Source organism: Pieris brassicae, chromosome Z, assembly GCF_905147105.1.
Source record: "Pieris brassicae chromosome Z, ilPieBrab1.1, whole genome shotgun sequence".
NCBI lineage: Eukaryota > Metazoa > Arthropoda > Insecta > Lepidoptera > Pieridae > Pieris > Pieris brassicae.
In genome coordinates, this window is record NC_059680.1 from 5,393,124 (window position 1) to 5,515,019 (window position 121,896).

Here is a 121,896-nt window from a genome sequence, read left to right on the forward strand (position 1 = left end):
TTTACAGTACAGTAAAAGCAACTTCTCACTTAAGCTTATAACGTAATAGGATTTAAGCTTCCGTTCACTGTTGCACAAACAAACATACCTAGCCTGTAATTTCATCCAATCCATTTAGAACAACACTTGGTACTAAGTAATGCTTATACCGTATAACCAGACTTTTGTTTGAGTCTTGATGTTGCAATATGTATATAAATAAAAATGAAACGCAATATATGTTGCGAAGCGCTACTCTTGTAGACGGTGGAGCCAATTCGAAAAGTTTTTTTGGAAAAAAATTGAACGGAAAAACCTAAACTGTGTTTTTATTCTGGAAAAGCAAACAGTCCCTATGGGGTAGCATAGCAAAATGTTACATTTGTTGGTTTGTACCTAAAGGTAGGCTAAGTAAAAACGTCATATTGTTACGAGCTACGGGATTGGTTAAAAAAACGCCGTAGACCTCTTCAAGAGTTTTTTTTAATAAATCAACGAGGTATTTAATTATACTAAAAAGAAAAATTACGCGCTGAAATACACTATTTACAACACAAAAAATTATGTCACTAATTAGTTTAATTACGCGCACACAGTACTTTATCACTTGACATCACTATTCGCACTTTCACACTATCTCATCGGTGTTTTTGTCTTGGAATCCAACTGGAAACCGAATTCTTGGTCGCGTTTCGGCCCGCTAATATATGTCTGGGAATAATTATGAACGATGTTTGAGAACTCGATAGAGCCTCTCCTGAAACGGCCATAAATCACATTTCAGCTTGCTGAAAACATCGCTACCGTGTGGAAAAATCGAGAAATATTTCAGTCAACCCATCTTCGTAATAAAAGTACGTAAAATAATTTAGGCAAAATTAAATTCACGCGGCAGCTTGTATTGATTATAAACGAATATAGAAAGAAGATAATAAATATTATAGTAAGATTTAAAGAATTACCATTTAAGATAAAAAAATATAAGGTCAATATAAATACACAATATAATAAGGTCTGTTACGTTCACTTATTGAGATTTTCGTGTTTTATAAATTTCTTTGATTTATCGTAATTTCTTGTATGATATAATTATTGTATTATAATTTATATTACGCATACAATTAATACAATATTATATACGCATACAAAATTAAATTTATAATAAAAATGATATTTAATTTTTAATAGCAATAGCAGTACATCACGAATAAAATTAAACATAAAATTTCACGCTGAATAATAATTTATATCCTTATTTACGAGTATCTACCAGCTGTCAAAACGCCGATATACGTTTTCCTGTGTTTATATAAATATTATATAATCTAAAGTAAAGATATTCTTAAACTATAAAACTCGTTAATTGTTTTACATTAATCTAAAATATATATTATTTTAGTGACTATCGTTACTTCTTTATAAATATCGTGTATCGTTTTTGACAAATATCGTGTAAAGAAAAAAGAATAATTATTAGGTAAATCTAATTCTGATATAAATTCATATACCGTGCTGTATTTGTGTTTTAATAGACTAATTCTTACCGCCTTCAGCAACGACTTCCTCCTTGTAATTATCCCGCATAGTCCTGGCCAAGATGCCGTGATAGAACGCATTAGCATTAGCCCTTACATCAGCTGTTACATCCATCTTGGACACAGCCTGGATTAGAACGTTGAGTTTCTGTCTTGCGGTTAGAATCAGCTTGTCAACTATATTAATATACATACAAATTTGGTTCTAGTTTATAATTCTAGAATTAATTTTACTAATCAGAACAACAAACATAACTCTGCGTCTGCCGGTTATTAGCTGTTTGTGTCCACTACTACTAACCCAAATGGTGCTGCACCGGCAATCAAACCCTGAAGCTCTAGATTTTACGGACTTAACCAGTAAGCCACAGGAGCGGGTAATTGTACATATTTATACTTAGTTTCGAAATTCATATAGTAACATTAAGTCTAACGAAAGCCTTAAGAACAATATGTACCCACCAGTGAAACAATGGATATTAATTCAATTTTAATGTTTAAAAACACTAAAATAATCTACAGCTCTACTTATTGGTTACATGGCTCGCACAAATTCGAACTTACAATCGGCTTCAACCTCGGGCACGGGTTGTATCATATCTTCAAGAGCATACTGGATCGCAGCTGGAACTGGCCTCCTAGGAACATTAGGTGCTCCTGAAAAAGGTTTCCATAAACAAACTAATGTATTCCAAAATAAGAAGTTAAACAATTATTGATAAATGAAATTATACATTACCTCTGGATTGATAACTGCGATTGGTATTTTCTATCATAAATTTTTTTTATATTTATGGTAAATCAAATATATAATGAGATAAAAAGAACGCCCACCAACACTCGACAGCAACTGATTAATTTGTTGTAAAGAAGTCTTCATCTCGATAACAAGTTGTCCTCTGTCATTCAAAGCGTTGGTCAAATTTTTTTCCTCGCGATCTTCAGCTTCTAACGCTGCCTTCAGCTGATTCTTTTCAGCCACATACCTGCATCAAGTCAAAGGAAGTAGAACTCGACTTTAAGCTTGTTCGCATTTTCAACAAACAATGGCCCTACAAAATATCGTTTCTCAGAATTAATATATTTTAGAACACAAATAGTCGCGACTCTTACGAAATATTGGATGTTCATAACCGTGATGTAACCTGTTAATCTTACGAACTACGAATCTAGTATTTGTTTAGAAAAGATCTCATTTTAATTGAAATTCTCGTTTCTAGTTCCAACTATCCTTAGAATTTTCTTTCAACAAAGAGACTGCAGATGAATTTCACAATAATCCACATAAGCGAATATTTTTCATAGGAAATTGGTTCTGGAGCACATGGTATGTGGGACTGAAATTCGAACTAAATAAATAAGAACTTTAACGGCTTAGTTTATCCACACTTACTTTGTTAGAATTATTAAGGTTTTAGGAAATAATCTTAATTGTTTAGTATTTACAAATCAGGAGCAGAAATAAAAGCTTTCTCTTTATTAACAAGTTGTTGTCTCTATAGAGTAAGTTAAACGTTTTCGGTGATGTGGCAAAAATTTATTTTATATAAGGATTTTAAGAAAAATGGTAAGTGATAGTAACTCTACTAAATTCTACATTTCACATTATCTCTTTTTATCACTTAAATATAAAAAAAATACTCAAGTAAATTAAAGGTTAACGCCTCTTCATGTAAGTTGCCAATTAATAATTGCAACCCACACAGCCCGCAAGCCATACACCCGTTTCGTAGCAAAAATAATCATCGTTTTTGTGTTGGAAATCACAGAAGATTGAAAGGCACCTTATAGGAATGAATAGGATATTCGTCCTACAGAGAAAAAATCTTCGGTAAATTTGACTAAATATGTATCGTAATTAAATTTTGATTACGATGAAAATAGATCTATTAAACTTTCAAAGCGCTTAATGAAATCGTAAAATCTCTTAACAAAATGTCCCTCTAACAAATCGTAGCTTTCGACTTTGTGGCCTATAATTATATTTTGTCTATAATAATATTTCGATCGCACGTCACCGTTACACAAATTTTCCGAACAAACTAATCCTAAAATGTAATTATATCGTGGATGTTGTTAATAACCAAAAGCTATTCCAAAATATAAAATGAAAATCCTTGCAGTTATCTATAACATAGATAGATTAATTGTCTGCAATTTTGTGAAATAGTACATATATCTATATATATAAAAATGATCGGCTGGAAGGATTTCGCTAATTCTTTTTTTGTTGTGTTTGTGGAGAACGCCCTTTATAAGTAATTAAGAAAGAAGCGCGGCAATTGGAATATTTAAGAATACTTAACCACTATATTATGTAATCATTTAAAGTAATGCTCCGATCGGAGTTATTATATTGACAAAATACATATAAAATAATTACAGTCGCTAATTGTTTGTGGCATTAATCTTGAAAATCCATGTGTTTCACATGGCCAGTTATATGTCACCCCTTCCCATGTCGGAATATCAACAAAACTATTTAAATACGCGCCTTAAAATAACAAACAAAGAATGTTGTATATCATAAAGCATTTTTAGATAATTATACCAATTTCAAATCAATATTCATAGTTAAGACAGTATCACTACTGTCGGGTCCGCTAGTTTATTATAAAACAGCAAATAGTCAGCAAATTATGTATTTAACATCTGTTTTCAGTCATAAGATTTGGAAAAGATTATTTTTTTAAATTTGTATTGAAATTATTCAGGGCCGTTTAAAAATATATGAAAAAAAAATGTTAAAACTAACTTAAACTTATTACGTCATTGGCATATGTTTCCGTTTCGATAGCTAACAGTCAAACTCAGAGTATATTGAATTAATTTAATTTAATTTGTGACTGATTATATGAACATATTTTAATCCTTACACACACTTACCATTGATTCTACGTATTGGATGGATGGATCGTATGGATATGGGTGCAGGAAAAGATTCAAAATACTTTTGTTGTAGAAAGAAGGAAGGCCCTAATAAATAATATAATATTATTAGATATTTCTATACATTATACAATTTAAAATAATTATTTTTCTAAAATATGAGGACAAACGTGCGGGTCAGCCGTGTAAGGTGAGCTCAGCCTGATGACCACCAGAGCATGCAACGGTCACGTTCTGGTGGCGGCTTATTAGACCAGGCAGGCTCTTTGATTATAAATTCGAAAATTGAATGCATTCAGACTCATAGCAGTAGTAAATGCCATCTAATCTAATAGTAGGACTCGGTGCGAACGTGCACATGTCATACAAAATTGAGCTTATTGTCGTATTGAACACACATTAATATTCAAATCAACAAGCTTGTTATATCCATATTGTACCTAAAATATCATCCTCGGCGATGTGTTATGCTTTCTGTAAAACTTGAAAAGGAATATTGAATTAACATTAAATTGATATAAATTGCAATTAGAATGCAATTAATTAGTTCATGCGGAGTGGAAACTGATTAAGTCCCATTGATGCTCACTTAAGCACAACGTCTATTATTAAGGAATTACACTAATTAATTGTTCAAATTATCAAGCGTATTAATTGATTTATCTGTGATATAAGTCGGTGGGTTAAAAACTCAAGCATTGGCAAAGTCTATTTTTAAATCAAATGTCTGCCCTGGACAAGAACAAAACGTAAAAGCAAAAAAAAATAAACAATATGACTGGTTTGGAAACTTGAACTATAGGATTTCAACAAGCGTTCAATGAACAAGGGTTCTCGTACAAAATGTGACCAAAGGCCGAAATTCGTCTATTCCGACGACTGAACTTCGTTAAAACCCTGTCCAATTCCCAAAAAATTCTATTGACCAGATTTATAGACTTTCGGACTTTGAAATTAAAATAATTACAGTGTTTGGGTAAAGTTCTTCTTGAGTAAGTTCTTCCTTTGTATGCAATTAAGATAATTATGAACAGATTGAAGAATCTGACATATTCTAGATCGGCATTGCACTGCAATTATCATAGAAAGATGCACTCTGAGGCCAAACGTAAAGAGTTATAGCGTCCTAGAATAATCTTGAACTCGACAATCAAATATTACTGTTTTCTTGTTCTTCGGGTCAAAGCGACTAAAACTAAGTTCAAAATGAATGAAGCGATAAGTCCGTAATCATTGTTACCATAAACATAAACATTATAACCATAAAACCAAATGAACATATGATAGTCTGCTTAAATAAATAAATTATTATTATTATTATTTTGTATTTTTATACTCAAAGTTAAACAAAAACAACACTGTCAAATCTAAGCCGTAATAAATTATGATCAAAACAATACAAGTACTTTACCTTATTCCCGGTTATCTGAATAATAAAACTTACTGCGCAGTTTTCTCTTGTCCAACGTTTTTCAATGTGTCCAACATCAAGATTGCGTGTTTTCGATCTTCAATGAGAGCGTCTCTCTTCGCACTATTCAGCGTTAATTGCATCATAAGACGCTCCGTCTGATATGTCTGCTCCTTTAATCTAAAACAAGTAGAAAAAAGTGAATAAAGTGCCAACGACAATGTCATTATGCTTTTCCATAAAATATTATATCAAAGTTATACACTTTATATATCTTTCCAGTCTGCCCACTACACCGTTTTATATCATATTAGTCTGTGATATATAAAATATTCTATATATAAAGAAATACTATGCCGGTGCCGGTGCGTCACCTACTTATACGGAGCGTTGAGAAACAGCGAGAATATCTTACCGTACCTTGCATTTTACGCGACGTTTTAACACTAGGATGTTCAGGCAAAAAAGTGAGCAGATAGCTGGTGACCTAAACGAAGAGTTACTCATAGTAATGGTTTATATCTTTAATATATCCGATATCATATATATACATATATGTTTATTCCTTTGCTTGATTGCACGACATGAGTAGGCTGAGAGCAGACAGCTTAACGATGAAATATTAAAATTAAAGCTGTTTCAGAGCTTAAATAAAACTAATAAAGTTATGTCAACCCCAAATTACCGTAAAAGAATTTTGTCAAACGACGGTACAAGAGTGGCCTTTTGGAGTTTCTTACAGATTCCCATCACTTCCTCAAGCTCCCAATGTACTGAGTGCTTGCTACCCGTATCCTCGTCTTCATATAAATCATCCAGATTTGTTGCCTCCTATTACGTATGTATGCCAATTATTTTTCAAATAAAATTCCAATCGAGAATTACTATAGAGATAGAACGATCGACGAACGTGCATATAATAAACAAAAGTTCATCAACTATGTGCCCTCAACAAATCAATATCGCAGCTGAAATAACCAAACACTGCTATTTGCTATGAAAAATTAATCAATTTGATTTTTGGTACATGGAGATTATTGCAAATTTATTGAAATATTGTTTTCTAGCGCTGTTTTAAAAAAAATCCATTAGTATTCAAAGTATTATTTACTATTAAGGAAAATTGTTTCACTACGATACTTAAGATTAAATCGGAAAACGAATATTTTGATAATTTAGATAGACAATAATAAATATATTGGACTTGGATCTGACACCATTTTGCCTCTATTAATCAGGTTTTAATAGGCCTATTAAAATATAAATACGTCAATTGTGCTCCAGTGGACTTTCTATGTCCGCAAACACTCGCTAGTTCGGTGAAGGAAAACATAGGATACCGGAACCCTGAGACCCGAAAAGACAGTGTGTGAATGCTGATCACCAACTCGCCTTTCAAAACAAAAGATTACGATACATAAATTTAAAGCTCAGACTACTAGCCTATGTCTACCAATTTTAATTAGTTATTCGATTCCGAATCCGTCAGCCATATTATGTAATAATTGAACATTTTCTCTAAATAAATATGATGTATAATATACCTCTTTTCTGATTAAATTTGGAAATGAGTCAGTCAAATAAGCTACTTCACGTCGAACGAGTTTCAATGTCCTTTGTCTTTCTTTCATATTAACTTTTATCTCCTTCTCTAGTTTACTAAATTCAAACTTTCTATCGTCAAGATATTCCATTGCCAACTGCCCCATTTCAGTTGCACCCATCAGGCACTTTCCTTGGGCCCTACAGTCGAGTTTCAAAGCCTCCAAGACTATTGTGAAATATGACGAGTCCTAAAATAATGTAATTCAATCACTACATGTCAAAAGTTGAAATGTCCCATTAGAACATTTTAATTCAATTCAACTACAATTTGTACAGTTAAACTAAAACTACTAACATTGGTATTATTTGCTAAAGAATATTTACAAAAATATTAATTTAATTAATTATAATAGGTACTAACAAATAGAAGAACTTTCATTAGTTCACTCATCGGACAGTAAAACAAGCTCCGTTAACCTATGTAATTCGTAGACTATACAAAGCTTAGTCTATACTTTAAGCGTACAAAATCTATATTATTATATATAAGAGGTAATTTTTCGTATCACGCGTAACAAGTATTTTATTAATCAAGTCCACAACAACTATGTGGTCAAGGACGGACCCAGGGTTATGGGGTCATGACCTGCCCTACCTACAAAAAAGAATTACATAAGGAAAAGATGTATGGTTATAGCATGAGTTCTACTAACCGAACGGTCTAACGTCTATGAAACATAGGTATACTAAATCTTTCATCGAGTACATGTTGATATATTTTATATAAATAAAAATTAATCGCAAAATATGTTGCCAAGCGCAAATCTCAGAAAGACGGCGATGAATTCGAATAATTTTATTTTTATTTATTCCTTGAACTCTGAGGAAGGTTTTTATGGAGAGAAAAATTACAATAATTACTAATACCTAAAAAACTGTTTTTGTATTTGTGAACGTGAAACCTTGATGGAGTAGAATAGCAAAATGTACATGCATGATGTATTGGTATGTAGCAACTGAAAAGGTAGGCTAATAAAAAATCATATTAAGGCAAAACAAAGTTCGCGGGTCAGTAGTAAATTTAAAAAAAAGTAATCATCTAATAAAAGGCATAATATTCCAATATCTGTAGGTGTATTGTGTAGGTTTAAGAGTCTCATTGAAAATAAGCTTTTCTAATTATAAAGATGAAACCTACGCTATGAAATATATTTAAATTAAATAGGATGTATTTTGAATAACAGGAGCTTCACAATTTACTCGTTCGTAAAGATTCTGCAATGAGCTGAATTCAACACCGAACCGAGATACGTAAAATGCACAAAACTTACTTTACAACGTATTAATATTTTATTCTTATTTAGTATTTTAGAAGATAAGTCCGTTGGATTTCTCGTAACATTCCGATAGTAGCAACCTCATTTCTGGGTCCGTTTTACTAATTGTTTTATTAAGACTGAATTATGTGCCAATGCGAAACAATTATTTCACAAAAACTCGAAGGCAACGGTAAATAAATAAAATCTAATTAATTACAGAAATTAAATTAACTCCAATCATAAATTAATAATTATAATTTTAACAACAGTGCAATGCTACGTTTAGCTGAGTCTTTTCATTAATAAAAGGCTTTTTTTCTTTTTTTTCTCGAAAGGAAAGGTACTGAATATCTTCTTAACTTTTGATTGGATAAATTTATTTAAGCCTTTACTAAATTCCTTTACTCTTAATCAACAACAAAGTACAGCTGTAAGCCTAGGCCACTGTATAAAGGTCCGTTAAACACGGCTCACGCTTTGTTATTGACTATTTGTTTCATTATTCATACAAATTAGTTTGGTGTTAGCGGGTCACGCATGTCGAAAAACGATTTTGTATCAAGCCCACAGGAGCTCTCACCGGCCACAAACAAAAGACTCTGACCGGTAGACCTATGCTGTTTATATTGTGTCTGTGGAATATTTCTTACGCGGCCGGAGTAGGTCGGTATTTGTCAGCGGCTTAATAAAGAAAATAAAAAGTACTTATTCTTTGTAAGTAAGACTCTTTTAAAATGTCTGGTTACCAGTTCTACTATAACACACTTAACTCATATATAAATTGCAAACACAATGACAACAATAAAAACTTAACTTTTTATAACGTACTTTTGCCTACACCAAACCGCAATACGCGATGCCGCGCACAGCACGGATGTTTGTGTAGGAGCACGTGTGTACGTATATGTAAGATCCCAGTTACAACGAGAGAACGGGTAGATGTAAAGGAGCCTATTTCATTTATTGTAAAGGTGTACTATAGATAAAAATGCATATATAGTAGAGAAGTACAGAAAAAAACAGAAGAATATTTTGTCGTTTCGTATGAAAAGATATAAACTTCTAATAAAATGGTATTAAGAATGAAAATAAGTTATAAGTACAATTATTGTGAAACTGGCTTAACTTTTATGAAACTCGAATATGGTAACTATTAACAAATCAAATACTTCTAAACTTATACACAGCGTAAACTAATATTTATTTCGGATAACTTTTTAATAGGTTTAATAATATCTCTGTAGGAGAAAGTTACCTTTTTGAGTATATCCAAAATTTTCTTGTACATAACTTTTATGGCCAACGCTGCATTCTTTTTTATATTAGCGCGTTGAACATAGTTAGCAACAGCCTGCTCCTTTTTCTCTGCGGGCAATTTCCCACCAACTTCGAACAATAGGCGATCACGTAACTCCGCTGATTCCAACTAAATCATATTAAAATACGGAACATTAATTTCAGAGTATAATAGTGAATTGTTAAAACCTCGAGAAGCGGTGTTGGCCTAGTGGTAACAGTGTGCAAAAATGCAAATCGTGAAAAAATGCACGGCATGACAAAAAGCGTATCATCTACTTGTCTACGAAATTATTAAAGGAACGGATGCAATCTGAGGCCAATAAAGGGTTCTAAGTTATAACCTCTCTAACTATAATATCCATCTTTCTAATATTTAACTTTATGCATACTATTAACTACTATAATACTGTTAAAAGGTATTGTACTTATATTTACTGAGGCTAGAAACTTTATCAAGATATGTTGTTTATTGTGTTTGTAAAATATTATTCAATTTATGGCATCAACAGCACTTAAACGATAATTACAGATTAATGCTTCCAAGTATATTCGTAATACGAATAACAATTTCACACTGAAGCATCCACTAAATAATTTAATCACCTCACTGTAAACTCCGTTAATGAGCAGTGGACTTATAGGATTAAAATCAACTAAATATAGCTAACAAATTTATTATCTTGTTCTGTCTAAATAATTTTCTTGTATTATAACGAAATATATTAAAATAATATATTATTACGACGGGTGACTTAAATGTTAATTTCTGTATATTTCTCCTCGTAAGTCTTTTTTATGTAATTAAATGCCTTGCGGATTATTTTAAAATAAAATAAAAATTCTCTTCTTCTCAAACTACCGATAACAATACAAATGTAAAAATGGCATAGTATAAAATTGATTTATTTTTATAAAAAACAAAATTAATATTTTTTACGGATAACTTGATTATTATAACGTAATATTTATTGTCACGAAACAAATATAGCCAGCTGCATACTAGACTGTTCTAGTTCCAAATATATTACAGTTGGGATTATAATATTGATTATTATAAGTGGTTACAATTTTCAGAAAACTTTTTGTTTTGTGTCTCATTACGTTACACTAGCAGTATTTATTTTCAGTACTGCTAAGTTATGTTAAACTATACTAAAACTACCAAACTACATTCGCAAAAATATTAATATTTTTATAAAAATGTATTATATATTTATATTTTAATATTGTTCGACGTAAGATTATCTCAAAAAACCTGGGTTAGGCGAAAGGTCTCCATTTTCTTTTTCTTCGTATAGCGAATTCTATCAAGCTGTTTTCTTTTATTAAAATTTTCCTGATGAATACTTTCCAATACTCGCTGTAAATAGAAGTTCAATAGTTATAATTCCATGGTTTTATTTATTTTTCCAATGTATAAGCTACGCCTCCACTAAACTCGTAATCAAAACAAAATACTAGTTTTATTATTTTTGTACACGGAACCGGCCATTGTATTTTCGTACCAATTAAAATGTTTATAAACATCGAATAATATGATTTATATCTAAAACAAAGTTCAACTCTTAACGTTATAAATTAATAAACCTACGATTTTCATTTATGTGACTACACTGAATTGGAGACTGCAATATCAATACGGATTTTCAATCATATGAGTCTGAAAAGAGTTCAAAAACATATATGAAAATATTATTATAATCGGATATATTGAAGTTGATGGGACATTTTTTAAAGAAAAGCTCGAGTTACTTTTATATTTCAGAGATTTATTGTTCATCTTGAGTCGGTATAGTTATTTGCCTGTGAGTAGAAGCTATCGAACTGTCCACCACATAACCTATTAGGGTGACATGACTGGACTTCAGAGATAAATCGCAAAATCTACTCAAATCCTTTTGTCCCATAGATAAAAAACATCTGTATTCTTTTTGTATATTATAATGCATTTAGTACATAGTATAAGGCATTTACGACAATTACTTTAAATATTTTATATTACTTACAAACATACCTACTACAACTTAGCTCTTATTTAAAGTAATGTAAGTTATTAAAACATCGATATCAGAAATCCTAATAGATTTTTTAATTGTGGTGGTCTTGTGCAATATTAACGAGCTCCGTTAAGTACCTTACAGAGCTGTCATAGGTATCGCATAAAACACTTGTTGGGAATGGAACGTTTGGAATTAAGCAGATTACTGAGCGAACACCTGATTTTGGTAAGCTTCCATTGTTTACAAGCTTCGATCGTGCTGTACGTACGTTGTAATATACTACAAATAAATTTCAATTAAACCTACACGTGTAGCACCATAAATTTATCGAAGAATCTTTTCATTGCCCGCGGCTTCGATGTGAATAAAATTTGAAATGATTACTAACAGTCAGTTGACAAAATGCAATAACTCGTACAACCAACAAGAAAACAGTCAACCACAACCACAAGGTAACGGATCGTAGTGACATACCTAAGTTGTGTAGGTTTTTTTTTTATATTCTTTATTTAATTATTTTATATTTTTCTCTCTCTAATTAAAAAAAACAGTCAGTTCTATTTTAGACTGTTCAATATGGCAACCAGTTGCTAATAAAATATATAACACATGAGCGCACCAAGTTCGTAAGCGGATTACAAGTCTAGTTAATGGAAAGTTATGTTTTATATATTTTATTTAGTGCACGATGTCTGGATTTATTTTAATACTAATTGTATTTAATGTCTTTATCCTGAATCGGGATGTTTTTAATCGGGAATAAGACGGAAATACAATGGAATAAATATAAATAAGTCGTGTACCTACCCTAATTCCATAAAAAAGTCTTCAATAGTAAAAATAAATTCAATAAAAAATAATTAGATTTTAATTTAAATAATTTATGTTGGCTGCAATTTTGATTGACCTGCCGACATGTCCGAACTATATTATTAAAAAAAACTTACATCTGCCTGACTATTCATGTAAGTGAGCTGCAAGCGTTTGTGTTCCTGAAAGGCATTACGTAAAAACTGCTGGTCCCCATAAACAGCTACACCCAATTCCTCCCGCTTTGTTGTAATATCCTTTCGTAACTGTCGAATATCACGACAATATCTCTTCTTTTGCTTCGACAAGTCCCCCTCATGGATTTTCCTATCACGTTCTGCAATATCAAACAAAACATTGATCATTTTCTTATTTACTAATAAAATAATAATGTAAACGTCTTTGTAATAAAAAAACAGTACTCATTTCATAAAATCTTATTTAATTAATTAAATCTATATGATAAATAAGATTTAAAAAAGTAATAAAGTTTTCGTCATACTTTCATGTATATATATATATAGGATAATAGGAATGCTACAATTGATTTATTCTGTCATAGGATTAAATAGGAATAAGTAAATGTTACTCTGTTGAAAGTTCCAACTTGTGTTGCGCTCAATTAAGAATATTTCTTAGCAGAAAGAACTTTCCGAGATATTGATTATTTATAAACTTTATTCAATTGTAAAATAAACCTTAACACAGAACAATAAAGGTTATTATGGTACATGACATATTAAATTAATGAGGCAATCTTGCTAGTTGTGGTCTTGGTATCGGCTTAGTTATAATAAGGGATTATAATGTAAGTTTAGTAATGATTAACTTGCCTATAAATTGGTAATTTGATTTATGATTATTTTGAGTACAAAATATATATTACATGGACTACTTAACTTATGGACACTTTTAACGAGATCATGCTTTGTCTTATCGTAATTTTGGTACTAATTATCTTTAAGATACTTTCATTGCTTGCTTGAAATCAGTCGTTAACTTATTTGGCGTTCCTTGTACGAACATACTACAAGCCTTAAATATAATTAAAGACGAGAGTAATAAGTCTCATGTAATAGAGACGACGGAATATTGTTTAGCCAATTGAGGATTATAATACGAACAATATGTTAGGTTCGTAAGCCTTACTTATCTGTAAAAATATTTATCAAAAACATTTGGCGATGTTAATAAAAATATATTTATTAAATGGAAGACAACTCAAATAGCTATTAAATATCAACGTCAAAACTTACTACTCACATCGTGACATTATTAAAGAAACTCTTATAAAAACATTACAGCACAATGAAAATCTCAGGAGTTTTATACAATGAAAACTTTTAGATAATGGTAAATTCAAAGAATTCATTGTTAACCATTAGTAGTTAATTGTGTGTTAATGCTTTTAAAGTGAAGGGATTTTCCATTGAAATTTATACATGTACTGTCATTTGAGATACAATAATAACAGTTTTATCATATATTTTGTTTCAGCTCAGATTCAATGCTTTGTTTGGGATATTGTTTATTAGTTTAATGCATTTTTGTGCAATGAGTAGATCTGATGAATCAATTAGTTAGTTGATTAAATAAAAATAATAATATTGGTTGGCATTATTCACCGTTATATAGTTAGCAATAGCTTTAGACGAATTATGCATCATTTATGGTGTTGATTTGCGGGGCAAAATCTGATGAGCTTAGTTTCCCACTAAACGGAAGTGGTTAATTCTACGATAGGCACATACATATAGTGGATTTTCATGTTTGCTTTTGATCCAACCTTTTTCATGGGATGAATAAGATTCTACAAACTTCAGACATTAAAAGTCTTTATTGTAATAGATGTTGATTCTTACAATTAATTCTTTATTCATTCATATAAACCGAAAAGAGTGAGTGTCAATGTTTACACTAGTGGCCCAGGGATTTGCAGCTTTAGCCAGTTAAAGGAAACACTTAATTGAATTGACCACGTCAAGTGCGCTGCCACTTATCCAGAAAGTCATGTCATAAAATTCTTACAATTTAACTTGTATCTAGAAATAAGTCCGGTTATGGTTGTTGGAGGGATGTTTAAATGTATCTTAAATGAAGCTTTTTGATTGAAGCTGGGTGTCAACTGGCTTTCATTGTTTAGAACATAAGCTTATAACTAACATACAATCTGGGATAGTGAGGTTGTGACGCTAACAGAAAACTAACTTAGTTTATGTATGGGTTCTAAAATCTAAGTGACACTGTAATATAAGTGTAGTCGACCTTTTGGACATTATCAGTGTCGGAAAAACTAAAGGGCTCATTTTGGCTTCAACTGTTTAATGATTGCTTACATTGCTTACATGTGGTTTCCGTTTTTAATATATACATATATGGACATAAACACATACATATGGACTATCCACCAAATGTTTTTAATTAATCTTTTCGGTATTATTATATTATATAACAAAAAGCCTATATATGTATAATCTTACCGTATAATTTTATGAGACCACGATATTGGTTGATCTTATCTTTAATTACCCAGTTCTCATCTTGCATTCCATGAATGCGTACTTTCGCAGCCGACAACATTGTGGCTTTATAAAATCTTTAAAAAAGCTCTATTTCTAAGTATTTCCAATAAAGTTTATATTAAGTTCACACAGCATTGAATGCTTTCAACGATGGTTTGTTTACACTTTGTGTCATTTTATTTTTTTATAACCAAAGAGGTTTTATAGCTAGTGAAAGATGTTTTAATGTTTGAACATACCCCATAGGGTATCGAAATTCACCAAGTGACTAGTGTTTCTTAAGTGTTCTTAGTGTTTCTTTATCCCTTTATATAAGCGGGCACGCGACTTTTACATTGATTTTAGTTTTTACGAAATTGACTATTTCACCAACCAAAGCGAATCATTGTTTTGCCAATAACCCAGAACATAGAGGGCCATGAGAAGAGTGGAAGTGAACCATAAACCACGTCATTAACATATACATGCCTTATTATCGAGATGCTATTTAAATGGAAACACGAATGAAGAATCGAAATATGACGAATTTAACAAAAAAATATGCACAAATTAGTATCGAAAAACGCATAATATGAGACAATTTTATATGAATATTGACTCTCATTTTTTATAGATAATGTAACAACACTATAATAATATTATAAATGTGAAATTTTGTCTCGTACTTTTTCAAGCTTCATGGTATAAGTCAGTTTAATAAAGATTCGCCCGACAAAATGATTTTATTTTTACGTATAAAAGTAAATGGCCATAATCATGTGCTTAGTTTTATTCATTATTTCTAAAACTTGTGATATACTTCAATAAAATAAATTTTACGTATATTGTATACGTGTGGCGAATTTCAAAATGTATGCTGCATATTGTAATACGTGTTGCATTCCAAAATTGTCGGTCGATCTTTCAGGTATGAATCACTTCGTTCGTAGGGAAATTTGCTTTCTTTTATATCTACATCATGAACTATTTAGCAAAAGAAAATCTCAAAGTATTGAAAGTTATATGATATATATTATATTAGATGTTAAATAAATAAAAACATATCTAATGTATATTTATTTAAACTACAAAATGAGCCTAAAACTTAAGCATAAACATTAACAAATTTGAATAACAATCAGAAAGTTAAGTCAGAAATAACAGTACAGCTAAATCTAAGTCTTTTTTGCAGCATCCGGGTCACCTAAGACTGAGCATAGCGCTCTATGAGTTCGGTCTCCACATTGGGTTCCCTGGGGGCAATTGCTGCAACTTTGACCAGCTTCGTAAATGGGAAATCCCTCTATATTACCAGCCGGTCCATAATTGCAAATCGTGAATGCCAAAATCTGTGTCTGCTTACGTTTTTCTTCCTGTTCACCCAAGTCAAATACACCACGGTGTAAGGGTGACTCCTTTAAACCAATATTCCTTGTGATATTAAAATCTTCCAACTTTGTAGACTTTGATGTAGTAAATTTTGTCCTTCGAAGTAAATTTTCGGTTATAACAGATGTACGTGTAACAAGTATTTTGTCCGTCGGAGTGGGAGGTGTGCGTCTTTTTCTGAAATGAACACAGGATCTCTTTTTAGCTGTACAAAGCGCTTGTGAACATCCTAATCGCCAAGTAGAGGCCCAGGCCGCTGTGGAGTACCAATGTGCATTGCAACCTCCCGGAGCACTGCAATTGCTAAGTTTAAAAGACCAAACGTAGTCAGGGTGCAGCGGTCTTGAGCCTGAAAACCATCCGCCTACAGCATCAGCCAGTACCTGAGCTTCAGTCACTCGTGGAACTACTGGTCTTACGTCTATATTCTGTAAGACATTAAATCGTATCGTATTTCTACATTCATCATGGCGCTTCTGACATTGGCGTGCCCATAACTCCGCCATTTCTTCGAGCTCATAATCCCAGTACATCTTCCGCATATTTGCCGCGGGTGGTTGGCCCGGCTCTAGTCCCATCGCAATGTTATCCCGTTGTCTATTATGTAATACAAGCAATTGATATCTCATCCATCTGGTCATTCCCGAAGCGAACAACCTGGAACTCTGTTTACCTTTTGCTACACACATTGTATGTTGATTTTTTAAAGAGCAATCGGGATGATTGCAGTAGTCTGTTAATGTTCTAGACTCATTATTATTTCCACAATAAACAGCATTCCAAAAGAAGGTATTTAAAATGATAAGATATATTATCATTTTGTGATTAGTTTAAATAAAAAAACTTACATTTACAAAATATTGTTGATTTTGATTATTCTGAATATAACTGTCAAGTAAAAAAAAAGTTAAATTTCTTCCCCATAGAAATTCTATTTTTAGATCTGTAATTTTAATAAACCGTTGCGACGGAAGTTTAAATAATATTCCATGTCCGCCAGACTTTCAAGCGAATAGATTTTAAACGTAATTTGTGCATTTAATCACATTTCATACGGTTCAACGGATTCACAATATTTAAAGGCTCTGCTTTATCTAGTTCTGTTTATAAATAAGTTTAGTTATATAGTCTGTACAATATATTTAAACAAAGAAAAATGTTCAAGATTTTTGGGTGTAATTTCTTAACATCACATTTAAATAAAGCATACTCTAAAGATTTCTACGCACAAATCTTATAATGATATAAATTTCATACGTACGCGTACACATTATATGTATATATAATAAATATAAACGCATCCTTATGCACCATGACATTGTCGTCACGAACACAGACTTTTAAGTTGCAATTATATTTATTATGAATATTTTATATTTTTAGACATGTTGTTTGATATTTTATTAACACAATGGCATATAAAATTGTGCAAATTGTAATTAGAAGCAGCCTTCTAGTAATGATGGTGATTGGATTTTTCTTCAATTCAGAATCTGGTAATTTATCATCGTTCGGGAATTTCATCACCTTGGGTGTATACGGTGGATACAGTATAATTGTTTTGGGATTATTGCTTGAATCCGGTTTGAACATTCCGTCGAATAGATTCTTTGATTCGGCGTTCATTATTGCAGGATTAATACTAAATTTAATTTGTGGCATTTTATCCGTAATTGAATTCTATAATGAGTATCATTTTAATACTAACCAAAGCATGACCTTGACCTTAGTGTCCTTCTTAAGTGTACTAGTTATGACTATCGATTTGACGATTAATTGAATGTTTTTATATCGAAGACTGTATGAGTTTTTTTATTATATATTTTTGTAGATTTGCTTTATTTCTTGTAAAAGTTATATTGAAAGGAGTTCCAAGTATTTATAAAAATATGTAAGTACAAAAACGTAAATATATATAGATATACATATAGGTATGTAAAAATTGAACCCAAACCAAGCGTACCAGGGCTTACCAATACTTAAAAAATTACGACTATGTTCCGTAAAATAAAGGAAGGTTATGTATTTTTAAATCTACCACCAAGATATTTCATGAATTTTTGTATCTTATAGTCAATGCTATGACATTGCATGTTCAGACTGCCTTTGCGAATTCGCAAAATTCCCCAATAACATTATGGGATTTCGTGCAAACATTATTCTCTAAATTTTTTGAGCGAATTCAAACGTTCCTGCATGTGCATTAGTTTATTATGATTACATAAGATATCTGACATTATTCAAAATATATAGATTAATTTATGCTTTTAAGTGTAATTGCTTGCTTTTTGCTCTCATCTCAAAAGAATGTAAAATCTACAGCATCAAACTTCTATTTTATAAATAGATAAAGCTAAATTAGTACGTTTCATACATTCATAGCCTTTTATTTCGAGGGTAAAGGGATTGGGAGGTGGTTTTAAACGTATTATTATTTAAACCGGCGAACAACGGCCGGCAGAGCAACCCGCCAGCCCTCTGGCATTGAGCGTGTCTATGGATTTCGTTATCACAACATCAGGTGAGTCTCCTGCCCGCTTTCCCCCTGTTCTATAAAAAACTACTCCAACAAACTTTACTCAGCTACTTATGCCGTGATAGCCGTGTTACAGCTATTTCAAATTTGGCCAAAACAAAAACTGAATTGTTGAAAACCGGTGCTATGCTGCAAAATTGTGAGTATGGTTTGTACAATTAGCCATCACCGCTGGGAGAAATTTTTTTACATAAAAAAAAACTTCCATGTTCTTTTTTCTTCCGGTAGAAAATCTCTATCGGAAAGTGTAGTTTTCAAGTTGAGTGCATTATTATAATAATAATTAAAACACAGCCTCACACACATCGCGGGCTGCGTACTACTCAGCACACCTTTAATTAAGCCTTAGCATAAGAAGTTGCCGAGAGCGGAAAGCTTTAGATTAGGAATCTAAGACAATTGTAACTTTTTACAGGTATTACAGAATAGTACATCAATTACAGAATTTGGTTATTTAGGTTTAGGTTAGGGGATAATTCCCAATTAGATAAGTCTCCTTAGCAGAATTTTAAGTGAGTTAGATAGAAGGAGTTTCCCTAGCCTCTTGGTTGTTATAAATAAAGAAAATAAACTATGTTTATTTTATAATGTAGTAGAATATATCTATTAAATATATCATCAAGTTATTACCGTTAATGTATCTATGTTTTTTATCAATATGCCTTACATTTATTTGTACTATGTGAAGCTATAAGGCAATGTGAATAATAAATAATAAAATTTGGACAGTATAATTAAGAATCATTTTGATACAAACTTTCTGTGACGGCCCCAGATGTAGTCCTATATGTAGATATAATTCTACGTAACCATACCATATTAACAGTGGCACACTTACTGGCTGGTATTTTTTTTTATTTGTTGATAATATCTTTAATAGTTACGAGTATTTTTCGACCGTAAGATATGACCCCTACAATTATGTGGGAGCCTTGACAGGTCTTAATACCTCTCCTTGCAGTTGCAGAGTATCACTATTATATTGAATAAATAAATAAAAGTATTTAATTATTTTGTCAGTAATTCGTATGAGAGGAATGCCCTATGAAACTGAAGGATTAAGGAATTGATGTTTATTTTTATTTCCGACGATGAGCTATCTAGAGTCCATGTATATGTGTAGATAACATATACAATACATTTAGGCCTTTTAATAATAATGGTATACAACTTCTAATTTCTTAGATATTCTCTTTAGTTGTCGTTTTTAAAAATATCAGACATATATAACACATGTCCAAATCCGGACACGCTTTATTTTTTTGTAATTAAATCTTACACACGTTTTATTGTTTTTTACGTCTTAATCCATAAACATTAATCCATTTAATTTTACAGTTAAATTTAAAAACAAAGCAATTATATAAAAGTACAGTAATAACAAATTACTCGAATTCGGAGACATACGGCTTCTCTTTCTGATAAACGCGCGTATCGGCGTGTTTGTTTGTGGAGTGAAATCTAAATATAATCAATAACTTTAAAACGAAAATAAAAATTCTGCATTGGTAAAGAACCGGAACTAACCGAAATCAACAGCCAGAAATTGTCTTAAAAGTAAAGGAAAAGTTATGAAAGCTGTGAAAGGCTCCTCCATCTTTGAATTCAAGCATTTTTCGTAAATGTGGCGATATTAGCGCTTAAATCGTTACGATTATGGTGTTATAATCAAGAAAGACTTAAAAAATCTCCCATTGAGCAAAAAACAGCGGTAACCAGATTTTTGAGACTGAAAGAAGCTAGGGAGGCGGCCAAAAAGTTGCTGGCCTGCTACGAGCATTGTTTTTTATTTAAGAAGAAATAAAAATTCAGTTATTGTTAGAATATATTATTACGAAGAAAGGTAGAATGAAATGCTTCTCGATTTTTCTAAAACTTAAAACTTACGTTTTTAGCAAGCTGAAATGTGATTTATGACCATATCAAGAGAGGCTTTATTACATTCACGAAAATTTGCATAAAGTTACCCTCGTTTTCAGGAGGTAAAATATGCCGAGTGCGAATCTGAGAGATTAAGTGAAGAGTTAAAAGTTATTACTTAATTACGTTGATAATTTTAAAATAAAATGAGATTTACGGCGTTTCTTTCACGTAACAATATGATGGCTTCGACATGAAAATAACTTCGACCACCATTGTTTTCTTCATCTCTATATATATTAAATTCTCGGGTCTCAATGTACGTTCCCATACTCCTCTGAAAGTGCTGGATCGATTCTTATGAAATATTTTATGCATATTCAGTTAGTCTGAGAATCGGCTACTATTAATATATTTGAAACTACTTAGTGATAAGAGGTATCCACCCCAAATTTATTTTTTTATTTTTTAGACATTTTTTTTGTTTTTATATTTTTAAGATACATCATACACAATTACATACAACATTAATTGTCACCCCGTTACGATCAACCCCGACTTTTGTTATAGTAGATAGTTATTTTTATTGAACTAAATAAATGTTCTTATAATATACATGTCAAAACGACGTTTGCCGGGTCAGATAGTAGTAATATAAATTGTTTTTATTATGTAAGATTTTATTCAAGATATTTCTTCTAAATTATTGTTTAATATTGACTCTGGTCTTGATTAAAACTTTATACATACTTTATTTATGTGCAAAGTTGAATCCTGACTTACGCGAATTCCACTTAGGTAGTCGGGAACAACCTATCACGTAAGTCCGGGTATTACTGTACTCATATGTCACAGCGTAAATACATTTTGGCTGAAAGAGACTGTGTTTTACTTTCATATCTATATGGCATTACAATATTCAAATATTACAGTTGAAGTATTAAATCCTCAGAAATAAATTTAAAATTAAGTGTACGAAATTCTCTTTCTAAGTTTTATAAATTTTCATCAAAGTATCCAAAATCTTTCACGCAAATACAAAGCAAAGAACTATTCGAACTATTGCGACAATACCAACACGACAGAAAATAAAATATTAGTTAAAATGTATCGTACGTCAATTATGTTCAACATATTTTTTTAATTCAGGAATTAAACGCATTTAAATGCGATAAAATGTATTAAGGATTATATTTTCTCATATTTACATATTATTTCCCGTTATAAGGTAGGAGTAGTAAAAACTTGATACGTAGTTCAGAAAGTGGAAGCACTCAGGAAACCCGAAACCTTGTGTTCGAGAATAAAAAGCGTAGATGTAATAGACCAACTTTATTAACTTTATTTAACCATATACACAGATTGTTCAAATGAATCTTAATGTGAAATTAAGAAATACCTGAAAAGTGTACTTTCTTTAATTATATGTAAGCAAGGTATATATACCGGCAAACATAATGAACAAATGTCCTTGCCTGCGCAGAAGCGATATTTAGGCATCACTGGGCGGTTGGTTCTGCGAGGTGGCAGAAGAGCGACATGTCGATCGGGTGATTGGTAAATCAGTTGACGTTTGTGTCCCGCGCTGTGTACGATGCGCAAACTTTCCCCCACTCCCTTGTTTAATGCTCAAAAAGTTTGCCGGTATCTGTATACAAGAGTACCTATAGGTACTAGTCTAACAAAATTATAAATGTTAATTTGCCTTTAAATAAGCCTTTCTATTTGAATACATAGTAAACAAAATTAGAGAGTTAAGAAAATGGATAGCAAGCACTTTAAAAAATACAAGTACTAAATTAAACGCATGATAACAGAGGTCCGAAACACGAAAAAAATATCAGAGATTTAATATCTTTGGAACTCGCAAAAACATACCTCATTAGAACTTTTGATTTACAAGTAAAAAATAGATTAAACTAAAGGTGTAAATAATAACATAAGGGGCAGTTGTTTCAAGCTTAATCGTTAAAATAAAAGAAAATTTTGTACTTTAGAAACGAACAAACTTGGGCCAAGACTGCCTAAATGTTTAAATCACTCAAATCGTCATCGTCGTCTTCATCGTCATATGTTCTATCGTTACATGTCAGTAGGCCATTATATTTGCACATGCCTAGTACAAGAACGGCAAACCCAACAATGTGTAACGAATAAAACTCTTGCCATTTCACAGAAACCGACACGATCCAAATCACAATTGTTCTGAAAATACAATTTATATTTTATATCTAAGATATTTTTTAAAAATGTAATGATAATAGGTTCGATCCCACCAATGTACTTTGTGTCTATGTGCGCATTTAATATTCGCTCGAGCAGCGAAGGAAGACACCGAAAGGATCGGCTGGCCTTAGACCCAAAAAGTCGACGGCGTGTGTAAAGCACAGGAGGCTGATCATAATTACCTATTAGATTAAGAAAAGATCATGAAACAAATACAGAAATCTGAGGCCCAGGTAGTATGGCCACTGATTTTTTAATTTTATTTAATTGTAGAATGATCAGTGTATGTATTATTATGTAGTTCTATCGCTTACGTTGTAACTACTGTACTGTTACCTAATCGAATCTAAAACCATGCGGTGAGTGGCCGAACGTTTCTTGGTAATACTGATCCCAGCAAATGAGAACAATGCTACAGATATAACCGAGCCCAGTACAGCACATAGCAACAAATGATTATTACCTGCAATAATATAAATTTTCAGTAGATTATTCAAATATGCGTCATTTAATAAATAATACGCTTTGATATTTAAAAATTAAAAACGTCGTTATTAAGTCATATTTTTTTATAAATACAAAGCAATGACGTTTTTTAATAAACATACCAATTTGAACCAGTCCATCAATGGCGTCTCCAATAGTTCCATTGGGCCCATGGCCCAAGAGATGTGGGGCTGGCACCCAATAAAAAATAAATAGTAGGATTGACAACATAAAGAAACCAAAAATGCCTTCCCAGCCCACTGCTTGCAGTGGTGGTATGTCCAAATCTGTGTACAGAATAAAAGTTGGACATCGTCGACCCATAGATATATATATATATTTTTTTTGTAATTATATAGCTTTGAAACATTAAAACATTTCTAAGAAATGTATACGTTTCTTGTCCGTACCGGAAAGAAATTTTTCTTCATAAACCATCTGACATGCTGCGATCACTTGGCTAATTATAATAAGCATATCTCCAGTTAGCAAACTGTTCTGCCCCTTGTGGTCTTTGGACGAAGCAAAAATAACATCTGTCACTCCAACTATCATAAAACCAACCATTACATGTGCTGAAAATTTCAAAAAATTTAAATATAGAGATAGAACAAATTACGTAATATGTGACATTATAAGTATTACTCTTCAATTTTGTTATATCTTGGAGGTACAGTAAGCAAAAATAGATGGCGCTTTCTAGTACGGAAGCGGAATATGTATCAACTTCAGAGACTTTCAAAAAGGCAGTGTATTTATGAAACTTGAAATATGAAGTTTATGGATTTAGGTCGATGTAATGTCGTTCTATCGCATTATTAGTAACTGTTACAGATACCGGCAAATGTCTTGGGCAAATGCTCTTGCCTGCGGAGAAGCGATTTTTAGGTATCGCTGGTGTGCGGCGGCGTAAGAGTGACTTGTCGATCGCGTGATTAGTAAATCAGTTGACATTGTGTCCCGCGCTACGTCTACGTTGTTTTGCCTTCTAAGTACACTAGAAGGTACTAAAAAATTATATTTAACAACTCACAATAATATCTGATATACACTAACAATCTACAAAAATTAAAACTAACTATTTTTAAAAGTTATCTACGTAAAAAGTATTCTACAGTTACATAAAATAGACAAATTTTTGCTCGTTTGGGTACGATGCGCAAACTATCCCCCACTGCCTTGTTTAATGCTCAAGAAGTTTGCCGGTATCTGTAAGATAAATAATTATGTGAAAATAAATAAATCATTTATAAGTACAGTATGAGTGCGCGAAAATTGTTAGTGAACCCTGTTTTTCTTAATAAACCGATTGATGTCAGATACCATATTTGTACTGATATGATAAATGAAAACATTGTTAGTGTTTATTTCTACTGTACATCAGATATGCCTGCAGACGAGGTGCAGCGCTAAATAACATTATAAACAATTGAATGCTTTAGGGATTGGTTAGGTTTATTTGTTTTTCTGTGGTTAAGATACTACTAGAGATTACAGACTATTTTGAGATACGAAACAATTCTAAATATCAAAATGACGAAAATGCGTCACCTAGTGAGTCATGTTTCATTCTACTATTATATAGTATATTTTCTTGAATATAAAGTTAGTTACTAACACACGCTGTTCAAATAATCAACAAAAATGCATTTTGTATTTTTTAAATAAATAAAATGTATGGTATAAAAATGTTAAGTTTTTTTTAAAGTATACCTACCCATTCCGTGCCATTCTTTTAATAGTATATGCTTATGTAGAAATACAGTAGAGAGCACTCCGACAAAAAGAACTACAGAGCCTCGGAACATCAATAAGCTCCGTGGATAGGTGTAGGTAAGGCCAATGTACATAACTGCAGTACTAAACTACAACAAAAATCATCAAATTTTTAAAACAACTTAATATATTAATAAATATTTAATTTAAGTATAGTGAACCTACCAAATCAAACATTGCAGCAGGAAGAAGTATAATCCGGTTGAAATTCCTATTCCCTTTGGTGAGAACATTTAGCTCAGAGTTTCGTGACAAAACGTAAACCACTTTAAAAGCTAATAGGCATAAAGCTTCACCGCCAAACATTGCAGCTGCCTATGAACACTTATAGATTGATTTGCAAATCGAATGATAAAGTAATGGAATGATAGATGTTTCCTTACTTGTAAAAATGGATGATCGAATAGTCGCTCTACGCCATCAGATCCTTTAGACATCATTTGGTTGGCACAATTAGTACACAAGGTGTTGAGGGAACCTGTACCTACCAGTAAAACTGCTAGAAGTAGTTGATATTGACAAAACGCCATTCTGTAACAAAGCAATTGTTAATGTATTGTAAAGGGTAATTAAACATTGGCCATTGATTGAAGTCACGCCGTTACCTAACGGTCTTTAGCGCGGGATTCAGGCACTATTCTGTTTTAGTCATTAGGGCACACGAGCCTAGTTCCATATCACCCTGCACACGATTTATCTTTGTCTCAAATTTCACCATGTGTCAACCTAATCGTTCAAGAAACGTTACATTGTTTTTATTCGGGTTTATGACTGCAAAAGTATGGCTATAAATTATTATATTCGAATAGTTAAATGAACAAATTAATACAAATTAATTTAGCTTTACTTACGCTTAGGTGAATTATTGAGTGACGAGTGACGAAGTCAAATGTGTGTGTGGCAGTAGGCACGGAGACGAGCGCTCCTAGTCAATTTTTATGTATAATATAAATAATATTTTTGTTACAATAAGAAAAGCTCCAAGCTAAGTCAACTGCGGCCAGCGCTTTAACTTCGTTATTGTGAACTCCATGCTTTTATAGTCGCGAATATTTTCAAATACCCTCAATAAATTATGTCGAAGTTTCTAACACAGGACAATGATAGTTCGGTTACGCATTTTTAATTTTAAACTACCTTCAATTTTACCCTCAAGTCACAAACTAAGTGGAGATCTCACATCACAGACAAGGAAGACTATGTAGAGATGTAAAGTGCTAACGTATAATATTTAATATATTATAATTTAAGATAAATAAAATAAATTGTTCTTTTATTAAAACTATGTAGTTTTTGTTTTTTGTGTATTACAAATATATATATATATATATTATATTACCAAATGTACTTTAATTGCAAAATGTATGGCAGCCCCAACTCAAGGTCCGTATTATTAAATGATAGTGCCCCCGTTTGCTTTTCAAGTAGCTACTTTATTTCAAATTTTATTTTAAGCGTCGATCGCTGAAACGAGTGTGAAGTGTGATTTGATCAAAGATCAATAAGATTTTGCTACAGTCAGTGGTTCAAGTTAGAATTCTATTGCATTTTAAATACAAAGAAAAGCTCCGATTTCGTTCACGTTGTGTCATATTAAATAAACGATTACTTTTCGATTAAAAAATATTTATTTGTTTTTAATGTCGAAACATTTGATTTATAAAAAAGTATTTAATAATCTCTTGCATAACGTTCATAAAATGTTATGCGTTAAAACCAGGTATTTTTGTTAAAAAAAAAGATTACTATTAAATTACGTAAAATGAAATGCAAGTCTGATGAATGTCCATTGTTCATTGTCACAGTACTAGTGTTGCCAGATCAGAAGATTTCCCCCTAGATTTAGGGGTTTATTAAGCGGCAGAATAGGGGGAAAGACTATTTGGTTTTTTTTAGGGGAAATTCCAAAAACATATCAAATACAGTTTATTTTGCTATTGTCTATAACGTTCCGAATTTTGGAACTAAATTGTAGTACGAACTCAAAGTAAAAATGGTCGCAATCGCAAAAACCGAATAAACCTTAAACCGTCAATCCATTTTCTATTACAGATACTTTGCATAATGCCTTTAATTTCCAACAATCCCAGCGTGACCGCCGTTTTAAAGAATGGCGCCATCGCCCATGCTACCGTCCGCTTGGTGAGGGCATCCTAGGGGATTTCTGGGGGAAAATCAAATTAGTCTAGGGGAACGTCGTCGAGACCATCTGGCAACACTGCACAGTACGCAGTCATTTGCTACTCGCGAATGTTAAGATTATTTAATAGCATCAATTTAATGCCAACTTAGGGGTTTTCCTCCTAAATTTAGGGGGAATCTAGATGTCTTTGGGGGTTTTCAGAGGGCACATTTATTTAGGGGTACTTAATACAAGAAATTTATTTTTTCTTCTTAAGAAATGTACGATTTTATACAATTTCTATTAAGCCTACCAACCAAGCCAACCAACAAACTACCATATATATACTCCAAGCGTGGCTATAACTGAATATATATAAAGCAGTTATACTCTAACATCGATATATTATACCATTTGATTGTATTTTTGATGCATGTTTGAACAAACCAGAAACTACAACAGAAACTTAAGGGGTTTTTAATCGATGCATAATATTTAGGGGTATTTGAAGTTGGTCCTTGGGGGAACATTCGCTAGGAGTTGGCATCACTTAAACTAAACTGACGAATACAGATTACAGATTTGTTTTTCAATAATCTCAATACCTGATCAGTGGTTTGAGTTTTCTACAAGAAAAAAATATTTTAGTTACATTTGATTAGAAAATCGGTATACAGACAACTATTATGAGTTTACATAAGGCCAGGTAAATCAGAGTTCTTGATGTATCTCTATAGAAGCTCTCCACAATTATTTGAAAGAGGGCGTGAGGTATTAATACATCATCATCAATATCGGAACCTACAGTGATTTGAGATATTTAAATATGTTTATAAATCTACCTAAAGATACCCAGAATGTAAATTCCAATGCCTTTTTAAAAATTGTGTTATAAAAGATGTCTTCTACACGTTATAACTGCCTAAAAAACCTATTACAATACTGTATGTATTCTCTATATACCCACAGTATTAAAATATCTCATATATTATACATATTTTTTTTACAATTAAGGCTACATTGGGTCCACATTATCAGATCCCTATTAATGTAATAATCTTCATTGAATCTCATAATTTTCAATTTTAAGTAAATATTTATTAAAATATATATTATATGTGTGATAATGAGATGTGAAATGGAGTGGTTTAATATGTCCTATGATGTAGTGCAATTATCTTCTCAAATAAGATATCTATCTTAGCTTTAGCAACTTTTTGGTTATAAATCTAGATAAAAAGAACCTCTGAAAGAGTTGAATTTTACTTGACGGCTAAACTAAAAAAAATGAAATTTAGCATACTAATGTTATTGTGTCAACCAAAATACTGATTTTATCAAAATAGTATAGTAACATATCATAGCAAATTTTGTATCTTGTATTCTATATATGAATTCCTAGCATAGCTTGTTTTAAAAATAGGTTCTTATGTTAATATTTAATTTCAGAATTAAAGCTTTTGAAGATGTCCTCAGTACTGATGAGATTGACATTAACATACTTCAATCATTGGCATTTAATGGTAATTTATAATATGTTTTCTAAATTTTTATATATATCTTATAATATCATGCAATAGTTACTTATATTCTGAGAATTTAAAAAAAATTAATATAATTAAATAAGAGAATATAATTAGGGCTAAAATTACTAGATAGTAAATTTCAAGTCCACTTCTAGATTTTTTATTAGTTGTTTCATATTCATGCTTTGTTAATAAATTATTAATCTGCATATTAAAACAAATACTGATATTAATGTTACAAAACCAATTTAAGGTATTACAGAAGAAAAAGGCCTTCGTTCTCTGATATGGAAGATATTTCTTCACTACATTCCAAAACAGAGAAACAAATGGGAAGCCACACTTAAAAAACAAAGATCCCTGTATAAGGAGTTCATAGGTGAAAGTAGCACTATAAATGATATTTTTTTTTATTTTTTAATGATTAAGTATGTAAATTGTTAGGATTTAGTAGTGGTCAATTAAGAAGAAAAAAATAATTTTAATCAAAGAAGAAATCCATTTCTATGCTTTCTATGATTTCAACAAAACATTTATGGTCTGTGTAAAAACTTCAGTGAATAAGCCAAGTTTGTGATTTATAGAAGCTATCAATTATCATAGCATATGGCTAATAGAGAGAGAGCCAGAGATATCAATACCTTATAATATTGATGACTTATTGGTTTACTAAACATTTTTCAGAGGAAATGATAGTATCTCCAGGTGGTCCCACTGATCATCCTCTAAGTATAAGTCCTGAAAGCTCTTGGAGTAAATATTTCAAAGATAATGAAGTTCTTTTACAAATTGATAAAGATGTAAGAAGATTATGTCCAGAGATATCCTTTTTTCAATCCGCTACTGAATTTCCCTGCTCAGAAGTAAGTTAATGATTTATGGCATTGCTTGATGGCTCCCTATTTATTATATATAGTTATAGGTAATAAAATATATATTATTTTGAATACATAACATAGTTGTATATTTCAGTTTTTAGAGATTCAGCCCATCCAGGTTAATCTTTAAAGACTGAATGTATAACTTTTAGGCAATAAAAGTTTTTGTACTTATCATAGTACTAAACTATAGAAATACTTAACTCTGTGTCATACAAATTTAATTCAGTGGACTTAGTCCTAAATATTCAGGTTATAGTAATTCCCATTGTGGTCAAAATATATACATAATGTTAGAAATATTAAAGTTGTAAAATGTTATTGTATATAAGTCAATTCTACATAAAAAAAATTCATGGTAAAATTTTACATTGCATCAAAACCAAGTTTTACAGCAAAAATATGCAAAAACAAAAAACATAGACTTAATAAACAACAGTTTATATGGTTAAATATATTTTATTTGTTTTTATTTCTATCTTTTATATGTTTACAGTTCACTTGGTGTCTATACTTTCTATATGTATTCCGTTCTTGGCTACATTTTTACAACAACTTTAATTATTTTGTACAATTTAAATGAGTTGTAGGTATAGAAATAAACTAAATAATCCTAATGTATTAGGATGACTTATCTCTGGTAGAGTGGTTATGTCACTCTGGGAATTATATTAACCTTCAAAGTCTGTTTTGACCGGACTTACAAATAATAGAATTTGAATTGAATGTATGAACTTTTAGAGTAATCTATCAGGTAAAATGATTTTATTTATGTATAGGTAGTAAATAGCAATGGATTGAAACGTTTACATCAACGAGTGGAGCAAAAAGTTTTGAACTATTCAACACTAGAACAAAGAGGATTCGGATTAGTCAAGGTATAGCTTTGTAAAATCTCCTTTTTTGGAGAACACGTGTCTCTATTTTCTCTTGGCATCCTCTTTTAAGTTTAATGTGTTGAACAAAGCCATAGTTTCGATTCCTCTATAATCATCTTAGGTAGAAGATTATTTTATAATTATTATAGTATTGAGAATAATTGTCAATCTTGGTATAGTTTTCAGTTTTAGTGTATATTATCAGTAGATATTATTTAGAATAATGTTTATGGAATGTTATATTTTTTAATCTGAACACGACGATTAATAGTGATTGGGAATACATTGGACTGATTTTTAATTACAGGCATATTTCAATAAATTAATCTCAGTTTTGTGCATACACTAGGGCGCCATTGGTATTTAATCCATACTAATATGTATGTAAATGTATATTATACGCATTTTATAGGTTTTCACAGTTATGTTGAAATATGTGAATATTTTTTATAAAATACAAAGAGACCAAGGGTGATATTCAGAAAGGAGACTTAGGACTATGTGTGTCCCGAATCCAATATGACACAATTAAAATTCCTTAAAAAGATAACATGTATAAAATAATAATATTAACATACATGATAAATAATAAAGATAGATCATAAAAAATTCAGGGATATTTTATTAATTTGATAACTATTTTTAAGCTCAACAATGTTATTCGTCGTACGGAGAATCTAAGTGGGGACTATGTACCATTGAAGGAGGGAGCTGAAGCTCACTGGGAAGTGGTGGAGAGGATGCTCTTCCTTTATGCAAAGCTGAACCCTGGCCAGGGCTACGTCCAAGGCATGAATGAAATAATTGGACCAATATATCATACCTTTGCTGTTGATCCTGATATGGAACAAAGAAGTGAATATATTTTAACAATAAGCTAAATTGTGGGAAGATTCCATATAAAAATTGTTCTCTTGTTCCTTGGAAGTAATATCATGTATTCTGAAGTATTATTTTTTCCACGTAAAGATCTAAAACTATTTTCATGTACCTCCGAATCCCTTCACTTTGATTTACTTCATCTATCGCTCTCTATACTAAATAGTATTCTATGTGACAGAATTTAAACAATTATTTTTGTTTGAGGTGATTGTAGAATTAACTTGTTGGGAAAATAAAACGGTTTGTACTTGAGCCAATTTATTATCTATGATAATAAAACATGTATATGCCTAGAATAAAAATGACCTCTACCTAAATTAAAGCAATCGGGTAATTTTAATGTACACATACATATTTATAGAGATTTTATTACGTTCGTATTTCTTTTATGGGCTGTGTTAACTTTCAGAGAACGCGGAAGCCGACTGTTTCTTCTGTTTTACAAACCTGATGGCTGAGATACGAGATTTCTTCATTCGTTCACTTGACGAGACCGAGAGTGGTATTAATAATATGATGTTTCGTTTAAGTGAACGATTAAAAATTAATGATTACGCTGTCTGGGAGAGACTTTCCAAGCAGGAGTTGCGACCGCAGTACTACAGCTTCAGGTATAATTTATTTTATCATGTATTAAATTGTCATTTTTTACATTTCGCTTAGACACATTCCTAGGCCTGTTTAGTTGTAGTAAAATTAGTGAACCCAATGCCCACTTGAACCCTCAGTGACAATATAATTGCGTATTTTGTTTGATTTGAGTGGTCAAAAGGAAAAATTGATCGATCTGCAATTAGACGAGACGATAAGAGGTGACCAATCACAAATAAACGAAACTACACTGTGTCATCTTACTTCCTAATTGCCGGAACTCAATCTTATACGATTTGATACGGGACACAGAAGGATGAACACCTATTTGGCTAAAAAAATTGCCAAGAACAACGATTGTACTGCCACTAATGTTAATATGGTGTTAGAAACCCAGCCCGAACGCTAGGTGTGTTCGAGGGTTCTCATTTGAATATTCCTTTTAATTAATTAAAATTAAAACAACAACTAGCCTCTGTGTTCCGTTTATTACATACATAGTACGATTTATTTTGATTAACACAATTTTTTTATAATGTATTTATATGTTTTATCAGACTCAAAGCCTATTTTTGCACATTTATTGATACAACGTTTCTACGTTGAATTTTACAAAATTGTTGCACTCACGGTCAAGTATAAAATTTGCCTCAGGTTGCATTTTATTATCAATTTTCTGCACCCGACATACAATAAAAAAATTAACCTTGTGTTATTTTAGGCAATACACATAGTAAAATACATGCAGTTTTTTTTTCTAATATTATCTGACTTTTTTATGCTGACGAGTCGAAGCGATGAGACATTAAAATAGGCAATAAGCCACGTGATTTCGTTTAATTCTTTTACATAATAAAGTTTAGTAATTGATTTGTACTTAAAAATATATTTTTTTAAATGTAACTTATTTATTTAATCCAATTAGTTTCTCTAATAATCTGGTTGTCAAGGACATAATAGCCTATCTTGCCGAAACCGATTATTTAAAGATATCTGTAAACTATTTTTAGATCTTTTCTTTAATAGCTAACCAATAATAACTGCATTTAATCAATTTAATAGAGCCTAAAATTACATATGGCCCAGGTGACCAAAATTAGAACTGCTGTCCAATAACGATTTGCAATTTGAATAATAATTAAGTTCCCGTGAAAATTTTCATTTTTTTAATGGGAATAAAGGTTTTAAACATTAAATATACAAAGCTTTTAACGTGACTTATTCGACGGTAGATAACAAAACAACAATTTTTTTTAATTATTTTATTTACAGATGGCTGACACTTCTGCTGTCACAAGAGTTTTCTCTCCCCGATGTTGAGCGTATATGGGATTCCTTATTCGCGGACAGCACTAGGTTCGATTTCCTGATAAGTGTCTGCTGCGCCATGATTCTGTAAGATATTTTAAGTAAAACGTGGAACATAAGAAAATATTTTACAGGATTAAAATGCATTAATTAATTCAATGGGTTCCTGAAATTGGCTTACGGTATCCACAATGGCGTGGTGTTGTGGGGTCATAAATGTGTTTTATTTTGGAAAAAGTATTTTTTAATGTTTGATGCTTGGCTATCTTCTTCCAGTATCTCTTAGTATCAGATCTATTAAGAATGCATTATTTAGTTTACAATATCATTATAATCATAAGTAAATAATTCCAGGTTAGTGAGGGACGACTTAATGACCGGAGATTTTGCGTCTAACGTGAAGTTACTGCAACATTTTCCACCCATGGATGTATCTCTTATTGTTACTAAAGCGAGAACAATACGTTTGTAGAACAAATGTGCCCCAATTTTTTTTTAATATTTAAATTTTCTATTATTTTAGTTCTTACATGCCTTTATATAGTATCTAAAACCTGGAGAAATCGTGTTTCCCATGATTGATAAGCTTTCATAGTAATCCGGATTATTATAGGAAAAAATTAACATCTACAGCTGACTGTCTTAAAATTTATCACAAAATAATTTACTGTTAATATTGTCCAATTTCTATATAGTTCGGGTATATTTATAAATTTTATCATAATATATCTAAAACATTTAATTTCGCAATAATTACATTACTATGTTTTTTATATTGAAAACTTCAAATAAGTAATGAATCTTTAATAATAGTAATTTCCAGTAGCATAAAAGGCCTAGTGCCGATTCCAATTTAAACTCAACAATAAATTATAAGGCGAATTGTTCAGAAATCGACTGATATTTTTTACTAAAATATTCCTTAGTACATAATTAGGTGTAATTTTTTTATTGTAAGTACAAAACGTACGTATCAACCGAATCTCTTCTTGATTATTTTGATTCAATATTACAAACAGGTATAGGTTTAGTTAAATGCCATACACATTATATAAATGACATATTGTAAATATTATATGTAACTTTTAATCATATCATTAATAAATTTCGTCAAACGATATGAATATTATGAGTATTTCGTCAGAGCTTTTAATACGTCAAACTCGTTGTAGCCATAAGATAAATATCATTCGGTGTCGTTATTTTTTATTTTACAAATTGTTGAATTTTTATACTAAGTCTCAAATTTTTAAAATTACATATAACCAATATTAACGTTTATTAAAATATTAATAATGTTTACGATATTGTTTAAATAGAGTAAGATTGTATCGAATTTAAAGCCCCTTTTACAAAAAAATGTTAAATGTATGTAGGTAAAGGCATTTCAGCGAATCTAATATATTTTTAATTTAATTAGTTCCTTTTGCCTAGACCTAATACTGTTAAGCAACTAACATGAATTTAAATGTAATTATGTTGACAATAAAAATGGCAAATAATGTTTATAATTTAATTACACTGCTAAGTTAAACAGTGTAAAGTTTATTTTACTATTTGATAATTAGATTTAAATGCAAATGTCTTCATAAAGGTCGCGTTTTGGAACTTATATATCTATCGTATATAAATGTAGAATATTATTCAATTGTATACTAAACATTTGTAAGAAAATAGCTGAGGTGTTCATTCATATAAATTATTATCTTTAAAAATGACCTTGGTTTGCTGGTGTTATTTTCATTGCATGTGTATTGAACAACCCAGTACATTTCTATTTTAGAAATGTTTGCAATAAATTTTAAAGTAAAAAAAATTGCTTTCATTGCAATAAAACAAGAAAACGGCTTTAAAGATTTAATATAAATAAAAATTAAAACCAATTTGTACATATTCATCGATTGACAATAGAAATAATATTTTATAGAAATATTTTTCATACATATGGCTATTATTAAATATTGGAAACAATAATATTCTTATCACTAAAATGAGACACTTAACATCCAAAGAGACCTACTGGAAGCAAATAATTAAAAAAATATAGAACCTTAATGACAGTATTTTACATGCAAATAAAAAACTTTATTAAGGAACATATTGGGTTCAAGTTAACAACAAAACCGTTGTCTTGTACTTCTGCCATTGATACAGAGACGTCCTAATCAGGCAGTCAGAAAACCTTACAAACACAAAATGATCTTATTAATTCAATTTATATTTGAATTACAAAATATCCGATTTAAAAGATGGCCCAATTTTAATTATAATAAATTTGTGCAAGAAAGAATGCACCTACATGAAACTTATAAAAACAGTCAAGAAATAATTATTTATATAATGGGCGAATCATTTAAAAGCCGTGAGTTTTAAGTCAGTTATTTTATTGTATAGCGATAAGCTTAACCGAGGGATCATTTGATATGAAGCCAATATTATTTAATATTTTCTTATATCTAATAGCGATGTTATAATGACCAGGGCTTGAACGGGTTGACTTTTAATGCTAAGCTAGTACCATTGAATTATTAGCCAAAATGTAATCGCCTCAGTGCTTGTTATAAAGCGACACTGCGTACAATCATTTTTCACAAACGAATCACATCACAATTACTCAAATGGCTGTTAAAATGATCTAATCAGTACAGAAAAATTCTTAAACTGTTTAATACCGCTTAAATCTAAAAACAAAACCTATTGATAAAATAAAAATAATTTATTTTTAAATAACCATCAATAACAAATAACCTGAATAATTATATCTTAATTTAGCTTTCTATTTACCTATCTACTTAAGGGAACTATTCCGTTCAAGGGAAACTAATCTCAAAACTTGCAAACTTCGTATCACGCCCTCTAGATGTCAAGTAACACTACTATAGCACTATTGAATTATTCGATTTTATTGAAAAACATATAGTCAAACTCGCAGTCCTGGCAGCAAAGCTTCGGTATTATCTTTACCTTTCTGATACAAGGATAAAACTTCGTAAGATTAAATGTAAGACATATGAATCCTCTTTAAGAAAGAGTATGACGCTATTTTTGCAACTAATCTTTCTGTTGTACTTTTAATTAGTACCATGTTGAATTGCATAATAAAATACACTGTGACATTTTAATACCCTAAAATTAAATAAAAAAGTATAAAAATTGGACTTAACTTCTTGTTATCTGTGGATGCTCATAACAATACCGTTACTTTGCCGCTTAAATAAAATAAATAATATACTAGTCTATACAACAAGAGGAATAATAGTACTACTGGACGCAAGCGTGAATTACATAAACGGGTCTAAATGTTGTGATGTCTATGACTATAGCGTTACATACTATCATAAGCATACACCACGCGCTATAAACCCCTCATATGCTTAAACAGTCTTTCATCACCTGTGCCTTTCTGTTTAGACCGCATCACAATCCCATCCCTAACTTTACAATCCTTATAGCGGTGGAAGGGAATAGCTGAAAGTAAATTTAATTATTCTAGTACAGTCACTGATATCATCCCAATACTATGTAATCATACTATTTTACTGTTAATACTTTATTTTAATAAATATATAAAAATATACATTTAAATTATGTAAACATTATTCAACACAGAACTTATAACAGTTTTAAAATAATATGTTGAAATCACGATAAACGTCTCATAATATACCAAATGATAGAGGCTTTTTTTCAAATGTAGATTAAAATAAGGGTATTTAAACCGGGCATTGATGGATAAAATTATTTGGCCTTGCAATCAGTTAATCCAAATTTTGCATTTGTATAGAAAATTTCATTTGGTGATTAATTTTGACAACATCTTAAATATAACCATCTGTGCCCAGGTTAAAGGATCCCGACATCCTTTTAACACTTTATTTAACTCTGGTATGATATATAGTTTTGTTGAGATTCTTCACAAACGTTAACGATTAGAGGTACAAATATTAGTTAAAGTCCTAAAATATTTTCGATAATTTAGTAATAAATAGACAGCCATAATCTAAATTACAAAATGATAATCACAACTCAAACAAAACATTTAATGTGCCTGGTATTTTAAATTATAATGCACCAAAAACATTTTCCTATAAACATATGCTTTCCACCAAATCTGAATAAAGCAGAGCTCATATTCTAGAGACACGGGACAGCGTATATTTCTAGGGAATAATTCAAGTAAATAAACCTATTGCATCTCAGGCAAAAATCATGTTGAACCAGACTAATTATAATAACTTTGTACGCTATCAAGTCCTATATAGTAGCAGAATACAAAAATATTAGGGGAAATGTGTTTTACGACTTGAGTACAATAAACACATAAAAAGGCAGCGAACAAGGGTTTTATGAAGACAGAATTAATGAGCACCGAGTAAATGCTGAAGGATTAATGGTAGACATAAGCGGAGTGTTACTGGTGAATGGTTTTACTATCCTAATCTAAAATAGCTTATTCCAGTCCTTGGACTTTCAATAGATTTTTAGATATAAATTGGTACAATAACATGCAAAATACATAAAAATAAATATAAGAGCAAAGTTAAATTAGGATAATTTACCATTGTATGTCGGTGAAAGCTTATTGGACGACACAGCATTTACACTTTTTACACTTGGGCTTAATCGTCACGTGTTCGGGTTGCATGGGCTCCTGCGGCGGTGCGCGTTGGACTTCCACTTGGCCGGATCGTATCTCAGTAACGGCTGTACCGTTTTTGGTACCATTCATCGCTTTTGGAGTGCTTTGTTGGACAGGACTCGACATTTTCGTTTCCGGTGACATTGGCGGGCTGGCCTAGAAACATGTGAATGGATCATATAATTTATGTTTCTTGACATTTTGGATTATTAATTAGGTCTACAGATTGAACGGAGATAGTACATCCGTTATCATAAAGAGTTTATTGTATATTTAACACGAAAATGCAGAAACGTGTGTTAATATGTTACAGATTTATACGAAACTGTATACTAGTACAACATTATGTTGTTGATGTTGATGTTTGAAGTAACTAAGACCCGATATGCGCCAATATAGTAATCTTTTATGAGTTCAGTGTGTTTTGTATTGTTTTATAGTTAAAACGTTTTTTAGTGGTAATATTTATGAAGTGTCTGGCATAAATGCGATTTTGTTTTAAAATACTATGTAAATTAAATAATTCCTTCAAACCTAAGGTAGTTTATTAAACGCAGCAGTATGAATGAGGCTCATAGTAATACGTTTCACGGATATTTATTTGTTAGTGAGTGCAGCAGAATCGCAAAATTTGTTTCTAAACCCAAAACTCGACGGCTAACGGACCGATGCGTGACAATTTTTTTATTTAATCTGAACTCTGAGGAAAGTTTTTATACAGAAAATTGGACAAATATAAAAAAAACATTCTGACCAAGAGAACAGTCTTTAGATATATATGTTGGAATGTAGCGACTAAAAAGGTAGACTAAGTAAAAAATCATATTAACGCGAAACGAAATCGCGGGATTGTTTCTGTCCTGTAAATGTAATGTAATATATGTAAACTGAGAAGTAGCAACAACTAAAAATAGCTTTTGAATCAAATTGAATTCTAATATAACTGATACCTTAACTCGTCAAAAAGTCATTGTGTTATTAAGTATTCTAAGCAAGAGCCCTTCACACTACCATAAATAGAAAAGTCCCGAATAGAAAGGCTACCTTCCATAATAGGATATCCGCCTCTGAATTTGTTATATCTAAGAAATGGTTCTAGTCAATTACATCCTTTAGTCATTGGCTAATTGGTAAATTATTTTTGCCTAATTCATATTTGGCCTATTAAGCCAATAACCGCAATTGGCAAACAATTGCTAGAATTAATGGTGAACCATTTTGTATTGAGAAATTAGGGACATAATAGCAACTCAGTCTATGATGGCAAAAAAACTTTTAGTCGAATGGTCTAATTTACATACATTAGTATGTTCTGGCTGATTCATCAACGCCTAATGTATAATAGGATTTTGTGAACCTCTAAACCACCTTTACAGTGGTCAAAAAGCGTTGCTGGTAGACTACATTTAAAGATTGAGGTACTAAACATATATACATATATATATATATAAGAATCATATTACGTCACCCGTAAAGGTGGCTCATAAATTTAAATAAAGAATGTTTTGGGTGTTCCCTACGTAGATTCCCAAAAATAATGAATTAATTAATATAACAAATATTGTAATAATTGTGACATAGATATCATTTACATTAGAATCTAGATATCATTAATACTCAAAAGCATTAACACATTGCATTACGAGTTTTTGTGTAAGTATTTGTATTAAAAATTGAAAAAAAAAATTGTTTTGGATTATTTGCCACATTGGACCATGTTTGTGTTGAATTTAGTTAGAATATTATTTGTAACTTCCTCACACACACAATACATACAATTGCTTTTACATTATCAGGGCTTGTTACTTCCTCCTCTTCTTCAGCAGAAAGCAGCGGGACACCAGCATTTGGCGTTGGAGTTATAGGTTTACCGCCCTTGATCAGAGAGACAATTTCATCTGCCTCCCGGCTCAGGTCTCCGTCGGGCCTGAAGGGGTTATCCCACCCACTCTCCGTGCTGAAATAGTTATGCAGTCAATATAGTAATAAATTATAATACCTTAAAATAGGTTCTTACGTCAGAAATGATGAATATTTGTATAAAAAATAAAAATGAAATTATCATTGTCTACGCCTCAACTTGATTTTAACTGGTAGTCCTTGACCATTAAATAAGTATTGAGTGATCTTATGCAAACATATTCACACCAATATGTTTACAAAACAGTGTAGGTGCTACATTGATGAGTCACTTTAGAATTCCGCTATATTTTTACATTTTAAAAAGATCAATCATCAAAATTGGCTTAACTATACGACTATCTGTACTATAGTTTTATAATGTATTGTTAAACATTACCTAGTAAATGCTTATTCCAGTTACAATTTGAATAGCTCTCGAGAAATCATTAACTTAACTGTTTTAGCACGACTTTAAGAAATCGCGAATGCGCTTCACGTCCTGAGATTAAATCTTTCCTTACATATTTCGAGGAACATAACTTTCGTGTTAAGATAAGTATCTATTATATGAATCCCACGAACGTTACGTAAACAGAAGGAACAGTTATATGAACCCAAATATACTTTTCTAGATGTCCATGAACATAATATGATTCAATCGTACACGGTCAAACAGATGATGTCTTGACCTTTTAATTAAAACAATTTATATTGGTTCTGTGGCATGAAATTTAAAAACGGTGGCAATTACTATTAAACTTATCTGGACAAATGGTACGATATATATATATAGAAATAAGGAAAAACTGACTTATTAGTCGGTGCGGAAGAGACTAAAATTGATAACTACTGGTAGCCTGAACTATATACATACCTACCAATATACATTAATTAATTATAATTATCACTCGAGATTGAATCAAATTATCCTGCTAAATTCCTAAGTAATAATAATACTTTTATGTTTTGTAACGAGTCAATACTTGTGTGCGTCGTTTACTTACTGGTTTAAATGGTTTTCGAATTATTAAAATTTCGTCGTTTAGTACTTCGACACTGTCCTAATTATTGTAGAAACGTGAATAATAAATATTGCGCAGTCAATGTAGGGCTAAATCTAAACACACAATAGTTATCGACCACACCGATGAATACCTATTGTATGAGAAACGTTAGATTATACAAAGTATCAATGCATTTGGGTGGGAATCGCATAAACTGATTGCATTTGTAACCAGAACAAAAATAAGCGATGCCGTCATCACTGACTTTAACAAAGGACAGACATTGAATAAAAAATTCCAGCTGCCAACAAACTGTTTCAAATAATTTATTAGACCTAATCAGTCTAAATCTAAAACAATACGGCTTGTTTATTCAACAGGAGACTGCGATAGTCCTAACCATGGAATAGAAGGGTTGTAAACATGGAAAAGCAATCTTTATAATCAAATTTAAATTTTGTATTAAACGTGTCTCACCGCTTGTTACTCGATTTCATTTAGCACATAATTTTAAATATATTTTAATCATGAGGCAGGTTCATGCTTTCAGGACGATTGCGGTGAACAATACCCTTACATCCTCATTTAACTATTCCATTATCTAAACCACAACATTAGTTTCTAAATACATAATATGCATATTAATAACAGTAGTAATTCGAGCTTTGAGGTGACCTACGAGAAAATATTTTAAATAACGTTTACGTTACGAATAACGGTTTGACGAGACCCTATAATCTAATTATCAAGTTTTGTTTTTAAAAAAAATTTAAACTCCATTTCAAAATTAGTCATTCCTCAAATCTTACTTAAAAATAACATCAATATACTGTTTTATAATTTGTATATTTAAAAAAGTCTTTACGGGCTTGTAATATTATATAATATAGTTCCTCGTAATCAAAGGAACAATCATTAAGATATTTTATAAAACTTTCCTTTCTATACTTAATATATTTAAATTAGTTTAGACCCTAAAACCTTTTAATTGTATATAAAGAAGTAACAAAGCAAAAAAGTCTTTATACGAGAAATATACAACTTAGGCTTGATAATTCATTATTTTTTAACTAAATATACAATATTAATAGCATATTTAAATCAAATAACTCATTAAATGCTCAAGGATCGCATTTAACTTCGGAATTATAAAGTTGTAAGTAGTAACCACAAATATTTGATCAAAAACGAAAATTATCGCCTGGTGATTAGAAATCGATTAATCTGAAGTACTAAATGTGTGTGTTACCTTATCTGCCTATTGTACATAACGTGTTCTGCCATGTCTGCGTTGGCTGCGGCCGAAAGTAAAGTCGCGTAGAGCACGTGCGACTCCTGCGCCGGTGGTGGAGAAAGACACTGTGGCCTCGCTCCTTGATAGAAAGACACACGAACTTTCGAACGCTCCGAACTGAAAAATGGAATTACTTAAGATATTTGTTCAAAATTTTATAAAAAAATCGCATCGCATCACATAACTTTCAGGCATCGCTGAGCAGCAAAGCGCTTTAATAATTAAATAAATATTCTTAAATAAATGAAACTTATAATGAATGTATGGCATAACAAATTATATTGAAGATAAAAGTATAAACTCTGTTACAAAGGCACTTAAAACAGTTGAATGCCATCAAGTCTGACCTCTATATAAATTATATAACATTTTGCTCTGATTAAATGTATGAATCACACACTATAGATAGACTAAAAATAGCTATTTAAGTTAAACACAATATTATTTATGAGAGTGAGTGCTAAATATAATATACAACTCTCAAAATTACACTAAAAATGTTAATGAGAAATTACAGTTGGTAAAATACTAATTTTTAACTAATCAACTGGTATTCAGCCCAGTCCATATTTAAACTACTATCTGAAATATTTTTAAAATTAATACTTGTAGGTTGCAATTTGCATAAAAACCTCAAAATTAAATTTCTCAAGCATGTCCTATATTAGCAACGCAAAAATAAACAGTGAAGTTTTGCTACTATAAGAAAATTGCCAAAATAACTAACAAACTGCTAGCTAACTAACTAACTATACAATTATGGAAGTAATATTAGCATATTTTATTCATAAATTGTATGAGAGTAGTCAAAGTCAAGTACACATATTCAACAGTTACATAACAATCGCTGAGCAATCATAGCACATTAGCAACCGCCAGAGTTACTAAACACAATATTAAAATTGAAGGTAATTCAATGACAGCCCCAGTTCTTTTATTAGCTGATGACCGCTTTGCCACCCACATGTTTATTAACTTCAATATAAAACATCATTTAGCCTAATGTACTTTTGACAAGCAATTTTGCTGTTTGTGAAATCAAAATTGGACAGAAATAAAAGCCAAAGTCAATCTATATACAAATCAGACAGATGTCAACAGCAATTACAAGAAATTAATTTCATCACGTTGTTTCTTAATGTTCCTTGTGTAAATTGACTAAATATAGAATCTATAGTATTATGTATTTTGAATATTTTTTATTGCACAAAGACTTAGGCCTTAATAGTTAATCCGAGTTCATTAAACAAATGAATACATGGGTGTTAGGAATGTAGTAACTTCCGATTTTGGGACATGGGGCAGACACATTTTCACAAATCTGAATGATTTTTTGATGAGGCAGAAAGTTTATTACGATCCAAATGAATAATAAAGCCTAAAGCCTCCAGGTTATGTCAGCTAAGCCATGGGGTACGACACAGGTAGATAATAAAAAATAATAATAATAATGTAATAGTAAGCATATTAAATACATAAATATTTTGGACTTTATACTTAAATGTTAACACTGGAACAAAACAATTTTAATTTAATTTTTACAGGCCTTAATTAGAAATATTTAGCAGAAACAACAAGGAATTTTCTTAACTGTTGCTAGAAACATAAACAAAGAACTTGAGTACGTACTATACTGAACTAAATATACTATATTAACAACTTACATAAATAAAACAAGACTTGAGGACAAAATGTGAATTCGGATTTGGAATAAAAATGGAAATGACGTTTCTCCGCGCGGCCTTGCAGCCAACCAAACGCGCAGGGCGGGTCCTCAATTTAGGGTTACGACGATAATTATTTTATAAATAGAGTTTTAAAACATTTGCCAATGTACTGTTTACATTTACATGGAAGTTCTTAGTTATTGACCTTGTTATTGTAACAATAATCTAGAGTTGAAGAGAGTTTTGTGCATAAAAATCTGTTTTCATGACGTCATGTTCGAGTTATTAACATGAAAACTACAACTCTTTATGGCTACGTTAAACAGCCGGTTTATAATATGCTACATGCATGCATACATTCTTTACTAAAGAGCTTATTTTTTTCTATCTTGCCCAAACTTGAAAGCCCTAATATTGAACACCCATTGCGCAGCATAGAAATGACGTGAACAGTTCACGAAAAGTACATACCAATAATCACGATCACGATTTACTGCCGGCAATCACTTAATTTCAAACATGTAACACTTTTCCAATTTACTTATTCAAGAACCCATAAAAATGATAACATCGACGGAAATGCACTACGACTTATAGAGCTGGATAGTTTGGCGCGTCGGCACTTTGTTCATAACATCGATCTCGAACTCTCGGATGCTAGAAGCGGTCGGTCGCGCGCGGGGCTATGTCGAATGAAGCAAAAAGTACGGAACGTCGAGCGCTACGAACTTAATCGCGGATCGTGACCGTCGCTGTCATTCGCATCGGTCTATACCTGACTTTGACATATTGATTGGCATAATTACTCGTTTTGAATTGCTCCGCGTTTGCCTATTTTCAATTATGTTATTACGAAATTTTATCCAATCCGAAAATTATGAAATAATTTCGTAATATTTCCTTGCATATATGTTATAAATTTTTTAATAAGAAATACTTTTACTTGTGATCATTTCAAGCCTTGTATTTCGACGTGATTTCTGTTAACGGTTTAAATTAACATTAAGTATATATTATGTATCATTTCGAAAGATGCACATTCACACAGTGTAAAAGCACAAATAAAATAAAATAATCATTTTAAGTTATCATGTAAGTACATTTACAACTGTTAGTATCTTTGAAACAATACTTCGTAAAATGCATGTTAATTAAGGAAACTATATGGTTCTGAGCGTAACGTAATGCTTAGTAATAGCCATGAACTTGATCTTGATAGCTGCCGAAATGTAATCACGTGAGTTTAAAAATAACTCTGTGAAATACTTGTTTCTCGAAACCCGCTAGTTTTATAGCCTAATGTAGCTTGATAATACAAATTCGTCACGTTAGCTATGGAAGCGGTGGCATTTCACTTCGGTCACAGTACTGTTATAGTGAACAGGAGAACTATGATTATTTACAATAAATTACTTTAAAAATCTTTCCTCGTCTGTTTACTGATTTTTGAAAGGCTTTCTAGATGTAAGAGATGTTTTGGTATAACAACATTGTAATCTATTTAAAAGGAAATTGAAATACCTTCTTTCGAGATATTTGTGTATGCAATCGCGCTTGCGACAAACAAATGAATAAAACATACTCCATCATTAAAATAAGTGAACGTACTCGTCTTCAACGGGCGTGTATAAGAACGTGGTCTCTTGTAGATTTGGTGGTGGGGAGTTCTCTGGTTCCTCCTGCAGAGGGCTTTCATAGATGAGAGTCTCAACCATCGATCCTTTTGAGCTGCCGAAGGAGACCCTGTGAAGAAATTGACGCATTAGAGCCAAGTATGCCTATCTTGTAAACGCAATTATTCAAAAACAAATATATCATGTGTCACCGTGCAACTAGTCTCTCTCTCTCTCTCTCTTTATCACAGCAGCAATATAATTTGAAAGAAACGAACGAAAGAGCTCTTTAGCTAAGAGTACGGTTAATTAGTCTTTGGCTCTATACCTACTATAAAAATAAGCAAGCAATATACTGACTGTAACAGTTTTTATTGTCCAATTCGATTATCTCAGTACAAATACAGCATAAAAATACTTCAAAACTCCTGAAGATATAATGCTAATTTTTTATTACTGTTGTGGCTGTTTTCATCGATCGATTTTTGTTGTTAGCCTGCGTAGATTTTTAATAAAAGATGGTAGAGCACCAACTTAATAAAAATATTTAGAGTACTCAAGGTGCAACAATAAATTTTACTTGTGAAATATTTGAAGAGTCTTAAAATAAAATAAAAAAAGGAATTATTTTACGAAATATTTCCATAGATATTACAAATATTTCAATAAAAAAAACATTTTGTCAATGGTGACAACTGCAATAATTCATTAGTATTTGCATTAACTATCTTTTTTTGATACCGTGTTTTTACTTTATTGGTGAGCAATACGCTGTTCAGTTTTCATACATGTCCTCTGTAAAAGTTCATACAAATGAAATATAAACTGTAATAAGTACCGTACCAGTGAAGTAATTGTAACAAAACCCATTTAGTCACAACCATTGATATCTATGCAGACAGTTAGACACCTACTTTTCTAAAACTGAACTACGATTAGGTTGAATAGACTTTCTAGCCTAACTTGTAGCTTTTAAAGCATGCTCGAGTTCTTATTGTAATCGATTCGTTAAAGATCGCTATTCACGACTCTTTGTTGAGCTTGGCACACTTCATTTTCGGTGTCAGTCTTTGAACAATTGGCAAATCAGAGCTATTGTCGCTTTTCAGGTTATTTTTATAATTGAGATAATTTTTAGGTATATTTTTACTAGATATTTAAATCTCTTTAGTTGATACCCCGTTCAAAATAGACCAATAATACTCTGTCCTATTAATAGGATTTTGATTATGCTTGAATTGTAAAATAATTTTGTCATAAACTATTTTATTAAAGCGATGGCGAAAGAGGGCGGTGTCATAAAATATGATCCAAATACAGAAGCATTTCAAATGCGAGCTCAATGGAAAAAGGTGGATATATGTCGTAAGCAGTGGTTTGATCAGTGGAGTTGGTTGCTAGATGAACGCAAGTAAGTAACATTTTTGAGGATTCAATTCTAGACTATATTATACGTAACTTTGTATCTAATACAATTTGCTTAATAATATTCCTAATAAACTTTCATTTGTTTATATATTTTTGTAGGACAGTATATTTAGATAACTTGTCCTAATGTTAGTGTTTTAGGATTTTATGAAGAAGGTTATTTAAAATTCTCATCTCTATCGTCTGCCATTTAATTATTACTGCATAACGATGTGGTTCATTGACGTCACACAATGCTGGGTCAGTGCATGTAATCTATAACGCTCTATTGATTTATCATCAATACTTAAAATGTAGGTTAACCGTGACCTTAGAAAACTTCGACTTCGACTTTCATTTTTGATTAGAGAGCATTCAAATCAATGTAAAATAAGAGTAAATGCCATGATTGGAAAGCCGAATCTTAACAAACCCAATCAAACCAAAAAACCATAAGTTTTCGTAAGCCTTTAAATGTAAATTGTTTGACGTTGAGTCTACTAAGGAATTAACATTATTTATACAATAATTGTTGAAAAATATGCTTATTAAATATACTACTACAGTCACCAAGTGTGCCTGTTTTAATACCCTTGGAGGAAGAGGATCTTGGAGTAGGTCGCCGCCGAACAAAGTGTTTTTGTTAACGGCACTATATGGTATAGTTTTGGTCTTATATAGAGTATTTAAATACGTATAATAATAGCCTCAATATTAAGGCTGAATTTATAGGTAGCCTTACCAACTAACCTTTTCATTGTAAGAGTATAATCCGAGTAAATTACATTACTAGTTATTAAATAAGCCTTATTGTTCTGTGCAGTTTTATAGCAAACATGCCGTAAAATACACGAAAGGAAAAACATTTTCACGGACATTTGGCATTTAGCGTGTAACGAATGCAAATGCAATTATTATTAACGGTTCATTTGACCATGAACTTGGCAATGGTCTATTTCCCATTATAACGTGTGGTTATTTTAAATAACTGGTCGTATTACTACCTAGAAGTAGGCCGAAATGATTGAATAGGCTTGTTTTTAAATTTATATGTCTCCACAATTAGCATGGCCTTGGTTCTAATAAAAGTGTAAAAAATATTTCTTTAATATGTATGTGGTGGTGCCGTCAAAATTGCATGTGTGTGCGTGATGTCGCTGAAATAAAATATTATGTAGAACTAACGCTCATTACTACTTTGTTTATTTTGTATGACGAAACATAATTATTTCTGTCAATACAAACAATTTACCTTTATAAACTCGAAATATTAATTAATGTACGATACTATATGTAAATGTTAACATCTATCGTTCATCTAGGGTGTTGAAAGATTTTATTCGTAACTGTAATATTCAAATTATCTCATTACAAACGAAACAATGCCTTTGTATAATGAAACGCAACATGGATTCGTACATGCATCATATTTGTATTTTCAGACAAACATTACAGGAGTCGGAAGCCATTCGGCAGGCGGTTTCTGATGCTTTACCACATGCGGTAACCAAATCAGAAACTACAAAGTCATTAAAACCGGTACCAATCACATCAACTGGTGTTATCGGCTGGCTGGCTGCCAAGTTTGTAATCACTTTTTTGCATGATCAAATATCGCTCTGATTTAAATTTACATTCTTTAGATTAGTATTAATGCCATTATTATTCTCTTATTATCTAATACTGCGTATTATGCATTTTATTGTGTCTTAACAATACATTATTTTTTACAGACCGGATTGTCAATTAGAAATTTATACATCCTGGCTTACTAAGATCCCAGTACGCCTACCCGACACATGGGACGATAAGAATTACTTGGGGTAATCTTTCGTAAAATGTAACAAATAAATTTAAATAATTTGTATCAATTCTTTAGTTCTTAAATCATATTTACAAGAATATAAAACAAAAAACCACAATTTCTGTATTATTCCACGCTTTGTTTTTGAATAAAATTTTACTTTTAATGTTAGGGATTTTGAAAAATATACATATTTACTTTTTAATAAAACCTATTGGCGCTACAACGTGATTATTTTTTGAATATGCAAGGTAATCAGTTTTCTGTCCCTGAAACTGACAGACTATCATTTGAAACTCCGTTGGTGCACAGCAGGGAACAGCTCTCAGGGAGCAGAGTAACACGCTGAAGGCATCTTGCCAACACTGCTCCTACGAGTGACTATAATAGTCATCAATGTATTATTTAAATAACATATACAACTTACCTCTTTAAGGATGTGTGTTTACTTCCATTATTCAGTAGTTTATGTTTAGGTTTATCCAGTACTCCCGACGGGGTAGACGAGGACACTGTGAGGTCACTTGTGAACGAGCTCGAAGACGATTCCTTCGAAATGTTTGTTCGCTTTTTTGCTGTAGACTCTGGGCTTCCGGGGCTCCCAGCCAACTCCAACGCCATTCGGCCCTTACCAGGCACTGGCGGAGGCTTCTCATCCACAGGCACCATATATGACAACATACCTAGGCCCTCAAATCTATGTCTCTCTATTGACAAAATATTCTCCCATATCGTCCATAACTTGCACTTTCTTATGGTCAAATGGAGCCGCTATCGGACCTGAAAGATAGTCAATTTATTTATCGCTAATATAATTTTTGTGCAAATCCTATCCGTATCTGTGAACTTGTTAACATTGGTTTAGGTCAGGGTTCAACGAGTTCGTGGCGAGTTAGAATGTTAAGTTCCTGTAAATATGGAAATATGTTGCCGTCACACGTTTAATAGCACAATTTAATTTAATCTTAACAAACAATACGGACTAAATTTAGTATATTATATTTTGTGCACAGATTACTTTTAAATATATTTCGACAAAGAGGTTCTCTTAAACATTTTGATTACTTAACGCCATTACTTAACGACAATAGCTTGTAGTTGAGTTGAGCTTGAGTTGTATTCTGTATGAACATGACCACAGAATGCAGCTTAAACTACCTAGGTGCCTGGGGCACATATAAAATTTTACACATTTAAAATCTGGTTATGGTGATAAATTATTATTATTAATTATAAACGCGTCTATCGTAGATTGCAAAAAAACAAACCGATAAATATAAATTTCTGTTCTTGAGTTAATTTAATCCAGCTTCCCTGTTATCAAATTTACCTACTGATTGATGTATCTTATTGCTTTTGAAGAGTCTTTATTATAAAATAACGATTCTATAGCTTCATTGCTCTAATTAAGCTCTTATAATGATTACAGACGCCGCCCACGTACCTCCCTATACATTGATCTGACCCAATTACTCTTAAGATATTGACTACACGTGATTAGTTTTAATTTTTAGTTAACATTTATTGTATAAAAACGTCATCTCATCTCACTTAAGAACCAAAAGATTTTAATAATTGTCCGATATGTGCTCCCCAAACCCAAATGACGTCTTCTAAGGACGAAACCCAAATTGGATATATTTATTTTATTGAAGCTTATGACAGCGTGTGTAGACGAACGAGACCATAATTTGAATCGGAATATCTATTGAAAGTACGCGTTACACTTGTGGTCTTACGTAACTTGTTTTGATTTTAAAAATAATGAAATACTGCCATTGATTACAGTCTCGTATTAATTAATATGCTGTGTTAGTATTTAGGTTCAATTACCACTGAATCAAGAGATTAATCCCTGGTGCATACCAGTAATTACCCATCTATTATACGCTCCACTGTACTTCAAGGTTACTTATTACATAATATTGTCATCTATCTAATAAGACATGAGAATTAGGTACTTTCAGAAGTTTTGAAACTACGTTAAGGTTTTAAAAATTACATTATTTCTGTCGAGTGTCCAGTTTGGGCAGTAACCGAAACAAAAGCATTTTTTTAGTAAAGTAAATTACATAGGACAGAGATCAACAAGCCTCTTTTACTTGTGGATTGTAACAGTACTTTGACTGTAGGAATACGATTGGGAAGCACCAAGTGTCTAGTAGAAATATAGTAGTAATTACAAGTTGATCGTGGAACATTAAAACTTTCAACCTGTCTATTAACTAGACTGTGATGTAGTGTTGGTTGAAGTCCCAATGGACTCGTGTCAGCTCTAATCATTTTTTAAGACAATGCGATCAGCCTTCTGTGCGGAGTCCAAACTATCATTTTTCTGGATTGAATCCAAGCTCGATATAAGCGCTGAGTGCAAATAATTTACTACCTTGTATAGTTAGAAGTCTACAGTGATGATTCCCGATGAAGCATTAAAATAGTGTTCTTCCTCGAACTCGTATCAATAAATCAATCGATCGTAGATGCATCCTGCAAAAAAAATATTTTCATACAGTCAAAAATAGTAAAAGAATAATCGTTTTTTTACTATTTTTAGGTTTTTATCTATACAACACATACATACAGAATCTACGATTTGTACAGATCTACTAAAAAAAAACTGATATGTAACCATATCAACAAACAATGTGACAAAGCGAGATCCAAATTCTGGATCCTCTGTTCTACGATAACAAAATAACTAAGTATATATAATAATATAGAAGTTAAAATATTTGGCCAATATACGAAAAAGATGTCATCTTCACTAACCTCTGAATATTTTGTCGTGTAACATTTAAAGTAAATGAACGTGACGAAACATTTAGGTTTATAGTACGTTTAGTATTTAGAGAATAACGGCCATTTCAAATCTTTATGAGATATAACTAGCTAGGGGTTATTAGTATCGATTTTAATGTTATGGCCTTCAGTGTATAGTCTACTGGTCATTGCCAACCTCTCTTTAACGGCTTCCTTAGATTTTACAGGAACATTGTATCTAACATTCTTTCCGATAATTTTTTATCCAATTTACTCTAAACTGTAATTTATCTATGATCAGTGATATAGTTGTAAAATATCAATTAAAGTTTAATTATATTATTCACTCTATAAATCTCATACTGAATATCGTTACACTTTTACTGACCACAAACAAAAAAAGAACTAAACTCGATCTAACCACAGTGATGACAATAAAAGAATTTATAGGTAAATAATATTTCTTTGTTAGACGTGTTCTATTGGATTTGAAAGTAGTCAAGTAGTGCAGTGTGGGAATGACAATATAATAGCATTTCTTCGCCGAAAGGTCAGGCACCTGTTGTGAACCTAATGAAATACTTCAACTGTGTAATTAGTTGTATTAATAGCTACTAAGTATCAAGCAAATCGTGGGCACGTACACACTGTCCTTAACTTAATATCTTAAGTTCTGCAGTATCATTGTCAAGCCGTCCACTTTATCGAATTTGGGTGCGATTTTTTTGAGGACTGGATTCACTTCAAGTCGAGTAAATCAATAAACGAATGCCTTAAATTGTCACTCTATACTAGCTATGCCCGTGCATAACGTGTGACGTAAGCATGTGTGAAGTAAATCATGATTTCCTCACATTCCCTACACTATTAAAGGCTTTAGCTCAGAGCTTCGACAAACCATTTCAAAATGTATTCCCTAAATAAAGGTGTTTTATCGTAAAAATCTGAACCAAAAGGTGATGGAGCCGACTATATTAGATCTGTTTGAAAGATTTTTAATTTGTCTACAGATATAATTTAAACATTCTTTTATTAATAAGGAATGAATTGATAACAAAAAAAACACGAAACACTTCGGGAAAATTCTTTGTTTCTTATTTATATTCTTTGTAACTTTTTTGCTTGTTTTTCTTTTCTTTAGCTATATATGCTTAACTTTTAAATAAGTCATTTCATTGTCAGTCAAGATAATTAATATGATTAAAAATTATGAAAATAACCTCATTGTAATCCGTCAAACGTATATTTTCTGTCAAATTTCAGGTCTGGTTTTTACCAAACATAAACCATCTATACCAATATTCTAGAACTTTTATGACCTGTTTCTTTGCATTGGTTCCTGCTCAATAATTGGTAGCTTTGCGGTCCCACTCGGTCAGCCTGTACGGACGTTTCTGTGTCCATGACCTATTATTAGTCTGTGCCGGTTAAAAGGGTCAGCAATTGCGTAACCAAGTTCGTTTAAAAGCTCCAAACTACTTTACCTCCTCAAAGCACTTCAGAAATTTTATTTATTTAAACCTTTAAATCGTTTAATTGTTTACATTTTTTTTAAAAACGTTTCGTCCGTAAAAAAATATTTTTTCCGATATCCGTATATTTTGAGAACATAAAAGTTAACAACAAAGCTAAAGACAATCAGAGAACAGTGTCGTTCCTATAGCATACAGACTACGGGTAAGATTCTGAAACGAGACGAACGAGCATTAAGTCCTACTCCAGTACGTCAAATATGAGTTAGTTTTTGACAAACGGGAATCTCAAAGTTATATAAAGCAAAATATTTTTTTAAACTTCTTTAACTGATGTAAATATATAATTTATAATCCCGTAAACCAAAGACTATATTATTATTATTTAGCCCATTTTTGGACTAATAATAGGTATCATAGTCAAAACATAAATATACTTACAATACAAATCACCACCGATATTTTGCTTATAGAAGCGCCTAGTATCGCTTTTAATGTATTGTGTGGAGTTCGACAAACAGAAGCGGAACAAAAGCAAATAACATCAATATTATGACGGATAAAGACTTTGCTTCATTTTTCATTGTTTCCGGAGGGATAACTTGTTTGTATTTCTTTAATATCCGTTTACACATTCGTTTATTATTTTATTTTATTTAACATGAAAAAAAACACATTACATTCGTATTGTATTCACAAAATTTCTTAATAAATAATAATTTGCTACTCCTACATTCGTTTGTTTTGCGAAACGAATCTAAATACCTAGACTGACGAATATATGCATAAGATAGGCAAAACTTTGTAACTGGCGACCCAGTGACTTACTGAAAAGTTCACTTGATAACGTGCGTTATTAAACCGAGATTTTGTGGTATTCATACTATGTTCTTTAACATTTTTATTCCATACTTCGTGTAAATATGGAATTTGTTTTCATTTATAACAGTGTTAAAATTAATTGGTTAGGTAGATTGGTGGCTGTTTTATTATTTTCTTGAACAGTCTACGGATAGCATGTAATAGTAAATAGTATGTACACAATTGATTTTATGGTAAAGAAAAAATCATAGATCGTGAATTCGGAGTGTCAGAAATTGTTGACTGAAGGAGGTAAGTAAAGCAAATAATATTGATGGTGAACCTAACGGATGACACGTGAGTGAAGAATGTGTATAAATTGTGTCTTCTCTTTGTTCATCAGACGCATTTTGTGTATGCGTTTTTATTATGTTTGTCCATCAATATCATTGTAATATAAATGTATGGACGCACCCAGATAACGAACATATCTATTGCCGGACATGTACAATATACATTGTTTGCCGAGTTCGCCCCAATGATATCATTGACAAGGACACAACGCAATGCACTCTGAACAGAAACTATTAATACTTTCTCACAATGATCGGCTAATGCGAGGGTGGGGTACCATAAAAACATTGTTATGTGACATGAATACAGGGATATTCTATATATCTATTTGTTGCACTACATAATATTAAATGAAATTGGCAAAAGAAAGCCTATGTTGCGTCAGTATATCTTCACTACACAAAGTGTCGTGTTAACTCTATAGAGTTTACTAAAGATCTAGTAACAGAGGCTAATATATTATATTAAAATAAAGAGTGAAGTGAATAAAGGGTATATAATCCATAGTCAAGTTATAGAAATACAATTTGTGTTTCTCTAGCTTTCTAAGCTCAGATTAATATTGTTTTTCATACAAAATCTAAAATCGGCTTGTAGATCGATAAATACCGAAGTGTATATCACAAAATAAAGTATGGAAATCCTACTGAATTTATTTATTGAAGTATTGAAGAATTGGTAAACATAAGTGTTACAAAAAAATTAAAAAACATATCCTATATATAATAAAATACTAGTAATGTTTCTTTATTGTTAAGCAAAATAAAAATTTCCAGCAAAACAGGGGATTAGGTATGAGATAGGCATTTAACAATTCTTTCTTTAGAATTGATCATCCCACTACTAGATATATTCTGCGCCGGATAAGTACTGTTTAATCGGTAACAATCGCGAAGAATTCAAAAGAGAGGTAGGTAGGTTTGGTTTGGTTTTGGCAGACGGAATTTGGAAAATTCTGCTGATACAAATTTTAAGCAGTCTACGTATAAATTATTCTTAAGCTAATATAAAAACTCGTTGTGGTACCGGTAGAGTTCACGACATCCAAATAAGTCCTCAATTATCATTCTGATCTGTCGAGCAACAAATTATAACCGTCGTGTGCAAATTTGAATATTATTTTTATGCTAAATTCAGCGGTCAATCGAGTCATCCAATCAAAAATAATATATAGCTGTAACACTACCTACGCGAAATATTGTAGGTTTTACTTAGGAAAGATAAGGTTCTCATAAAGGCCTACTTATGGCCAGGCTTAGTTCGAAAGTATAAAAGAAATTCAATATTTGTGGAACGCTAGTATGTTGATACAAATATAATAAATTTAAATGTCAATGTCTAATACGTAGAGCATGTGTTCTTTAAGTGTTTAATGTATATACAGTAAAGAAAGTTAAATATTATTTACATAGCTAAAGCGTATTTATAATGAAATTTTCTACTGTATATTGATCGCAAAATTTCAAGTTCTTATCAATGTTTGAAATCCATTTTGAAGTAACCTGGAAATAAAGCAGAAATCAGCTGTACTTAATAAAGTAGCTTAAAAGTTTTAAGAACTTCCTCGTTATAAATTCGGTTTATACTACAAAGTTCGTATTCAATACTTATCTAAACTTTCGACAAATTTGCAATGCAATAAATTTTCAGACTCCATAAGACAGCACCTAATGTTTGTGTAGTATTGTTTACTATACACCTAATAGTATTCGTAAACTATAACGTTTTCAAATACGCCCACAATAGTTTAATTTCATGTAAAAACTCATGTGCGTTATCTTCTAACTTAAATCTACTTTCCAGAGCTGTCAAACCATTTTTTCTAATTAAATTTGACATATTTGACACTTCTCACTTGTAGATTGTGAGATACCAATTAAAATATCGGTCTAGGATGGGTTCAATATATAAACTCGTAATGACATTGCATTGTTTCTCTTATCGTTAACGACGCTGATACATATTTATAACAAATTTGATTCTTATTTAAGAAAGATATTTCCATACAATGAAAACTGAAACGTGTATTGTTCTAGCTTATTTCTTCTGAAGTAAATCAGCGTATCAAAATTAATATTCTCATTATGAAACTGGAAACTTCTTTGAGTAAGCCCGACAATAGAATTATATATGTATTAGTTAATATATACCTGTTATAGTTATAAGTAACAATATTCTTTGTTCTGCCATTCAATGTAGCGAAACAAAATCTGTATTTTGATAGTAAATTAAAAATATTATTCATATTAACGCATAAAATTTAGGCTAAATGCTAATGTTTCGTGATGAGGTCATATCTTAATTATATTAAATTTTAAATGTAATTTGTGAATCGTATCTCATATTAACACGAATTAACTAATACTGGCATTTAATCTCTTCTATTGATGTTGACAATTTACATCCTTTAATAAACTAACAAAAACTTCATGCATTTATTTTGCTTCATTTATTAATCATTTTTTTATATATTTTATGTAACGCTCTTCATCAACATACTGTTATTATTTCATTACTAAAGTTCTCACATTACGCTAGGAAGTAAGGCAGGGTTATGGTGGACGCGATCAATGTACTCGTGATCAGGAACGTATCAAATCAAACTACCTATCAAAAACGTATGATATTTTGACAAACAGAAGTCATTGTTCGTACTCATTTTTGAATTAAACCTTGAACCACGGTACTAAATATTAAATAATACAGATAACATAAAGTAGTTGAATTTCTTATAAAAGAGTACCGACTCTTGATCTTCCAGTTGTAACCTTGAACTCCTAGTGCTTAGAAAAATAATCGTGCCTTACAGCGTGACAATTGAAAAGTTTGTTACTCCAAATAGAAGGCCTTCTCGAGCAGTAGGTACTTTCAGCTGAGTGATTATTCACGCAATTTAAATTGTAGTTTCAGTGTAAATCACAAAATTTGGACGACGGCAAGAAATTAAAAGAAATTTACGCGTCCTGTATATTATAGAGATAACTGAATATTTTTTATATAGAATTGTACATTATAATTATATAAATGTGCCTAAAATAAAAAAAATATGCGAAATGTTAATACTAAGTGCGCTTTATAACTTGTATAGTCTGTAGAAATAAAGAAAATCACAAGTCTACTAATGAAGGACAGTCAGTGAAAGAGACGAGACGAGGATGTTTGAATATGGAACAAAGTTAATAGATCTTTAGCGAGTTTATTTTATAAGCCAACTATTTTAACTTATACATAACCGTGAAAAAAATACTTATTACGCCCGTGGGAAATGGAGAGTGCGGTAACAATCCATGTGAACATCTTAATATAATAAAAAATAACTTATCAAAAATATTATTACACAATTTTTAATTGGCCTATTTCGATCCGGTTGCAAACTGATTTGTTTAATTTTCCAATTTGAATGATGATTTATTTAAAATTCCCGCTGATAAACACGATGCTGTCCTCTGTATTGTACTAAACTACTTAAATAAAAATTAAAGTTGATCGGTTCAATAATACCGTAGAAAACAAATGTGTTTGTAAAAGAAGTTTCAACAGTTACCTTAATTTATGTGATTTCACCTTTAAGAAAAGACAAACAATTCTTAAAAGGCCGGCAACGCACTTGCCAGCTATTGAAAGTGTTCAAGGGTGGCGGTATCACTTAACATCAGTTAGCAATGACGAGCACATCATTTGCCGTTTGCGTCGTCGGTATTTAATTATTGAAATTGCATATGAAAAGTCTGGATCCCTTTGGTAGTTACACACTTAATACATTGGATTGGAAGTTACACAGTACGGGCGCAGATCTTGTAACAGGAAGATTACGTTTATCCAGCCTAGTATCGGAACGTAAGAAACGTCCTGTCTGGACCAACAGTCTCCTGGCCATTACCTCTAAATAGCAAATTGAAAATAAAGTCTTATTTTTTATTTATTTATTAACACTTCCTTGCAGAAGTATAGTACAGAATACAGAAATATAGTATAATTAAAATAATTAAAGGAAAAGGAGAGCAATTATTATCGCTTTCGCGCGATCTCTTCGAGGCAACCACACAGGTCTTATTAAATAATTAAATAAACTTATTATTTATTATAAGGATTTGGTTATTTTTTTTCTTTTCTATCTAATTGGTCATCAGTTGTAAATGGTTGAACATATGTTAAAAATATTATCTATATAGAAAAAAAAATCGTATATTTTTATTTGAACAATGTGACGAAACAACACTACAATATATATTTAATCATTAATCAATAAGGATAAAATATATAGTGTAGTGTTGTTTCGTCACAATGTTCAAATAAAAATATACGAAAAATTATTTTTATTTTCTTTTATTATCAATTAGGTATATTAGAATATAGAAAAAATAAGATCCGAAACGATATTGTAGCTACAATAACATTTTCTTAAATTCATTTAAATATTTGATAACAAGCAAAATGAAAGATGACCGTAGAGCTACAAATTGCTTGCACGCACTGGGTGACTTAAAAAAAATTGTTTTATTAAAATGTTATCCCATAGAAATAGTATTGATAAGTGAGTAATATAATTCAATACGAAAATAGATATGGAACTGTGTAAGATTTATCACGGATAAGATCCACTTAGCCTTGATAATGATAACTAAATTATAAGATTTTATATTTATTTGAATACTCCGAAAACAGAGATTAGAAGAAAAATTATTAAATTGAAATCATTTACATGGTAACTTTTCTCATTTAAAATGTTTCACATTCATAATAATAGACTTTGACTCTATTTGTATCATGAATGTTATTGGCGTGATGTCATTTTATTACAAACAAAACACCCGCGATTTCCCTAATGTAGAGATTTGCCGATGCTTATGGGCAGCTGCGCTATTGATAATAAATCTAAACCAACAGGTGGCCCTTTTATATTAGTAGTTAAGCAGAAAATTAAACTCTTTATTTTTTTATTTCACTCACTGTTCCTCTATGAGTATTGATTGAATCCATTAGATATACAAAAGAAGCAAAAAGTTACGAAATAAATTGTGCTTTTATGTAATTACTAGTTGAACGAGATCCCGAATTGATAATAGCTATATAAAAGTATTAAAAATCGTTGAGGGCAATTGCGCAATTACGACTTGTCTCAGGCTTCGCCGGGGCCGGTGCAACACCGCCTACGTAACAGCATCTGATGCACGTAATCTGGTGCAGTTACAGGATATATTCGGCACACAAATCCGACCTTCTAAATGACGCAATTATAAACAAATAATAAATTTACTCACACAGATTTTACGTATGACATTTATTTTATTTATAGAAAACGTCGCACCTACGTTAACGTGCCTCTGCCGTAACGATAGCTGCGTAAGTGAAATAAAACAGATTTAATCATTAAGTGCATACGTACGTGCACTGGATTCAATTATATCAGCTTGCAGGTGTAGATATCAGTCTGGATCCAGAGTCAGGACCGTCCTCAGTCAAACGAACATATCAAAAATAGGGAGTTGAAGTAGATGCGACCGGCTGTTTATAAACATTCAAACAATACGCAACGGGATGCGATCGATACTGGGAGGAGCGCGCTCTGCCACCGGCTAGGCCCACACGGCTACTCACAGCTTCACTACAATATGTATAAACGTGACTACAGTTTACTGAAGCGCGGACGAAAGCAATGATTGCATTATAATGCGCAGTCTACAACACGAACACACTGAACGAACGGCGATTGCCGTGTGCGCCTTCCTGGCCGTTACGTCACGCAGTTTTGACAGTTCGCAGTTGAGACACGAGGGTAACCGCTTCATGATCGCCAGCCGTGCTGTGGCGCCACTGTCGGCAACATGCCGCGACCGCGCTGCGCCGATCGATACCTACTAGATACAGCTAGAACGCGGTGCGCCGCGTGATCCAATTAGGGCTGTCAGAACTACTGTGCTCCTCTATACATGAGTTGAATAAATTGGACTACCGAACACATGGCTTGTATTTTTCTAATTCACGGCCTTCAGTTGGAGAATAAATTTCTGCGAATATACGTTTTTGTTTCTATACAAAAATGTGGGGTTACGGGGGCGTTACACGTTAGTCAGCCCTATCATTAAAACCACGAGAATCTAAGTTGTCGACCGTTCTAGAGCTACTTCGCTACTTGCTGCATTATAAATCTGCGTGACGGCGAGCGCACTCTTCTAACTATTGCTTCTAACGGTCCTGCTATTGTCCATGCACGATTCACAGAATTTATCTTGATGGGACTAGGCTTCAAAATAGGTATCTACGTTGAGTAATATTTAACAAGAAATTATGAACATATCAGCTAAATAATAACTGCATGTACTGTAAGCCGACTCAAATACGCGCTAGAAGCTTTAATTCGTTTCAGGATCAATAGGGATGTGAATTCCGGGAACGAAAACATTTTGATTGCTGTAAAAATTTAATTAAATGCAAAAGAATATATCTGCGCCTCATGATGCTTTTTGGTCACGTACTGAGCATATCCTCGATGTCCATTGTACAGATCCTGGGTTTATTTCCAAAAAAAACTTCTAATTGATATATAATTATTTTTAATCCTTTATTATTCAAATTCGCTCTTAAGTGACGAACCTCCCCCAATGTGCATGGAAGCGTGAAACTACTGTCATATTTCAGTGCTTTTTGACAATCAAAAGCAGCTTTCTTCCTTACCTTTCTTTAGTTGCCGTCTACCATCCGTCTACGGAAAAAAACATTACTTACAAACGCACAATAAGACAATACAATTATCTAGGTAATTATTATAACTACATTAGTTATCTGAAACTAAACATCAGAAATAAAGTTAATTAAAATTTTTAATTAGGCTGAGCAAACGATATTTCTTTCGAAGCAAATATTACGCATAGTAAATGCGCCTGTTTGACCGTCGAAAGTCAGCTGTCTATTATTGTGCAATTGTTGATGAAGTAATAGCTCAACATGGGTCTGGTAAGGGCAGCTTAGAAATTTACAGAATTAACAGACTAATACAAAGGAGTGTCTTGTGTGACTCTTACCAGAATGGTAAGGAGCCCTTTTTTTAGCCCTGAAATGTCCCCATTGCGCTGTCTCACACATTCATTGGTGGGGAATCTCGTGTGGAACCTGTTAGATGGCGTGTGTAAAAAGGTATGGCTAGCCCATTGCTACGTTGCTATACTTATACGTGTAGGCGCGCAATAATAGGCCATATTAACTTGTGAATTGCAGAGCAATCGTTTATAATATGTTTATATCTGTTTATGTAACATAATAAGAAAAAAACAAATTGATTAAGACAATTGTTTATTTAAATATTTGGCGTTGCATACCCACTTGAAGTTTAGCAGACATCCACAAGACAAGCCTCTACAATAAAACTAATAAATATCGCCAAGTTCTTGCGTCACTTATAGCCGTTATATTGTTTCCCATCAGATTCACTTCTATTGGTAAATGTAAATAATATGGTAAGATTAGTAGCTGGAGTATATTTTACAAATAGTTAAGACATCAAGACTTACACAAATACAAGCTACAGTATTCGTTGCGCCGTTTACCTCTCATTCAATGATCCTGGTTAATATATTTCAATCTGTTCAAGGAACCGCATCATTTGCCTTGTTTAAAACGACTCAATGAATAATAAAATTCTAAAAAAATCCGATGTAAAAATATACACATACATAAAAAAGTGTTGCGAACATTTCACTGTTTAGCCAGTTTAGCTACATTTCACTATTGCTGAATAAAAAAGATAAAATCGGAAAACTGGACGACAGCAAAGGTGATCTCACACTTAAATCGATACTGTAATCTTATGCACTATGATAAAGTTGGAACCTGGCGATGTTTAAAAAGCTATCCAAAAAAATATATGCCATCAGCACGAACAAAATACACCGCAATTTAACAAGACTTGTCCCGCATAGTTTACCGTCAAACATTGAATTGTACAACATGGGTTAACTATGTGCTGAGTTTAGAGTGAGTTCAGTACACCTTCAGTTGATTCTTGTCATCGAAGCCGGCTGAATGGCCAGCGTTGCGAACGATAAAAGAGTTCCCATCAAAATGCATTCGTCTTTCGCCGCGTCTGTTGAAAAATCTGCTTAGATCTCTACGTGATATAAAGTTAAGAATCGAAATAGCAGTATATCAAATGCATTTGTTTCTTCATCTCGTATGCCTCGCATACTTCCCTCCGTTAACTTATACAATTACGTTTTATTTAATAAATATATCTATTAAACAAAACTTGCAAGTCCTACCAATTTGTTTCGTTTCAACAGCATTGGTCATCTATTTTATACGACTTCCAAACCAAAACCACCTTATTCTTTACACTTCTTTGAGTTATCTTGAAGACTCTACGCGTGGCGTATAAACATATCTAGGCATATCTAGACAGCCTCACCGCACAAACAAATGCTGCGTCTGGCCCAATGATGCCGTGCAGTGGAGAAAGGGGCTCGTAATTGAGGCAGATCCATTAGTGGGACTCGTTCGGAGCTGGTACTTGTGGCTGCAGCGATGAATTCTGAAATTTTAGATTAATTTTTTATAATTGCCTATAACTTCATTACTAAATTGTTTGAAAGTTTATATTTTACATAACACTTTCAATTTATAATTTTTGTGGAAGTATTTGTCACCGAAAACAAAAATAAACAACTATTTACATCTATACAATAAAATATGAGGATTCCAAATACTAGACGTCACTAGATTTAACGTCAAGCTCCCGAAAACGTCAAATTATGCAACTTTATTTTTTTTTAAGGGACAGGAGGCAAATCTGCATGCGGGTCACAGTTATAACCGCCGTCCATGAAAACTGCCCCGCAGGGGTCTAGCGTGAGTGCTGCCGATTTTTTTTTTTTCTTGAAGTTTTACATTTAACGACGACAATCTTCAAGAACAGAAAATCACAATCTAGCTCGCTCTATAGAATGTAATGTATAACAAACCTGACAAGACCATCAGCGGTTTGACTGACGCGAACATTGTTGATGATCCAGTTGTCAATTCCATCGTCCGTCAGCCAGTATTGGGCGGCTTGAAGCAGAGAAAGCGCCTCGTTCACGTAAGAAGGGCCGTGCCGAGACTCGCTTCAACAAAGGGTTTCAAATACAAAACCATCACGTCAGAATTGGCCACATTCCTGCATATGCCGTGATACGGCAATTTAGTTAACATTTTTCTTTTTATCAACTCCCTTTTAACACATTGCGTAAACGCACATTTGCTGGGCTAATTTTAACCAAGAAATAAGGCTAGTGCGTTCATCTGGGTAAATAGTTTGCGTATAATTATACCTTTATTTAACAACTGAGAATTTGTTTTGAATCTTGATACCAAAAATATTTACCGTATTCACTTACAAAACATGAGCATGGAATAATAACACTTCCCATAGCTAATTTATTTTTCATAAGCTTATTGTCCGAGTAGCATTATGTTATATATAGCCCAATCTTATTAAGTAATGATACGTACGTAGTATCAATTATGAATTTTGTAGCGTGAAACGATGTTTTACAAGAAAAGTTTCTAAAATTATATACTGAAGAGCAGCAATTTTATTTGGTACCGAATAGGTATGGGAATTTATTTCTTTGTGTACTATTTCTTCACTAATTTTGGAGCTACTAGTTTTCCGTGTAAGCCTGGAGCCTTTCGATCAGCACACCCAACCTACTTAGACAGTACTTGCAACAATAAGGACTTACTTATAAAATACGTTGAGGGTAAAGTCTTGGCTCATGTCAAGGAAAGTATCCGTCGTGGTTCGTGTTCCAGCCGCATCAACTAGGTATACCAGCGCGCACTGCTCTGCGGTGAATGAAACTCCCTTGTACCACATCTTGGCGTACCTTTAAATACCGATTTCCTTGATAGGAGCCTACAAAACCACATGGCTGTGACTAGACTAAGCTGTGATCCAAAGGGCCTTCTTCGTCGTCTACTAATAATTATTAGTCACAGATATCCTACACCTTTCACAGAAACATGGAATATATGCACACCACTATCCTAAACCATTCAAACATAATAAATTATAGGAGATTTACCATCTGCGTTATTTCTGATTATCACCTGTTGGTGACCGATGAAATCCCAGAATGTGATACCCTATATGATATAGTACGGCCCATACCAGTAAATGTTTTTTATTTTTATCAAAGGTTTTATCGTATAGGATTTTAACCGATACATCAAATTGTCTACACAATCTAATCGCTAATAGCATATTTTTAAAAGTATACAACGTATCTAATTTATTGCCAAGAGCCTCTTCTTAACTTCTCACTAAAAAACTTCTGTAAGATGAAACAGTACGTTAGAAAATATGATAGGTCAGTGCCCCTCACAGAAGCTAGGGTTGTACAAAGGGCATAATTTAAGGTTGCTTACTTATTATTCCCTTGTTGGTGGCGCGCTTGGATCTCGACGCGGGAACCATAATGATACACTCTCCCGTTGGGGTGTATGAGGGCCGCGGCAGCCCCGGACCGGGACAAAGCCAATATTATGTTGTTCTTTGCATTTGTCACCCGCACTGCGCCATCGATTGTCATATCCACCCTTCAAACAATACTAGTACAACTCTGCCTCAAAGTAATTGACTTAAAATCAGATCCTAGATTCAATTCTCAAAATATCATAACTGTTGCGGGTTAGAAGGATTATAAACAAAAATTATCTTTAAGACAAACACGGAATTTGAATTGTCCCATCTGGGCAAAGACGTAACCTAGAAATATATTTTTACTAACAGTTGTAATCGTCTACGTAACGGAAACCAAACAATATTTGTTTTCTGTGTGTATGCCAGATGCCTTATATCTGGGACGAAATAAAAAAATACATATAAATAAATCACACTACATTTCGTTACCTCGTTCGCAACAAAAAAAAATATATAAATGCGTCTCAAAAATGCTTTAGCCAACTAATACACTATTGGTTTTCAGCATTAAATATACCAAATCATTTCGATTTTTCTAGAATCCTAACTTGACAACGTCATTTAAAAAACCAGTCGGCCCGAGTTTCTTAGTAATTGGGAAAAATCAGATGCAATGTTTTTTTAAAGTCGGTAAAATTGTTACTGAATTAGATTCAAATTTGAAAGGGATTTAAACAACTATGATAAGAACTCTTAAAGTTTATTAAAACAATGGACTCATTTCACAGCTTATAGAATAATGAAGACGGAACTCACTTGACGCGGTCTCTGAGACGTAGACAGATAGTGCCGTGCGGTGTGACAGACGCATTGTACCCGGCGCCTCCGACCACATCCGTTACCTTTTCAAAACAAAAGGTAAAACCGTGTACAAACGTAAAATACAACATCATTTTCAACACATCAAACTGTTACTACACTTGATGTTATGAACATATTGCTTTCGAACCCCACTAATAAACTTATTCATACAAAAAAACAACTAATTGCACCATTTTATCGAAGGTACTCATCTATCTTTTCAATACGTAATTACAATCTAGTACCTTGTTTTTATCACTAGTTTTTATATGTTTCTTACCCGATGCATGTTCAACGGTCTGAGATGAATAAAGCAAAATCTTTACTTTTTTAACTAATTTACACAGACCACGTTCACAAAATAAACAATTTCAAGTGGGAACCAGTTCTCATTTTATAAATTCTAAGTATGGTGCAAGTAATTTTTTAGATTATTATGGGTCGAGATTATGTTGCTTTTGTTATATTAGCCCAACATGCAATATATTTTTTTCTTAAAGCTAAACATCCCGCCAATTATTCTTATAATTTGTCTTCAGTAACAAACAGAATACGTATAAGAAATTGCGGAGGGCATTCATCTTTATTGGCCTCAAAGTTTCGCTCAGCTTTAGTAGACCAGATGCAGTCCATTAAGATAAGCCAATTAAAGCGCCTTCTGAACTTCCTAACCCCATCACTTCATACATACGTCACGTCTTACGGCTGAAATAGGTAATGCCTATTCATCATTACTTGCAGAGAAATTTCAATATAGTATAGCAGAACAGAGCAGACATAATAAATTAAAAACACGATCAATTTCTGTGTCCATATGTCCTGATACATAAGCGAATTAAAAATATAGTAAATTATGCGTAAAGATAATTACGACTTTTCACAGTATATATATTAAATGAAGATGTGATTAACCAATTTATTGTTCCCTTTGCTGAATAGGCTTTCTCCCAATAAGAGTATCTATTAGGCTAGGTATTAGCAGGGTTCGCTAAAAGTTACGTATTTATAAATTCCAGTCTAGATCCAATTCTTCATGTGTCACTTTTATTGAAAGCATATTGCTTTGAACTTATCTTTATGGGTAAGAGAATAAGCTATGTAACACAAAATAATAAGCAATAATTAGGAACTGTTGAACTGAATAATTAGGTACTAGAACCTGTAGGTGTTTTTAAACTGAGTCACAAGACATTATTCATGCTATCCAAACTCATACATTTTTAGTAACCGACTACCAATAGAGCTGTATAGAAGATTAGCTCTACGTATAAAATAGTAAAGGTAACATACACGTATACAACGACCATACCTCCAGTTCTCTCCAGGTGTCAGCATGGTAGATGTCATCCCCGGGATAAAAAGGCGCTTTGCGCTGTAAAGGCGCGCGCCACGGGGGCTGCCAGGCGGTCGCACCAACTAATTCTGCTTGGCCAAGACCACCCTCAAGAAACTTGCTGTAGTCTTGGAACGCAGATACATTCGACTCCTCCTAGTGTCGCAAAATACAATACTTGATTAATGAAGCTATACAGTACAAAGGCGTTTCATTGTTTTAAAATCACCACGTAAAATGTACTAAATAGTCTCTACCCCTTAGCCAAATATTGTACGTTAATACCGATTCGTTTAAGTAATGTGATATATCTCTGCAAATAAATATTATATCACTAGAAAAGAAAATGTTCATATATGACATCAATGGATATTTGATCACCTGGTTATATGAATGTGCTGTATATACACTTCTAGGGCGAACCGGCATAACATCCTTTCTGAAGTCTGTAGTAGCCATTCTAAACCTTCAACTTAAACTTGGTAGATCACTCACTGTTTTAAATAAAAAACCAGGTCAACAAAGACTACGGTCGGCAAATATTACATAGTACGAATCATACTTTAAACGACCAAAAAGTGAAGAAAAAAGGCATATGTCAATTTTAATTCCATATTCAAATTTTAATTTATTCTAGTTGGTGTTTAAGTAATGGCCAGTTACGTTTAATTATGTTACTCTGTGACTCTTTCAAAGAATTTATGTTTTGTTTACTGTAATAATCTGTAAATGCATAACAATATTATCCCATGATAAAAAATGTATAATATTAGTTCATGACAAGCGAACAACGTAATATTCCAAGATTACTGTTAAAATATATATATATAATTGATTACTGAATCAATTTGAATTTGTTCTAGCTTGGAACAGATATTTCTTTTGTATTATCAATCGTTACCGTTAATCGATAGAAATTAACTTTCGAGCGGTAATGAGTATTCTTTTTATACAATAAATAGGTACATACATACATTATACATAAGAAAGACATTAAAACTTTTTAATTATGTAAAAAAAACTTTAAAAATCTTAATTATGTAAATAATCAAATATTTTGGTATTAAAATATATAAATATAAAATATATTTTACATGGTACTTATAAAGTAAAAAAATAAACACCTGGGTAGAATAGTTAGAAATAGAGTCTAAAATCAAAAAGATTTACTCAACATCTTTTAATAAGTAAGTTTTAAAAGTGTACTTTTTTGAATTACGCTTTAATTTTAAATAAGGCAAGAAGTCAATGTTTCTGATGTAATAAATAGCCAGCATATAGTTGCCAGTCTTAATGTTCTGTAACTTGTACCAACACGTAACATCTGCGTAAGTAAAATGCTCTTAGTCTGTGGTTCAAAATATACAATATTTACGTCAAAGCTACAGAAAACAAATGGTAAATTAACCTTAAATAGGTATAACCTATAATACCTTGGTTAAATAATGAACATTTTTTAATAAGTAATGGTTATATAATTATTTATCTCGTGTAAATATCGAGGCTAAAATTATATATGATTGATGATATTGATTTGATCTATGATTATACGAATGTGCACAAACGTTAGTAGCACAAGTCTTCATCTGTGCACACTCGCTGAAATTTTAAAATACATTTAATATGATTTAGACGACTTAAACAATTTTTGTATTAGAAAATCTATTATTTTGAAATGATAAGATAAGAAGAGGGAAAAAATAATCAGTAAACTTTATTGGTGTCGAAACAAAAACTGGCAATATTTAAGTAGAAACGATTTTTTTTTGGATTGTGGTAACATTTTTGGCCCGCCACGTTTCGCCAGCGGCGGCCAGTTTTACTTTCCCACTTGCTATCTACACGGCATTAATTTTACGATCCAGAAAGAATAACACGCGTGGCACACGATGTCTACACCCGCACCAGCTTTTAAAATAGGAATCGTTAAACAGGTAAGGAAAAATGAGAAAATGTCTTGTTATTTTCTGATTCCAGTATATGTTACCTCGTGCCGAGTATATGGATACTCTAATATGCCTTGTTGGCACCACATTTATAACTGCTCAGTCTCATAAAACGTGTGACAAAACTATAAATTATATGTGAAATATGTTGCGTAAACAGTGAAATATGGTTAATTGTGTCGAATATGATGTCTTTTCGTAAGTTTTTCTATTGTTATAATTCATTAAAGCGTGCAAATGTTCTTCAATATTGGCTGGTCACGTCTAAGCTTTCAATTTCAATTTATATGGATAGCGTAATTTATTTCACTTAAATTCACTCATCTTCCAGGTTTTATCTGGTGACACGGTTGTCATAAGAAAACAGCCACAAGGGGGTCCTCCACCAGAAAAAGTAATTTCACTCTCTGGCGTAACGGCGCCGAAGTTAGCTCGACAAAGAACACCTAACAAGTTAGTCTTTTATTTTTATAGTAAAACAATATAATCTTATAATTATTTATCTCTTTACACTTAATAGCAAAAAATGATAGTAGAATAAAGAATATGTGTACCTCTCCTATTTTAGAAGTTAGAGTACAGTATATGTACCATAAATATTATATATTTCTATTTTGTAGAAGTTATTTAAGTCCTTTATTAGAGTATGTCATTGGGGTAATGAATTAACTATTAAAATTTACTTTCTCTTATTAGCCACTTAAAACACAGTCTGTGTTGACACAAAGGTTGAGATTATTTAGTGCATTTGCTAATGATAATGTCTGTCAAGAGGAATGATTTAAATATGGGACAAACATGTTTTGAAATATGACTATGAATACTTGATATTAAATCTTTAATTTATTGAGCTGTGCGTATCTATTTATGCTTTACATGATTGTTTTTTCAATATAATCATAATAAGATCTTCTACCTAAATATGCTCTTCTTATTTGTTATTGCTTATGCAAATTGTATAATCTACCTATATAGGAATCTTTTTATAGATTTTGTTTTCTTTCTACTTTGAAGGAAATTTTACTAATCATTATTTTCGAACTCATATTTAAACTTAAAAAGGAAAAACATAATAATATCACTTATACCAATACTTGTTAGGTTTTTAAATTATTGAGATTGAAATATTGCTAATAGCCTATGTTATCTTAAAATATTTACAAGTATTGTTGAGAATACAAAGCAATTACACAAACCAATGACAACTCAACTATAAATAGGAAAGCGATGCTTTTTGCGAACAATATCAAGCTACTATAAAGATAGCATATTTCCATTGATTTTCTAAATCATCACATTGTTTTATATAATATTTTTATTTTAGTGATAGTGAAACCCCTGATGAACCATTTGCTTGGGAAGCCAGAGAGTATTTAAGAAAGAGATTGGTTGGAAAAGAAGTTATTTTCACTTCTGAAAAGCCTCCAAACTCTGTTAATCGTGAATATGGGACTATATGGGCAGGCAAAGACCGTACTAAAGATGAGAATGTGGTAGAAGGCCTTCTTGCTCAAGGTTTTGTTAAAATCAGAGAAGGTGCCAGAAATATACCACAGTTGAAAAAGCTTGTTGAGCTTGAAGATCAAGCAAAGTTACAGGGAAAGGGACTATGGGGAACAGATGTGCAGGTAAATTATTTCTCTAGTCTATTTTATTGTAAGACTAATAAAAATTTATTAAATTTGATGTACAGGTAAGACTTATTTACAATTCAGTCAAACTTAATGACACATAGTTAACATGTTTTGAGATTAACAAAATAATTTAAATTAATTATTTTTAGGATCATGTGCGTGACATAAAATGGACAGTTGAGAATCCAAAGGCATTCGTGAACAAATTAAATGGTCAGCCATTGAAAGCAATTATTGAATATGTCCGTGATGGATCAACAGTAAGACTTTGCTTGTTGCCTGATTATGTCCCCATAACCATGATGTTATCTGGTATCAGAGTAAGTACTATTAAAAGAGACATTATTTCAAATTTTTTATTAACAATTTTGTAACTACTATGAATATATTTTCAATATTTAATGGTTTTAGTGTCCAACAATAAAGCAAGATGGAGAAGCAGAGCCCTATGCACAGGAAGCAAAATTCTTCCTTGAATCCAATCTTCTGCAAAGAGATATTGAAGTTATATTAGAATCTGTTAACAATAACAATTTTGTGGGAACCATTGTGCATCCCCAAGGAAACATTGCTGAAGCTCTATTGAGCCAAGGATTTGCTAGATGTGTTGACTGGTCTCTTGCCGTTATGAAGTCAGGTAATTTATAATCCATGCTACTTTTAGTATTAAAAATATATCAAAGTTTTAAATTTAATATATTACTTCCGACTGAATAAAAATAATGTTTGGGAATACATATATCCATAGGTGCATCAAATCTGCGATCTGCCGAACGTACAGCAAAGGAGGCTAAACTCAGAGTCTGGACAAATTATGTGAGCAATGCCCCTGTTATTCCTGCAAAGGAGAAAGAATTCACTGGAACAGTCTTGGAGGTCATTAATGGTGATGCAATGGTTGTTAAAACTGGAAACAACACACAAAAGAAAGTTTTCCTATCAAGTATAAGATCACCACGAGAAAAGTAAGTTGTTCAATCTATTATAAATGAAATCACGGAATCTTTGACATGTATACACACATTCGACATACACTTGATTATAAAGATATGAACACATCCTTTTTACAAATTACGAATTTTTGTAACAAGCTTTGAAGACACTCACTTTTCCTTCCTGCTGTGTAAAACAAACTTTGGCTATTATAGTTCACTTCACGAAAATTCACAGACTTCACCAAATTTATAAATTTTGTTGTATTGTAGGAACTCAAATGATGAAGAAGGCAAACAATCACCCAGGCCAAAAGGTTTCAAACCTGTGTATGATATACCATGGATGTATGAGGCTCGTGAATATCTGAGGAAGAAACTAGTTGGAAAGAAAGTTAATGTCACCGTTGATTACATTCAACCAGCAAAAGATAATTTCCCTGAGAAAATTTGTTGCACTGTAGTAGCTGGTGGAACGTAAGTTTATGAGCTTTCATACTAATAAAATACATTTTTAAAATTTTCTAATGGTTATTATTTTTTACAGCAATGTTGCCGAAGCACTTGTTAACAAAGGTCTTGCTACTGTTGTTCGCTATAGGAATGATAATGACCAGAGAAGTTCACATTATGACAAATTACTTGAAGCTGAACTTAAGGCTACAAAATTAGGAATTGGTGTTTACGCTAAGAAAGACATTCCCACCCACAGGATTCAAGATACTAGTGGAGATGCTGCAAAAGCCAAGAAGTTTTTCCCATTCCTAAAAAGGGCCCAAAAAACTGATGCAGTAGTAGAGTTTGTAGCAAGCGGATCAAGAATGAGAATTTATATCCCAAAAGAATCTGTCATAGTAACACTTCTATTGGCTGGTATTAACTGTCCTAGGGCAGCACGGCCAGCTGTCGGCTGCCCAGGTATGCAGGCACCTGAACCATTTGGAGAGGAAGCTCTCCAATTCACTAAAGAGAAATGTCTTCAACGTGACGTCAAGGTTACAATTGAAGAAATGGACAAAGCGGGCAATTTTATCGGATGGTTGTGGTTGGAGAATGAAAACCTTTCCGTTTGTCTTGTCGAACAAGGGCTTGCCTCCATGCACCATACCGCAGAAGCATCAGAGTTTGGTAGAAGCATTAAGAGTGCCGAAGAGAACGCGCGTAACAAACGTTTAGGTATTTGGAATGACTACGTTGAAGTAGCGCGAGTAGAGAAAGTTACTAATTCCCGTGTTATAGAACGTGTTATTAAATACGACAAAGTAATTGTAACTGAAATTACCCAAGAGGGAACTTTTTACGCTCAAAACATAGATCTGGGCTCGAAATTAGAAGCACTGATGGAGGTCATACGTCAGGAATTCAAGAACAACGCCCCATTACCGGGTAGTTTTGTGCCTAAACGGGGAAATATATGTGCAGCTCGCTTCTCTATGGATGAGCAGTGGTACAGAGCAAAGGTCGAAAAAATTGTTGAAGATAAAAATGTTCACATTCTATACATTGATTATGGTAATAGAGAGGTATGTCCACTTAATATATACTGTTTATTAACATTAATGTATATTTAAAAATATACAATGTTTTTTCAAAAATTTACTAAGGTCAAACATTAAATAGGAAAATTATTTTTTTTAGATTGTGAATTACTCACGTTTGGCTCAACTACCCGCTGGTACTGAATCTGATCAGCCCTATGCCACAGAATATGCTTTGCTAGGAATAAAGTTCCCCGCTGACCCTGAGGACAGGCTAGAAGCAGTTCGCGCTCTATCATCGGACACTCTTAACAAGAAACTACTGCTCAATGTTGAGATCAAGGGCACTCCATCCTCTGTTACTTTAGTAGATCCTGCTACTAATGCTGATCTGGGAAAGGTGAATTTTTTAAAATATTTAAATATGATAGAGAGATACTGATGAGAGATGAGATACTATTTAATTCAAAAACCATTAATTGATGTAGTAATTTATTTTGCTTGTGTTATGTTGGTTTTTCTTTAAACAATATTCCTCTTAAGCTCGTATTAAAATACATATACTTGACTTTGAATGTGATGAAATAAATTATTGAATTATAACTTTTCTCAATCTCACCCAAATTAGTATCATACATATAAACTGCATAACTGCGGTATAACAGATTTTCGAAGTACATTTAAATAATACTATTGGACTTATTATATTCTTAAAATTGATAATATTAGTTATATGTTTAATTAATCATTGTAGAGGACATTAATGAATACCATATATTCTCTTTCCCGCAGAACCTCATCAAAGAGGGTCTCGTATTAACGGATAAACTCCGTGAGCCGCGCCTCGCGTCTCTCATGGCGGACTACCGTAGTGCGCAAGAGCATGCGAAGGCATCGCGGCTGAATCTATGGCGACACGGCGACATCAGTGAAGACGACGCGCTCGAGTTCGGCGCTCGCCGCTAGCCCCCTCCGGGCCAATGGTACGACGCCACCACTTCGCCAGCCCACACCCTCAATTGTGCCACATGTACCGCGCCACACGCAGAAATCGTCATCTACACGGCCATATATGAGTTCTTGTGAAGTGATCGTACCAAGTGACCGTTTAACAGTGATGGTGCCGTGACGAATTATTTTATTTCCTTTCTCCTCATTATATGTACTATTATTTGATGAATTTGTATGCAAAATATGATGAAATAAGCATTTGGTTCAATGCCAGTTTTTTTATATTTTAATGTCAACTACAACTTACAGATGTTTACTGTATTCAAGATTTTTATATTAGTTGTTGTTGTTTTTATTTTTTTTTATTACCACAAATATATTGTTAAGATTGGATATCCATCCATAAGCTAGTGTTATAGTAAATGTCTATAAATTTAGTACGTTATTGGATGTTGCATGTTGCCATCTGTACTAAGAAAAATAATAAAATATTTGTCAGCATAATTTTTTTCACGATATTTTTTTTACTTTTTACACAAACACGTTTTATGTCAAACTTTATACATCTATTTCCAGAAACATTAGTTGCATAATCATAGTTAAGTGTGAATTGTCTAAATTATTATAATAAGTCTGATAGCATTACATGGCATTAAGTATTACATTTTAATATTGGATACTTGATGTTGACTAGTTTTTACACTTCATACATTTTTCTTGAAAATTTACTTACTACCTCTCCTTGAGATAACAATAAATAAATGTAACCACACGGTACATGGTTTGTTAAACTATTATCTTGAAATAAATAATATTTTTAGGAACTATACTGGCTTATTCATTTTACATCTATACTAGTCTTTAGAGGTTACTATTGAAGTTGGGATATACACTGTATTTACAGAGTGCTGAGGTAAAGCTCACATTATTTCTTTAAGTTACGAAGATTACAAATTCTTAATTTTATTTTTAGGTACTATTGTCCAAATTATAAGGAGTTACAATTGTCTCTAATCTTTCAACTATTATTATTTCTTGGGATTCTAGAGTAAAAAATAATTAAAAAAATACTTTATTAATTTTTCAAAATATTATTTTCACAGCAATACAAAATATAAGTTAAATTATTTTTATTACAATACAAGGTGTGTGCAGTGTGCCAGTATATTAAGGCATACATTGGTAATCTTAGTCTCAAAGTAAATTATTAAAATTGTGTATTAATTAAGTATTTTAAATGACCATAATATTATTTCTTTTAATCTGATATATCTAGCACCTATCTACATAATAAAGCATTCACTCTAGATAAGTTACATAATATGTACTTTCTCTTTGTACACTTTGATATTTAACATGACATTCACTTTAATATAATTTATATTAATAAAAAAATTCTTAACAAACGGAAAACATGTTCTTATTAATTTGACGAAATTATGCATAGCTTTAGCCTAAGAAACATATTTACAGCTTGTCAAAATCCTTGCAATTGTTGTTTTTACTTTTGAAGCTCTTAAAATTAACAGTTCTCTTTATAATTGGTACGCTTAGGACCAAGTGTAAATATAAAACAGAATAGAATAATGGAATAGTCGTATATTTGAACTAACTTAAATAAATTTAAGAAACTCAAGATAAATTAAAAACCTTGTTTTCATGATTTATATTATGAGTAGAAAGTTTAGAAAGTTAAATAACCTTGACACAATTATTTTCAAAGAGAAAGTTAAATTTGGAGCTTCTTACCAGCAAATTCTTAACTCAACTGCAAAGTAAAGGGAGTACATACAGTACACTAATGCGTACCATTTGGAATGAATTTATTTTCAACATTTGACCAATAACTTGCTTTGTATAAAATTGACTTGATAGAATTGATTGATCTTTTATGAACCTACTCCTACTTTGTATTTAGTAATGCAGCAAGAATGGAATATTTGCTAGAAATAATTCATCATGCTACCCATTAAGTTATTTAAGGCTTTATGACAAGAAAAAATGTACCTTCATGTAAAATCTTTTAAAATTAAATATAATAAATATATCCTTAGGTATCTATTAAAATACTATTTAGCATGCGAATCTTTTTACTCAACAACCACTCATCGCCATCATATATATTATTTATTAAAATATATGGGTAACAGACAAAGGAGTACAAAATTGTGGTAAATAATTCTATCATTGACAGTGTACATTATTGTTAGTAGTTATTAATATAAAAACTAAATCATACCATTATCAAGGCTTGTGCAATTAACTGACATCATTTACTACTAAAAAATAAAATTCCTCATGCATTTTTGTTTGTGAAAATATATCTGAGATAAATATAAAACAAAAAACATATTTTGTACATGATATCACAACATTTGTATAATGTAATGATAACTTTTATTAAAGCTATACAATATGTACAACTTTGTGGGGATCAACTTCACTATCAAAAAAAGGGACTATATTTTTTGATACCGGTGGCAAATTCACAAGAAACTGTTGTATTGTAGAATAATAATCTCGACATGTCCAAGTGTTGTCATGACCTCCACCAGGCATTTCAGCAATCTTCTTGCAGACTGCTCCACATCTAAAGTATAGCTCTTTAGCCATTGGTGGAGGCACCAAGGCATCATTTGTCCCACATACAACTAGTGTTGGGGTGACAACATTCCCGATTTTCTTTAAAGACAAATACTGAAAAATTAGATTTTTTAAGATTAAATTTAAAAAATGTGATTCCACACTTTATTAAAATATTAATACTCCATATAACAAAATAGTGCATGTCATTACCAATCAAGGAGTGCTTATTGCTTAGTGCCTCCAGAAATAGAACAATGGACCCCGTGGTTATATACACTGCACGTTAATAATACCACAAACACAGGTGTTTATTAAAGTATTTAAAAAAATAAAATAAGTGACAAACCTTATTTTTATGACATATTTGTGGGAGCCATAGTAAACATCTCCATTTGAGAATAATTTTAGCCATATCTGGAATGCTTGTAAAAGTATTTTCAATTACCATTGCCCAAAGTTTATTTCTGTTATCTAATCTAGAAGCAAGATCAATAGCTACTGCTCCACCTAGAAATAACCAGGTACAGATAAAATCATACTAAAAAAAATATTCCACCTTAATACCTACTAAAAAGTAAAGTCATGTACCCCTTTATGGGGCAGGGGGAAAATAATTCTTAATATAATATTTAATTGTAGGTAAGTTGATTTCTAACCTTCTGCACCTGTCTAATGTAACTATTATGTTAAATTCTTTGAGTTAAAACCTTAAACCTTACATGATTACTAAGGAGCTGTCTGTTGTACTTTTTCCTATAAAAATATCCCAATCAAGTTCTAATATTATGGTAAAGCTATCAAGACTTCATTGATACTATGTCAAGCATCATTGGTACTATGCATGCCATGCATTTTGCCAGTTTATTATTTACAGAATAATTTCTATTTGAATCCCTTTCATTAATATAACATTTTGAGTAGAGAATTATTGCTAACAATAGTTCTCTAAATAGTAATCTTACCTAAAGATCGTCCAAATAAGAATATTTTATTCCTGTCAATATCACTTCTTTGCATTAGATAGTCAAAGGCAGTTTGTGCATCAATATACAATCCTCGCTCTGATGGTGACCCTTCTGAGAGGCCATACCCTCTATATTCCATCATCAATATGTTGATATTGAGCTTGTGATAAAATCCAGATACATTTGCTAGTCTTTAATCAAAAACAAGTTTTAAATATAATATATTCTCTCTAGAAATATTTAAGTATGTATTGTGTGTACTGAAATTATCTCATATTTTTTTAAGACTACAATTTATGTTTTACTTGACAATATGTGCTATTCAGTAAATAAAAGTTAATCCATTGTGTTATAGATCACAACAGATTAACTTAATATATAGAATTACACTTACCTTTGACCCATATTGCCTGCATTTCCATGAAAAAATATCATAGTAGGGACATTATTACTATTGTCTTGTTGCTTTATGAAGAACATATGAATTTTCACTCCATCTTTGCTATTTATTTTAATACTCTCATAAGGAAGTTTGTAATTACTTGGTTGTAAAACAAAGGCTCTAGCATCAGGTGGGTCATTTGGGTAGTACAAGAGAAGATCTTGAGCATTATATAGGATTCCTATAATAATAATAATAATATTTTTTAAATGCAACATAACACTTAAGTAAATTATATTGCAAATAGCATAAATATCCCTGGTCAGTGAGAATCACTCAGTTATTACATACTCGCTATTGTCTAGGATATGCTTTTAATATGGAATGAAATCACAGTCAACACCACAGTCCATCAGCAATGAATTATCAAAATGTATTAAATATAAACATCATAAAACAAATTTAAAAATAAATGACCCATACATTTAAGTTCTGCGTTTAGGCATTAGAGAACTTATAATGATTTTGGTTAAGGGGATTTCAAATTTAAATTATTAGTTATTGTATATTATGATACCTGAGAATCCCAGCGTAAATACGATGGCGCCTATAGCTGATCCATAAAACCAGAACACTATTATACTAGAAAATATAATAAACATAGCAACCACCCATAGTCTGTATAAAATTAGTCTAATTATGTGATACATGTTAATTGTGTCTTTTTCATATGTATACAGAAATTCATTTTTAAATAAACAGTTATATGATTTGTGAAAGATGGTCATAAATGACCATGAGAATGCGAGAACAAGATGTTTTCTTTAAATAATTCATCTTATATCATGTATAAACATAAATACAATTTAATAAAAACAATTGTTTTGACACCGTAACTATTCTAAGACAGTTGTGTTACCAGTTAATCATTAATGTAATATGTAATGTTTTTTAATTCTTTATGTTATGAAATAATTGATTACTGGCCTTTTTTGTTAACTTGAAACTAGTAAGTAGCCCTTGCCTTACAGCTGTCAAGTTGAAGTTAGCAATGAGTTACATCATCTCCATTCTGTCTGTCAGTCTTGACAAACAGATATCTCCGTAACCATTCCTCCATACAGAATACAAATATAGTAGTGAATATATACACCACTCTACATATAAATTTAAAGGAACATTGAAATAACGCTCTCTTTAGTATAGGCTCTAAACTAAACCTAAAATTATATTTGTCATTAATATAATTTGTATTTTTTTATGCAAATTTGGTACCATAAAAAAAATAAACCAATCATTACTAAATCCTAGGTATACATCAATAAACTATATAATTTAAGAACTTCGTTGTACCATATTATTGAAAATAAATAAAAATAAAATGGAAAATATATGAATATGAATTTTGATACTTGTAACGTATACAACGTTGAAATGATAAGTAATTGTTCCTTTAAGTGGCACTTATAATAAGTATGATAACACCATCACCCTAAAAGGTCCAAGTTATTCCGACCCCGGCTTAATATGCAGCTTCTCGACCTTAGATCGTGGACATCGAACAATAAATATATATGTATATAGAAAATTTAAAAAAGTTTGTCCTTTTTTAATTAAGATTTAGATTATTTATGTAGCTGGAGCCAATATAATTTTTAGTTCAGTAGTTAACTAAAGGCATACACCATGTGCCGAATAAAGTTAGGGAGGCGAGGTAGCTAAATGGCGTAATTCAACGGCGCCGTCGAGACCTATCAAAAACGAAAGATAAAATAATTTCGAAAAGAAAAGTTCGTATGGTAAAAACCATTTTAGCGGTGGGTGTGGCGTGTACGGTTTTTCAAAATTGTTAAAAAAAAAACAGTTACTTGGGCATTCTCGAGCGCGTCAGATGTTCCCAGTCCCAAGTGCCTCTGTTAACAACGGTATACTAATCTGCCGGTTTGCGTGGTGGGGGTAGGCATATAAAGTAGTCAAAAATGCAAAAAAAAAATTACTCGAGCGCGTCAGATTTTCGGAAGGGGTGTAAAGTAGGCCCCAAGGAAGCTCCCTTTAAAAAAACTGACGACGGCGTGACGATAAGTTACGATGAATTTTTGGAAATGCAAAAAAAAAGTTTTTTTGAAATACTCGAGCGCGTCAGATAGATAGGGGAAGTTTATCTCGGTATCCTGAAGGCATATTTTCTTAATCTGACAAAAATGTTGGTGGGTTGTCTTAATTTTTTGTTTTTTTTTTAAATATCTTTCTCCTTGATAAAACGGGGAATTTAAGAATGACAATAAAGCGGTAGATACAACCAACGTAAATGTAGATGTAATATATATATATATATACGTCCAAAAAATAATTTGAGGATTAACAGGCTATTGAATAATATACATACATGAAACTGTACATGTTAATAATATTTTTGTATACAGATACGCGTAACTTTTTCCGAGTCCACGAAAATTATTTTTATTATAAAAAAATATTTTTTTTGAGATATAATAAAAGTCACATAATTTAATCATCGTTATTTCATATACATTTTTTATACACCCTCAGTTTTCGAGATATACTAAAAACCGGGAGTTTGAGTTTTTATGATGCTTCAAGTCAAAAAGTTTTAACTTTGGACAAAAATGTAAACAGACCTTTTTTGTGTAAAACAAAATTACCTTTTTTGTTTATTTAAACTTCTTTTTTGTAAATTGTATCGTTCGTGACTTATATGCTGCAACGCGTTCTTCGGAAGACGAAATGGCTTCTCCACACTTGCGGTCATGCGGAAACCGGCAGATTTTGTATTTTTAGTAAGTTTTAGATTATATTCTTCAAAATAAATAAAAAATAAATCGCGCTCGAGAATGCCGGATTAACGTTTTTTTACAAGTTTGCGACCGTATAACTCGGCGGCGTCAAGGACTTATCGTCAGATACGTAAATTAAGTCTTTCAACACTACAATCAACCCCCAATATCTTAATCTGACGCGCTCGAGTATTTCAGACTATCTATTTTTTTACTAATCTGATCGTCTATCCTAGGCGCGCGTCACTACATATAGAGCTAAATACTTTACAAAGTTGTTCTATTAGGTCTATGGTATCTCTCATATCTTAAACTGTCACGCTCGAGTATTACCGAAAATTCCCCTATTCGCCTCCCTAACTAATAGGTGCGGCCTTTTGCTTATGATTTGACTGGTGATAAAACTTCTTGTACAATACAAGGATAAATAAAAATATAAATCTGAAATCTTCAAAAAATTTAACACTTAATTCTATGCAATAAAAGTCAATTTAAAATCAATACTAATTTAATAATTTCAATAAACTACAAATAAAGATAAAAGGAATTAAATATTAACCATGATACTTTTAATATTGCTGACTTTTTAAACATTGATATACAATAATTATTACAAAAATTGATTACTTAATTAAATCAAATTAAACCCACTAATATAAGTAGAATTGAGGAAAACTCGTTTTATTTATAAAAATATTTAATATTTTTAAATACAATTGTTCTAAAAATTTGTACCATAAAATATTTTATCAAAAATTTTGTTCACTATTTCCCAGATTATTATAGTAGGTTCTACTGAGTATATCTTTTATAAAATTTATATATAATCAAAATGAATTGCTTAAGTATAATTTTTAAAACCTTTACCATTTACTTAACCTTACACCATAAAATAAACTTGTAATTGTGTTAACATTTTTATACATTCCTACAGGTTTATTCATAAAATAGTTATCTTCATTTCAAGGCTTATTATAAGCAAAAAAAATTATGCATAAAACTCATTATAACTAATTTCGTCTAAGTAAAACCATTTAACGGCAAAACAAAAGTCAGACATGCTAATTAAATTTTTATGGAACGCTGTAAAACTAAGCCCTAAGTAAGACTCCGTTCTATTGTGTCAACAATATCTATGACATAAGATCATATGTCATATTATGCACATTTGGCTATCACAAAACGCAACGTTCCGGCCTACGTTTTATATTCTGAAATGCATAATATTTTATGAATAACGCCGTTATTTTTTTACATGGATGACGGAAATTGTCTATGTATTTTCAAATAAGTGTACATCTCGATAAATATACGGTACCCTGTTTTTATAAACCGTTACAAATACAGAACAAAAATTGATCCGAAAATATTTTACGACTACTAACGTTACATAGAACCATTACAAATTCATAAATGTATCGCTCTTATTCATATAAACAATATTCCTCTACTATTTTTGTCGGCCTGTCAATTTTTTTGTTTACTCTGTAATTGAAAAAGACAGCTGACTTCTTTTAAGCTTATTATTATATTGATATTACACACATTGATTAATAACATTTAAGTCCCGTCTCTTAATGGGACCTTCAGTGATTCCAACCGTAGCACCGTAACAATTCATGTTTCCTTGGGATCTAATCTGTATGCTATATAAGCCACGGGGGTGTTTACTTATAATAATAAAACAATTGATAATTATTTTTTGCGTCACAGCAAAGTAACATAGAACCATTACAAATTCATAAAAAAAACATGACAAATAAATTATTATGCAAAATTAATCGGACGGTCTCGATACGCATTTTCTACTAAAAATATAAAATTGATCTAAATTGTATGGGACATCCCTAATAAACCCAAAATCATAAATGCTTAACTCCAGTCCAGAATATTCTTAGAACGTGGACCATATGAATTCGTATATTCGTCTTTTTTAATTCTTTAATAATCTGTGTGTAAAAATCTTTCCGTAGCACTTGTATCCGTGTAACAAAAAATATATTTTATACAATTCCAAGTAATTATATGTGTGACGTACACACACAATCTAAAACAATGTCACCTTAAAGCAAATTTGCATTGATATGTTGAGCATATTATTAGTAAAAAGCTGATATAAACTAGGAGTTTTGTGTTAAATTTCCGTATCGTTAAATACTATTTTAGAACAATTTATTTAACATTTTTTATTTTCTGGTACTCGTAGAACAATTCTTGGACATCGACGAGAGATCTCTCGATTTGCTTCACGAAGTTGCTGGAGCTCTATATAAACATTTTTTTGAATGAATAAATTATCTCGAATTGAAAACATTATTTATTAATATTCTCTTGTTGAAATTAGTGTTGACGGTTGACTCTACTAAGGTAGTAAGTCCGAATCGTGGTTATGCACGAATGTATTTCCATATTATCGTGACGTACGGAAAACATTGGTCATGAATGGTTAATGACTTAAGTGTAATTAAAAGTATATAATGTAATAAATAATATAATTAAATATTACCGTAACAGGGCAGCTTTTTTTGCTTGACACGTGGAAGAAAAGCATGTCTTCGCCTACAATGATGTAGGATACACCATATCCGTCATCAGCTACTGGGCCGAAACCACCACCTGCGCCTACACACTTGGGGTACTTCTTTAGGTCTAAAAGGCTTGTTTGACCTGGAAAATTAATATATTCATTGAAGGTATTAAGAAGCGCATAAAAAGTCAACGATCTACAAAAAGTTTGTACAGACAGGAAAAATGATTTCCTTTTGGGAGCTTCGCTCTGGTCCAAGGGGGGAGCTTCAATCTTCATCGAGACTCCGTCGAGCAGGATTTGAACCAGTGACCTTTCGTCATACACTACAGTCCACAGCTCTTGATATTATGCAGTTGAAGTAAGATAATTCGGGCAGAGGAATTTCTTTCTTCGTTAGTCTCCAAACAATAATTGTTTTTCAAGGTATTGAGCCTAAGTTTATGACAGGCCAATAAACTGCGGAGGCGGTATGTGTACAAATATAATACATAATATATTAAGTTTTTAAATGTAGTTTTTTTATCAAAATATAACATATAGGAACATAAAAGAATTTGTTGTATTATCTGTGACATTTAGTATACTGTGTGTATAAGTGTCAAGGGACACATTAAAATGCGAAACGTCAAATCGTATCGGTTTAACTTTAAGATATATTTAATTTATAGTTTAGATGCGGATTTACATAAATACAAAACATTCTACCCACGAACAATAAAAAAATAATGAATTACAAATACATGGCGTGGCTTTTAGGTTTGGACCTCAGATTTCTTTATCTGTGTGGTGACCATTTATTTTTCTAGACATATACGTGAAAACAATAGACAAGCAGGACAGCTTCACGCCTGATAATTTCAAACACAAATAAAAACATTATGTATTAACTACGATTTCTAGTTTCGTTTTACACAATTAATTTATTATTCTTACCATAAGGTGTCTGACTGGTGGACAACCTCCACGGCTCATTAAAGACTTCTTGCAGGAACGGCGAGTCCAACTCCAAGTACTTCGAGACGACATAGAGACAGAACAAATGACGGTCGATGCCGTGGCCTGTCATTGCATCCTGACATCCAATTTTGTGCCTCTCACTCGCTGCCAAGAACAACTCCAGCCGTTCTGTGACCTACATATACAATAATTAATACAAAAATTTCTTCCAGACTATAAGCAAAAGTGGCACTACAAACTTTTTGGTCTGGGCCTTAGGTTTCTGTACCTTTTTCGTCGTTATTTTTTGTTAAAAGGCAAGTAAGATAACCTGTGCCTGACTGAGTCTAAGGTATGCCGGTTTCCTCTAGATATTATCCTTCACTATTAGTGTTAAATGCGCATATAGTCAATTGGTGCCCAGTCGGGGATCGAACTTAAGACCTCCGGAACGAGTCGAGGTAAAGCCACTAGGCCAACCTTGATCTACTAACTAAATATAAAAATACACAATAACAAAAAACTAAGATTTTTTCTTAGTAGAAGAACTTAGACGTAGATAGTTTCTGTTTCCAATCCTTACACGCCCATTCATATTACTAAAAACCCCTCTCGTGACAGGGCTTCTTTTTTTATACATATACATTTGGCACACGGGACACGAACTTACCCTTCTTCAGCTTACTTACATTCAGCCAATATTAATATTTAAAAATATATTTACCGAAGCCTTGGGATCTTCCATTGATTTCACCCATTTGCAGCTCTCAATGGTACATGATCTGACCGTTTCAGTGCGACCCTCACGAAACAAGCGAGTCATGGAGGCCTCGTATGTCAAACAAAAATGGCCGGCGTCACGGTAATAGGCCAATTGCAGCACCATTTGTATGAAGGCGTCCGGGGACACACGGAGGCCTTTCATGAAACCTGTAATCAATGTTTATTGGTAACTACATACAACTACTGTACATTTATGAACGTCAATACTTGTGTTACCTCCATGTAACGTCCCTCGATTTAACTCCCTAAAGCGTCGGAATAAATTGTCTGGTTGGTTTAGCTTGTCTTCCGTAGTATGATACACTCTACATAGCATTACACTCTCAATAACCACAACAATTGAGTAATAAAGTACTTTTTAAGTTGCTAATGAGTAAAAACTGCGCAGCTGTGTAACGTACTTTTGTCGCCTTATTATCCTACCCCGCAGTACACTCAACCGTCGGCATCATGCATACGAACTTTCTAAGAAATTGGTTCTTTTGTTTACAAATTTGGATTGCTTGCACGTGTAGACTGTTGTTGACCATGACTAATAAGTAGGCGTCCTGAATTATTTATACGTTTTTCTTCTCTCCATTAAATGACAACTCTCTATAACTCCATAAGATCCACAGTTCCTTCAGTGTCGTTATATAGAGTTTACACTGTTGTTAGCTTCTAATATTTATTTAATTAAATCCTAAACATTTGTATGAAACATATTCTTAAGAATCTTGCTACAAGTGCGCATGTGCAATAGTTATTCATTTGACTCGTTCGGTTGTTTACGAATTGTTACGAATTGACTCTACCACCTCCCTGAAGTGGGATGGTTGAGTCGGAGAAGGGAAGTTGTGATTATAAAAGAGGTTGTGTCACATGCGCACGGGCGATTCCTTTTTACAAGTTTGAAGTTATGCAGTTCACGTAAAATCAGTGAAGTAAGTGAATTAAGTCATCATTGAAGTGTTTAATTTCCTACCCTACGAACTAGATCAACTACCGCTAACACTGTTAAAATTTTTTTGGTGCAATGAAAGGTAAATTTAATTTAGCATTTTTTAGGAATAGTAAGTACCTACATGCGTTTTGAATGATTTTTAAGCCAGTTCAAATAAGAGAAATTATCTGTAACTTGAAATTGAATCATATTTTATCTATAGACTTCACAAAACTCATTTCATGTGAGAGCTACAGTGGCGCAATAATGTACGACATGACTTTAATTAGATCTTTCTATGATTATTATTTTATGTATAAGTAGAGGTGACCTTTCCGTCTGATATATGTTGATTTTTTGATTTGAGAAAGTTGACAGTTTCCTCGCGATGTTTTCCTTCACCGTACGAGTTTAGCGTTCATAAAGTTCCATTGGCGCCGAGCCTTATGGAACTTAGGACCTCAGTGATGATATTCGCATGTTAAACACGCTACGCTAACATTGAAGCAGGGATATTTCAAGCAGCACCCAAATAGATTAAACGCAATTGAAATAAATTTTACGTACCTTTTCCGTATTTAGTGAAGTGTAGTATCTTTAGGTCCACATCATTGAGTAACTTCTGCGCTACGTTGTACGATAAATCTATGTTTTGTAGCAATTCTTCATTATTAAGATCCCATTGTAAGCGTGCAGGGGTAGGCGGTGGTGCCTCGACTGTACCACGTGCGTTACCGTCTTGTAAATATCTGTTAACCAAATATTCATACTACATATTGGCAATTTATTAACAGCCGCTCGAAAAAATAACTGTTCATACTTTTCTTAGTCTTATAAACTCCATAAATGTTGTACGCATGATTTTGATATTAATTAGGTAAAAAAACTAGTAGCGCTAGAACCTTTTATTTCTGGGCCTCATATTTCAGTATCTGTCTAGTGAGTCAAAGTCAAAGTAAAAAAACATTAGTCATATAGGTAAATCAATAACACACAATGTACACTTATGAAAGTCAAAAAAAAGAAATATACATAAAATTCTTCTAATTTAACATTTACTGCCAGTTCTCAAATCAAGGGCGTAGAACGGAAGAGAAATTGTAAGTGATTTATTTCTAATAGGATCACCCTTCTGTGCCCGACACACACCGTCGACTGTTTCGGTATTAAGCGGGTCTCCACAGGATGTTCTCCTTTAAAGTACTAGCGAGTTTATAGTCGCACGCTGAAGCCCTGCTCAAAGCCTATTGCTTAAATATTATATTATACGAATACTTACCCGTATGTGAGCTCGGTTAGAATAACGTACTCCCAAAGGTGACCCATGACCGGCGCATCAGCCCTAAGGACATTATATGTATGTTTATCTAGCTGTGTAAAGAAAAACGAGTTTCCTACTTAACTTTGCTTTAATGTACTATATTTTTTTAGAACAGCGAGCGAACAGGCTGGAGGCTCAACTGATGTTATGTGAGAACGCCAACCACACACACTGACAGAAGGTTAGCCAGTGCTTTGCCGGCCTTTTATGAATTGGTACGCTATTTTCTTGAAGGACTTGACTTAGCCAAATTTGAAACACTTCAGTGTGCAGCTGGTTCCAAACAGTGGCGGTGTCAAAATGGCCTCAAAAACCGCTCGATTGTGGAATGTCCGTCATTCGGTGTTGCACTTTCACTGAACGAATAATTTTCACAATACAGCGAGGAAATGCCAGCACTGAATGTCCACTGCAGGGGCAAAACTTTTTAAAATAGTAGATTTCTATTTATCGATTTTTACTTACTATTACTATGCAAATTATGCAAAAATGTTTTATTAGTATGACATTTGCATAGTTAATTTAACAAAAAAATACAATAGGTGTATTTAAAAAATATGTCAAACAAATTCTTAGTGTGATCAAATTTTTAATAGTGAATTAATTTATTGTATATTTTTTATGATTTATTTTCACGTCATACTGTAAATGTGTTAATAGTACTTACCAAGTATGCTCAGTATTGAAACCAACCTGGAAGTAAAAGATTTATCAGACTACGGATAATATCGGAATACCACGAAAAAAGTGAGCTTTTATTCTGGTATAAATCCGGTCGGCCGATCGTGGCAATTATATGTACATGTAAAACTTCAGCGAGTTTGTTTTATACTCTTTGAAGGCTGTGCCGATTTTATGAAACTTTTGTCCCCTCAAATGGACCCGGGAATGGTTCTCAATGATTTATGAATGAATAGGACGTCTGTCAGATCTGATTTATTATAGTAGGAACACTTCCTCAAAAATTAATAACTTTAAAACTATGAGCATAATTTTGTTTTTCTAACTGCATTTAATATTTTCAGTTCGGATAGCATATTTATTGTAATAGACTTTTACGATGTATTTTCCTAACAAAGCATAATAGACCATTTCAGAGAACTGCACGTATAATATTGCGTCAGTGAAACCTATTTTTTAATCTAGATTTTATCCAAAACATCCAAAGTTCATAAAAATCGACTATGATTACTTGTGGATGAATTTCCCCATAAATAAAAAATAACATTGTGACTGAACAAAACATTATTGTAATGTATTTAACTAAAAATGAGTCGCAAAGTACGTTGCTAAGCGCAGAACTCATAGAGGTCTGGACCAATTAGAGATTTTTTAAATTTATTTCTCGATCTATGAGGAAGATATTTGAAAAAAGGTTTTTATAGTATTGAGGATTTTATTCCGGAAAAGCGAACTATCTCTATGGGGTAGCATAGCAATATGTTCCATATGTTGGTATACCGCTAAAAGGTAGGCTAAATAAAAATAAAAACATATTAAGTCCTAAGTAAATTGGCTAAATTAACTATAAGTTGAGTACCAAAATAATAGATATATATAATAATAATAAAAGAGTATAATAACTGAATTTGACACATGTTTGAAGTTCGTATCAATTTCGTCGACGTTTTAAACCGCACTATCGAAACTGTCAGACGTCAAATATGATATATTAATTTGGTCTTTCTATAATCTATGATTTTACTAAAAATCACTTACCGCTCCACTAGTACTGAAGCAAAGATTGAAGGACTTGTCGAACCAACGGTCGTGGCCTTTTCCGTGTAGTAAAGTGTGGCCATAGTCATCCAATGTTGACGGATCGTTTTCGTTGAATCCATATTCCTTGTCATCTGTTTAAAAAGTGTTTGGTGTAACATTACTATGAATAAAACACGTTGCAGTGTAACTACTAATTATTTTGACACACAAAACACCTTACATTGACAGTTTAGTTTACAAAATCATAGACAGATACTCTGTGTACTATTTTGATATAATTCTTTGCAACAATTACTTATGTATTAAAGTTAAAGGTAAATCCGATGAACGTTATTTTTAATCAATAAAGTACTTCAAATAAAATATATAATATTACTAAAATTACAAAAAAGCAACTTCAATAGAAATGACAAAAAATGGCTACTATTACAGAATGGTGTCCTAGATAATAAATATTGCACTATTCTGTGTTACTTAGACTGTGCTTTAATATGGGCTGTTTTACAGTATGCAAATAATAACGTTGTAGGGTAAAATATTTGGAAAAAAATCATATTAATTTATAAAAAACCGTTGTTAAGGATATTTTTTCAAACAGACAGTTGAATCGATGACGAAACGTAATAATCCTTAAACTATTGGAGATTAAGTTCTTTATGTATGTTTGAATATATTATAAGAATATTTAAACCCAATACAGAGATAAAAATAACAACTTGCGTATGTCCTATAGTCATAGACAAATAATCTAAAACGATTTTTAAAGTCCTGGTATAATACTAACCTAAGCAAACATTAAAAGCAGCTCGTTCAATACAATGCAGAGAGGTCCTATTATGGCCACGATTGAAGTGTGTCTGTCGGACATGAGCCCAGTGGGAACGCTCACCAGCAGTTAAGGCTGCTACTTGCTCTTCACCGATACATGGCTCCGTTTTATCCTCTAATATATGTTGGATTTGACTGAAAAAAATATTAAAGACCATACATATACAGCAGGTAATTTTTAAAATATTGTTAAATGTAGTACTTTTAAATTATAGAATTTGGTACTATATGGGGTTACTACTACTATATGGGGAGCGTTCACGTATTATGAATCAAATTTGGAGTGGGGGAGTCCTCTTGTAAAACGTTACGATGGGGGATGGGGATTAAATTACGCGTTATTGTTAATATTAGGTCCTTACATAATATGAAATTAGCGTTTTGTCGTACGGCCAGTACTTTGACCTCAAATACCTCCTCTTTGGTTAGGAATTCCAAATTCAAATTTGTATTGTATGTAACAGCTATTTACTCATGTATTTGTGCTTCGATGACCGTCATTCATTTGTTTATTTCTGGTTGCGTCACTCATTTTACAAAATGGAAAACTTAAAGTATCGCATTATTTACGAGTACGAGTTCCGCCGTGGCACTAGTGCTGCGGAAACGACTCGAAGGGTGAATGATGTGTATGGCGGTCATGTTGAAAAAGAAAACACAGTTCATTTTTGGTTCCAACGTTTTCGTTCTGGAAATTTCGACCTGCAGAACAAGCCCCGTGGACGGCCTGAGACCCAAGTTGATAATGAAGTATTGAAGGCTATTGTGGAAGCGGATCCATCACCAACCACGTCCGAGTTAGCTGCAGGCTGCGGTGTTAGTGATAAAACTGTTTTAATTCACTTGAAGCGAATTGGGAAAATTAAAAAGCTTGAAAGGTGGGTACCTCACGAATTGACTGAAGCAAACCGGCAAACGCGCGTCGACTGCTGCGTTACATTACTGAACCGGCACAATAATGAAGGTATTTTAAACCGAATCATTACCTGTGATGTAAAATGGATTCTTTACGATAATCGGAAGCGCTCAGTGCAATGGTTGGATCCGGCCCAGCCAGCCTAATCCTGCCCCAAGCGAAAATTAACCCCAAAAAAGTGGTAAGCGTTTGGTGGACTAGTGCCGGTATTGTTCATTGCAGTTTTCTCAAATCTGGCCAGACAATTGCGGCTGATGTCTATTGTCAGCAATTGCAAACCATGATGGAAAAGCTAGCGGCTAAACAACCTAGGCTGGTCAATCGCTCCACGCCACTGCTACTTCACGACAACGCTAGACCACAAACTGCACAACAGACGGCTACCAAATTAGAAGAGCTTCAATTGGAATGTCTAAGACATCCTCCGTACTCCCCGGACCTTGCTTCAACAGATTACCATTTTTTTCGAAATTTGGACAACTTCTTGCAAGGGAAAAAATTTAACTCTCATGGGGCAGTCCAAATCGCCTTCACAGATTTTATTGATTCCCGTCCGACTGGTTTTTTTAGTAAAGGGATCAATGAACTACGTATGAGATTGCAAAAGTGCATAGAAAACAGTGGTTCATACTTTGATTAATTAAATATATTATATTTAAAAATATTCGACTTTTTGTTCCTCCGATACAAAACGCCAATTTCATATGTTAGGACCTAATATTATTTTCGACTTTCAAGGACCTTACACCACATAATGGTAAGTTTTAGGTATAAAGAGTCACTGGGTGGTCACGAAACGTTTTACTATTGGGTACATAACAGTTACGGCGCGTTAAGGCATTTTCCTGTTGATGTTTTTCTTCACCATACGCCAGTTCTAAATGCAGAAAGTGATAAAATTATTATCTTAAATAAAGGACTTTTGAACCCCCGTTTTATACACATCTGAACTTTTGTATTGCTTGGCAATTATTAATTACTGCCTCTTTTCACCACAGCCAAAGACAATTTCTCTTTTATAGTATGTCTCAGTCATATATATGTATATATAACTGACTGTCGTTGAATGTAGGTAGTAGGTACACACATAAGTACATATATAGAATTTGACATGACAGACTTTTAAATACTTACATTTGAATTTCTGCTGGATTGAGCAATCTACCCCTTGAGTAGACGACAACTTTGAAGTATTTCCCTTTGTGGTAAATGGTGATATGCGCGGAGTCCTGATAGTGAACCAATTTATCCGTCTCTATCCCTGGGACACGTACTGTGTTAAATAGTCTTTCGTATTGCCAGGAACATAATGGCACCATGTTTTGGAGCATTATCTGTTGCAATAAAAAGAAATGAGCATCTAGATTTTTATTATGTTTCATTCAATTACGTAGGGGAAAGTGTGATGGATGCAGTATCTTGTAAAACAAAATACTTAGCAATTAAAGTGTCGGGAGAGTTTCTTGTCATTTCCTATAGTCCATTTTACACCTTTACTGTGAGAACTGGCAGAATTAATTTAGAGTCGTTGAATAATTATTAAACGTTCATAAATTTTAATATATATATAAATGAATCCCTATTTCCCTTGGTCACGCGTGAACGGCTGGACCGATTTCGGTAATTCTTTGTTTGTAGTGTTTGTTATTGTCAGGAGAAGGTTCTTATGGAAGAACAAAATAAGAGAATTGCACGGAAAATTAGAAAATTTTATGATGTAACCTTATGGCGTTTGACATAACATTGACAGAATGCGTGCTGCAAATATCGTCAAAGAGGATGCAAGAAAAAAGAATATTGTTGAAAACATTATGCTTCTATTTGAGTTATTATATTGATAAAATACATATAAAACAAACAAAGAATGTTGTAAATCATAAAGGTTGTATATCATTTTTAGTTAATTATACCACTTCGAAATCAATATTCATAGTTGAGACACGACAACATTTGTCGGGTCCGCTAGTTCGGAATAAAATCAATGGCGCTTCAACGTTTTAAGGTGCTCAAATTTCGTGATCATTTGTTTTTTTCTAATAGGCAAGAAGGTGATGTGTCTTGAGTTCCTGACACACACCGTCGTCTTTTTGGGTCTAAGGCGTGCTAGTTTACTTGATGTCCCTTTACCGTACGAACGAGTGTTAAATGTGCGCACATAGACATAAAGGCCATTGGTGCACAACCGTGGTTCGAACCCACGTAGTAGCATGCTGAAGGTGCATGTTTTAATTTGGACCTAGGTGCAACAGTAGGGAGGTGGGTATCTTCACGAAGTCTGACTAGATCAAAGTTGTTCCTTAATGTATACTTATAAATTGTAACTATTTTTATTATATTTAAAACAACATTTACGTTCAAAAATCTCTTAACAATTTAATCTTATTTATGATAGGGATGTATAGATAATAGATAAAAACATAGGCTTACAGTACGTTTACAAATGGGGGTAACTATTTCCCTAAGATGTCCTACATGTTAAATTTTGTTAAATCGACGTTCTTAAGCGAACCCGGTTTTTGTTTCGCGCTGCTAGTAGCGGGGTCCGAACAGCTCGTATATGTAGCCCATAAAAATCATACTGTAATAAAGCTTACCGGTTCCAATTCTTGTCTCTCAATAAGCCTGCGAAACTTAAGAACGAAGTGAATAATTGTTCCAGCCCTTGCCGCCTGAATGGATGTGGGACGCATTAATGTATCAGTTCCATAGAAGTTTGAGTTGACCATGAGAGGTGAGCGACCTCGTAGGTAAACATACTCCTCCCACCAGTCAGACACATAGTTGCTGGACCACCTGAAAAATATTATATACTCATCGTCTGTTATCTGTCATCGTATATTATGTTAGAAACAGTAACGTCTCAACTGAAGTGCAACACAAACGAAAAATATAACGAATGTAAATAATAAGCGGATGCTGAACAGGATAAAAGCTTCAGCAAGGAGCAGCATTGTATATTATCCCTATTATTTTTATATCTTAAGTAAAAGTAATCAAGGAAAAAACTTATTCAAGTGAATTGGAACGTTTATATTTTAACGGAAGACATATTATGTATTATTGTTACATAAAACATCTCACATTACTACACGTGCGAGAAAACCTTGATTACGCAATTCAATATATTTTTATACCTATATAACTGACTACTTGTTGACGAAAAGGTTTTAGTATATTTGATACTACGATATTTAATAACTAATAAAGTGTTGTAGATACAAGTTCACAGTATTAATGCAATGCCAGTGTCAAGTGAAGATTCGGTAAGCCAAAGGATGATAAAACAGCTCCAGCCCGTACTTTAAAAATATATTATAATAAACGTACTTAACTTTAAACCGTATTTGCTCCGGGATTCAACAACTATTTCCTTAAGTGGATATCTGATTAAAAATGTACCTAGTCAATTGGCGATTTGTCAGGTGTGCGATTGACCACAATGAAAATGACCTTCAATCCATGACGGAGGAAAAATAATGGTTCACATCCAGGTTCTAAATAGTCTTTACACGAGTATATTCAGTAAAAACTCATTTTAATGTTGTGAATTCGTGTGTTAGTTAAAATTACTTTTTATTGACTATAACAGAAATATTCGTGACACGAGCACATGCGCGCGTGGTAGTTCAACATTTGTTGCGGACTAAACTATGGAAGCCAAGCTTAAGTCATATCAAGGACAATATAGATTAATTAGGTAATTATTTATATCATTTAATAAATAAATAAACAAATTATATGTCGATCTGATTACATATAGAACCTCATTAGATATATGAGGTCTGTTAAAAAAAATATTACAATAAATGATTGTTGATGTTTTTGTGATGCAAGCTTAAATATCATTTAATCCTTTGTGATCATTGTCATCACTTAGAAAAAAATGCGGGTACCGCGGCACAGTTAACATCACATCTGTGAATTAATATCGATATTTTAATATTAGATGGAGAAATAGATAAAAGGCAATCTGTTAAACAAGGAAACAAGCACATAAAAACAGGAAACAATGGGTACAAACACTAAAATGCAAATGCAACAACACGAAATAGACATAATATATTGAATATATGGACCAATTTCTTACGATATAAAAAGAGAGACCCGATGAACATCAATAACTACCGACCTATAATGAAATTGCAATCTACTCGCAAACTTTTTACAAATATCAACCTTACCAGAATGAAAATCGAGCTGGAGTCCCAACAACTAAGAGAACAAGCTGGTTTTAGAAGTAGATATTCAACGCTAGACCATATTTTCAAACTTAGACAAGTCATTTGAAAATACACGGAGCACTAAAGGACGCCGTGGACGATGTGGAAGCTACACACACAAACTTACATAAGAAACTCTGGTTAGCTCTAACGGAACAAGGAATACAAAATAAATATGTTAACTTACTACGTATAGAACTGATATACCAAAGAAGTAAAGTCACCAAAATCAAGTTGGAGAAGAAAGGCAACATGTTTCGACTCAAGCGGGGTGTTCGGCAAGGTGACCTCGTGTCACCAAATTTATTCACCGCACTTCTGGAGTTTATCTTCAGAAAGCTGGGTATTGGTTAACGTTAGAAGCAAACATCAACCAAGCCAGCTTCGGTTCGCAGATAACATTGTTCTAAAAACTGAAATTAAGAAGAAGAAGCCAAAAGAAGCATGTTAGCCTTGATTGAATCTGAGAAACACGATTGAATGTACAACAATACGAATTAAAACAAATATTATAGCCGCATCTAAAATGGTGTGCCGCCTAAAATGGCGTTGGGCGAGAAGAAAGTACGACAACCGATGGAGCGAGAGTGCTGCACTGGTACGACGCGCGTTGCCCGCAGATAGCATCACAGCCGTCGCCGTGGTTATTTGGCCGCGCCTGGCCCACGACAGACACGAGCGGAACCGGATGGAGTAGTCCTATGTCCAACGTCGAACAAAGCAAACCTGACAAGGATGGTTCCTAAATGTTACCCAACGTTAAAGTTATTTTTTTCAATAAAATAAATCAATGAAACTGCATGATTTGACAATGAAACTGCTCATAATTAAGTTTTGGAAATCAAAGGCTGTTATTATTATTGTCCTCTGTTATTAATATATAATTTTAAACCAGTAGTTCCCGATATTGGTAATTTTCGGAGGTACCACTTCAGCTGAGGCTCTTGCCCGTTTGCCCCCGTTCTAATTTACACACAAGTACAATAATTTTTTTGTTGTATGTAGATTTTAATACTATGTGTGTTCCCGCCTGTAATTGCGGCAATCTTTGCACTTTAGCCTTGATTTTACTATGACGATATTGCATATATAAAAACTTACACATATTTCAACCTAAATTGTTACAGAAGAATATTCGTCTTGATTGACAAAAAGAAACGATTTCTCGTACGCGCATGCGTACAAAATATTCAAGGCCGTTCAATCTCCCGCTTACAAAACAGTAAACGTAAACACAATACTCCAAGTCCGTGTCTCGTTAACTGGTTATGTTTGCTTATGTCGTATAAAATATGGGCAAGCGTTCATTAGCCTTTAAAAACGTGAGCCGATGTCAATTTGTACAATAAATGTATTAGTCTTTTGATTGGTTTACCAGAGAATTTAATGTATTAAACGATTAATAATTTATTAATATACGGGGCACAAAGATCAATTAGTCTATTCTTTTATATGTTAATAATCTACCGACTTATAAGAGCGTGCGAGACTAAGCAGCGTATTTAGGATGGGACATTACTCCACATTCCTGAAATTCATCAGTCGATTACATCATCCATAAGACCCAAACGCTCCATATCCGAACCCTTTGACATCTCAATTATCCAGATCGGTACACGGACGGTGGAGCTATACTTGAACGGACAGAAAAAAAAGTACGAATTGATATCTGTTTGTCTATGAGGTTAAAAAATATATGTTAATTGCATTTACTAGCCATTTACGTTTGAATTTCATTTCACTTACATTAGACACCAACCCAATATTTGTGTGTTATAGAATTTGTACTTAATACGCATTTATTAATTACGCAAATAATATTTTCATTATATTATAAATTGCACAAATATTGCTTAAAAAAATATACAACAGTTAAATGCTTCTATTGCACTATTCTTCCAAACCTGCCATTTAGAGAATCGCTACATCACAGGATATGACAAACACATAGAATTCAGGAAGATATAATAATTAAAAAAGCGGGGACGGGAGTGCCTTTTTATTGAGGTTCTCAAGACGGAGAAACCTTTAAAACACATTAATTTGTAAAATAGAAGCTACTTGTAAAGATGTTTATATGTTCATAGATTTTAATGACCATAGTTTTCTGAATATACGTCGCGCTGATGCCACCTTTGGATTGCGTATAAAAACACATTATAAGAATCGAGATCGCCGAAAGAAAGAAATTACAAAGGCCCCATATCAGATTTTTTGGTGTAATAAGACTGATAGATTTTTTATCCTACAACGCCGTGAGTGTCTTACTGTTTTCTAAAGATGTAGACCCTTTTTATTGTTTTTTGTTAGTAGTTAAGACGCCTACAGCTGATAAGCGTATGGAAATAGTAACAATGACATAACTATCGCAACAAAGGCCGTTTAAAAGCCCCACGTTCAAACCTATGAAAGATCCTCTATCAAGTCCTGAGATAAACACTGACATTACAAATATTTGAACTGTCTACAACACTACACAATATTATTAAAATAGATAACATATAACGATAACCTTCCTCCATAAAGACGTCATAAAAATATATTCTAATAATTCTTGTAAAATGTAAAATCAAAACTGTTTTTTTTCTACGTACCAGGACTTCAGTACTAAATATCTCTGAAGTTTAACAGCAATTGTTTCTTCGAAATCCTTTGAAAGAAGCTCCACTCTTTTATAGTTTTCATCGTCGAGAAGTGGCCGTACACTCAGTAGATACTAAAAAAATACATCGTTAATATTTTCATACATTTCAACCAGTAACTCTACAACCATTGTTCCAACACCCAGTCTTAAACGCAGATTTCTGTTTTCCCTTATAACATCACTCAATCTTATACACTTTACTACACTTACAAACAAAAAATAGCCTATATTTCATTCAATCTTATAATTTGTCATTGTTTGTTTTTTTAGAACCTTTACAAATTTTAACCAAACCAGTATAAACAAATTTAGGATATTTTAATACAATTCCAAATCTATAAACAATAGGCTATTAGACTGTATGAAAAACAAAGTGCTATTGAGAGAAATCTGTTTAAAACATGGCCTTAAAATCGTAATAATCATTAATTTATCAAATAAAAAATCCTACAACATTGATTTTTATACACAAAAGGGTTACAGAGTAGTACTAATTCTATCTTTGAGATTAATTTCGTCAGAGTTTTTAAACATAATATATGTATTTGTGTTATTTAACAGAAATATCAGAATGATAATTAACAACTTGACGTTCGTTCATGGCATGGCACATTACAGACTGGTGCGACGCCATCTTATGTGTTTTGGCGGGTTCTTAAAATCACGAATGTTTTTTTTCATTATACTTAATATAATCAAAAGTAACTATTTGTGTAGGTTCTCTAGTCAGTAATAAATAATCTGATATTATTCGAAAATTTATCAAATAGCCTTTTGGTGTGGTACACAAATGTCGAGTGTTACAACTTTATTATTTGAATTACAGTGGTACCTCGACATACGAGTTTTATTCGTTCCGCATTTGCTCAAATCTGAAAGTAATTTTGCCCATTGAAATTAATTGAAATTCCATTAATCAGTTCCAGCTCCCGAAACACCATCTCAGCACCACCATTTTACGCTTTAACTCAATAGATATCATCTCATTCTTCGAAACTGTTGGGTAAATGTACAAAAAGCAAAAAAGCTAAACCCAGCTTATCAAAAAAGCTTCTAAAACGAGGGAATCGAGGATACAGACTGAGGTGGGTGAAACTGTTAGTGTAGTGTGAAGTGTACGTTTCCTCCTATCTCAAATATCTGCTCTGATCTTAAAGCAAAATATCGCTCGCTCGGTTTGCTCGTCACTTAATACACTCGTATATTAGAGCATTAGTATATTGAGGTACCACTGTACAAGTAAAAATACCCAATACATACCCTATTCATTGTATCTTGAACCGAAGGTAAAGGCAGTCGTGGAAGAGATCCTTGAAAACTATAAAGGCGTGGCTTATTCCAACCAGACAGCACTTTAACTACGCTCACCCATATCATGGTCTTAACAGATATTTTGGAGCCAGGGGCACGGGATTCGTACATCCATCCCTAGGACAGTTAGAAGATTTCAAATTAAATACATGATAACTATTTTTTTTAAACATATTTTCTAAAATTAATAGTTAAATGCTTATAATTTTATTTTAACCTGATTCAATCAGCTGAAATCATACAGCGACATACATATTACAAGTGCTCTGAATGTAAATGAAATTACGAAAGTTAATAAGGCATTCTCTATTTTAATAAGATTTCTTTTTAACGTTTACGAATTTGACGTGTAACATGACCTAGAGGAGTTTACATACGATTTACAAAATATCTACCAAATTGGGGCAATTGACGACAGTAAAAATAAAGACATTGTTTATTATCAGATTGCGGAAGTGATTTTACTTCATAAACGTGTATGTGTAAGTTTATCGTAAAATTGGCACGCTTATCCATAATTTTATTGATGCGCTAATTAATATAGTTGACCGCAATCAAGGTCTTACTGAGATAATAACAATAGATACGAGATTTGTAGGAAAACGGATACTTTAATTTTATTATATTTATTTCTACTGTCGAATATAAGGGTAAGATGTAATTGAAGCCAAGGGGTAGTTGAGTATGACTCCGTTAAGTCCCCAAATCACGACTGTCAAACTGTGGATAAATTTTCACAGGAGCACGAGTATATATAACATTAATTATATACACGAGCTATACATATGTTCAGGAAAGATATGCAAATGCGAAACTTTAGTAATAAGGGTTTAATTATGCGAATAAAATGATGTTGAACTTTGAACATTCCTTGGAAAATGCTGAATTTATAATTATTTTTATTTACTACAATGCAAGCTCACTGTAGTATATAAAAATACAAGACCACGACTTGTTTATAGAACCTATACGGATAAGCCTTTATCATCGTATTTTTTGATACAAAATCTTTTGGAAATGCGATATATTGTTAATTAGTTTCGTCTTTGGATAACAATCAACTGATTTTTTTAGTGATTGATAGTTCGACGAACGAAATCATATCCACAATAAATGTGGAACAATGTGAAAACAATTAATATAGTTTAAAAGGGCTATTTTATATATGTAAATACAATAATTACATAAATTACCTTGTACATTAAAAGCAGCTTTAGGATGTACCTCATCATAAAGATAACTGTGAGCCACATTGTTAGAGCTGCCAATAGACAAGCAATTACTTGCCACATTGTAGAATCCCTAAAATGAGTAATATAATTGAAATCATTTCCTAATTTATTAAATTAATTAATCGCTAATGTGATTTTTTAAATATCCCAAGTACACCAATAGAACCGGCATTTCCTCATTGAAATTTGTTACTATAATCATCTACTGCAGTGTAATGCTAAGTAAATCTTAAATGCAAATGGAACAACATCATAGTAAAAATTTGCTTTGAGAATATAGAATAAATATAATTTTTTAAAATAATATGCCTTAGAAAATTGCATGATATATTTACCCTGGTAAGACTGAGGAAGCTTTTTGTACTAGATCAAATGGAATATTAAATCCACCAAAGTGTGCAGCCACAAGCAGTGTCCACAGCACATATAATGACTGTAGGTGTCCTGGATAAACACCATTGTGAATGCTGTTCTGTTAGAAAAATCATAAAATCATTATTTTGATCTGTTTTTTTTTATAATCCCAGCAAAGATATATTTATATATACTGTCTCATCTGATGTAGAAAAATTTATAAAACGTTTATAAACATGGTCTTTATTATTATTAGTAGGACTACTAGTACTTACTCTGAAGCGAGCTAATCGTTTCTTCCAGGAGCGTAAGCCAGATTCCCATACTAGATAGAGAACTTCACGATCAAAGTTAACATCCCAACCATCATGGGTAATGGCAAAAGAAAATGCTACAGCTGAATGGGCTTCTGCCATATTAAATTATTAATCTGAAACAAAAATTCAATATATATTATGTTGATACACTTTCTCAGCATTAACTAGTATTACCAAGCAGACCATTAAAATTCTCTTAATCAAACTTAAAATAAGAATGAATATGTTATTCAGTTTACTGCTTAAAAAGAACAGCAAAACTTAGTGGTAAAAGTAATCGCCAAGAAGTTAAAATTAAAGAGGTAAAAATGGATTTAGATTTTTCTTTATAAATATCACAAACCCATATTATTACATACAAAATATTGATTTTAAGCTGTAATTAAAATAAAACTATTTGAAAATATAACAAGTTTGGTATGTTGAAATTTACTACTTATAATTTAGAGAGTACCTCAATAAATAAATAAATAGGTGTAAGTTTAACAAAAGACATGAAAGTTTCAAAGAGGTAAGTAGGTATTTCAATAAAAGTGAAACTTCAAGTAACTGGCCTCAAACCAATATTTTAATATACACATACAGTCGCGAGAAACACATTCGCTTTATCAAACGCACACACGCCAAGCTTGTGTCAAAGTCCAAAGTAAAACGCGAGTCGCAACTCGTAACTTTGCGTTGAGCGTTCTACTTAATAGCTACGTGGACTGACATAGAAAACCCACAATTTATTCATGAATGTATATTGAATGACACAAAATGATCATAAAACTTTATAGCTGTTGTGTTAGTTAACAATACTGGCGTAAATTATCATAACACTAATAGACTTACCCGGAAGAAATTAAAAATAGACGAGTTATTATAAGCCGAAAATATTACACTTTCACTACCTACTCCTATTATATATACATAAATATTGGATCTAGACGGCACTTGTAGAACACATTTCTAATTACTGACAAATTTTTCAAATCTAAATTTTACATTGTGATTTATAAATGTAATGTCTAATATCTTAGACAGTCATACAAGATGAAGATAACAGCCACTGTACCAAGTTCGAAAAAAATATCTGCAATACGTTATACGTTTAGTGAAGAACTGCACAGTACCACAAGGCACAAGTTATACAGACCAATATATACTAAATATCAATACTACGTACAGAATTCTGCAAGCAATTACTAATTATTAAGTTAAGAGCCACAAGGCTCAAATCAAACCATAGAGTGAGTTATATATATATATATTGCTAATGGCTTAAACATCAAACAGCTACCTGTCGTTAGTGACTAGTCTGCAGTACGAGCACAGACTTTTGTAGAAGTGTAACCAACTTTAGATTACAAATGTGCCCGCCCTTATGGTTTGTATGCATGGATAAGCGGTAGGTTGACTATAAAAATAGGCGCGATAACCTGTAATATTTTTTTTACGATTCATTTAATTGTTACTACATATGTTAATGTTATGGAAATGATTTAAAGTATTGATAAAAGTCAGTCTGCCGCAACGTTAGGGTTGCCAGGTTTAAACATGTCTATCGTTGTTAATTATTTGCAGTAATCTGCTTTTTTAAATTTGAATCCAAAATTAAAGTTTTCAAATATAATTATATACTTGTCACTGAATGGGTAGTTTATTTTGTAAACAACCCGTCAAATATGATATTTGCATTTAGGCACAATTACAGCTCTTTTCAAAGTGTATTTCCTAACTTATGTATTTCTTAGACAATTGACATTGGGTTAAATCAAAAGTTCTTAAATGTTTAATAAATATTTATTCTATATTTACTAATATGGAATTAGTCTTAAAAAAAAATTACTTATTAAGTAAGAAGTCTTAAATAAATAGAAACAACAAATGAAGACATATTTAACAAATATTTTAATATATTACTTAATAGTAGTAAAGAAAGAGGTTCAATTTCAGATGTGATACACCAACAGTTTAATGAATGAATTAAATGAATTTGTAATTATTTAATTATTTTTTATGCACCTCAACTTAAAAATAAGTGCTAAAAAATGATTCGTGCTATAAGACAATCTTTGTGGGTTTATACATTTATATTGGTTATAATTATTACAGCAAGCTACATGTATTTTTTAAATTTTATGAAGAATACTTATGAAGCTAACTTAACTTCTCATAAACGATGCTTTTCTGAATTAGATTCCATAAAATATCAACTTAATGGTAAATTATTACAATTATACAATTATAACTAAATTTCATAGTATATGAAATTTAGTTTTCCATTAGTAACAACTAACATGACTTCATTCATTTTAGTTTTTTTCAGTTGTCACAGAATATAAAAATCGATTAGACAAACTACTAATAGAAACACAGAAAAGGTTTGATGAAGAAAAAGAGAGGCACAAAGAAATAATGGATAGCTGTCTAGCTATGAAACAACAGTCCGCAATTTGTCAGGTAATCTTCCTAGGTTGTAATTGTCCCAATAGGGAATACAATGTATAATTTACTTTAAAAAAATATAGAGACATGTATGTAAACACAATAACAATGGCTAGAAAGTTAAAGTTAACTAGATTTTACACTTTACTGTAACTATTAAAGTATTATATGTAAACAACTAAATAGTACCTTTCTTCAAAACTTTGTTTAAAAAGATTTACTTGTTACATTAGTTCTGTGCACTGTGTTCTATATTAAATGTATTAAGTGCTTTCACAGCAGATTAAAAATACATAAAAGATTATTACAACTTCATACTTATAAAATCAGTTTTAAAGATTAATGTAAGGAATTTCAGAAATGGTCTACATGTTTCACAACATACTATTGGTTCATAATATCCTTTTTGTTATACAACCCATCAATTTTCAACTCAAGAGTATGGACATTGCCATTGGCTTATTATATCAATTAAAAATTTCTTTAATCATATTGGTATCTATGTACACTTATGAACATAAGTATTACAAAAAAAAATATAGAGCTTTTTTTAACGGAGGCCTGGGCTCTGAAGTGAAAATGATTTTTTACCTTGATTTAATAAAGCGCTCAAATTTGGAAGATTAAGTCATTAAATAAAATAAATAAAGTAAGCTACAGCAAATAATGACCAAGCAATAATTTTGCCAATAAATAGTGCATTAGAATGAAATTAGTATATTTAAAATCTATCATTTGCCCCTTCTACCTTATATCTCCTTTTTATATTTTTATATTCTACTAATATGCCTAAAGCAGCTATTTAATTCTTTTTATTATTTTATCATTTAATCTTATAATGCATTTTTTTGCAGAGCCAGTTTGAGGATCTTCAATATGAATGCAAGAAAATGAAAGAAGATCTTGATAATTTTAAAAGAGAAAGAGACAAATTAAAGCCATTAAGATTGAATTATGTGTAAATTTGTTAATTTTTAATAGGTTTAATACATATAATATAATCTAACAGTGACTGGTTACTTTTTTACCTTGTAACTATATTTAAATATTTGTTGTATTATATTAATAATTATCTTTATCATATTGTTTTCAATAATAATTGAAGTCGTTTTCAAGTTGCATACAAAATTACTTATTAAAAAAACATGTTAGAAGTTAACAAAAAGTATGGAGATTACAGGAGCTTTGGTATAAATTGGGATTTGCTTATATTCTATAGCTGTTAAAATATTATGATATAAAACATTATTTATTTTTGAGACTATAAAAACTGTGTTGACTCAACAGAGGTTGAGTTTTATTTATTCGAAATTTTGGGCACACAAGTAATTTTTTTTCATATACCTTCAACGTAACATCGTACCCCATCGGCTGCGCGCAGCGAGTAGAGACCGCGTCTCCCCGCGCGCCGCAGTCCCCATCAAGGGTTATATGGCCGCCCTCGTACCGCCCTGTATCAGCAGGGCGCGAACCGCCACACCACCTGAAGGGGGCATACTCCCCGAACAGGAAAAAACACCCCCTTCGCGAGGGAGGGTGTAGCAGTAACCACAACATCACAGGAGGGTTTGTTACCATAGTTTGTGGTAAAACTTTTCCCTCGTACGTGTACCATCTACAAGGGGGCATACTCCCCGAACAGGAAAAAACACCCCCTTCGCGAGGGAGGGTGTAGCAGTAACCACAGCATCACAGGAGGGTTTGTTACCATAGTTTGTGGTAAAACTTTTCCCTCGTACGTGTACGTATCATACGTGTACCATCTACATCGGTAATTTCTCTCACGGGAGACATACCCGCTTTCAAATAGTTTTTTTACCTGAAATTCAATTCAATAATAAGCGGCAACACATTCACTCGGAAGGGTTGGATTCCTATTTTTTTTTTGGTACATTACTTACCTTTTGATATCGATTTTGCACGAAAAAAACAGGAGGAACTCTGAATGGTTGATAAGATTCCTTCCTTTGATTTCCTAGACTATTTATTATCGAGAACTAAAGTACCTATAACAAGGTTGTTACTTAAAAGTAAGAAGAATTTGATTCCATGTAAAAGTCAAAATTTATATAGAAAGTTCGTTAATACTACTTACACGTGAAATTATCTTTCAAAAAATTAAAAAAAAAAGAATACAATATCGATGGCGCCAAAACCACCAAAAAGTGGGTGCTACCACAGATTATATTATTAACAGATTAAAAACTCGCACAAATATTTCGTTATAAAAAAAAATGCGCACTATACATCCAGTTGGTGACGTTTCGCTGGTACAAGTTTATTCTATATTTTTTGTTTTGTATGGGGTAATTTTATTGTAAATCTATCATATAACAAATGGGCTAAAAAGTTCTTAGGTAAAAAAAACTTTTTTGTTAAAAGTTGATTTGATTATACAATAAGTTGCCTTCGAGAGCGAGCCGTCATATAATTTTTTGATATCATTTTTATAGTAGATTTGTCTTTAACCTAATAATAGGCTTCAGTTTCGGTGATTACCTCAAAATACCCCTCCAGGGAGCGTTCAGCTTCTTAATACTAGTAGTATCTATTTCCTACGTACTTGTCAGCCCTCTCAAGTCAGTCAAGGTGGGGGAGGAGTAATGACCCTATGTTTTCTCTTAAGTATTGCATTTACCTTTGCAATTGAACACGGAAAGGGATGAAGATAAATTAAATAAATTGGCCATAAGCCATTGCAATTATTGATGTTTCTCAACATATCCACCACATACTATAAAGAAATCAATGGCGCTACAACCATTTAGGTCTGGGCCTCAGATTTCAGTATCTGTTTCATAATCACCACATACTATACATACTAATATACTACCGTTACTTATTCGATACTGGTCGTTAAATAGGCTATAATATAGTAGGTAAACCATAGTCTGTAGTCGTTTATACCATAGAAGATAATTAGAATTGACAGTTACACAGGTTACAAACCGTCGTTACACAATACCATCAGTTTTTGCCTTTTCCGGTAAATGTTCTACCTGTTATTTTACGTATATATTTTATGTGATAATTAATCAATAGGTAACAGAATATTTTTGCGAGCATCGCATCATCTTATCGCCCGAAGTGATTTATATTTCAGTTGTACGGATATGGTTATTTCATCGCATGTCATATATCGAATAATCTTATAATCGAAACGTAAAGTAGGTTAGTTTTGCAAGCTTAATACGTAATTTAAATAGCCATTCTTAGTGCTCTCGTAAACACGATTTTTCGACATCGTCACTATATACATTTACAGTGCAATTGCGTTTTAATGTTAGATGAAGTTACTAGTTCTTAGGAGATACATATGCCCATTGATTATTAACTTTGTATCGTTTTTGCGAAATTGTTATTATAATGACATGCTAACTGACAGTCGCGTCTATTTTTGGGACACGCCACCATAAAGTAAAGTATTACTTGCGTACATAGATAAAAAAAAATCATTAGTGAACAGACGATATATGAAAATTGCTATTGCTAGTTAAATAGCTCATAGAATTAATTAAAACATCTAACTAATTTTTAATCCATACTCTACACGTGGTACCCAGGACGGCAATCTCTTTCATCTCAATTTTTTTAAAGGAAGTTGTACTAATTCCTCTGTCTACAGATTAGTGTTGTCAATAAGAAATAAACTGCCATTTTTTTCACCAATGCTCTACACATTGACTTATGTCAACATTGTATTTCAACTTCCGCTGATAAATTTATAGAATGTTTATAAACATAACTATATGTACTATATATTTATTTATTTTTATTTGCTTATTTATTTACTCTTTGTTACACTACAATATAAAAATATTTTTTTTAAGATAATTAAATCAAAAGGAGGGCAACTGGGGGCCTTATCGCTTACGAGCGATCTCTTCCAGGCAACCACTGTGAGTAAAGAAAAAATAAAAATGTATTAAATTACATTCGGCAAGTAGTGCGAAAATCCATGTTATACACAGTTATTAAAACAAAAACTAAACAGGAATAACAAGAAAAGAACAAACTAAACAAAAAAGATGATACATTAAAAATATAAAATAAAAAGACACCTAAATCACGATAATATAAGATAAGTCTCACATCAGTTAGTAAGAAAGTTAGGGATAGGGATTTTCCTTTTATTCATAAAACAGCACGCTTCTAACTAAAGGTCTCCTTCGTCTCTATCTGTCAAATTGTGAATTACGTCGAAGTGAAAAGAGGCATATGAGTACTTTAAACAGTGCATTAAGACGTTTTTTATTACAGTCAAATCGTCGTTTCGAGAGACATGCTGATTAGCTGTATTCAAAGTAAAAAATGTATATAAAAAAGACTACAGATTACCAGCCACTGGACTCTGCCCTTGCGAACTTTGTTTCGCGCCAATTACTAATATGATTTTTTAGCTTAGCTTTAACTTAGACATTTTAGTAGCATAGTACATAGCAACTAAGCATTTTCTATGCTACAGATAATAAATTACTCGAATTTTTCCAACCAATTTTACAATTTTGCCATTAATTTATATACATATAATATATACAATAATAATAGTTTAGCCTTATTTATTCTTACGGAAACAACACTATTTACAAAAGAAACACACAAGTATATGCGTATCTCTGCCGTCAGTACTTCTCTGTGTCATTTTTCCTCTATTAGGGGAAGCTCGGGCAAGAAGCAAAGTGCGGAAAATGCAAGAAAAATAACCGTATTTTCTATAAATCTAGAATAGATAGCGCTATGGCAATTTTTTTAATTCGTTTCATGTGCGACCGGCGATGCCATGACAGTTTAACCAAAACAATACGCGAGTGCAGTTGTAAAAACAAAACAAAAAAAAGAAATATCGTTGTTTTGTAGACAGTTTTAACTTGTTTCTAATATGAGCGTGTTGGGCAAAACGGATACGCTTCAAGGGCAAGAAGGAAAATATTGAATTAATTACGATCAGTCTTCGCATTCATCAAAAAAGTATCTGCCAACTCCCACATAAGAACTGCAGTCTGTATTCGCCCAACTACTGCGTCGATTACATCAGATCCAATTTTCGGCTGGAGGTTCAGTGTATTTTTAGCCCACTAAACAGTAAAAATCTGATTTCGTGTTTTTATTTGATTGTTGGACTGAGGAGGTATTTAGTTTTAGTCTTGCTGAGACCTGCTGAACTCTGAAATTTTGGACATCTTATTATTTGCAAACGGATAATTGATACTTTTTGTTAATGCTCATAATTAATAAGAGTATCATCTATATTCGTATATTCATAAGAGTTCTATTGATTATCAGATTTCGGTTTTATTTACATTTATTAAAAAAAACAGTGGCGCTACAACATCTTTAGGTTTGGGCCTCAGATTTCTAAATCTGTTTCATGAACATTTTTAAATCTAATATCCAAGGTGATCAGCCTCCAGTGCCTGACACACGCCGTCGACTATTTGGGTCTAAGACATGTCGGTTTCCTCACGATTTCTTCCTTCAGCGTTGGAGCCAATGTTAAATGCGCAAATAGAAAGAAAGTCCATTGATGCACAGCCGGGGATCGATCTACGACCTCCGGGATGAGAGTCGAACGCTGAAAGCACTAGGCCATCACTGCCCCATCGACTTAGTCAATTCAAAAAGTAGAGAGAGCTATATTCAATTTACTGTCCATTTTTAAGCATAATTATTATTACTATGTAGGCTAATTATTTTGTAAACACTCTATGTTTGTGTATTCATATATTAGTTTGTTTGTAATAAACGCCTCCTTGTAAAAATAATAATATCATGTCAAAGAATTATTTTAATTGACTTCGATAAATTGTATTCGTAAACATCGAAAATCTAAAACTGATACATAAAGGCTAATCTATTATTGTCTATATAACAACTTACACATTCAAGCCTAGGTAACATCTAGATATTGTGAGCTGTCAACACTTCGACTGTAAATATTTAGGACAACTGCTTCAGCCGAGTCAGCGGTTAGTCAATGTTTCTATGAAATGTGACGCTCCACTGGAGGACTGTAATTGGTACAGTTCCAGCGACTCGGGATGGATGGTGGAACGTGGTGATGCGCTGGTAACTCTCAAACTCGTTCCAAATTAATGGACATTAATAAAATTAATTAAACGAATGAAGTCTGAAAAGAACTGGCTTAGTATAGCAGTAAAGTCTTATTTTTTTTATGAATTAGGATGTATATATTTCATTAGGTTTTAGATATCGAATTAAATCTTTTCTGACTTCTTTCTCAAATACAAAATCCTATTTATAAAATACAATTCTCTTACCAGTAGGGAATTTACCGACTTCAAAATTCGTGATTTACATTTCGATATATTATTGTTTTATTGTTGTTATGTTAACTTTGTTTGATTGCAAGTTTCTTGACTCTAAAATACGAGAACAAAATCACTCTCAGTCACATATAGGTGTAATAAATTATTATTCTATACCAAAGCTCAGTCACGATACGATACCCAGACGAGTTACTTTAAAACGAATATAGTCCAGCCATTTGTTGATTAGGTTGTAAGACGTATTTTTCTAGGGAATTGGAACTTTTATTTGTTAAACAACACGAGAAAACAAAATAAGGTACAGGAACAATTTCGTTTTTTAGTTAACAAATAAAGAAACTGAAAGTAGTCGTTTGTATGTACAAGTACAGCGCAAAAAAAACTGCTTTAAAGTGATCTAAAGACCACAAATGAATTAAATATATATTCTTTTCTATATGATAATAATATTCACGCTCATATAATTTTTTGCAGTCACACGAGAAAAGTAATTGACAATTGAGCGGAACAAAGGGTCGAAAAGAGATACAAAAGAAGGGTAACATTTAACGTAGATATCGTGAGCTTTATAAGCTCCGCCCTAAGCAGTATTCTGGGCGTATCGTTCACCAATTCATAAATCGATTCGTCTCCAAACGAGACAAACATACCAGTGCAATAAGCTTTAGAAAGAGACAAAAACTAATAGGTAGGGGGCGGCGCTTCGTGGTATTCTCTACCACAGCCGGTGTCGCCCCGGTCTCTCTCATTCGCCTCTCGTTTAGCGTCCGCTATGTAAACGGCCGTTGTTGTGAATCTAAACAAAATCAGTCAGTCATCGTTTTGTTGCCGTTAAAGTAGCACGTCGAGAATCTCGTGTTCAGTTTTTGATGATGTTGTTGATGTGAACGAAATTAACTGAAAATGCACGCGTTGTTTGGTGAACAAAGTCCTTATACCTACCGCGGTGGTGCTACCGGCGGATATTCCGCGGGAGTGACACCTTATGCCTACGAACAATACAGATACGGTTATGGTGCTCCATATCTTCATCCTCATCAGCAACATGTTGGCACCCCCAAAGATATGGTGAAACCACCATATTCATATATAGCACTGATTGCAATGGCGATTCAAAACGCTCCCGACCGGCGAATAACTCTTAACGGTATTTATCAGTTTATTATGGAGCGATTTCCTTACTACAGAGAAAATAAGCAAGGATGGCAAAATTCAATTCGACACAATTTGAGCCTCAACGAATGTTTCGTTAAGGTTGCCAGAGACGATAAGAAGCCCGGTAAAGGTAGTTATTGGACTCTCGATCCCGATTCATACAACATGTTCGACAACGGATCTTACTTGCGACGGCGGCGCCGATTTAAGAAAAAGGATGCATTAAAGGAAAAGGAAGAAGCGATAAAACGACAACAACAACTGCAACAAGCGCAAGAAGCGTTAGCAGCACAAGAAGCGCTCAGTGCAGCGGATGCGCTCGGGCAACAGCGGGACGTCAAGCCTGATGTTAAGCCGCGCATCTTCGAGTGTAGACCTAAACGAGAGCCCGGCGCAGATTGTGCACGGTACGAGAAACCTAATGATGCTCTTGATGAGTTCAGCGAACCACGACTGCCTTCTTCCGCGGTATATTGCTCACCACAACCGTATTCATTGGCTGCGGAGGAGTTCCGAGCGGCTACATCAGGCTGGTATGCAGCCCCCGAACCCCCCGCCGAACAGTTACCACCAGTATTTAGAGATCTCTTTGAACCACCGAGTTGTCAGCTAGCCGGTTTCCGCGGTGGTTCTCCCGTTCCTGATGCATATCGAGCGTCACCACCGCCACATCATCATTACCGCACCTCCGCTCCATCGTATTACCACCATCAAGCCTGCGTTGCAGCTGCACCCGCACCCGCTCACAAGTCCTACTGAGACATCGCCCTCAGGTGAGCATCACTTTTAACTTTATACTTGCGCTTGCGAATCTTATAGGCGTCGCGAACTAGCTGTGCGAGTTGTTTGATATCAACCCCTGCGGCCGAGGGGTGGACGTCGGACGTTGGAGCACTTCGTGACGTGGTTGTGGTTGCAGGAGGCCGGCATCATACGGCGCCGAACGGATTTAGCCGCCCGCGTCAATTCCACCGGATAAATATAGCCGGAGATGCCGCAGAGGCAAGCGGCGGCGTCGATAAGCACTGTTTACAGATCGGCGGCCGACCCTGCCGCCTCCCGCTCTGTTCACTTCTATAGGTATGTTTTAACACGTGTTTGAAATCACCCATAATGAATGCTAATGATGTGGAGGTGTAGCCGTCGCGTCGGTTGGTTTATGACAGGTCGATCAATTTTTGTTTCTTTCTTTCATTAAGACTAAATCTCTTTTAAAGTACTTTTTCGTCTTATTCTGTGATAAGTAATGAGTAGGTTGGTTAAATTGTTGTAATTAGACTTTCAGTATAATACGAGGGTAACTAACATACCTATTTTGACACTTAAATTACTATTTATTAAGTACATTGACTCTAAAATAAATTAATTTATTGAAACGGTATTTTAATGAAATCTATCGTTTGCTTTTCAAAATTCATGTAAAATGCTCCCAAGTAGTGTGAAGTTTCATACAGTTTCATTCAATGCCGGACATACGGACCTTCGGTTGCTGTGTATTGTGTTGAAGTGTAACTAACCATCTGGCAAACAAGTGCGTCGATTAATAAAAAAAGTTCTCTAAACTTAACAATATAAGTTCGACCAGATCACGTACATTTTAAATAAAAATATAAATTCCTTTTGAAAAAATAATACGACTGAAATGAACAAAAAAACATTAAATCACAATATATTTTTATTTCTACTATTGATTCGTTTTGTATTAAGAAAATTAAATTGTAAATTGGTGCCAAAAATCAAAAACCAAATAATGAAATCTTCAAACCAAAATCAGTCGACGGCCGGAGAAACTATGAGCACGTCAAAAGTTACACGTTGAAATGATAACTGCCTTCTTTGTTTTTAAAAACATAGAATTAATGCTATTCTAACCTAGATAGTTTTAGTGTATCTGAGATGCCATATCCTAGGAGATGTGTCATTGTATTTCGTTTCGAGTTTAAAGAAACAGTCCAATTATTTTTTAAACTGCACCCGAAAACAATTTAATGTTATGCATTGTTACTCTGACAAACTACCGAACTCCCTACCAAACTGCTTTGGTCCTTCTTTAGCCAAAAAAGTCGGACTTCCGTGCCTGCAACACGTTATATTGAGGTACGACAAGAGAAGATAAAATCCAATACATTTTTGGATTACGATAGTCAGCCCGAGTCCCTTCCCTTTCTCATTATGTTTACTGTCACCATGAGAATGTGTTCTTACGAATATCTAAAAATTGGTGCATACTTAAGTAACAACCTTCTGCTTGAGACAGTGGTCTGTGCAGCGTTATAGTATAAACAGGTGTTAGTATAAACCCTCTTTAATTTGAGTAGGCAGCGATAGTCTTATAAGATAGTAACACTTTATTACCGTGTAACAGAAACTATTACTTGCATCAAACACTCCGAGGAGCATTAACAAACTCGTAAAAGTTTACGCGAGAAGATTTATAAAACACACAAAATATTCTTACACTTTCTTGATACTTGTAAAACCGATATCAAACTTTTATTTATTGGTATTAAGTGATCTCTTTTTAGTGGTTTGTTTTTTTAGTTGTAAAAATGGTATATATTCTATTTGTTGGATGTTTGTTACGGGCTTGAGGTATAAGTGGATCGATCTTTAAGAACTTGTATACGACAATTATATATATATATATATATATTACATTTTAAATCGGCTCCGAATTCTATTTACGTAGTTTTATAATTATGTAATGTTACATGTTTATTCTTGAAGTGATTTTATATGTCGTTCGTTTTTGTATTAATTGTATTTTTTATTCTTTAGTTTGTAAGGAATTTAAATGAATTTGTACTGTAGTGTAGTCGGGCACAAAGGTTAGCGGTGGTTTTGTGTTTTTGTACTATTAGTTTATTTAAAATGTTTAAGCAATAATAATAATTAAAAAAGTGTTAAATACCTTTGAAACTATTGAACTTTAAAAATACATCCGTCGGACGAAGTTTTAGGACATTGCAGCCTCAGGGTAAAAAAAATCTTTTTAAGTGTGTAGTAATTTTATATTATTCTGCTCCGTTAAAATCTTACCATTTTTCATTAATTATTTATTTTATCTTATTAAAGTATTCCTACAGCTACTCATTGAACAATATGCAAACAATTACATTATACACAAAAGCCAAAAACGGAATACACATTCCAACATAAACATAAAGCACAGTTTTACCTATTTATACAAAAATATAATGAAGTACAAATTCATACTAAATTCTAAATTATAAGTTCTAAGTTTCAAGATTCATTGACCATAATAATAATAATTTATTATAAAGGGAGCATAACAAAGCCATTTAAAAAAAATACCAGAGTTTTTTAAATATTTTTTAAGCATTTTTTAGTCACATTAAATATATCTATTTGCTGGTAATTTGTGTTATAATCTGAAGGTATACGATACATGGCTGAGTTACGTAAATAGTTTTACGTTTTATAAAATAATTGTTTATTTCAAAAAAAATGTTGCGATTAAAATTAAGAATTTTTTTAACGTTTTGTACAATTCATACCGTATTTACATACGAATTCCATCAGGCAACATAATTCTGAGTTTTAAGTTAGTACAAAATTTATTCGTATGTAATATTTCAATTACATGAATGATTAATCTAGGTTGTGCCTGCCTGTAATACGTTTTTTTTTAAATTGTTTTACGCATGTTTCATTAATGAGAAACGACAAAGACTACGGCCTCTGTCTGAATCAAATGTATATAAATATTGTATTAAACCAAGTTAGTTATGGCTTAATATTGCTCCATTGTAAAAATGTATACACCATTAAAGACCAACAAAAAATTATAGAACATCGCTTGAACGTTCATTCCATTCATTCTTAGTTCTCAGTTCTTCAGTTCAGTTCTCAGTTCATTCAATATTGTAAATCGCGAACAATCCTTCACGTTACCGACGACTCTGAATACAGTATATGACATCATTATTTTTATTATATTATTCATTGTTTTATTTTTTTGTATAGATTCATTTACTCTCTTGAGTCTTTAGTTTTAAGTAATGTACTGTAATGTGGCTCTTCAGTCACAGACGTTAGGCCTCATAGCGGCTTGGTGTTAAAGTACCTTAATTTGTATTATTTAAACAATTAATAAAAGTAATGTATTAAGTAAGGGTTTGTTGTGTACGGATAAGTTTTACATAAGTTCCAAATAACCTTTTTATTACTTATTGGTAGGTTAAACACTATTGTTGCGTTTCACGACCTAGTCCATAAAGTCCATCATAAGTTATGAGTGCGATGAAACGCGAAGTTTCTTATTCGGAACTTTTATATTCCAAATAATTTATGTGTTGCATAGCTATTTGGTACTTTATCCATACATTGCAACACAGACCCTTAATGTTTTAAAATTAAATATTTACTGATACCAAATAGTACCAGACTCATAGGTTAATAAATGTATGAAATTTTTTACAAAGTGTAATTAAAATTTAGACAGAAATATAATTTCTAGTGCTTGATGCAATGATGATGAAAAAATATTTGTTTGTCACTATTTAGTACAGTATTTAATTTAATTATTGCATTTAGATTTAATCATAAATTTTAAAATACCAATAATATAACATTAAAATTGGTCCCTGTGACCTTTAATGCTGGCAGCATTTTACCTGTATCAATAAATTTTATGCCAAAAACATAATTTTCCTTTTTGTTTTAGATTAAACATTGATGGACGCGTGGGAGGATGAAAAAGGAAGATCATACGTAATAAGGTGATGAAGTGAAAAATTGACTTTTTTATATTCATCGAAACGAACGAAGTTTTATTTACTTCTCTGGAAGACTTACATTAGTTTGTATATTTGTTTAACTTAGCTTAATAGTTAAATTATTGTATACCGATAAATTGTTTTAAATTTATGCGAGTAAAGGTATTTTCAAAATCATTTATTATTGAGTAGTTCGTTAGGGATCACTAAGATAAAGTCATAAGTTTATGTCGTCTGTAAATAGGCGATGCAAGCAACTCGAATTGTTTAATATAAAATTGAATATTCATTAGATTAGACTAGCTGTAGTTCCATGTAGTTATACACTATCTAGTCGTTTTCTTTGAGTGTATGTAACGAGTTGTAATTTGTTCGTGTTCTCAAAAAACAAAATATTTTCAAACATTGCTATTCAAATGTCTGTCTTAATATTGATAACTGACACCCTGATGTGTTTTATACGTCATTAATTGTAATAATTTAAACAATCAAACAATCCAGTTACATTTATAATATTAGTATTTATATTATGTATTTCTAAAGAAGCGATAATTAATAAAAAATACTTATTTATCTACAGTTATCATATTCCAAACTCTCTGAATGGTGATATTTTTAGGAAAAAAACTTAAATTAAATATATATGATATGCCTCCGAGTAGTGACTAAACATAGGGATGAACGATTCTCAATAGGCCGGAAACACACTCGCGAGACTTTTGGTACTGTCAGTGGTAGTTTCACAGATGAAGTGAAGTGAAGCTCCTGCCAGTTTGGCCCCGGTTTTATAAAATGATGATCAAAATAGAAATAATCTTTTACTTGCTTTAGGATTGATAGTCTTTCTTGAAGGTGATGTATAATTTCAAAAAGGATTGTCTGATGTTTTTGCCTCTTAAGAATTATACCGGAATTGATTAGCCATATTTCAGAGTCGAGCTCTAAAAGAAAACGGAACTGAGCTTTGATATTTAAAATATCATATTCAGAAAATAAAAATGTAAATCAGTAATGAGAAGATAAATTTCATAAGCTTGTTCCATTTATTACGTATTCCTCAAGAGAGGTAACTGAACTACTCTTGGTACAGATTTAAGACCAAAATATGTAGACCTAGTTATACTCTCATTTCGCTTTTCCACTTTGAAATGTGGTATGATAAAATTACGCTTTGTATTTTTATGGATATAATTCTAAGTTCAAACAGTTAATAATAATCAACAGCAAGGCCATTATATTTTTCTGGGGTTATAGAAAACTTGATATCATTAATATAATAAATGTATCTTTCATATAAGCCTAATTTAGTGAACTCATAATACCATGTAAGTAAATTAATAACTTTGTGATATATTATGTTAAACGTGTGTATATATATATGTACCTACTTGCATATTAAATGGTTATTTGTATTTAGAATACATATAGGTTTCATTTTTTCCTTAATAAATTTTTTTCCGTCGATCTACCAGATTAAAAAAAAATTAAATTCACTATGAACTCAATCACAAAGATAAATAAAAAAGTTGGTTCAATATTCACGGTTTACGCAAAAATACGTTATTTTAAAGTTAAAATTTTACTGCAAATTTTATGTATTTTAAGTAAGTTGTAAAGGGTATAACGGTAAAATATAACTGGTTAGATTTTGTCAAAATCGTATATTAAAGCTGAATTATCTTTATATTATAATTCCTTATTACATTTTCACCCATTACTATCATATTATTTCGTAAATGCAACCGTCATAAAAAATATAAAATCTTATTGATATAATCACCACGATTCTATACGTTGAGTGGGCACTTCACCGTTGATTAAGACCTTGCATTCCAAAGCTAACTAAAAAAATCAAGTGGTTTCAAGGAGCCAAGTCTCATACTGACGAAAGATCACCAATGGATTGTGTTAACCAATTTAAATGTTAGGGAGGCTCATTTACGAGTTGTTTGAGGCTATTTTGCGTTGCATATACGCCTGGAATTAATAATATTCATATAAATTAAAAAAGCCTTACTTACTTACCTTATCCATCAGTGTTATTTATTTTTAACACAAAATACCGAATTAAACGCATATAATACACCAAACACATGATACAGACGACACAAGGCTTGTAATTAATTATATTCAGACAGATTTTCGATTTTATTTGTTAGTTAGTCCTCTGGATACATTGGCGCTACAACTGTTGATCAATTTTCTCTATTTGACGATCAGCTTTCTGTGCCTGACACACGTTATCAATTATTTGTTCCTATACCAGTTAGGGTTTGAACACTCATAGAGTTAAAAATCGGGCGTTCAGCCAATGGGCTAATCGAACAAGAATATGGGATAAGGTGAACTCGAGAATACGAGTGTGCTTAACCATAGGCTGGCTCGATTCAAGTGAAGAGCTGTCATAGTGACGTATTAAGATGACGGTCGTCTTAGCCACCCACGAGCCTAGGTAGTTGAAGAGCTTTCATAACAAATATATTTCTTATTAATCATATTTCTAAACAATTTATGGATAAGAATGTGGTTAGTATAACTTAGGTGATAGTAGTTTGATAGAGAATATATTTTTCACTCTATATTGATAAATTGCTGGGCCTTCGCCAGGCTTCGTCAGAAAAAGGTACAGTCTTGGCTCGTAAAGTAAACATAATGATGATGTTTATTCCATATAAAAATAAATGGTGACCGATTACTGTTAAGGCCGTTAAATTAACCTAATTATAATAAGTTTGAATTAATTTAACTTTATCAGAACTTAAAATTGTATAGTTGTGAAAATTCCTCATATTTTAATCTAAGCGAGATGTAAATAAATGATAGTAAGTAATATTTCTTTCATTTAATTTTTAACTATTTCGTTGAACAATATAACTGGAGTTCGATTTTCTTTGTTTTCAAATCACGTTTTTCTAATAAGAACCTGCGCATCTATATAGTCAATTCTTCAATTAAGACAAAACCAAAAGACCAGTCTTATACCCAAAATTATAACCAAATAAGGTATTCGAGAGTGACAATATGAATTAATACTGAAAATCGAAAGCGGTATGCGGAGTACTTATTTTGGCAATGTTTCTGTGTACCGGTCAGTGAACTATGCTTGATGTTTATTGTTTTTTACAACACCATGTTGCTTTTGGCACTATGGTTATTTGTTTAAATAGCATGCATGAAGGTGAGGTTACGTCATTTTTGATGAAAATTACGGCCATGACATTGCACGTATTCAATAATTTTGAACCACGTACACTAAATAAATATAAATAGACGCCAATTATAGGCTATTAAAAATTATTGATAGTGTTTTGTTTTCATTCAATAATGCTGGATGCAATGCAATTTTTTTAATAATTTTAAACCAATATTAAAATGTCCGAATTGCAGACTGCTTCGGTTTCTCAAGGCTGGATTATTACTTTTTAATATTTTTGAAATAAATAAAGCCAGGATTGCATTGTAATGGTGAAATAATTTTTAAGTCCAATTCGGTTGTATTTAAGTTTTTTCGTAACAGACGTCTTTTATCTTCATAATTAAACAAAAGAATTTATTTAAGACTTCTTACGGTCTCAATTTAAGCCTAATCAAGTACATTCAACCTCTGGAGTCTCTGGTCATGTATTCTAATTATTCTAGTTACCACTGTATTATCGAAACGAACGACATAGAAAGTTTTGTAGTTTTATTAAAGAAAGTAATAATGTAGATAAGCAAAGCTGAAATTTTAAATCGCCAAGAAAGAAGTCTTACTGGATCTACTGTCTACTCTTAGTGAGGAAAACTGTTTATCCACTCAGAAAATTCATAATAAGGTACATATTTTGCCCTATTGAGGGTTCAGAAAGGAAAACGTATCGGAATTGGAGATGCGGCAGTAATGTTCGCCCTGCTTCTGGTTTCTAAATTTTACCCTTTACCTAGTTTCTATGTTACAATTTCTCATGAGTCACATGCTGAAGGATTGAAGGTCGACATAAGGTGAACAACCATCTCAGCTGTATGGATTATCTCTGTCTTAACGCGATAATTTAATCCTTTGTTTATCTAATGCCTCTAAAAGTCTCGGCGTACAGGAATGGAAAGCATCTGAGCGAGTCATGTATCATAAGCATAAGAAAATAATCCGGCTGAGTTACGACTAAGGAGATAGTGCTAATATTCAAGAGCGGCTATATTTTTAACATTAAAATGAATCAAAAAATCTTTTTCTTTAATAAACTCGTAATATAATAACTACATTTACAAGATCCCGCCTATCGAATTTATCTGTGTGCAATTACTAATTTATGTAGCTTCCGTGTCAGTGGTTAACGCACGGCACGAAACCTAGAGACTCTAGACCCGTGTTCGATATACGGCAAAAAATATTTTAACAGTTTTTTTTGTAGGTACCTAATTACTGAAAAGAAGCAGTAAAGTCTGGATGTAAATAATAATATAGAACTAGGCTTAATTTCGGATGCCCTGTCAAAATTGAAAATATTTAAGAATAAATTCATTACGAATATATTCGTTATAATAACCGTTAACAAAAGTTAACGGAAATATATTATTTTCATTAGATAAAGCCTATTTTCGAGTGCTTTATAACAAGAGATTACCACATCGATTAAATTAGATATTTTTCTCCACAACTCATCTAACTCTATTATAAGGTAAAAAATATTATTTATAGTTTTATTTTCTTCTAAAGAAAACACGAAGGAAGTTTATATATATACAAATTAAAACAATAATATCTTGGGTAAATATTGAGTACAACAGAAGCTCTAAAAATAATTTTATCACGCATAATTTAAGTGGTTGACGCTTTGACGTTGATGCGTTAACAACGGTACCCCAAGGAAAATGGGGACAAAATGGCGTCCACGCCCTATGATTAATTTCGGTCCCTCCCTTATACGCCTTGAGTTGTCCCAACTGTCATTCAAATCGGTATTGACTGAAGGGTCGCATTTAGGGAAGTTAAATTAAGCTAATATTGAATCTCTATGGGCAGACTTTTCAGTATCTATTTCATGAGAGCATCTTTGAGTTAAAGAACAGAATTTTGCCACAGAATTTATGCATGTGTATACGGATACTCTTTTAAAATTGAAATCTGTATAATCCAGTGGCGTTATCACCGTAAATGAGTCTTGGCCTAGGATTACAACCGTTTCTTCGTTTGTTTTGATTTTATAGGTAAGTATATGATCTGACGTAGTACGTGTAGGAGGAAGTCCTAATTGAACATAAAAAGGATCGCACGCTTAAGCCGACAGTACTCGAACTTTTATTGTTTATCGCTTGTAGAGTTTGTCAAAAATTGTATAATGTGATGTCATTTAGAGTCATAGGCGTTCTAGTCGCAGCGCCTTCTACAGTCTTATGTATTTAATTATTTAAAAAATTGGACTGTTTTAACTAAAGTACTGGTCTGGTACTGCAGAGTTGACCGTTGAATTCACCATCAGGTGAGCCTCCTGTGTCTTTCCTCTCAGTTACATAAAAAACACCTACTCGTACGATGTAAGAAAAGGGGAGAACCGGCAGGCTAACCCACAAAGTCGACGGCGTTTGTCAGGCACAAAAGGCTGAACACCTACTTGCCTATTAAATGAAATAAATGATTATGACACAGATATCTGAGTCCCAGCCCGAAAAGGTTTGTGTGCCACAGGTTTTTTTAGTACTAATTCTGAGTTGTAATATTTTGCTTACAGTACATTTACAATGGTACAGATTTGATATAAATTATGCCCATAAGTAATTTCATTACAAACACCTTTAAGTTTTAAAATAACACCCGGAAATTGCAAGGGTTGCAATTGTAAGGGAATTAAAAGGTATATTTTGGTCAATCAAATTTTGGGATGTGATTGCCTGGCTTCATAAATTTAAGATGTGGTATGTTATAAAAACCTTTATTTTCTTCTCTTTATTTTTGTGTAGCCCTTCATACATCAAGGTTTTACCCCTTAGTGGTATTTTGGTGTATTTGTACTCTTAGTTCTTTTTAAAGTAGCTACATATTAACATTTAGAACATTTAGGACCAACTGATTGATTTTCGGAAATACGAACTTCTAATTAGTCCATCCGTCTAGTTTTACGTTTAGCAACATATTATGCGATTAATTTTCATTTATACATACTCTTGGGCCATGGGCTTCAAGCGCACAGGCTCTAATTAAAGATTTAAGTTGGCGCCTGGGAGATAGTACTGGTGACCCCCGAGCGATACATCGAGGAAATGCCAGCGTTAAAGGCAACCAAATTTAAAATTTTGTTTTAATTTTCGTTTTATTAATTTTTATGAACTCTGTAGGCTTAGAAAATTTTGAATACTGTATATTTGATTGTTATGTTTAGGTTTTAATAAACGATTTATACAGATATAGGTTTTAATTTTAAAAATGTTAACGATTTTTTTATAAAAATGCTTCATTACTCTTGTTGGTATTTTACAAACCGTAGCTTGGTAAAGTATTGATTTGACGGTTATCTCGCCACCTACGTTTATATTGAAACTTAAATAAATAT

The 121,896-nt window shown here is 32.4% G+C and overlaps 11 protein-coding genes across 19 annotated transcripts in view; 4 read left to right on the forward strand and 7 right to left on the reverse strand.

Moving 5' to 3' along the window:
* LOC123718622 overlaps nucleotides 1-15,460 on the reverse strand; it is a 15,965-nt gene extending 505 nt beyond the window's left edge. Inside the window, exons 1-10 of the mRNA XM_045675285.1 lie at nucleotides 15,268-15,460; nucleotides 12,925-13,124; nucleotides 11,233-11,337; nucleotides 9,934-10,104; nucleotides 7,359-7,607; nucleotides 6,500-6,645; nucleotides 5,848-5,994; nucleotides 2,349-2,500; nucleotides 2,079-2,171; nucleotides 1,524-1,691 (exon numbers count right to left, since the gene is read on the reverse strand). Coding sequence (XP_045531241.1) covers nucleotides 1,524-1,691; nucleotides 2,079-2,171; nucleotides 2,349-2,500; nucleotides 5,848-5,994; nucleotides 6,500-6,645; nucleotides 7,359-7,607; nucleotides 9,934-10,104; nucleotides 11,233-11,337; nucleotides 12,925-13,124; nucleotides 15,268-15,367 — 1,531 coding nt within the window. The 5' untranslated portion in view covers nucleotides 15,368-15,460. The remainder of the gene's footprint in view (nucleotides 1-1,523; nucleotides 1,692-2,078; nucleotides 2,172-2,348; nucleotides 2,501-5,847; nucleotides 5,995-6,499; nucleotides 6,646-7,358; nucleotides 7,608-9,933; nucleotides 10,105-11,232; nucleotides 11,338-12,924; nucleotides 13,125-15,267) is intronic.
* An 886-nt stretch (nucleotides 15,461-16,346) lies between these two features.
* On the reverse strand, nucleotides 16,347-17,560 carry LOC123718609 (venom allergen 5-like). The gene has a single exon (XM_045675263.1). It carries the CDS (start codon nucleotides 17,493-17,495, stop codon nucleotides 16,464-16,466), a length of 1,032 nt encoding a protein of 343 aa, XP_045531219.1. The 5' UTR covers nucleotides 17,496-17,560; the 3' UTR covers nucleotides 16,347-16,463.
* A 5,115-nt stretch (nucleotides 17,561-22,675) lies between these two features.
* Nucleotides 22,676-26,597, reverse strand: LOC123718598 (solute carrier family 35 member F6). Its single transcript, XM_045675248.1, has 8 exons — nucleotides 26,413-26,597; nucleotides 25,945-26,092; nucleotides 25,727-25,876; nucleotides 25,503-25,650; nucleotides 24,196-24,360; nucleotides 23,908-24,072; nucleotides 23,636-23,762; nucleotides 22,676-23,278 (listed from the first exon to the last, which is right to left on the reverse strand). Exons 2-8 carry the CDS (start codon nucleotides 26,089-26,091, stop codon nucleotides 23,098-23,100), a joined length of 1,083 nt encoding a protein of 360 aa, XP_045531204.1. The 5' UTR covers nucleotide 26,092; nucleotides 26,413-26,597; the 3' UTR covers nucleotides 22,676-23,097.
* A 1,636-nt stretch (nucleotides 26,598-28,233) lies between these two features.
* LOC123719006 (TBC1 domain family member 13) lies at nucleotides 28,234-35,660 on the forward strand. 3 transcript variants are annotated; one of them, XM_045676083.1, is made up of 9 exons: nucleotides 28,234-28,389; nucleotides 29,133-29,206; nucleotides 29,463-29,588; nucleotides 29,894-30,072; nucleotides 30,867-30,965; nucleotides 31,613-31,820; nucleotides 32,257-32,458; nucleotides 33,711-33,833; nucleotides 34,101-35,660. In XM_045676083.1, the coding sequence occupies exons 1-9, from the start codon at nucleotides 28,370-28,372 to the stop codon at nucleotides 34,216-34,218; spliced, it is 1,149 nt and encodes a 382-aa protein (XP_045532039.1). In that variant the 5' UTR covers nucleotides 28,234-28,369; the 3' UTR covers nucleotides 34,219-35,660. The 3 variants fall into 3 exon arrangements, with proteins under 3 accessions (XP_045532039.1, XP_045532040.1, XP_045532041.1); XM_045676084.1 differs by having other exon boundaries at nucleotides 29,472-29,588; XM_045676085.1 differs by lacking the exon at nucleotides 30,867-30,965.
* LOC123719007 lies at nucleotides 33,713-60,207 on the reverse strand. 4 transcript variants are annotated; one of them, XM_045676088.1, is made up of 8 exons: nucleotides 59,850-60,195; nucleotides 51,463-51,563; nucleotides 49,504-49,856; nucleotides 45,861-45,995; nucleotides 42,541-42,702; nucleotides 40,162-40,342; nucleotides 38,306-38,541; nucleotides 33,713-33,831 (listed from the first exon to the last, which is right to left on the reverse strand). In XM_045676088.1, exons 3-7 carry the CDS (start codon nucleotides 49,755-49,757, stop codon nucleotides 38,326-38,328), a joined length of 948 nt encoding a protein of 315 aa, XP_045532044.1. In that variant the 5' UTR covers nucleotides 49,758-49,856; nucleotides 51,463-51,563; nucleotides 59,850-60,195; the 3' UTR covers nucleotides 33,713-33,831; nucleotides 38,306-38,325. The 4 variants fall into 4 exon arrangements, with proteins under 4 accessions (XP_045532044.1, XP_045532043.1, XP_045532046.1 ...); XM_045676087.1 differs by lacking the exon at nucleotides 33,713-33,831 and adding an exon at nucleotides 35,590-37,214 and having other exon boundaries at nucleotides 59,850-60,194; XM_045676090.1 differs by lacking the exon at nucleotides 33,713-33,831 and having other exon boundaries at nucleotides 35,590-38,541; nucleotides 40,174-40,342; nucleotides 59,850-60,207.
* On the forward strand, nucleotides 45,902-49,139 carry LOC123719008. 4 transcript variants are annotated; one of them, XM_045676091.1, is made up of 4 exons: nucleotides 45,902-46,024; nucleotides 47,141-47,276; nucleotides 48,715-48,855; nucleotides 49,006-49,139. In XM_045676091.1, exons 2-4 carry the CDS (start codon nucleotides 47,143-47,145, stop codon nucleotides 49,097-49,099), a joined length of 369 nt encoding a protein of 122 aa, XP_045532047.1. In that variant the 5' UTR covers nucleotides 45,902-46,024; nucleotides 47,141-47,142; the 3' UTR covers nucleotides 49,100-49,139. The 4 variants fall into 4 exon arrangements, with proteins under 4 accessions (XP_045532047.1, XP_045532050.1, XP_045532048.1 ...); XM_045676094.1 differs by lacking the exon at nucleotides 45,902-46,024 and adding an exon at nucleotides 46,554-46,624; XM_045676092.1 differs by lacking the exon at nucleotides 45,902-46,024 and adding an exon at nucleotides 46,631-47,003.
* Nucleotides 60,208-61,736: 1,529 nt separating the features above from the next.
* On the reverse strand, nucleotides 61,737-67,651 carry LOC123718986. The gene is made up of 8 exons (XM_045676020.1): nucleotides 67,435-67,651; nucleotides 67,030-67,209; nucleotides 65,676-65,761; nucleotides 64,865-65,035; nucleotides 64,180-64,323; nucleotides 63,418-63,558; nucleotides 62,865-62,987; nucleotides 61,737-62,543 (listed from the first exon to the last, which is right to left on the reverse strand). The coding sequence occupies exons 1-8, from the start codon at nucleotides 67,510-67,512 to the stop codon at nucleotides 62,441-62,443; spliced, it is 1,026 nt and encodes a 341-aa protein (XP_045531976.1). The 5' UTR covers nucleotides 67,513-67,651; the 3' UTR covers nucleotides 61,737-62,440.
* Nucleotides 67,652-68,839: 1,188 nt separating this feature from the next.
* Nucleotides 68,840-74,821, forward strand: LOC123718492 (staphylococcal nuclease domain-containing protein 1). The gene is made up of 10 exons (XM_045675049.1): nucleotides 68,840-68,987; nucleotides 69,331-69,452; nucleotides 70,324-70,627; nucleotides 70,783-70,953; nucleotides 71,045-71,270; nucleotides 71,382-71,598; nucleotides 71,839-72,042; nucleotides 72,113-73,088; nucleotides 73,204-73,443; nucleotides 73,836-74,821. Exons 1-10 carry the CDS (start codon nucleotides 68,943-68,945, stop codon nucleotides 74,007-74,009), a joined length of 2,679 nt encoding a protein of 892 aa, XP_045531005.1. The 5' UTR covers nucleotides 68,840-68,942; the 3' UTR covers nucleotides 74,010-74,821.
* Nucleotides 74,496-78,945, reverse strand: LOC123718494 (protein ABHD13). The gene is made up of 5 exons (XM_045675051.1): nucleotides 78,505-78,945; nucleotides 77,940-78,168; nucleotides 77,543-77,736; nucleotides 76,927-77,087; nucleotides 74,496-76,691 (listed from the first exon to the last, which is right to left on the reverse strand). The coding sequence occupies exons 1-5, from the start codon at nucleotides 78,713-78,715 to the stop codon at nucleotides 76,401-76,403; spliced, it is 1,086 nt and encodes a 361-aa protein (XP_045531007.1). The 5' UTR covers nucleotides 78,716-78,945; the 3' UTR covers nucleotides 74,496-76,400.
* A 2,376-nt stretch (nucleotides 78,946-81,321) lies between these two features.
* On the reverse strand, nucleotides 81,322-102,023 carry LOC123718493 (carnitine O-palmitoyltransferase 1, liver isoform). Its single transcript, XM_045675050.1, has 17 exons — nucleotides 101,593-102,023; nucleotides 100,717-100,871; nucleotides 100,423-100,559; nucleotides 100,049-100,157; nucleotides 98,805-98,972; nucleotides 97,495-97,616; nucleotides 93,275-93,473; nucleotides 91,815-92,014; nucleotides 89,721-89,899; nucleotides 88,934-89,067; nucleotides 87,882-87,907; nucleotides 87,173-87,235; nucleotides 86,461-86,642; nucleotides 84,913-85,118; nucleotides 84,186-84,384; nucleotides 83,229-83,389; nucleotides 81,322-82,987 (listed from the first exon to the last, which is right to left on the reverse strand). Exons 2-17 carry the CDS (start codon nucleotides 100,855-100,857, stop codon nucleotides 82,895-82,897), a joined length of 2,319 nt encoding a protein of 772 aa, XP_045531006.1. The 5' UTR covers nucleotides 100,858-100,871; nucleotides 101,593-102,023; the 3' UTR covers nucleotides 81,322-82,894.
* Nucleotides 102,024-110,324: 8,301 nt separating this feature from the next.
* On the forward strand, nucleotides 110,325-116,595 carry LOC123718660 (fork head domain-containing protein crocodile-like). The gene is made up of 2 exons (XM_045675351.1): nucleotides 110,325-111,403; nucleotides 115,318-116,595. The coding sequence occupies exon 1, from the start codon at nucleotides 110,379-110,381 to the stop codon at nucleotides 111,387-111,389; it is 1,011 nt and encodes a 336-aa protein (XP_045531307.1). The 5' UTR covers nucleotides 110,325-110,378; the 3' UTR covers nucleotides 111,390-111,403; nucleotides 115,318-116,595.
* The last annotated feature ends 5,301 nt before the right edge of the window (nucleotides 116,596-121,896 follow it).

What these genes read in the sequence shown, in the direction of transcription:
- LOC123719006 (XM_045676083.1), top strand. Translation starts at nt 28,370, where the DNA reads ATGAGTTTACATAAGGCCAG. An exon ending in GAGGATTCGGATTAGTCAAG is followed by an intron (nt 30,966 to 31,612) that starts GTATAGCTTTGT and finishes ACTATTTTTAAG; the next exon opens with CTCAACAATGTTATTCGTCG. An exon ending in GTCTGCTGCGCCATGATTCT is followed by an intron (nt 33,834 to 34,100) that starts GTAAGATATTTT and finishes AAATAATTCCAG; the next exon opens with GTTAGTGAGGGACGACTTAA.
- LOC123718660 (XM_045675351.1), top strand. Translation starts at nt 110,379, where the DNA reads ATGCACGCGTTGTTTGGTGAACAAAGTCCTTATACCTACCGCGGTGGT.
- LOC123718986 (XM_045676020.1), bottom strand. Translation starts at nt 67,512, where the DNA reads ATGGCTACTACAGACTTCAGAAAGGATGTTATGCCGGTTCGCCCTAGA. An exon ending in CGTCTCAGAGACCGCGTCAA is followed by an intron (nt 65,036 to 65,675) that starts GTGAGTTCCGTC and finishes TATTGTTTGAAG; the next exon opens with GGTGGATATGACAATCGATG. An exon ending in ACCCTCAACGTATTTTATAA is followed by an intron (nt 63,559 to 64,179) that starts GTAAGTCCTTAT and finishes CCTTTGTTGAAG; the next exon opens with CGAGTCTCGGCACGGCCCTT.
- LOC123718492 (XM_045675049.1), top strand. Translation starts at nt 68,943, where the DNA reads ATGTCTACACCCGCACCAGCTTTTAAAATAGGAATCGTTAAACAG. An exon ending in AAATAGGAATCGTTAAACAG is followed by an intron (nt 68,988 to 69,330) that starts GTAAGGAAAAAT and finishes CTCATCTTCCAG; the next exon opens with GTTTTATCTGGTGACACGGT. An exon ending in TCTTGCCGTTATGAAGTCAG is followed by an intron (nt 71,271 to 71,381) that starts GTAATTTATAAT and finishes ATATATCCATAG; the next exon opens with GTGCATCAAATCTGCGATCT.
- LOC123718493 (XM_045675050.1), bottom strand. Translation starts at nt 100,857, where the DNA reads ATGGCAGAAGCCCATTCAGCTGTAGCATTTTCTTTTGCCATTACCCAT. An exon ending in TGCTTTTAATGTTTGCTTAG is followed by an intron (nt 89,068 to 89,720) that starts GTTAGTATTATA and finishes CTTTTTAAACAG; the next exon opens with ATGACAAGGAATATGGATTC. An exon ending in CTAACCGAGCTCACATACGG is followed by an intron (nt 86,643 to 87,172) that starts GTAAGTATTCGT and finishes TTTGGTTAACAG; the next exon opens with ATATTTACAAGACGGTAACG.
- LOC123718598 (XM_045675248.1), bottom strand. Translation starts at nt 26,091, where the DNA reads ATGGCGTTTTGTCAATATCAACTACTTCTAGCAGTTTTACTGGTAGGT. An exon ending in TCGATCATCCATTTTTACAA is followed by an intron (nt 25,877 to 25,944) that starts GTAAGGAAACAT and finishes AAGTGTTCATAG; the next exon opens with GCAGCTGCAATGTTTGGCGG. An exon ending in CTGCTGCAATGTTTGATTTG is followed by an intron (nt 25,651 to 25,726) that starts GTAGGTTCACTA and finishes TTTTTGTTGTAG; the next exon opens with TTTAGTACTGCAGTTATGTA.
- LOC123718609 (XM_045675263.1), bottom strand. Translation starts at nt 17,495, where the DNA reads ATGATAATATATCTTATCATTTTAAATACCTTCTTTTGGAATGCTGTT.
- LOC123718494 (XM_045675051.1), bottom strand. Translation starts at nt 78,715, where the DNA reads ATGACCATCTTTCACAAATCATATAACTGTTTATTTAAAAATGAATTT. An exon ending in ATTTACGCTGGGATTCTCAG is followed by an intron (nt 78,169 to 78,504) that starts GTATCATAATAT and finishes TTATTATTATAG; the next exon opens with GAATCCTATATAATGCTCAA. An exon ending in AAATATGTCATAAAAATAAG is followed by an intron (nt 76,692 to 76,926) that starts GTTTGTCACTTA and finishes CTAATTTTTCAG; the next exon opens with TATTTGTCTTTAAAGAAAAT.
- LOC123719007 (XM_045676088.1), bottom strand. Translation starts at nt 49,757, where the DNA reads ATGTTGTCATATATGGTGCCTGTGGATGAGAAGCCTCCGCCAGTGCCT. An exon ending in ATGTACAATAGGCAGATAAG is followed by an intron (nt 40,343 to 42,540) that starts GTAACACACACA and finishes TAACTATTTCAG; the next exon opens with CACGGAGAGTGGGTGGGATA. An exon ending in CTGATAATGTAAAAGCAATT is followed by an intron (nt 38,542 to 40,161) that starts GTATGTATTGTG and finishes ACATGTTTCTAG; the next exon opens with GCCAGCCCGCCAATGTCACC.
- LOC123719008 (XM_045676091.1), top strand. Translation starts at nt 47,143, where the DNA reads ATGGCGAAAGAGGGCGGTGTCATAAAATATGATCCAAATACAGAAGCA. An exon ending in TGGTTGCTAGATGAACGCAA is followed by an intron (nt 47,277 to 48,714) that starts GTAAGTAACATT and finishes TTGTATTTTCAG; the next exon opens with ACAAACATTACAGGAGTCGG. An exon ending in ATCGGCTGGCTGGCTGCCAA is followed by an intron (nt 48,856 to 49,005) that starts GTTTGTAATCAC and finishes TATTTTTTACAG; the next exon opens with ACCGGATTGTCAATTAGAAA.